General features: G+C 39.4%; 6 protein-coding genes and 2 long non-coding RNA genes across 11 annotated transcripts in view; 6 read left to right on the top strand and 2 right to left on the bottom strand.

Annotated features, from left to right (window-relative positions):
* LOC137603707 (cGMP-dependent protein kinase 1) overlaps positions 1-63,844 on the bottom strand; it is an 87,505-nt gene extending 23,661 nt beyond the window's left edge. The window contains exons 1-5 of one of the 2 annotated variants that reach the window (XM_068327422.1): positions 63,526-63,844; positions 52,976-53,142; positions 33,081-33,194; positions 6,805-6,910; positions 2,027-2,090 (exon numbers count right to left, since the gene is read on the bottom strand). In XM_068327422.1, coding sequence (XP_068183523.1) covers positions 2,027-2,090; positions 6,805-6,910; positions 33,081-33,194; positions 52,976-53,142; positions 63,526-63,782 — 708 coding nt within the window. In that variant the 5' untranslated portion in view covers positions 63,783-63,844. Of the gene's footprint in view, positions 1-2,026; positions 2,091-6,804; positions 6,911-33,080; positions 33,195-52,975; positions 53,143-59,264; positions 59,907-63,525 lie in introns of those variants that run through there. The other variant, XM_068327421.1, reaches the window with a different exon arrangement.
* On the top strand, positions 59,488-60,174 carry LOC137603708 (uncharacterized). The gene is made up of 3 exons (XR_011037310.1): positions 59,488-59,614; positions 59,723-59,809; positions 59,928-60,174. It is a non-coding gene; the product is annotated as an uncharacterized lncRNA (long non-coding RNA).
* A 1,367-nt stretch (positions 63,845-65,211) lies between the features above and the next one.
* On the top strand, positions 65,212-69,831 carry LOC137604261 (uncharacterized). 2 transcript variants are annotated; one of them, XR_011037397.1, is made up of 4 exons: positions 65,212-65,321; positions 66,076-66,150; positions 66,530-66,650; positions 69,065-69,831. It is a non-coding gene; the product is annotated as an uncharacterized lncRNA (long non-coding RNA). The 2 variants fall into 2 exon arrangements; XR_011037396.1 differs by having other exon boundaries at positions 65,228-65,321; positions 66,104-66,150.
* An 11,123-nt stretch (positions 69,832-80,954) lies between these two features.
* On the bottom strand, positions 80,955-111,063 carry sgms1a (sphingomyelin synthase 1a). The gene is made up of 7 exons (XM_068326982.1): positions 110,928-111,063; positions 107,416-107,574; positions 86,568-87,450; positions 86,361-86,478; positions 85,290-85,443; positions 84,042-84,208; positions 80,955-83,237 (listed from the first exon to the last, which is right to left on the bottom strand). The coding sequence occupies exons 3-7, from the start codon at positions 87,179-87,181 to the stop codon at positions 83,061-83,063; spliced, it is 1,230 nt and encodes a 409-aa protein (XP_068183083.1). The 5' UTR covers positions 87,182-87,450; positions 107,416-107,574; positions 110,928-111,063; the 3' UTR covers positions 80,955-83,060.
* Positions 110,705-115,516, top strand: LOC137603472 (multiple inositol polyphosphate phosphatase 1-like). The gene is made up of 5 exons (XM_068326979.1): positions 110,705-111,338; positions 111,416-111,607; positions 112,439-112,536; positions 114,260-114,390; positions 114,822-115,516. Exons 1-5 carry the CDS (start codon positions 110,720-110,722, stop codon positions 115,243-115,245), a joined length of 1,464 nt encoding a protein of 487 aa, XP_068183080.1. The 5' UTR covers positions 110,705-110,719; the 3' UTR covers positions 115,246-115,516.
* Positions 115,517-115,640: 124 nt separating this feature from the next.
* On the top strand, positions 115,641-120,102 carry LOC137603473 (multiple inositol polyphosphate phosphatase 1-like). The gene is made up of 5 exons (XM_068326980.1): positions 115,641-116,355; positions 116,432-116,626; positions 117,361-117,458; positions 118,287-118,417; positions 119,394-120,102. The coding sequence occupies exons 1-5, from the start codon at positions 115,782-115,784 to the stop codon at positions 119,770-119,772; spliced, it is 1,377 nt and encodes a 458-aa protein (XP_068183081.1). The 5' UTR covers positions 115,641-115,781; the 3' UTR covers positions 119,773-120,102.
* A 1,919-nt stretch (positions 120,103-122,021) lies between these two features.
* On the top strand, positions 122,022-132,267 carry LOC137603903 (bifunctional 3'-phosphoadenosine 5'-phosphosulfate synthase 2-like). The gene is made up of 12 exons (XM_068327747.1): positions 122,022-122,487; positions 124,514-124,628; positions 124,776-125,011; positions 125,124-125,262; positions 125,429-125,547; positions 127,344-127,457; positions 128,373-128,484; positions 128,850-129,055; positions 129,456-129,591; positions 130,407-130,675; positions 130,801-131,030; positions 131,415-132,267. Exons 1-12 carry the CDS (start codon positions 122,461-122,463, stop codon positions 131,554-131,556), a joined length of 1,845 nt encoding a protein of 614 aa, XP_068183848.1. The 5' UTR covers positions 122,022-122,460; the 3' UTR covers positions 131,557-132,267.
* A 1,859-nt stretch (positions 132,268-134,126) lies between these two features.
* ptena (phosphatase and tensin homolog A) lies at positions 134,127-143,500 on the top strand. 2 transcript variants are annotated; one of them, XM_068327915.1, is made up of 10 exons: positions 134,127-134,920; positions 137,890-137,974; positions 138,231-138,275; positions 138,357-138,400; positions 138,554-138,792; positions 139,059-139,200; positions 140,705-140,773; positions 141,289-141,455; positions 142,122-142,397; positions 142,552-143,500. In XM_068327915.1, the coding sequence occupies exons 1-10, from the start codon at positions 134,842-134,844 to the stop codon at positions 142,732-142,734; spliced, it is 1,329 nt and encodes a 442-aa protein (XP_068184016.1). In that variant the 5' UTR covers positions 134,127-134,841; the 3' UTR covers positions 142,735-143,500. The 2 variants fall into 2 exon arrangements, with proteins under 2 accessions (XP_068184016.1, XP_068184017.1); XM_068327916.1 differs by lacking the exon at positions 140,705-140,773 and having other exon boundaries at positions 142,552-143,498.
* The last annotated feature ends 679 nt before the right edge of the window (positions 143,501-144,179 follow it).

Genomic DNA, 144,179 nt, shown 5'->3' with positions numbered 1-144,179 from the left:
CATACTGTATTTTGAGAGATAAGCAAAGGAATAAATCAACTAAACTGGTAAAAGATTTTCATTATTCCAAAACTTCATTCAATTGTGCCACTTGCTTTGTTTATGAAACTGGTAAACACAAATTTAATCAGCTGCCCAACACTAGCTCAGCCAACAGTACAAACACATTAATCAGAGTCCACTTACGGACACCTCTAGAATGAAAACATTTAATCTCTGCAGGGTTAAGAATATTATGGTGTGTATTCTTTTAACTCACTCCCATTTGATTAGATTATTTCATTATTTCGATTTCCGGTCAAATATTTTGCACCTTTTAAACCCACGCTTTCCTGTCCAGCTGTGGTTATATCATCAGTGGTAGGTGATGTAGCTTTCTGCCTCCTACAGTCAATGTACTTTCCCCTGACCTCTTTATCACCATTGATGGAGTTGTCCTTCAGTATCATCATATGCTGTTACGAGTAAGTCTATGCAATTTCTTTTCATGGGCCTTCAGGGTTCTGCACGACACAAATCTTAAAGGAGCTTCGGAAAGGAGCTACTTCTCTCAAGTTAACCTTTATGACCCTTGTCATGTGTTAGGTCTGACTTATTATCACTTTTACCAGAACCCACTCACAAAAATATTCCATAAAGCCGCAAACTTCACCTCATCAGGCCCACTGTAGTTCCAATATTTACCGTTAAGCATTACTGGTGATTCACAGCTTTGTTCCTTTTAATTTAATCCTTGAGGAGAAGCAGAAGAAAACACTTCAAGCAACTCTTGACCTGCTATTTAAGCGCATCCAACAACAACAGCGAGAGTCAGCTGTTGATGTTGACAAACAACGAGAGAGGGAGTCAAGTGTTGGAGAAACGCTAACGCAGCAGTGTAGCCGAGGGGGCATTAGTCGGATATGACAGTTTGTTTGTTCCAAATGTTCATAAGTTGAATGTTTGTATGTTGAGGACTACTACAAATACACTAGCAAGTAAAAATAAAACAAATATCGGAATAAAAAAAATTACTAAATAAAGCCAGCGCGTGGTAGTAATGGAAAGATAGGATACGATCTTTTAACGCGAGATTTAAGAGAAGACACTGACTCTGATAATCCTATCTCCTCCTGCAGGTCTTTTCCCAGGCTTTCCTTTCTGACCTGGACTTACAATCAGACAGAGGACAATTGCTTGAGGATATCAACTACAGTGAGGTTCATGTGGGAGAAATGTAATCAGGAACCAGGTCAGGAAAGTCCTTAACAGTCATCAATAAGATCTTAAAATTGATTCCAGTTGTAAAAAACAGGGAGCCGATGTAAAGACACCAAGACATGTGTAATATGTTTTATTCTTCTTGTGGTTAGTAGCCTAACAGCTGACTTCTGCACAGTCTGAAGTCTTTTTATGGTTTTCTGGTTTAGACAAGAGAGGAGACTGCTGCACTATCCTGCACTAAATAAATACACTGTCTGTATCAATAAATCCAAAATAGGTATTTTTCTAGCAAATTCACAGAGGTCCTAAAAACCATAATGAATGAAAAAGTATTTGTTACAGTTTTATTTTTAAAAAATTGCTCTTATCATTCTAATTATTCTTTCTTATTATACTTTATTATACTTATAATACGCTATGAATAATTATGTAAATCAAGCAAATAAATAAAATTAAAATTTGGTTTTATTTTTATCGGTCAATATTGATTCACAGTTTTGGAAGCCCAAAAAAGAAAATACTTGAAACAATTTCAGTCCTAAGAAGTGCAATTGCAAAGTAGGTCGCCACGTTGATATTTAACTTGTTTTGAGTTTGGAAACACATTCAAAGACAGCAATCGATCTCTAATCCCTACTGTGCCCACTTTGTTCCATTAACCTCCAAAGAAATCGCCGTTATCTTTCGATTCATTATATTGGAATATGCCTTCATTACCTTCGTTCTGACTCTCTTTTCTCACAGCAAAAAGAAAGTGACTTTATGGAAATCAATTAAGGTTTGTGGATGGCCGATGTCACAGGCTATGAAACGAGGCATTTACCTCCTCAAGGACGTCTGCGAGCTTGCTCAGAATTTCCTCCTGCAGGCCGTGGAACGAGGGTACACTGGAGAAGAAATAAAAGAAACCAAAGCTTTTACACACAAAATACTTCCATAGGAAATGAAACTATGTAATTACAATGATGATTAAGTCTTCAGTGGTTGTCAGATGTAAAAGAAAGCAGTGTAGATAGAAGCTTAGACAAAGCAAATTAGAAACAACTGTCCTGAGATCTGTGTTGAAAAAAAACTGCGAACAAAAGCACATAAAAATCAATTTCATGCTTGTAAAATGTATGATAATATGTGTAAACAAATATTTCAGCATGATCTAGGCAGGGTGTCTAGTTATACAGCGGGACGTCAGATCCTAGGGTTGAATACACCATTATGAGGCTTTAACATTTGTTCCGTCTGCTTCCCAGCTGCCTCAATGAATGTCTGTTATCAAACACACAGAATATAACCGGCCCAATGTTTATCAAGGAGGGGAGAAAATAACCCATATGGTGAACAAAGACCTTATCTCACCATACCATCTCTTTTCTCTGTGTTTCTCCATAACCCCCCCCCCCATTTCCCATGCTTTATTACAGTAATCTGAACCATCTTGTCTCAGGCCCCAACCCAGGGCCCCATGCCACTGGTGTGATTGTTTGTGTTGCTGCTTCCTCTTCACAGGCAGTGAAGGGAATACCCCACTCCGTACGAAACATATGGAGTTTCCCTTATGAAACTTTTGACTGAGGAGCCTATGTTGTAGTAGAGTTACTTTAAACACTTTTGCTATAAACACTTTCTTATTATGGATAAACACAAAATAGCTTTATATTATTGTAGTATCCATCAAACACCTGGACAAATGTCCATCTTTAATAAAATGTATTTTATTCCTTTATCTAATGTGGTAGACAGCACAATACACTATCCATTTTTATTTTGAAAAAATCTAGAAAGAGCATTGAAAAAACAGCTACCAGAGACACATCCACTTTCAAAGCAAAGCAATGTGGGATTTTTTTCTCGTTTAAAAATCTGTGCTCCTCTTCCACAACTTATCAGAACAAATATATAATTTCACAGCAGTTACAGAGTGGGCAGTATACTCACAGGGACCAGAATGTGTTTGCTCATATGCTTCTAAGAAGCAACACAGCAACATAATTATCTACATATTGTAAATTATCAAATGTTGCTATAAATCTCCATAAATGTCCCCTTGATAATGAGCCCAAATCAAGCAAAACACACATCTAATAAATACTCATCTGCCGGGCTGCTGAGCTGCCATAAATATACTACAATAAAGACGTAGAAGTGTTCTGTTCGCTTTTCTAATCAAAGCAATAAGTTAAAAAAAAAGTTTGAGACATAAAAATATGATTAATAGTTTGTTTTCTCTGTAGACTGTTTTTAAGTTTTTCCTCACCTAAAAAACAACTCTTGCAGATTCAACCAGCGCTGGCTGCTAATGTCAGCCTGCTCTGAACTCCAAATTGTCCTCAACACAAATTAAAAGTATAGCTTACAACGGTCCAATAATTGACACAACTAATGTATATTTCCTAAAACTGACATAATACCTGTAATTATCCACTCTCAAGCCCAAATGCAGATTTTGCGTGCTATTCTTGTATCTCTGACACCTTTCTGATGTCATGATGCCAGGATTAGTCAGCAGTGCAGAGGTGAGAAAGCAGCACGGTTTCGAATGAGTGAAAGGACTCTTTTGCATTAGTAACACAACTTTCTGTAGCACATTTCATGGCGAATATCCAAGTGTCACACTTTCTCCTCGGAGTGGTTACAGTATCTGAAAATGTGCATCCCATCTATATTCATAGGATATATCTTCCCTTTTTTTTCCTTTTGTAATGGCTGGATATTCACTCGACTTCTCAGGTAGGCCGTCAAGAACAACAAAATCCTTCAATTTCCAAATGCAAATTATCCTTGGGGTCTAAGGAAACATTTCAAATAGAATAAGTAATGTCTGCAACAGTGAAAGGAAACCATATAATATATGATCAATGTATATTGTATTTTAGGTATGACCAATGTTCCCTCTAAGCTGCGTGGCTGCCCAATTGCGCACTAGTCGCAGTCTCACCGCACAAGAAATTCTATGCTGCACATAAAATAAAGTTTGATATAAACGTATTGTGATATCCCGTGTGTTGTTAATGTTGTGTGTTGCTGCCCTGAGTTGTTCTAGGGGTGAGTGAGTTGCGCATGAGTAATAAAAGATGCTGAGCTGGAGTTGGTTAAGGCTGGATGCCGAAATAAAGCTAGCCAGAAGAAGTCCGTGGTTGTCATCCTTGCCCACATTACATGACACCGCGGGTGTCACTGTATTAAATACAGTAATATCTAATATTGGATGTAATCTAATTAATCAGACTAATATTATTGTTTTCTGTACCATTTTGCATTGTAACTCAGTAAGTGACAGGTGTCCAGCCAATGATACAATAAGGTTCACTGACGCTATGCAGCCCATCATGGCATTGATGATGCTGCATGTGCGCCGTGCTATACACGTCGTGCAGGTTAGCTAGTTAACGACTGGAAATAAACGGGCAGCGACACATCCCCTCACGGTTCTTTTAAGATGGAATGACTATCGGAGAACAAGTGTACTGTATATGCAAATAAAAGAACAAGCTGCAAAGCTGTGACCGTAACTTTTTCTATCAGGGGGCGTCACTCTGCGACAAAAACTGCTGTAAAGTTAGTGTGTGTTATCCGTGTCTACATGTACACACAGAATGGACGGAGTTAAAACCAGCTATTTTCTGACGAAGAAACGTTTATAAACTTGCTTGACAGTTGGATATTTGTCTGTTTCTTTCTTTATGAGTCATAAAATTTATATATTTATTAATTTTATTTATTCATTCATTCATTCATGTTCCTCGCCAAAGACACACGACACCAGCTCTGGGTCAGACAGAAGATGCCTGCTGGTGGGAGAACTCTGTGATGGGTGCCCTTGGTTTATAATACCAATACATTTGTTTTCATATGTTTGGTATGAAGTCTGATATTGTTGTTTTATCGTAGAATTTCCACAGGTTCCCACTAGTACAGATATAACAGTAAGAATCAACTTGATGATGCCTACAGGAGAAAAATGACAGCTGGGCTTACGAAACAACACTGGTTCCAACACCCAATGGTGCCATTTTTTTGGTACTTGACTCTATATAAAGTAATAGAAAAAAGACACTGCATTAGTTTAGCCAAACGTGATGACTGGACTGGAGTAAAAAACTGATGGGATATCAGCACGCTGATGTACCACAGATTAAAAGGTGCTTGCATGAAAGACTATTTCTGTGGTGATTATTAAGGATGTATAGTTGGTTTCACATTTTGTTAATGATTTGAAAAAAAAAATTCACATTCTGTTTAAGTGAATTAAAGACCACATTGAAAGAGATTTCGGACAGTCAGTGGCTGGTTGCATGATGGGGCTCAGTGCTGACATCATTTCCAACACCAGCTTCCCTCAGTCAATAAATAAAGATGTCATCATTCATGGGATGTTTAATTCTGCATTAACGTGGGCAGTGCTGGCTGCAGACGTGTAGGTGTGCTGTCTCGCTCTATCTGACGCCATACACCAAGTCACTCTCTAACCCAGATGGAGTTCCCAACACAAATATTTTGTATGGGGAGATTGTATGTGAACTGGTACTCAGGAGTACAAATGTAATCCAGTCAGTCCAGCCAGTCAGAGAAGTTTGGTATCCTAGGTGACAGACAATTATGCTGTAATTCCCCCTCATGCATTTTGATCACCTCACACTCCCACTCTCTGTCTTTTGATGAGTCTTTCTTTTATCTTATACTCAGAGCAGACCATAAAAAGGGTGTGCAAGCCTTTAAAGTGACAATAAACCTCTCTATAGAGAAGTAATTAGGCCATAGGGTTGTCTCATATGGATAAGGACACAAAAGCATTTTTTCAGTAGGACACCAACTTCAGTGAAGCACCAAAATTTAAATTAACATTGAGATATAATTTTCGTGGGGCTAAAATAAGGGCTAAAACATATTGTAAAAAACAGCACAAAACATTTTTCAGAATTAACTTCGTATAAAGAAAGAAATCAATTATATTAATCCCCTGTAGGGGAAATTATCTGTCCACTGTAGCTGTTGTTAATCACATTCGTGTGGTCACACACACACACACAACCACCCACACACACACACTCACACACACACAGACACACGGACACAGACACAGACACAGACACACACACAGACACACACACACACACACACACACACACACACACACACACACACACACACACACACACACACACACACACACACACACACACAGACAAACAGACACACAGACACACACACACACACACACACACACACACACACACACACACATACACACACACACACAAGGGGCTTGTAAGCATGAAGATAATGAGACGTAGAACAGGAGGCAGGTCCTTCTTGGTGAGCCCCCAATAAGTAACTTGTAAGGGGACGGTGCCTTGCTCAAGGGCGCCTCAGCAGTGCTAAGGAGGTGAACTGGCACCTTTCCACTGCCAGTTCGGACTCTGAACTTTTTGCTCCACATGGGCCTTGGACAGGCCACCCTCTGGTCCCCAGCCCAAGACCCAGTGGGCTGAGCTACTGCCACTTAAAGCCAATGAATGAGCTACAGCCGCCCCAACTAAATCATAATTCATTCATTTCATTTCAGACAAAAGCTGTATTGAGGCCATTTGTTTGCCCGATCCTCACCTTTTCAGAAACTCCATATACTCTGTATGCTTGATGAGACCTGTCCTCATCATGATCGTCTGAAAACACTGCCGGTCGATGGCCCACAGCTTCACATTTGTTAGAGCTGGAAAGAAAAGTACAAACAAGCCACGTCATGAGAGACAGTTATCAACCCGAGGCAATCTAAACACTAGAACAGCACATTTACAAATAATGCATACCCCCCAACTCTTTCATGCATGCATAATGTCAATATAGGAATATAGTACTGGTTTTAATACATGTTGATACTGAACTTGTGGGGAAAAAATGTTCATTGTATGACATGACTTATGAGGACATTTAAACAAAAAAGTAATTGTAGAGTTCTTAAATAGTTAAATAATCAGTGGAAGGGTGGAGTGATCTGAGAGCCTTGGTGGGTTTATTTGCTCTTTTAGTTGTAATTACCATTGTTTAAATGTTAAATGTTTTTAGTTCCTGATATTCTGGGTAATTACTCTTCATTCAGGTGTTGGAATCAGTTGGTAGTTTCTAGATGTTTTGCATGAGTGCTGCAAGTTATGGTACAACAGATTAATTGATTTCAGGTCAGGAATCTGATTTCTCTATGCTAATGTTTTTTTATTAGAATCAGTAAAAGCCCCTGAGTCACTGATTGCTCTTCATGGACCATCACTTGCATCAAAATGTAATGAAAGTTATGTTCAGTTTCAAATCACAAACAGCCTGACATTATTTGAAAATGCTTTCACGGAATTAATTGTTCCTCAATGATTGCAATCTGCGTGAGCATAAAGGTGTCATCTCAAAACTAGAACAGTCCTGCAACTCTGGACTATATGGAGGTTATAGAGCCTGTATGGAGAGGTTTTTATTAACTTAGATAAAGCAATATGGCAGTAATCTGTACAGATTACTCTTCCATTAAGAGCTGAAATGCTCACAAAACATTATATAATTTCAGTCAGTTGAATGATGGAGTCCTGGATCTCACTTTGGAGCCAAAAATGTTTCACCTGAACAGATCTGTTGAGAAGAAGAGATTTTGTTAGAACAATATCGTATAGGTGTTCATCAGTGCAATAGACCTGGAATCCAGACCAGAATGTCATTATATTTCTACATTCAACCTCATTTCATTGAAGAAATTGGATTCTTGGTGCAGAAACTTTATAGCAAAACATGTCAAAACCTGATATTAAGTCTTGCTGAGCCGCATCTCTTGACTTTTAGTACAGTTTATGCTCATTATATCCAAAGATATGTCATATTTTTATTATCCTCTGTTAAACTGTTTGATTTGATCAGAGACCAACAGTGGACTATGAGGACTGAAAAGAACATTGACAGAAAGAATGCACCATCTGACCCTCCAGACAAATCAGAAGGTCTCTGAGAAAACCTGTGGCCACAGGGATCGCTAGTAACATAATCAATAAATATTATCAGGTAAGAGTCAGCCTAGTTAATATTCTGGGTTTGTCTGTTGCTAGAGCTTTTCATTCTATCTCATCTTTCCAGTGCGACACTCCATCACAGGGGTTTAAAGATTAGTTAGCAACAATGTGGTATTTATTGATTATAGCATAAAATCTTTTTCTGTCACTGTCCTCAACACTGCAAGCTTAGCTATCAAACTGCATACCATCAGCTAATGGGGAATCAGTCTGTCACTTCACAGGAGCATAACTCTTGGGTCTGGGCCTGCAGTTTAAAGAGCATCATCTATACTTAATAAATGTGACACCCTCAATCACAAGTAACACACCACTGTTTGCTTCCAGCCAACGATATTTTTCAAGAGATTTCAATTTATGGCTCCATGAGCAGGGAAACATTCCCATGTTGACACATACAAATATATTCTTCATATTTGCATACAGGGAGTCAGGCAATCCCAGTGACGCTACAAATCTCCCTCTGTAGACCAAGAATTTCGTAGTAATATAAAATGGGGCCAAACCATAAGAGAAATGGCCTCATTACACAGACTGACACTGTTTCTAGTTAGAAACACTTTCTTGTATAGCAGGAATCCTAAAACTTACAGATTGACATAAAAATTTATAAGAAGTGCATAAAATCACAGATGCCCTGTGCAAGGAAGAAAATATATCAGATTTACACACACACATATAATTATCATAAGCACTTGTGTAAACTATCATACTATAATGTCAAACCGGAGGGGTTGAATTTTGACGTAAATGTAAAACATCTGTTTAGCAATACTCTATCCCTCTTCCCCTTTACATGCTTTCCATTAGGTGTCTTGAAAAAAAAATCTAGTTCAAGTTCTGTCTTATGTAACCATTAAGATTCTTTTTGGGGGGTGATGTAGACAGAGCACATAGCAAACCTTGTGTATGGAGAAACACATTCTCGGAGTAGCCCAGTAATCTGACCCCAAAGCAATGAGAGTGGGAGGTCAGACATCATTGCCTACTTCGCAGTCTGTAATGGGGTGTTTTCTGGGAATACCAGAGAGTGAAAGTGGGGTAAACTGGGAAATGAAATATATAGGGAGCCTAGAGCACACCACAATAAGGTAAGCGCATTATTCAGATGCTTGACTAAATTGCGATGAGACTCAGGGAGTTAATTGTCCTGCAGTGTGGGTGCAGATGAATGTCTTGATGTTCATGGGTTACTGACCATTAGCTTCACAGTTTTCTGGACACATACCCCATGAAGCACGGCAGAGATACAAGGATGGTGTCTGTGAAAGGTTTTAAGGAACCAGTACAGTCAGGTTGTTATTCCAGTGGGATTATGACTACCATTCAGTGCTGGTGCACTCTTAATGCACACAGCATGAAAAGAACAAATTCAAATGATACATACAAAAAACAACAGCAATTTCATACATCTATAATAGAGTCCAAGCCTGGAGGCCAGTTACTATAGATTGCATAGTACTGATGCATCACATTTTCATTCTTCATGAAATCCTCATCATATGTTATACATGCCAACTATGTGAAGTGTACAAATCAATTGTATGTCAGAAAGGTCAGAAAAATGCAGAAAACAGCTTCATTACAGCAACACATATTCTGTGGAGAGTCAAGATTTTTATTATGTGAAGATAGAAGTAGCTATTATACAGAACCAAGGATGAGCTGATCCATTAAGATGACTTGATGTGTTTTATTCATTGTATAATTGGCTCATCTCATTGTTGTAAAATGGTCTCTTGATAGGTACAAATTTGGTAGTGCGTGGGATTTCAAAAAAACAAAAAAATGTGGAGGCAGGATCACCATCACTTCTTCAACCTTCCCAATGGTTGGGTTTTGAATGCCCATATAAACTAACTGAGGTAGTTATGTCCTATAATTTTTTTTATATTTTCCTGAAGACATCGCCTTCTTGCAACCAAAATTCACACTCAAGGGAATGTCTCCAAATTAAAGGTCCCATATCATACTCTTTTTAATCAATGCCACACAGCAGTCACACATCCATCTACACAGTATTCGAAATGTATTGCCCCAATCTGATCTGTGGTCCTGAATTCAGCTGTCTAAAAGTCACTCAAATGAGATCTACTGAGAACAGTAAAGTCTGTTTCTGCTGAGGCTGTCTCTGTTCTGCACCATTAAATGCTATTAAGCGCTGTGTCTGTCAACGCCTGCCTTGCCTGTTACACACCCCGTCATTGAGAGGATGGGGCTTACGGTAGCATGGGCATGTTTACAGCACATTGTCATTAACAATGAAACGCAACCACAGTTTCTTCTGTTCCTCTTTTGTTGGGACAGGTTAGAAACAGTAATGTTAATATGTACAACCAATAACTGATCATCAACTTGTGTGTCTAGTTCTGAGTGATGACTTAGTGACACACTGCTACCTCACCGCTGGACAGACCAAACATCACCTCAGGGATGAACCTTCCTTTATCAGGGGAGACGGGAGTGTCATCGCACAGATGGGGCTGGGCTATGCAAATCACTCCTTTCACATTACGAAAAGAGCTGTACTGATCACTTTTATAAGAGTTTGGGGCTGTAAAGTCGATAAACGACCCACTTGAATCCCTCATTTCTAGGGCAGTGGTTCCTAACCTTTTTGGACCTACCGAACTCCATCAGTTTCATATGTGCATTCACCGAACCCTACTTTAGTGTAAAATAAAAATTTAAAAAAATTTCAAATTCAAGACATATAGTTTTTCTACTGGTGCACAAAATGAACCATGTAGAGCAAAACCAAAGTAGTGCATCAAGTGACAACAAATTACATACCTGCAATCAGTGTGACTTCTGCTGTTGCCTTTGAGACACCAGTTCAGCTATGCGTGGCTTTGCCTTGGCAAGGGCTACTCGCATGTCATGTTCACAGCAAAGTCTGTTTCTTTTCCTTGTTTTATGTCCAGCATCCTCGAAAAGGATTGCTTGTAAAGATATGTCGTAACAAATGGTATAAAAAACTCAAGGGCTTTCTTGGCAATAACTGGATACTTTTCCCTTTGTTGACACCAAAACATTGAGAGCGTTGTTGTTCTGAAGAGTTGCTGTTGAACCTGGCTCTGCTGAATTTCAATGATTTCATCGAGGTATTCATCATTGACTTCTGCTGTCTCAACATCAAACGTGAATGGCTGTCTCACCCATGCTGGACATGAGTCTCGTGCAGGGAAGTATCCGTATCCGAGATTTTGAAAAACATGTTTTTCATAATATGACCCCTTTAATATGAACTGATTAGAATTGCAGGGTCAAGGTCCAAGTGAATTCATACTACTTAATAATAATAATCATTCATTCATTCATTTTCTGCCACTTTTTCCGCCATAGTGGGTCACAGGGAGCTGGAGCCTAACTCAGCTGACATAGGGCGTGAGGCAGGGGACACTCCGGGCACGACGCCAGTGCACCGCGGACCCACACAAAGACTGACAACCATGCACACACTCACTCCTACGGGCAATTTGGGACCGGCCAATTAACCTCAAGCGCATGCTTTTGGAGGTGGGAAGAAGCCGGAGAACCAGGAGAGAACCCACTCAGACACGGGTAGAGCATGCAAACTCCGCACAGAGCGGGACTCGAAGCCGGAACCGCCGTGTTGTGAGGCGACAGCGCTACCCACTGCGCCACCGTGCCGCCCTTAAGAATAATCAATACTTTAATAATTTCCATAGAGAAATTACTTTCACTTTGTAAACAAGCAGATAATGGGAGGTAGAGCAATGGGCAGCTTTCACTTAAGCGCACCAAATGAGCAACTTGTAAATGGGACAGTACTTTTCTCGGGGGTGTCTCAGCAGTGCTCAGGAGCTAAACTGGTACCTCTCTACTTCCATTTTACACAATTTTTGGTCCACATTTGCTTTGAGCTGGCCACCCCAGTGGACTGAGCTACTGCCTCTCCAAGCCAATGATAAAACATCACTTAAATGTCCAGAGCTCAAAATTTCAATTGCAATCGAATGGTCAAATGCAACAATACTTCTGTTAGATTGTGATGGCAGTTCACGTGATTGCACGACATAAAAAAAAATAGATGTCTTGAATTGAGGTTACCAACCATGCGCAAACAGCAGTGCTAGGGCCAGCAATACTAACAAACTAGCTAGTGATTGGGTAGATCGAATGACATTAAAAATAGACGTCAGCTTATCAGCTATCCCATCCTGATTGAGATACAGGACAGCCAATCAGATGACATCTGACCTTTTCTTTATTTTATGTAACTGTGCATGCGTGGACACTGTGCTAAGTCAACAACAAGATGTTAGCCAGTGAGTTGCTGGAGCCTATACCAGCTTCTTTATGGGTGAGAGGCAGGGGACACTCAGAGTGCGACGCCAGTGCACTGCAAAACCACACACAAGACAAACAGCCATTCACGCACACATTCACGGACAGTTTGGAATAATCAATTTCCGTAGGATGCATGTTTTGGGATGTGGAAGGAAGCCAGACAACCCACACAGGCAACATAAAAACTCTGAATAGAAAGGATTTGAATCTCTTTAGCTGTGAGGCAACAGTGACAGCACTACACACTGCATCACCGTACCACCCTGTAGATATTAAGAATTCTTGGTATATTTATAAATATATATGTTTTGCATTTCTGCAGTCAGTAGATCATTTTGACTTAGTCATTTTATAAGTAGCTTGCATGCTGAAAAGTGTGAGTACCCTGATCTATAGGATAAAGAGTTCTATGCTGCCCTGTTGAGGATGTATGTGGAGCATTCCTGACTAAGAATTTGAAGCATATTTTCAGCAACAGCTGAATTATTACAGTCCACCACAAGCTCATTAGTGCTGCTGATATTGAGCTTCAGGCAGTTGTCATTGCAATATGTGATTAAGATCTTTGAGCTCATCAGTAAAAGTATTATCTGTCAGAAGCAGCATGTTTCTCACTCGTATTATTCATTGCAGTCACACCTCAACATAGTGACAACTATCATTTTAACAAAAAACATACTTATCCTGTTCAAAGTCTTCACCTCAGGGGTCTGGACATTGGCAGGGAATATTATTCCTGCTGAAATGAGAGTTGCTAATTCTCAGAAGAATTATAAGTTACGGACACAGTGTGATCAGTCTTTCCTCTTTAATATATACCGGGGAGCAGAGCACTCAAGAGTGATGCTCCAGCTGTTATAGAAAATCGTTCTTTTATACCTGTTTCAAGCCCATCCCGGCAACAGATTTAAATTTTACAACACGCAGGTCTTCACCTTCTGGTTTCCCGGCCTTTCTGGTTTCTTGGCCCCCTGCAATCCCACAAGGGTCATCACCTGTTAGGGTCAGTGACATGCCCCTTACTGTATTTACAAACATTTCAAATCCCAAATGGCACAATGACTCTGAGAACTTCAATGCAACCATTTCCCACAACATGAATGGATGTGAACTTCAACCAGACCGGTTGGAAGACTGTAACTCTAGTTTCTCTTTGTCCCTGAAAGCTCCTCTAAATAGAAAGTAATCTCACCTCAGAATAAAGGACGGCTATTCATAGCCATGTCGCCAATATCAGAGCATATTATCATTTTCATTTGTTCGTCCTTCTCCTTAGTGCTGTGATAGTAATCTCTCACCCTTCATTTACTACCAATTGATTGCGATAACAGATCAATAGTGTTGATTGCGAGCACTGCAAAAAATGTACAATTGTCTCCCCCTGGACCAGAACAGAGAGAATATATGCGTAAGCTTGATGCTAACAGGGAGAGAAAATACACACATGGATGTGTCCAACAAGATAGAATGGGGGAAGAGACATGCATGTGGTAGAAGAAGTCATTCATTTGCCTCAGTCGTAATTCATTGTAACTGAATTTCATCCAAGGGCATTATGCAAATTTTTAATGTGTGTTTCTTGTTGTAATCTAATTTTTCTCATTAAATTATATAAATTTAGAATGTGATTCTCTGCACACTGATCATGGAAACAGACATCCTGAGAGCAGGAGACTCGGAAAACCCAGATCATGGGTCCTTATTTGGATTTCTGTATCAGGTGCTATAAGATTTAATAGAAAATGCAAAGAAAGTTGCTAAATTGACCGTAACAGAGTGAAGCACTCGAGGAAAGTCGCACATGATATCAAGAAATGTATGTGTTTGCTAATATTTGCATCACTGTCGACTCACATAAAATTAGAGAATAATTTTTTCATCTTTTTAGTAAATTAACTGAAATTTGAATCTGTTATCTCCCTATTCTTGTGTCTGTCAGTATATTCTTTAGAAAGGAAATAAACTGCTAAAATATGACCTTAAGAGATGATAATGATCATTTTGACAAACTACTTTAAGAAAGTCTTTAGTTTTGTTCGTTAATCATTGTCCTTTAACACTTTTGGTTCTTCTGAAACTTTTTTGTCTTTCATTAACTTTTTCTGCTGAAATTCATGAACTTTGCTTTAGCATTTCGCTCTTCGATGCTTTTGGTTTCTGGTTTGGTTTGAATTTTGGTACACATTTAAGCCAACCTCTTTCTAATTCAAACCAGGTAATGAGGCCACAGTGCCTTTATATCAAAACACTGTTGTGGTATTATATGATATGTAACTGTCCTTAAAATGATAAAGCATTAAAGTAAACATTTTGCCTGTTAATAAAACATAGTAAAAACAAACAAACAAAAACTCAAAAATTAGGCAACCTAAACCAGCTTTGAATTCATGTAGCTGTTAAATCCTGCTGCTGTTCATCAGTCTGTGGTGTCACTTTTTTTATTTTGTTGATTTGTGTCACATTTTCTTGCTGGCTTTCACAAAGCTTGTATACAGGATAAGCTTAAAATGAGATTCTCAGGTCCTCGTGGCCTTTCACCCATGACACAAAGCAATAGAAATCCAAGAACAGTCTGGGATAGAAGAAGATATTTTTCTGCTGTCTAAAGCTGATAAAGGTGGTGCAAAAAGCAAAATCAGCACCAGTGAAGGATTTGTTGAGCAAGACGAACACAAGAAGAAACAATTATTCACCCATGCACCCTTCCAAGCACTATCAGAGGAAGAACTCCAGGAATAACAGTATGTGTTTCCATCCAACCAGACATACATCACTGGGATATTTTTAGCAAAACAACTTCAGAAAAACGCTGTGGACTGAGGCCTCTTTTGCCATTTGCCTTCGTAGACCTGACAAAATCCTTTGACATGGTAGCTCACCAAGCTCTGTGGAGCATGCAATCAAGTTAGGACAACCATGAAAAGTCACAGGATTTAAAAGGCACCACTCATTTTTTGGCCCAATTTAACAGACTGCTCTTTCTGTCTTGAAACTGCTAGTACATCAAGAGTTTATGTGGAGCAGGCTCTGTGATCACTCTCAGTATATGAGTGTTGGTCAGGCTCAAAATGACCTTTGTGAGAAGAAAGGAGTCTGAATGCACTTTAAAAAAGGTGTCAATGCCCTTATCCAAATTATCACAAAAGACCACTCCCTTGTTGACCTAACCCACCCCTATAAAGACTATATGGTGAGACTGACACCTGTGAGAATACCACATCCTCCGTGGCAACATGATCTGGATCAAGCCATTGGCTTTCTAGAGGCAGGGCAGTTCACCAGCATTCACAACAACACCTGTGCATCTACACCACCTTCGTCATTACACCACTTGTAATGACCCAAGACCGCTTGTTACATCAAGAGCAGCCGCCAGGAGATACCATTACCTCATCCTACTGCTCATATATTAGTTGTTTTCTTGTCAACAATTCAATTGAGACAGTCATTAAAAATGAAAGAACAAAATAAAGGTTGTTATTTTTCACACAAGTAAATTTGCAAATTGATTTCAAATTTTAATATCATAGTCTGCAATAATAGTGTCTCCTAGTCCAGACTTCATCAAAGTCAACTCAACAAAGGACTCTACATCTCTATGTTGAGTCCTGTCAACATTACAAATACAATACAATACAATATTTCTCATGACATATTCCAAGGATCAGCTTGGAGGACAAATGTACCAATAGAAACCAACATGATCAGCATCATAACCCCAACAATGCTTTAACAATGCTGGACTCATGCTATTCTTATTCTCAACACACGTCTACAAACAGATGCTGTACTTGAAGCTATGGGGAGGTCAGTGAGCATTTGATATACGACCACAATAAAAACAGAAGAGCAGTCTGTAGAAATGACACATCTGATGAAGCAGCTTAGAGCACGCAGCATTGTTGTTCATTGAGCACAATACTGTGACTGTGTGACCCATCACCAAGTTACGGTTGACAAGACCACGGATGCTATGCATTTGAATAAAATACCCATAATTCATTAATAACTGATTGTTTCTGTTATCTGTAAAGTAAGAATAAGATCACAGTTTTCACAAACCAGAGATTTCTGATTTATCAAATTTGGTTTATTATACAGGATGGTTAAGAAATTGAGAACCATAACAATCTCTTCTAAGTCACTCTGAGACACACAGTGAATGCCCCTCTACTCCTCTGAGGCTTCCGACATGTCATGTTTTGGAAAGCATTAAGGAAGCAATGCTGTCAGAGCTGTGATGTGGAAGACAAGAGTAATCTCCCTGCCCCCTAAGTCATTAATAAAATCATCCAAGTCTGATTACATCTAGATGAGATCTTTAGAGCGTGTGAAAGCCGGACAGGTCATTTTAACAACACGTCTTAGAACCTAAAAGGGTTTATAAGACATTGGAGGAATTCTTCATCACTTTGCATCTAACTTAGGCACAAAAGATCCCAAGACAATTGAGGAAACACAGATACACAGAGCACATGTTCAGGAGTAGTTCAAATGTGATTTCTAAAATGTATATGCCAAAAAACAGGAACGGTAATTTTACATGATTTGTTTTGAACTGGAGCACTGCACGCCTAGAGTTAGGGAAGCATGTGCTCTTAAGATAGCTTTCATATAGTGAGTCCCAACAGAGACAACTAGCTGGCTTCATTAGAGGCAGTCTCCAGCTGCCAGTTCTGGCAATGCTCACCCCACGTGGGAGACAAGGGGCCGTAGACTTGGAGCAGCAGCTGCTTGAAAAATATTGAGCTGAACCACCAGCAATCCACCCACAATGCTCACCCACATTAAACTGAATACAACACTGATAACTCAACTTTTTTGTTTGAGAGAAAGTTATTAATTGCTATGAGACCAGGCATTTCTATTTAGTAGCAGTGATTGTAAGGATTTGATTTAAAAATCATATTAATCAAACAAATTTCCGAAAGTATCTCTCTACTACATTGGAAATATGTACATTAAGAGTGATGAGCTATGGCTTAGAAATCCTCATCTTTGCATATTCAGTTGAGACAATTTCATCTTGTAACTAAAGAGATGGGAAAATATAAACAATGAAAGTTCTTAAGTAGCTACGGGCAACACTTCCTTCCTGTCATGACTGATGTGTGTACAATACTTCTGTGAGAACATATCAAACTACTTAGAGCTATATTGAACCAAACCAATTCGTCTATCCCCGTCCTCGCTGAGTTCTTAGTGGGGGATAATGACACCTAGATGTCTGGGAGTCATAATATTTAAAAGCATAAATCTTACACTGAGCACAGAAAGGACACTCTCAATATATTACTTTTGAAAACATCCAGTCTTCAGCTGATGGAAAAATATTACTAAACGTGTGCTTTCCGCCGTCTGTCTTAAGACATTCTTGGGATAAAAATAGCATTCACCGCTCATCCCTAACATAAACAAAGCTCACTCCCAACCTGCATCCATCAATTCTCCCTGATCTTGTTAGGAAGTTCATTATAAACAAACACATTTAGAAAACCGGAGTTTGGCCGGTAAGAAATGTGTTTCTCTGTCGTGGAGGGTTCATCTAGAGTTAGCGCGATAGAAGGGTTCACTGATGTTATTCATACCTCAAGAAAAGCAGTAAAAGATGGACTTCATCATACTCTGATAGCACTAACTGTAAGAGGAGGAGAAGCTGCTCAGGATAGGATCACATAAGTATGAGTTAGTGTTTGAACAAAGCAGGAGGTGAAGAGAGGAGAGTTGTCAATAGGAGTTTTTAGACGATAATTTAGTATAAAGACATCTTGACAGCCCGGTGGAGAAATTCTGATGTACGTGTTATACAAAAAAAGAGAAATTCAATCACAAAAGTCACAATTAAGGGGAGATGAGTAGGACTGACATTAATCAGGTGTTAGATCAAAAACAAAAGTGGAATTTATGGAGTTTATAACTGCTAGACAGCAAACGACATAAATGAACAGAAATGGAAGAAAGTTGTTTTCAGAAAAGTTTAGTCATCTCCATCAAGTAAGAGAGTCCAAAAACATCTTCTCTCTTAACTTTTCTTTTCATTACAAGGAACAAATCTTCTTTCCTTCAGAGAAACAATTTCTCCCATATGAGTAAGTACCTGAGCTGATGACATCAGTGGTAAGGACAACCACTACATGAAGGCAGAGTGAGCAAACATCGTAGCCATACACTGCCTGCAGCATATATTTTCATTTATTTTTCATTATAAATGGCTTTCTCATCAGTTTGTGAGATAATTTTAATTGTTTGTTGTCCTCATCATTACAGACAATGAAGCAGAAACAATTTCCACAGAGGAAATCAGTTTAAATAACCAGATAGATTTCAGTGTACTGGCTTTAGAAAATGAAATGGTGGAAATAAAGAGTGTTTGCTATTTATCAGGAAGTTGGCTATTTTTAGGTCCTGGTCCAGGTTGTATCAATGACACATTTCTCTATACTATATAGGTACTGTTAGTCTGTGGTGTACTCAAACTCCACATAAAAATCTTTATTATTTCTCAGGTAATCAGATATAATGCATGCACAACTATGTGTCACACATTGCCACCCATCGTAGGGCAACTGCTCTAAAAACATCCCTATGCTACTAGTATTTCCACTTTTGGCGATAAAAATAGTAACTTGCATTGCTGTTGAATTGCTGACAGCCAAAGTGGATGTTTTGCAACCTGCCCATCCATAAATACCACAGCGAGAGCTTTTTAATTTGAGTTGCCAGAATGTGTTGAATGTTTTGTGTATGATTGATTGAGTAACTGCATGTCAGCCTGTGTGTGAAAATTCATTGTTTTGTGTTTACACCATTTCTTTTTTACAGCAGGGGATATTCTGTTCAGAAGTTTCTTTACCCTATGGAGGTCCTGTATTCAACCCCATTGCTGTGAAATCTTTGGATTACGTGTTTATTGTAGTAGAAGAAAAATAAACCAGTAAATAAACCTGGGATAATAAATATCCTTATCCATTAAAAAAAAACAAGCCTGATAAAATATTATAACATCTGACCTATTACAAAAAGCTCCTTAATATTTATCTAAATTCAATTCTCTCTACCTCAATGGAAGTATTTAAAACAGCGCAGTGCAGCACTTTTTTTTTGTTGCTAGGCAACTACAGAACCACCAGTTCTTTTACATTTTTTTTCTGATATTATTAGCTTAGATATCATGATAGTATCGGTAGCGTGAACTCTTTTTGCTCATGTTAATTGTGTTGTGAAAATCACCTGCTACCATCCACTTTTCTATTTGGAACTAGCAGTAAATCTTTTTAGTCAGTCCTATTTGGCTGGAAATTATACGTCATGGACCAGTGTTCTCAGCTGCGTGAGTCCTTGCGTCTTTGATGCACATTTTTTGACAGGGATGCACAATCATCAAACAACGTGCATACCTGGGACACAAACTTTAATATACTTACAATAAAAAAATCAATGCTACCTTTTTCCGCAATATAATATTGGGAAAAATGCTCTTCCATTAAACAAAAATATTGACAATTTATCCATTTCTCCACTTAAATTTAAAACCCGGAAATTGCCATTGTGTTTTGATCTTGCGCAAGTTTCTCGTCACGAGACTCATCTACTTGATTCAGCCTTATTGAAACCGACGAGGGGCGGCACGGTGGCACAGTGGGTAGCGCTGTCGCCACACAGAAAGGTGGTTCCGGGCTTGCGTCCCACTCTGTGTGGAGTTTGCATGTTCTCCCCGTTTCTGCGTGGGTTCTCCCTGGGTTCTCCAGCTTCCTCCCACCTCCAAAAACATGTGCTTCAGGTTAATTACCCTGTCCCAAATTGACCGTAGGAGTGAGTGCGTGAGTGGATGCATAAATGTTGTTGAAGCGCATCCCAGGGATGCACTACTTTCTTGAGCTAAAATGAACTCTGATGGACTATGGGCTGGTGGACCACACAGGGTTGATCTTTGTATTGAGAAAATAAATGAAATATCACATTTAACTTGGATAAAAAAAAGGTTCCTTCACTTTGATTCCTAAGGCAGGTTTTGCACAGTATGAGACTAACCATTTATTTTTTCATAAATAAATCAACAAATTCTTAAACTCAATCATTCCATTTAATAGCCTAGGGAATGAATCACTGATTTTGACTCTTGACATCAGTGTTCATGCTTCTCTCAAACAGCATCTTCCTATGAAATATTTTGTATTGCCTTGGAACCACATCCTTCAGCTTCATTTCTAATTGTCAACTAAACACAAAAGGAGAAACCAGAAGGATTAAAAAAATACACGAAAAATAAAAAACTTGACAGGAGGACGTACTGTACAATCCTTTACAGAAAGACTGACCCCTGCAAAGACACACAAACTGGATAACTGAGAAACTGATATAAGAAAGAAAAAATTAATAGCAAACATTATCTTTAACTAATCACACAGGAAGAGGGTATTTGGAAAAAAGCTGCTATTAGATGATTTTACAATAAAGACTTTGAATAATGCCTGCTTGATTGAAACAGTCTGATGTGTACTCATAATTTTTCCTATTATTATAATTATAGGGCAGAATGGTGGCACAGTGGGTAGCACTGTTGCCTCACAGCAACAAGGTCATGGGTTCATGGATACTCTAACTTCCTCACACTGCCCTTCCAGCTGCCCGATGTCAGCTGGAATAAACTCCAGCCCAACCCCATGACCTGGATTTAGGTAAGCAGCTGAAGGCAAGAAAGTTACAGATTGTTTTGACTCCCAGAAGATGAATGAATGGTGATGATGATGATGATGATGATGACAGTGGCGATGATGATGATGATGATGAAAATACTATCAAATAGGCATGTTATAATGCCTATTTTAGGCACGTTATAATGCCTTTTTAACATAATTATAACATTATGTTAAAAAGGCATGTAATCACAAAGCAACATGGGGCAAATTTACCTCTGCTGAAGATATGGTGAATGGAAGACAGTGTAAGGACTGAATCAGAAAGACCTACAGCCAATGTTTATGAGTGGCTTATGTGATTTTTCTGTCTTCCTTGACCTGTTTCCTTGAATTTTTTTGTGTTACAGTAAAGTACTAGAACGTATAACGCCTCGGCTATTGAAACACAAGGAATTGAAACAAATACCAGCATTTAGTCAGAGATTGTTTCAATTTTTGGCTGTTTTTACTGCGCATATTTGAATTTCTTTCAAATTATTGTTGTCTTCTTTTCGTGGATCGATTGTGTCCATTTGTATCAGGACAGCCACCACTGTGAGGAGATGACGGGTGCTGGAGGGCTGGGCGCCTTGAGGTGGAGTGGGGACACTGGGAACACACTGTTCCACAGTTGTAGCAACCACTGACCCTTCTGGAACATGCACCCGCGACAGCAAATAGGAAATGTTCTATGAATCAAGTCCTGCTCAGTGCTTTTTGTTTCCTCTCATTTGAAACAAATAAATACAAATGATGTGCTAGAGTCATCCCATGTGTCTTGTATCAACCTCCGCCCCTTCTCTACTCCACTCAGGAGCGATTTCCCAATAAGCACTGCCAGTTTTTCATCAAGAGAGGTGAGATGTTGTGTCCCCATTGCCTCACCTGCAGCACACACTCAGCTTGCGTTGGGCAATTCTTTTATTTTTGCATCCGCATTCATCCACAGTCGTTCTTCTGAGGCAGCAACATTCACTGTGTTCATTTGTTGCCATTCTAAGAGCTTCTTTGTATTTGTAATGGTTACAGTGTGTCCCCAAACAGCATCTATTTTTTTCCCAAATTTACTTCCACATTGGGTTAAGTTTCTTTTCTTTTTTGTGGAATTTCTGTCTTCGTTGGCTTTGACAATTCTAATACATTTAAAGGGCATTAATATTAATAAAGGGTGTTTCACTGACTATTTATAGGCAACTGTGGGAATTTCATGAAGCTCTCACAGGTGCACCAAATTTTGAGTGTTTTGTTCATAGACCATCTTTTGATGTGATTTCTACGTTGACAAGGTCATTGGCTAGTATGCATCTCTTTAGGTGGTTTGCGCAAACAAATTCAAATCAACTTCACATTTTCCTTGGCCGAGGGATGTGACAGACTACACATTGGCCCTGAACCAGCTACAGCTTGCTTTGTGTAATGACTTGCATTATGTCATAAGTAAGAATGTGTTGGCGATAGACTTCCAGAAATAAGAATGTTAACACATAATGGTGTCTGAAGAAGTGTGCATGCTCCTGACTGTCTTATGTTTGCAAAAGCTTAAAGAAATAACAACTGCATGCTTTCCCCCTGTTTCACAATTGCACATTCAGCCCCACCATCTGTGCACTTAATGGTAGCATCACGACTGTGGTGGAAGGAAAAAACATTAGGACATGCTAATCATTTTGTTGGATTAATGACACAACCAATTGTCACGCCTGATGGCCCTTTTTGTTCTCAACAATCTATGTCTATTGGATAACTTATTATTGAGATTATATCATGACGTCTGAACTCATAAATGAAAATGGGTAGAAGATTACAGACTAAGTAGTACTACATTAAAAAGATCATAAAGAGAAACTGCTCTACTGATCCATGCTCCCTACTGATACTGAGGTCCATGAAATAGCTTTTTTTTTTTTTTTTGGTCATAAAATTTCATCTTAACAGACGAGCAATGCAAATGTCCCCTAGATAATGCAAATACAGAATGATGTCCTCAGTTACCTGGCATTCCCCTGAAGAAAGAACCATGTTTGTATTGTCGTAACAAAAGCCTATAAGCATAAATCTAGTCAAAGAATAGCATTTGTTTAAAGCTACAGCTCAAGGGACGTTCCTGACTGACAGTATATTGGTTCTGTATGAGGTTGGTTCTCTCTGGGTGCTTTAACCTTTAACCGTTCAAGCCGTCTGGAGCCCCAGAAGAGCCTTTAGCTGCAGGCTCACACCTGTGCTATAACAGAGAGTCAGGACGATGGCAGCAGCAGGGGCTCTCAATACACACACAGACACACACATATAGAAAAACACACACACACACACACACAGACACACACACACACACACACGCACACACACACACGCACAGTGACTCACGCACACATGCACACACACACACACACACAAACACACACGGCCACATGGGCACTGGGAAAAGCTTGATAGACACAGAAATTCATAAATTCAGATCCAACAAGCCGCTTTGACTACTTAAACATCTGACTGAAATGGTTGCAGCAACCAGTTACCTGCATCTACATTAGCGCTCCTTTACCATTACCATTTTAGCACCATGTTTCTTTCTGCTGTCTCGTAGCGGTGTTACCATGGCAGCTATTGAAACACAGAAGATTCTTCCCCATTATATCCCACGGGAATTGTATCTACCAAAGCCATTGTTTCTGTCTCCTTCTCTCTGTCAGTGTGCTTCCACATTTCTTTTGTTATCCAGTGAAATCCTTTTCCCAGGGCAATGAAGTCCTGACCCTCTGAACACACCAGCACAAGGTAAAGAAAGGGGACTTGTGTTGCCTTACCTCGGACAAGAGCATGGGCAAGTCAGTCATAGTAAATGAAGCAACAAGAACTTCATAGACATGGAAATTTTATAATTAGCCAGCAGAAAAAGACATTTTTGAAGAACATCAGGCTTACAAAGAACACTAGTATCATCCCATAGATGTAATAGAGCTAGGTACCAGACCCAAACATGCCACCTATTCAGTCCCATGAGAAGAGATAACCTGGAAAATGCCTCAAAATGGGTTTCCTGGCATATTTTCATTATTCAAATCAGCTGCTAAATTTAAAGCATGATTTAACAGTTTCTAAATCCTTGATTTAAATCGAATACACAGTAGAAGAAGGAGAAAGCTAAATAGCAAGGCGTAACTAAATAAAACAGCATTAAATGGGATGACCGTCGTCTAACAAATAGTGTTACAGAAATAGCGTTGGCTCATTGCAAATACAGGTAGCTAGAATAAGTCTGTCCCACAGGCAGCAGAGACAACAGCATTCTGTTCTGAAGCATTTCTACAGATGGCTGCATTTATAGTTCATTCTGCTAGAAAACCTGCCAGCTGATTAAAAAGAAACCCTGTAAATGTTCTCCAGGATCAAGAACAAGAGGAGGATTACTGATAAATGCTTCTGCTTGCACAAACTACTTCTTGAATTGTTTCTATACGGGGCTTACATTATATCGCCAGCTAGATAACGCTATCTGCCTTAATGTTAAATGTAGCCATTGGAGCTGCTAACTATTGGTAATTACAATTAATGGAAGGCAAAGTAAACATTTGCTCCAACATATTTCCAACATCAAGCTCAGCTGAAGTAAGAGAAAATGCTCATATTTGCAATGTAAATTGAAAGTTCTCAGACTGGTTTTCAAACAGCAAAGATGTAATGGCTTTTGTAAGCAGTCTGCTTTCAAATCCTTAAACTCATTCGATTTTAATCACATTGAAAACACATTGTGTAAAACCCTTTTGTTTTCTTTACTTGCCAGGCAAATAACAAATACTTGGTATTCTACTCTTGATCCAAACATGCCCATGAGTTAGAAGAGGTGGGGATAAGGAACTGATTTTGTGGAATTGTGCTCCCAGGTCACAGAAAAGCTGACGGCGATCTCACCACTTATTGTCAAGTCATCCATGAAAGCCATTAAAATGACGACAGAATTTATTGTAGGTAGTCTGCACTTCCTGGGACATATGGATGAAATGAGTAAAGAGGAGACAGACAATAAAAACCAAGGGAAATTATAGATGAAGACTTAGAGTGGTGGGAATCGAGTCAATCACCATCAGTCTATCTATGTACTGCAGATAGATAGATAGATAGATAGATAGATAGATAGATAGACAGACAGACAGACAGACAGACAGACAGACAGACAGACAGACAGACAGACAGACAGACAGACAGACAGACAGACAGACAGACAGATAGATAGAAAGAAGAAAGAAAACTACACTGAGAGAGATACAAGTAACTGTATATAATGTGAGAAAACTGAAAAGAAAAAAAATGTTAGTTATATAATTAGTGATTTGTAAAACGCAAAGTGAAAAACGTGGAGATGACAGATAATCACCTCATTTGTCAGGAGTGTTGTGATGCCAATGGGGCAGAGAAAATAGGTAGCTCAATATAACAAGTCATCCGAGGAAGACGCATATCTGCCGACATCCCCTAAAACATTGTACAACAAATTCATCAGTAAGTGACTCTAACACCTACCTGTTCTTTTACTAGCATGCTTATACTTGATTGTATTTGAGCATAATTTAAGACAAATATTTGAATATGTAGACTACTTTAAATGCTCATTCTTAGATGACAAACGCAAATTGAGCCGAAGAGCGAATGATTATAAGAATGGAAATGTGCAATAATAATCTAATCAGCAATGTTTAATCATCAATTATATACAGTGTTAACATTACATTTTTGGTATGGTTCTCAAATGAGTACCAGCAGATATTGCTTGGTGCACATGTGTAACACTACATAAATATCCCACAAGCTGCCATCACTATTTACACTTCACTGTCTTCCCGCTTTCAAACATGGTGGATGATGTAGGCCAACTTCTCTCTTCTTGGTCCACAAGTCAACAACTTGCTGTGGGTCAAAAGTTCTCGTCTTAGACAAGTGGTTGTGCATTTGGCATGAATGGCAAAAGTCTGACAAGTGGGAGCTGTACTTGTTTTGTATCATGTTGAGATGTGAAAATCCCCTCTCACATACAGCACTGCTCAAGGGTAAGGAACAACAAGATGATTTTATTGATGTTGTAACTGTCTGGATCTCTTGTCATCATTATGCTGACCTAGTCACACACAGAGCAGGCTGCCAAACATTTCCCATCTTGGTTTAAATACTTCCATTTTCTTGTGGCATCTCTGTCAACAAACAATCTGGCTTCTTATTTTTGAAATAGATTAGTCTGTATTGTGTTGTCACAACTGTACAGCTCTTGCATTTCTCAAGACCAAGTTGAGGGATCCAACATTTAAAAGTGAACATAAGGTTTCAAGGATTCATATCTGCCCTAAAACCTATAATTAAACCTCTCAATATGTCAATCTTGTCCCTGTCAGCCACAGTATTTGAAACAGTCTCTTTCCTGTCCTTGCCCTGACTTCTTCTTCTTCTCCTGACTATAAAGTATAATTATCACTGGTCCAACAGTACCAATGAGCTCATATTCGCATAAATCAGTTGTTAAATTATCTTGCTAGAATCTGAGAGATGATGTCAAAATATTGCCAGTGTCAAATATTTCAAACAAGAGGTACTGAAGATACTATGTTCTGACATATTTTAGGACACTGCCATCACTTGTAGCCACTTTAATCTGAATGGTAGGTAACAGACTCCATATTTCAAGCTATCTCTTTTTGCCCATGCAGATAATCTACTGCAGCATTATCTCCCATGTTTAACAAAGGCAAAACTTTTCAACAAATATCTTCTTTCAGAGTGATGTTGTTTCCCTTTCAGTGATAAATGCTTAGCAACTTCGCAACTGACTCACATACATTCATTAATCCAAGTAAATCCATCGTGAAACACAGACACCTGTGGCATGCAGAAATGCTTCTCGGATTACATCGTTTTTTATTGTAACTTGCGCACCACTTGTGGTGTATTACTGTAACATTGCTGTCGTCAGCAAAAGCCACCACTTTCTATTTCCAACACCTGTCATGATGTTTAACTTGCTTCCTGGTTCTCTAAGGACTCGGACGAGTAACCTGTCTGTTTCTGCCAAAACAGGATTCACTCATTGTGGACAGGGGGGTTCCTGAGACTAAGCACACAGAGCCTACTCCACACACACACACGAACAGACACTCGCGCACAGGCGTGTACACACACACACGCAGTCAGACACACACACATACACACAGGCACACACAATTACTCTCATTGATGGATGGGAAAAAATGACCGTTTACTCACTCCCAGCGGAAGGAAGGATTTTCATGCAGCCGAGTTATCACTTCATTGCAAGGACAATTCACAGAAGACTCCTGAAAAATGCTGCTGTTAATTTTCTTTCATTTAACTTTCAGCAATTACGATGTGTGTATATGAGCACTGATGCCCAAGTGTCACAAGCAGGATGTGCTGTATGTATGTTCTTCCTGTCTCTGCTATCTATGAGGGCTTTCGTGGGGAAAATGCACACCATGATGTGTCATGAAATAAAAATGGTTAAAAGATCAAGTAAATGGGCCATACACTCATTTAAGTGTGGTTATAAGAATCCATGTCTATCGGTTTATTGTGCATGGTACCATTACCCACTGCCCAACATTCAACATCATTAAAATGGAGGCTATAATCTAAAAAGACAGACTCGGTCATGGTTTGGATAGCAGCCATCCGTAGGAAATGAACATTCTCAAACCCATTAATTATGGGTTTTCATTATTATCTTGAGTCCACATCATCTGAGAATGGTAGGGTGTAAATACCAAATATAGAGGATCAAGAACTCTGAATTTGAGATGAATAGCTGATACAAAACATGTATAGAATGGAAAACATTAATATGCATCTCATACATGTATTCATCAGATATGTCATTAATAATACATGGTAGAATTTGCTTTACAATACATTGCAAATATTATATAAGACCTCTTGATTTTGAGGTTAGATCCTTTTTCGAGTAGCTTTGGTTAACGTTTGCATCACAATACTACAGTTTGGATCCATGAAAGCTATTTCAAGCATTTAATGTTTCTGGTAGTGTTTTGGTGCTCAAATCCCCAAATTTATATTCACAGTCAATTTAATATTGTTGATCTCTTAGCCATGCTTTTTATACTTAGTGTACTTTAAGTGTTAATTTATTGATACTTGATCTATGATCAGCAGCCCAGTTGAGTTTCTGGAATCATGTATGAGACTGTTCCTAAATCACCATTATTCAAATAAAGCAAACAAATTCTTAGTCCTGCTGATTATGTAGTACTGACAATGGCAGCACTTTCCAAAAGTGAACCAAAATATGTTCACACACTCAGACGATACAAATTCTATGTTTGACACAAAATGACAATACTTGTCTGTGTATTGCGTCTGTGAAGGTTCTCAGTCATCCAGGTCATGGTTTTGCAAAGTTGTTTAAATCAATACTGTACATTGGACTTACAGAAAGTTCCTTGAAGATGTTTTACCTCTCATCCAATAGGCTTCTTCAGTTCTGGTTGGTCATGTCTCAGCTAATAATTTAATTTTTTAGTTATTTCTTTATTTGAGTGCTGTATCAATGCTGAATGTGACAGAACACGTGGCTTTCAGAGTAAAAATAATACATACATTTAATAATATGAGCTGAAAATAGTTCCGGAATGACTTACATCGAGTATATTCTTAATATTAAGTATATGGTTGGTTGGTTGATTGGTTGGTTGGTTGGTAGGTAGGTTGGTTGGGGTGCTTTTCAACATCTACCCTTAAATTATGAAAATCATTGCACCAGTTTTCAAAATGTTTGGAGGGACATTATTTATGAGTTTCACATAAATCAATAGGATCTTGGATACAAATAAGGAAGAGGAGTCAGATTGAATATTTTTTTAAAACATAGTAAAATTGAATATTTCCTCCAGATTACACAAAAAACTATACTGAACCTATTTCAAGAAAACATCATGAAGGGATGCAGCAGCTTGGTGGATAGATTTAGGCGAGCCAAGCAGACAGCTGTGGGCTTAATAGACCTTGGGAGAGGTGTGTGCTGTACTGAAAGTCATTGTAGTGTATCAGTGAGAACTGAATATGTCTGAACCCCTAAGAGAACATGTGGTGTATTACAGAATCAATAATAAAAAATACTTACTGAGCTGCACTTCCAGTCAATGCTTCACCAAAACTTTGAAGTTTGCAAATATAATGTTGAATTCCAGTCTTATGTAGACATTTGTATGAAATAGTGAGTCAGGGATATTCATTTTAATTATCTTTTCCTGCTGTTGTCTTGAGGTGCAATGATCCTTACTATTGTCAGCTGTTGCACAGCTTTATGTTTCACAGTGCTGAATTGCATCCTGTTATGCTGTCAAGTCCATGTCTGCATGAAACACTGACATTTTGATGCTATCAAATAATAGTTTTAGCAAGCCACTGTCCTCTCTCTTGTCTCTCCACAAACAGAAAAAATAGCAATTTTGTTTCTCTTCCCCTGAGATGGCTCCCTCATTTTGCTGTCACTGCTGGCCTGTATTTATCACCTATCTCTTTTGTCTCTCACACCCACCCTTTTCATCTACTTCTCATTGGCCGGCATCTCCCATATTGTTGTTATGTGAAAAAGATATGATACAGATTACAGACTTTTGTAAACTGTGATCTTGACAATATATTTTCCCCCGGGCTGCATGGAAAACCCCATCGCATTCACCACGGTTGGCGGAGCCTAACCACAGACATGACCATAACTCCACTCTTGCCTCCCTCTATCCTGAAACTAAACATAACATATCGATTGGTGGAGGTTGCTGGGGGAAACACATAGCCTGTGGGAAAGTGCTACTTGAAATGTTCAAGTCAGGGTAAACTTACTGTACAAGATTAATTTCTCTACAGGGAGGGCAAGCAAGAGCTCACACATAAATGAGCTAAGGGCTGAAAAGAGGGGGCTTATTGGAAAATTAATATCCTTGTCAGTCCCTAAAGGACTTTGCAATCTTGTAAATACAAGAATTCATGCATTTTCAACCAAATTCTCATATTTGGATGTGCTTCCAACTTTTTTCATCCCTGTGATACCTCTGCATATAATTGTGTAACTGGATGAGTGCTCGCATATTTTCCCAGTCAAAATACTTTTCTAGCAAAAAAGGCACAATACACATTTATTTTCAACAGCTTAACATGAGTCAATATTATTACTTTGTTTTAGTGTGCTTCCTTTTTATGTATTCATGTCTTAATCAAACAAAATAAGTCAGTGATTATGCACATTTTAGATATTTTAAAATTAATAACAGATATTTCTATCCCATACTGCCAAACAATTTGTAAAATGTGTTTATCATTATTCTGGAGACAAATAGCCTCCACATAACAATATGATTTGACAAACATCTTGATAATTAAATATGTGATAGGTAATCTGTCTGAGTGAACATTAAATCTGCTTTCACTCTCTGTCATAGCTATTTAAGCCTTTGTTGCCACAACATTAACATCTATGGAAATGTGTGGGCACTAATTAAATGAAAATGTAAATGAAGATATGAACAGGTCAGATTATACTATGTCTGTGTTACTGTACTTTATTCCTAAAACTATGACAGTTTAAACTCATTCTATTACAGACAGAAATTATAAACAGTGCACCCTCGTTCTTTGCGGTTAATGCATTCCAGGAACCACACACGAATAATGACTTTCGCGATAGAACAACAAACTATTTATCTTATTATTTATGGTAATTTAAACTTTTATGAACCCTCCCCATACTGATATTAGGCCACCTTCAATCTGTATTACCTTTTCCCACACTCTCATCGACTGTTAAAAGCCCTTTTGTGTCTCACATAAGTCCAAGACTCATGGAACATAGCGCACTTCCACCAATAGAATGCGCGTCAGCCAATAGAACGCGGGCGCACTGTATTTCTAAAATATGCTTGTTTCATTGCATGTAGTATAAATCTTTAAATAGAAGAAAGAGTGCAAACTCCGTCATCACTTTAACTGCACATGATGACTGTGGTGGCCTTGAACACTGGATATGATTGTAGGCAAACCCTTGTCTTCAAGTCGTCACAAATACAGGCTCTTTATTGTTGCTGCAAGTTTCAGTAGGCGACAAACACCAATGATCTTTCCATTATCACAGTTCGCAATGTCATTATATCACGAGTTACGTTGGCAGATAGAGGGGGGATGGAGATACACTGTTTTATGGAAGAGTTCCTCTGAGTCACTATTAGCAGGTTCATCATGTAAATTCTACTAGGATGTAATTACTGGTACTCAGGCATATGACTCCGGAGACTATGCAATGTGAATTGAAATTACACCGAGGCTATATCCTCCTACAGGGTTCAACACACAGATCAAATTTAATTGGTTGATTGGAACCTGAACCCCACTGTTTGCATGCATTCCATCAGACGGCCATCACCTCTAGCTTTAAGGTCACATTCCTCTGTGCATTCTTGTGTATCATCTCTAGAACTATAGTTATCCACCTTTAGAGGCAGTGCCAATGACCAGCTTTGGCTGTAAACACACTCCAGTTCATGTAGACAATTACATCATTTGTTCCGTGCACAGTCTTTATGGAGGAGTTAAGCACTGACATACACTTCAAATGATCATGAAAGGAAGTACAGGCTGGTGGGCTGGCAGCAGGCAAAAGTGTATACAAAAGAAGAGGACAGACACACTGTCGCCAGTGGGAAGGGGAATATTTTATCCCATAAGAATTGGCTCATCTCCCAGTGGGCACCTGTTACCATAGTAACCAGAGTTGGGAGTTCTGTCAGGTTGGTTTGGTCAGCAGTACAGGTTCAAGGCACATGAAAGTGGCCAGCAAGGGCCATACAACCTCGCTGCTATCATCAATAACTATGTTTCACCATTACTCCAAGTCAGGCCATCTCACCCTTGTCTGCAAGCCCAAGGGACCCTCTGCCCTTCACACAGATATTCATACATGCACCACATATAGATTCTCATCCCATGCAGGGAGAAATCAACCAGCGCTTTGTGTGTCTGTGTGTGTGTGTGTGTGTGTGTGTGTGTGTGTGTGTGTGTGTGTGTGTGTGTGTGTGTGTGTGTGTGTGTGTGTGTGTGTGTGTGTGTGTGCGTTTGTAATTATTTACCAGGTAAAGAGTTGTTCAATACAAATTATAATATGAATTTTAATCAAGTATTCTCGTCCATGTCATCTGGAACAGTTACTCAGATTGTGATTGTTTATTTTAATTTGAGCTACATTTTGACGCACAGGAAACCATTCACCCAGCAGACCTCATCTAAACTCCCCTTTTATCTATCCATTACTCCATCCAAATACAGTACAGCCATTACCCGTTCTCTACCTCACATAAACACATATTTTCTCATCCTGTCACACTCATTTATGATATGACTGGGTCTCAAATGTGTGTAGTACACCATCTGCCATGTCCTCTCTCTCCTATCCTCAATCTACCAGGCTGGTTATTCAAATCACCAGACTGACAGACCACCTTCTCACCCACTGTGCATCCTTCATAGCTGGGGCTTTTGACATGAACGAGTAGCAGCAGTAAACCTTGACATTCAGCTCACTGGGGGGCTCACATAACTGGAGTGTTGTGAAAATATGGAATGGTGAAGGGTACTGTTTCATCACTGCCACTATGTTCCCCATTCATCCAATAACTGTATGATTGTTCTGCCTGTGTCCGAGCAGGACTGATATGCTATTGGTAGACAGACCCCTAATCTTCTCTAGAGGAATATTTCAGTGGGTGCATGTGTGTGTGGACATTCAACAGACTCTTGTAAGCACTGTGGATGTTTCCAGATGTCTGTGAAGACTCACTCTTAACCGTTGCTGTCCTGGTGCAGTTGTAGAGAATAGCCAGCTCTCCAAACACCTTCCCTGGCCCCATGGTGCAAAGCTTCAGGCTTTCCTTCGTCACCTCCACCTTCCCATCTGAAACATGCACAGAAATACAGGTAGGTCATTATGTATAATTCTATTCAAATCCTGCATTCAATTTCATGCCTTATTTTCTGAATGTGCGAGTCTCCTCTTCTGCATTCAGTATTTGCAGCAAACAAGGGTTCTGTGATGAAATGGAGTGGATGATAGGTGTCTGAGGGCTTTGCCTCATTTTGGGGGGCACCCAGGTGGAGAGCTCTTGACTCATTGGGTTGGAAAAAAGGAGATTATTTTTCAATGTGGCGTTTTCAAGGGCTAGTTTTCTCTTATCGGGGGCAAATACATTGCTCTGTCAAATTTAGAATTAACAACGTGAAAAAACATTGTTGATGTTAGAGACTCACAGACATGGTATGCCTTAAATTGAGAACTGTCAAATCAATAAAATGTACAGTACCAGTCAAACATCTGGACATGCATCCCTATTCACATGAATGGGAAACTGTCCAAACTGTGGGCTGTTCAGATCTATTCCCAAAAGAAAACATATTTTTACAAATGAAGAGCTATAATTTAGGATTCTCTAACTGCTTTTGATCTCATCAATGTAAGACACTTCAATTGCAGTGTGTGTTGGCTAAACTAAATGGTCAGTCTGAAGAGTACACTCAGAGAGGCTGAGAGTTCACTCTTCTATCACATGCAAATTCAAGTACACTGTAAGTGTGGATTTATTTCCAAATACTTTAGAATTCTGCCAAAAATATGATTATGAAGATCAAAAGCATTAGCACTGCATGTCAATCATCACTTAAATTCCTCTAAAAATGTTCATTTATACCTTAAATTTATTTTAATAATTTTATTTGTCTTATTATTAGTAAATTTATGTTTATTTTAATCTCTGTCTGCATTATGAATGTACAAAGCCCTGCAGGTGCGTTGGTTTGTTTCATGATTAGTAAGTCAGAATCCAGATCCAAACCAGCACTGTGGCATCTTTCTGCAGGCTTCTGCAGATGTGTAGGTTTGTTTATCTCTGCTGGAGGAGAAAGCTGCAGTGAAACAATCAAAAAAAATAATTTTAGATGTTTCTCCATTTATTTGTTGACTTTACTGTTGATCTCCTCTCAAGTGAAGTAGGCCAATTTTCTACTAACTTCTTCTCACTGAAAGTAGAGAATCATATTCTTCCTTGAACTGCACATCTTTTTCAAAGCAGATAATGAAAATTATAGAAATAGTTTTCTGTAATCCTGGTGACAAACAGACCAGACAGAAAATATAACCTTCATGGTGGAGGTAATTATGCTGCTGCTGAGATACCCAGAACATTTCACAATAATTTTGCCACCAGCGATCTTCCAGAGGAGCACAGGAATAAAAATTCCTCTTCAATCCACTTAATAACATTGCCTTTTTTGTCATTGGCCTTTTTATCTATAGTGATACATTTAAAATGTTTTATGTTTCGTTAACACATGTAATGGTTTGTTTACACCATCACCTAGGTAAAATTGTGTTCTGTTTCATGGAATCTTAGTATGTACATGCCTTTATGTTGTGCCACCACAATCTGAACACCTGTGGATATTTGTTGAAAAAGAAACTCAAGTTAACCAAATACAGGGAATTACTTTTTGTCTGTTGTCCCCATAGCCTGACAAATACATGTACATATTAGATCCATTTCACACCTCTCAGATCTATCACAAGTAACCCAAGGATATGCATCTTTGCATTTGGTGTAGTTTGGTTATGCTCAAAATGAATAAACAATGAATAAACAAGTGGACCATGGTGGGGATAGGAGACATGCTGTCTGGGAAAAAACTCAGGCAAAGAAAAGGAATTCCACATACCACGATCTAAAAACAGAATTGTGGACAATGAAAACAGTTTACTTTGGAAAAGCAGTCTGAGTACCACAGTAAGAAGCTCAGTAATAAATGTGCTGCTGTGGACCAACGGAAGCAGCAAAAGGCATTTCAGCAACCCAGATGAAGTGACAGAGTTCTGATGAGCAGCTTTTGCAAAAGTCCAAGAAGCAGTACCAGAAGCCAAGCAGTTGGTCTATTCTGACCATGCCATTGTGCAATACTGTAGCTTCATCAAAAAGCAAATACATCTGTATTTTTCTCCTTTAACACTTTAAGAGGCCCTTTGCCCTTGCGACTTGATGAGGAGCTGCTGCTGCCACCATGTTTAGATAAGTCTCATCAAGCATGCATGCCTTCTCGGAAATGCTGCATTCCAAAACGACCACAACTTTGACTTAAAGAGAGCAGAAATCCCTCCAAAAAACATTGTGCTCAGGCTACTGATGAAATATGGATAAGTTGAGGGACATGTAAGTCATCCATAGAGGAAACAGTTTGACAGGTTAACTTAAATAGGGACCATAAAATCCATTGCCGAAGCTTCACCAAAAAAGTCAACATGCTTCAGGTCTAATTTTTACTTATTGAAACTCTTGTGCACTTAGTTTTAGCCACGATGCACAATATATTCTCCATTGACTCAAAGCATGACTCCACATGCAGACAGTGTTGAAATCTTGAAGTGTGTCATTATCTTACTGCCTACTTTAGTTTAATTGCCTATTTTTGTCTATGACCTTCCAATGACACTCTCTTTTTTGTTACACTCAATTAAAAAGCTGCTGGAGATCACCCTCCAAAAAAACCATTAGATTGATTATGAAGTCTGAACCTGACAAAGACAATAACTTTACTTTTGAATATTGGCCTCGACATTTTAAACCCTGTTATTGTTAACTTTCACTCCATCTAAACAACACAAAGCTTGTGGCAACCTCTTGCACACCTTGGAATATCTCAGAGGAAAGAGAGAAACTCTTGTTTACAATGGTAACTGTAAAATGTTTCATGTACTTACTATGCTGAAATCACCTTTGTAGTTTTGGTGTGGCATCTCACAGTCTATAAATAAGTCTAGTGGCCTCAAATCACTGCAAAATTTAAGCCTTGAGAAGATCCATTGAGAGTCGATTGAAGACCCCAAACATGTGCCAGAAGAATCATTGAACTGTGAATAGTTTAGATTGAATCTAAAGCCAATGATTTCACAACAGCTTCATAAAGACAGTAAGGAAAAGACTAAAAGACAGCTCTGTGTTTTTTGCTTTGAGTGGACTCTGGAGGTGAAAATCTCTGTTTCAGAGCAAATCACATCTCTCTAGTGAGAAACAGATGCAATATGTGTCTATATCGCTATTTTAAAGGACACAGAACCAAATACCGGGTAGAAATTTGTGTGCTGTAATAATGGCACTGCCTTGTAGATCTCTAAGGACAAAATGAAGCACACATCAGGTAGAAAAACATATTAATATACAATACTGTGGATAGCCATGTAAATATTTCCTGACAAAACTGAGCAGATTTACGAACAACTCATTGACTTCAGGCTGTGAAGGATTTGCTGGAGAATCATGTAATCCAGTTATGCAATTACTGGAACTCTACAGATGGTCCTTTTACAAGAACATGGTTATTCAGAAGTTCACATGAATCCGTTCACACAAGCCAACACATGGTCTAGCTCATTCTTCACTTTTGTCTATTAATGAGAGCAGACCAGGAGCTACAAATTCTTTTGAAATCCACCCTCATATGTAACTGCTATTCAACTCAAATAACAATACAACAAAGAAACAGATGCACATTCATTACAATGTTGATTTGATATCAAAGTAATGTTTATTTAAATCTCAGCAAAAAATTTTTTGCTGTCTTCTCAAAAAGGAAATATAAAAACAGACAAATTCAAAATGTATAAAATGATGCTAGTGTAACGCAAAGTGAGTTTTCGCTGTCATTATGTCACAGCATGTTTACTTCACCTGAGGTGTTCTTGCAATGCTAATGGATGATCATTTAAATGCATGCAGTAATGTGCTCCATGTAGAAGAGCATCACCACACAACTCAAACCAGACTTCCCTCGGGCTCAACATCAGATTCTGGCTGTGTTACAAATCATAACACTCCTGTCTTTTGGTTTGACTTATCTCACCCTGGTGCTGAAGACTTCATAGATAAGAAAAAGAACATTAAACATTTCTCTAAGATAATCTGACTCAGATAAAGCAATGAAATATCCATCCAATTAATGCCAAACCTTCTGAATTTTCTGCTCTTAGTTCCCCCACAGTTATAACAACTGTACATCATAACTACAGATTGTGATTGTGGTGTTAAATAATATACTGTGACGGCAATTCATGCTAAAATATGTCAATTCCTGCCTTTCTGTGGCTTTAAACCAGCATCTGTAGATGCAGCAGGTTTTCAGCAGGTCGTGCATAATAGTCAACCGGAAAGACAAATAAAATGTACACACACATGCGTATGCACAACCACTGAGGCAGGAGGGGCTTCCCTCCTGCCTTTGCTTCTACCAGTATAACAAGCTAAGGATGCAGCATAAAAAGAGCAATGCAAGTTTAATGAGAGAGAAAGGTTTCCTTCATGGTTTTCCGATCACCTCGCTGTTGTCATTAAAAATGTGATTCTCTCTGTACCTGTTGTTCTTTCAGGCTGCTGTTATGACACCCTCCACTGTCTATCACTGTCCAGATTTCACAAATCTTATCTATTTTCTTATCTACAACATTTAATCAGCTTCTTCAGACTCACTGGTCTCAAAAGTATCATCAGCCACCACCGCCAGTGTCTAGACTCCAAGGACGGGATATTCTATATAACTTTCTGCTGCTCAGTGCAGATGACCTTCAATCATAGTCTCCCTGAAATGTCTAAGCCCCGACGGTTTTGTGACACCCCAATTATCATGCATCATCTGCTGCAATAAACAATTATCTCTCTCTGCTTTACTGTTTGCATAGAGTACAACCAAACCTCTAATGTCCTTGTAATGTCTCACCACTTCGCAATGAACAATTTTGAGTCTCCATAAAGTGTTGAAGTGCAGTGGGTCATCACATTGTGAGCAGTGGCCATCGATTCCAACTTAATGATGACACACTATATGTTCAGTCTCTATATGTCATCTCAGTTTGTAATTTGGGTTTAAAATCGTAATTTGGGTTTAAAATTGTGTTTGTGGAGGTTTTTAAACAGATTAAAAAAAACACTGACTTTAACTTTAATTGTCTCTCAAGCAATGTTGCCTCTAATTTTTCATGTGTCTGGACAAACACACAAGCTTCCTGGCTTGGTGAGTGGATGTGTCGCTGCCTGTTCGTTTCCAGTCGTTAACTAGCTAACCTGCGTACAGCAGGGCGCACATGCAGGACCGTCAATGCTCTGATTGGCTGCGTAGCGTAGTTGAACGTTATCGTATCATTGGCATCATTGGCTGGACACCTGTCACTCACTGACTTAGAATGCAAAATGGTACAGAAAACAATAATATTGGTCTAATTAATTAGATTACATTATATCAATATTAAATATTACTGTATTTAATACTGTGACACAATATGTTTAAATCTAATTTTATGTGCAGCATAGAATTTCTTGTGCGCTGAGACTGTGCAAGCAGTGCGCAATTGCGGAGGCGCGCATCTTAGAGGGAACACTGGTCTCAAGCACACAGTGTGACTTATGATCCTCCACTACCCTAAAAATAAAGTTGAAGACAAAGACGTCTGTTGACCTCGTCATGGAGCCTTTGCACTGAAGTCATTACACTGCTTCTATAAACAATGTTGATTCTGGGGTCAGGCGGGGGATACTCTTTAATTCTTCTAGTTTTTCTCTTTCAAGCAGCAAAATTTTGACTTAAAAAAACAGGATGTAGAGGAGTTGAAATCCCTCGGACGATAGCATATATGTCTTCCATTGCCCAATCGTAACCAAATCCATTACAGCAATGGAAAAAGACTGAAATTAGAACAGCAGAACATTGTTTCCCTCTGATCCCACAGGCCAAAAAGTGTGGTCATTACAACTAAATGTTTTAGGTAGGATAACACTAGAGTTGACATTACTGGCTTAAGGTCAGAAATAATGCGCCTGTGAAAAAATAGTAACGTTTCATCTGACAGTTTGAATGTGTTTGTGGTGGAAAGGCCAAGAAACAAATGAGACTAAGCGTGGGATCCATTCAATAGGGCTGATATGTATTCAGAAAACTCTAGAGTTGAGAAGTCACCCTTTGCTCTTTATTTCTCACCACAATGTGGTTTGAAAAAATTCCCATTGCACTTCATTTGAAATTTGAAAAAGCTAGGTCTAAAATGATAGTGTTTCATGACTCCTAGTGTTATAGAAAACTCCCCATAGGCCTTCCACTATATGGCCATAGTAGACCACTAGCTGGCCATAGTAGATGAGACAATGACAGGTGCAAGGCACATGTGAAGTATATCACTATGCACAGGCTACCATTGATTTATTACCACAGGGGATACTAATGATTCAAGGATGGAGAGAAAATACCAGGCAATGTTCACATGTAGTGTTGTATTGTAAAGAGAAAGCTTATATATGGTATGACACAAATAAAATATGGTCTATACACCTATCAGTGGAAAGTGATAGTATGTTTAACATTTACGGGTCATGGCGGTAGGCCAGGGGTGGTTGCTTCCCACTGGCCATTGGGTGTAAAAAGGGGTGCACAAAGGGATCTGATCAGTTTACTCCGGAGTATACAGAACTTAGGGTGTTTATGACCAGTTTGTTGTGGAATACACAACTTTTGACTGAGAATACTTCTGTCTTCTTTTTTGACTCAAGAACATCTGGAACAGCCTATTGGATTAATTAACAAAACTTGTTGGAATAGTTATACAGCCCTGTGGATTTATTATAATATACTTAGTGGGTTATTTACATTTTATCATTGGATTACTTGCATTTTATTGGTGGAATTAAAATTATTTTTATTAATTGAATTTATCAGAATAAGGACTTTTGGGAATAATTTTTCATCAACACTAGCAGCAATTTCTGCTTTTTCAAAGAGTTCAATGTGACCTCAATAAAAACATTTTTTGGCAGAACAAATATTCATCGGTGCTCTGTTCTCAAAAATGAGACACATGAATCAACACAGAGTGCAGACATCAGAAAATGAAAAATTAAGTAAATAGATCTAAAGATGTATGCAACCCTCTATTTCATATTCAGTGAAAAAGATTTCCAGGAGGGCTGGAAGCAGAAATACTTCTGATTGTGTTTGTCTATCGGCAGGCCTTCTTAAATTAAACAAAATTGTGGAAAAAAATGTAGTGCCTTCCTATTCAGGAACAGTGATCAATAATGAGAGCTACTTTTGTTGTAGCATTCAAAAATGACTAAACTATTATTTTTCTCTCCAGCTAAAGCCAAAGAGAGAGGCAGACAGAAGAGAACTAATGGCACCTCTACATTATTAATTGAGGTAGAAAGGTGAGGAGAACATGTATGTTATATTCAGGTGTAGAGAAAAATGTGCTTGTGTGTCATGGAATCGCTGTCTGTATCAAGCTGCAAGGATACAAGGAGCAGGATGATGTGCAGGTATCACTACAGTACTCAAATATGGTGGCGCACGGTTGTTTGTTTCTACGAATGTAGATATCAGTTTACTAGTCCTAATTTCATCCTGTTTTTGATCATGAATTCCAGCGACGGAGTCAACCATTACCAACAGTGTACAAAATAATCTGTCTCTGTAACACCATACCATTCAAATACAATGTTAACTTAAAGAAAGTTACACTCATCCACCCCAAAGCATTTTCAATAATTACTAAACATTGCACTCTTTATGAAAGGAGGATTTACCACAGGACTGCTGATTCATACTGTCCTAATTGTAGCTGGATGTACCCAATAAACTGGCAACTGACATAACAATTATACATTATTTTAAACCAATGGGGGTTTTTTAGACAGCATCATCCTGTGAATGTAAAGACCATGTAATGTTTGAACTGAAACCTTCATCCACATCCACAGAACAGCATGCCTGCATCACTTCCAAATGATACGCTTGTTGACTTCTATAAGCTCCCTGTATATATCTCCTGGAAGAGTCTGTGTGACCATCTGCAGGTTCAGGAATATTATCTTCTGAAAGTGGAGGAGGAGAAGTTCACAATCATTTTGTGTGTGTGTATCTTTTCAAGGAACCAAAATGATGCCAATCATTTTAAATTGACCAGAGCAGACACTTAAGTAAAGCACTGCTCCGCAGGTTGGATCTGAGTGCATGACAAACAGCCTTCCTTCACCTGTTTATGTTACTCCTTCACCCGTGCCATTTGTGTAACAGGAACAGAAAAAGGGAGGAGAGGAAGCAAAGAAGGCAGGAGAACTGCTCCAAGGAGTGAAAAAGAAAGGAGGTGAACAGTTGGTAGTACTGTAGAAACACAGGAACAGAGGGTGAGACAACTGAGGAAGGACACCGGATGCTACAGGTGAAGACTGCTTAACATCATGTATAATTTCCAATGAGAGCACTTCACATCCTTCTCAGCTCAACTGAGGCACTCACACAGAGGATGCCCTGTCATCAGTGGAGAAGTAACACTATTTTTGTACAAGGGCTATGTGACACCAAAGGGAATAAACAGCATGTTGGTCCTATAAAGAGGACAGCTGGTTTCATCCTATTTACATCATTTTACCTCGGAGACATACAATCAGCAGCAACATACTGTAGTGTCTTGAATCTACTTTTAAAGCCTCTGAGCTTCAAGCTGAAGGTTACTCTCAGTCTGTGGAAGTAATAGGAGAGACAACAGTTAAAATCCCTTGCCTGGAGCCAGTCTCCAATCTGTTTTTTCAATAAGACATTATAATTGGCCTGATTTTATCCTTGCTGTTCTCCTGGTCATCAAACTCAGATTGTTGCTCATGTGTTGACAATCTGATTGATAGCCTAAGCAGGGTGCACTGAAAACGATCATTTTGTATTCACCGACCAAATCACAGGGTTCTAATTAGCTGCTAGCATCCATGCCATGTGCACATAATGTAGCTTTTCTTTTATGCAAACCAGATTTAATTAGGCAGCTTCAAATTCAGAGTACAGATTACTATGGCATCTGAACAACAGCACCAAACCTTTCTTATTTCTAGAGCCTACTCTCATTTCAGCAGCCTGCCATTATCACCACAGGCATGAAATGGCATTAACAGGCAAATTAAGATTCAGTGTCTTTTAAAAATACATATAAACAAAGACTTGAGTCACACTAGTGGCTCCATGAGTCACGTTGGGCACCCTGTGAGCTAATATGTTAATCTTTAGTGGGTCACAATCAAAAATGTTTTCTAAATGACTCTGAATTCAAAGCAAAACTGAAGCTGATAGGAGTGGCAATGTTTTATTTTCAATGACTATTGATATTTGGACATAAAATAAAGTCATGACTATCAACATTTTTGACCTTATGTTGTTTTTACATAATAGTTAATAGAGTTTACGCATGATCAGCTATACCGGATTTCACATCAATCCATCCCGACCTCTGTGGTACATCAACCAACAGGCTGAAATAGTGGCGTTCTCTACAGTCAATGAAAATGCTCTATTTCAATTTTCCTTGCATACTGACTACAAGATTACACAGCACGTGATGAGAATCATAATATTCATAATCATTCCAACATGACAATAAATGTTTTAATAAATACTGCTTCCAAAACTATTTTATAATAGACGATGGATGGATGGATGGATGGATGGATGGATGGATGGATGGATGGATGGATGGATAGATGGATGGATGGATGGATGGATGGATAGATTAAATAGTTAGATTAGATACAGATAGATAGATAGATAGATAGATAGATAGATAGATAGATAGATAGATAGATAGATAGATAGATAGATAGATAGATAGATAGATAGATAGATAGATAGATAGATAGATAGATAGATAGATAGATAGAAGGACGGACGGACGGACGGACAGACAGACAGATAGATAGCGAGGGGTTGGTTAGGGTTGGAAAGTGTTTGAAGATTGTTCTGAGATCTCAGCTGCTCCTTTTCTGGACAGAGACCTCTGATGTTACACTTGGAGCTATGTTAATGATCTTGTCACCACGGGAACAGCTGCTATTGGTTTTCTACTCTTAATGTATGCAGTCCCAGGTTGAATCTCAAACACAGCTATTATAGGCTCTCTTCTGATATTTTGGGTCTGTCTTCAGCAGAAATTTTGTCATGCCATGATCAGGATCCTGTACAAACACACAGACACATACACACACAAGTGTGTGTGGGCCCTAGACAGGCACCAATCTGGAATAGGAAGGTTTCGTCTGGATGTCTGGAAACAGACACCAAGACAAGGAAGTTTCTCACTATGCTTGGAGGTTTCCAGCATCATGAGACTCAGAATGACAATAGGGAGGTCTGGGATTAATGAGAGTCTGAGCCATGATCAAGGATGAAATAAAGAGTATTCATTAAAACATTAGGAACCTGGAATCTTTACATGCTGCGCAGAGGCCCTTGAGACACTCCAACCCATATTAGCAAAATGTAAGAGCCAAGCTGGGACAGCAATCACTGACAGGCATGACCAAGTGGTTGTGATTTTGTACAGGAACATCTGTGCCAGGTATACGCATTAATACCTAAATCCTGATGAGGAGCCCCACTAAAAACTGGTTAAGAACAACAGAGCAAAGATCCTGTGGGACTATTCTAGACTAAGAAGCAGCTGCTGGATACAAATAACAATATGTTCTCTAATAGTATAATGATTATGGATATTGTTCTTATACAAATTTCTATTATTCTGTTATTCATATTATTCCTTATTATCCTCCAAGAGCATCTTCTCGGGGGAGAGGATATGCTGGCTCCATATAAATTAAATAGTCTACTTTGAACCTAGTCCATATGGAAAGTATTATGAGACAACTCTTGGTGCAATGTAGTACAATAAAATTAAAATAAACTTGTCTTGAGTTTCATGTCAGTATGTGCCTTTAGTTTTTCTTCCTCTGCTCCTCTCGTGTCATTCCCTTACACACACTCTACTTTCATCGACTCTCACAAGCGGTGTTGGCCACAAAGGCTCAGGGATCATTCACAAATTACTCATTAATTCTTGCTCCGAGATGTATTCATCAGCCTCTGTGGGGTGAAAATGGTAATCAATTCTTATTCTTGAGTTCAGGATGAAAAAACAAAGACCATCTTTACACTAATCAAAAGAGAAAAAGATAGGAATAGGGATGGAGATGAAAGAAAAGCTTTGGATTTGTGAGAAAGGAGCAAACAGACAAGTTGGTGGTGAAGAACAACAAAGAGATGTAAGACAGTCAGGGAAAATAAAAAGTGAAAGCAAGTGGAGAAAACATGATAAAAGCCGGACAGATTGGGGTCAAAGTTGGTAAAATGTGAGGAGGAGTGATAGAGGGAAAAATGTATTTGAGCATTTTGAATTGATAACGTGTGTGTGTGTGTGAAAGTAGGAGTGTGAAAAAGAGAGAAAGTGGCAAAGGGAACAACTCAGGGGCAGAGACAGTAAATGAGAAGAGACACTTGCCAGAGAAGGACTATTTTCATTTGCTGTGCAGGGCAGATGGTGCTCTGCTTAGAATAGGTAAGATTATTAGTCTGCAACACATGCATACACACTATTTGCACATAAATAACATATTAGCTGATGTTGTATTGTTTAGATGATTTGGATATTGTATGTTATGAAATGCAGGTGAATATTTAGTCATCTTCTTGCCTTTGAGTAAGTCCCTTTAATTAGTTTCAAGTCTTATAATTCCCTGTTATTCTCGTGCTTCTGTACTCACATTTTCCTTTAGAATTTTATGCATTCACTGCTACAACCTCCTTTCTGAATTAGAAATCGAATTGAAAGAAACAAGGAAGGAAAACATTTTCCACAATAATACATTTTGCATGTCTTCTGCAAGAAATTAAATTGTAGACACATGTACATCCATGTGTAGGTGTGAGCCCATTAGTGCATCAATACGTCAAATACTGTATCTATATGACTTTTGAAGAAGCATGAAAAATTGTATGATACACATTTTATTTGATAAGTTAACTGTGCAGTTTCTCTGCAGTTGCTTTGATTTTTTTTATAGAGGAGGGGTATTTTGGGATTACCACATTTAAGTGGATAGATGCAGGGCTAACACTTGATCCTGTAACAGTATTTAAATGTCATTTCAAGACAGACATGTCATCTTTTCCTAGATTACACCTCTACCAGGAGCCATATTACAGCTATCATGAGAGCCAATAGCCCTGAACAGGGTCAGCCTTGCGTTAATAATGGTATAGCATTACATAAGCGAGCGCACACTGACACAGTGTCAATCAAAATATTGAATTTCAGTTCCCAGAGATTTTTACTGAGAAGCAGAGGTGAGGCTACACTTCATTATTAACTAAACTGTACAGAGCTATCAGAATACAATTGTTTCAAATGCTAGCTACATGCTGTATTCTCTAGAACCAATGAAACCAAAATATGTCAGCCTCAACATTTTACTTTGCTAAGCTGCACTAGTTAAGTTGCCAGGCAACAGTGGGTTTGCACACTCATGTTTCTGTAAGCCAATGCATTTTTTTTTTCATATCAGCTTATTAATATATGAATACATCATTATAATTACAAAGATCAGTATGTAATGTACTAACAGCAGTGGCTGCCGCATGTTTCACAGACAACAGAAGCAATAAATGCAGCGTTTCTAATTTGATTTATGCATTGTATACTGTCACAACTCTGACATGGAGTCACCCTCAGGAGTTTGCGTTGATTTTATCACTGCTGTACTCACAATGAGAGAGAGGCTCTACAGCCATGACGAGCCATCTAACCTTTACACTGCCTCATGGGCCAGATAGAACATTAGGATTCCAGCCTTTAGCACTTGTGAGAGGTTGACTCCTTTTAACCGTATACCATCAGAATGTAAGACAGAAATATTCATTATGTCTCTTACTGATATTTAAGGAAATTGATTAGCTTTATAGTCTGCTGCCACAAAGCTTGATCTTTTGGCAAGTTCCAATGTGGGTTAAGAACTAATACACAAAATACCATAGCTTTGATTAAGTAAAACACAAGTAAGATAAAACTAATGCCTAGAGATCGGTTTCCATGTCAGGTTTTAATAAGTAAACCTGTGAGTACAAAGTGACAGAAATGCTGCAAGTAAAATCTAAGGGTGTTTATGACAGGGTAAAATCTACCATGAAATTTTATGCAAACAGATGTGTGCTTCTCATTTTTCAATGGTGTTAATATTTGATTAGAAATGCATGCAAACAAATCGATGTTTGATGCTTCCACAAGTAATCATTCACCAGACATCTTGAGTGTTATATGATAAGGAGTCAAAAACATTCAATGCTAAGTATTCAGTCACAAGAGGTAAATATAGCTTGTCATTGATATGCTGAGGTATGACTCTTTAAAATCTGTTGGGAAAGGAAAATAACTAGCAGCGCAATTTAGTATCAGCCTCAAAATGGCGCTTGTTCTTTTCTGTCACTCAGACATTAAAATATTCCATTTAAGCCTCACTTCAAACTCCAAGTATTCTCAGAGAAATCTCTCAGACTGTTATATTTGCCTTCCCCAACAGCAGGTCAGGTAAAATAATTGGAACTCTAACCAATTTCTGTTGCAAAACTGTCAAATCCTGGATGGATTCTCAAATGTCCTGAACACCTCCACATGAAGCAAAAAGGTCTGCAGACCATCAGTGGTTGCATTGAGCAGCCTGTCAAAGAAGCCGTGAGCACATGGGGTTTGGAGTCGGCTCATATTTTAAGTCTTTCTTTTCAGTTTTTCCCTGTAAGTGCTGTCACACAGCCGTTCTCCCTAAAAGTCACAAATGGAAGAAAAAAAAAAGCACGATTTAGAATTAATATCACGTACACCTGCATCCTCCTGACACAAGTTAGATGTAAATGCACATGTTTCACAAACAAAATAAAAGATACAATGCAAATCAGGACTGATATGAAAATATGTAAATGTTAAATGCAATGTCGCTAGAAGAAAAAAAGTCAAATTTTTGTGTGAGCATGTCCGTGTATGATCCATTTTTGTCATTAGTGTGATGCAATCACGTCTTCAAAAATAGACTAAAACTGAAGTATCTTTCAGTTTTGGTCAGTTTGCATTTAAATACTTAAATTTGTTATGGGGAAAACTGTGATGAAAGTTTGTCCCAATTTTCTTACAATTTGAAAAGCAATTCGGGAAAAGAATTGGAGTATTAATCAATGATGAAAATACTCAATATTTGCAGCCGACCTTCAAATTTTGCATGTCCGCTGCAGCTGAGACTTAGAACAGAACTTTTACAATTTCTAAACTTATGGTCAAAGCAATTAACTTTTGTGTCACAAATTTGACTAAAGCAGTCATGTACACTTCTTGTCCTTCATGGATTTTAGTACTCTGTGTATGAATGTCACAAATCATTTAATCACGACTATCTGAGCTCATGATTAGGGTTACATCTTTAGGGCTTACTCATAACACTGTCAACACTCCTTGTGCAGCATGTTCCTGGAAAAAAGGTGCAACCAGAATTACCTATTTGTTTTCACATACACAGTTTCATTAGATTATGTTGAATCATGGCAATGAAGGAAATTGTGAGGGTTTCACTGTTGAGGAAGTACTTGAAAGTAATTGGATATGATTATACTTGTTATTATCATCATTAGCCACCTGTACGTTATGACACAGCCAATCAAAAATCCTCCCTTATCCCCATGGAAACATGAGCTTTTGTCTCATTTGCAATCAGTGTATTGATGAAGGCCAGTGTCATTTTCAGCCCAGTGGATGCAACCAAAATATCACAAACATTCATTATAGGATCCAGAGCTGAGCAGACAGCCCCATCATAGCAGCAAACTGGTGCCAAGATTGGTTCTGTTTTGTCTGATCTTTAATTATCAGGTGCATCTGTAGGAAAAGCTAACTGCTCTGAGGTTGTTAAAAACCAATGCTGCAATATTGTTTGATGTCAGTCTAGTATTTCACTGGAAAACACTTATAACACACTCCAATATTTGAAAAAGAAAGTTATATTTGAAATGACAGTGAGTGATGACTCTACTGCCTGAGCTCTTCATTTGCTATGGAAATGACGAATGGTGTTTTTTTGGCATGGTTTGGCACTGACAGACGTCCCGTCACTCTGCATTAAAAAGTCATAGACTGTGATGGGCTTTCACAGACCTTCATAGAATATTGTCACTCCTTGGGCTAATGCTCTTGATTTTTATGCAAAATGAGTCAAAGCCAGGGATATTTAAATTGATAACTGCAGGCAAGCGACACGCATGGACAGAGACAGAGAAAGAGAAATCTAAAAGGAAGACAAACTGAAACTGGAGTGGAAAAGAGTTTGGAGCAGGAAGGAAGGGTTGTTCACTTACAATAAATATGTTAAGCCCATAACAACGGATCTGAGCAGTGGTGGGCCTGTCAGGGAGAGCAGACCTTGATGTGACATTCAGAATTAGACTATAATTCTGTCATGTTGTATATATTTTCATGAAGGTGTAGTACATTTTAAAAAGTTTATTCCCATCACTCTGTTAATGTCATTACATCACTGCTCTCTTGAGTTTTAATCCAATCAGATTTTCCATGTTTGCTGACTTCACGTGGAGTTTTTCTAAATTTTGAGTGAATCACATATTTTTTTGACTAGTCCGATTGGAAATTTGTTGGGTGCTTTCTTAACATTACACCAAGATAAACCTTTATAAAGGAAGAAAGTAGGATGGGCTTTGTCTTTACAGAGTATTATATATGAGGCATACTGCATGTCTCATATATAATACTCCGTATATCTCACCTTAGTTTAACCCCAGACCAGTTTCTTCACTTTCCACACATTCTGATATATATCTCATCAATGAGGACCTTATTCTCTCCGGGTCCTGGGAAGTGTCAGGCTTTTATCAGTGAGGCTGTTGACTTCCTTTCGTCTCAGTGTGACAATTATAACTCACTGTTGTTTCATTTCCATTAAGCACCTGAATAAAACCTTCTCAGGTTATACTCCTCTTTTTGTCAGTCTGATCAACTTGTTCTGAACACACTGCCCCCTTTTGCAACTGCATTGACCTTGCGGAGATTCTCATACAAAAGGCAGGTTGTTCTATAATTTCAATAAAACTCATGACTTCAACTCATCGCGGATTTTTGGTAGGTAGTTATGACTGACGGCATCCGGAAGTGCACTACGTTCTGTGAGTCTCGGCCTTCCGTGAGACACAAAAGTGCTTCAAACAGTCGATAAGAGTGTGGGAAAAGGTAATACAGATGGAAGGTGGTTTAATATCAGTATGGGGAGGGTCATAAAGGTTTAAATTACTGTAAATAATAAGATAAATAGCTTGTCACTGTATCACGGAATTCATTATTAGCGTGTGGTTCCTGGAACACATTAACCGCGAGTAACGAGGACGCACTTCTTCTTCTTCTCCTTTCCCTGTCTTCTGCATCCTCTTCTCTCACACCAACTACCTTCATGTCCTCTTTCACTACATCCATAAACCTCCTCTTTGGTCTTCCTCTAGGCCTCCTGCCTGGCAGTTCAAAACTCAGCATCCTTCTACCAATATATTCACTATCTCTCCTCTGGACATGTCCAAACCATCTCAGTCTGGCCTCTCTGACTTTATCTCCAAGACCTCTAACATGTGCTGTCCCTCTGATGTACTCATTCCTGATCCTATCCTTCCTGGTCACTCCCAAAGAGAACCTCAGCATCTTCATCTCTGCTACCTCCAGCTCTGTCTCCTGTCTTTTCCTCAGTGACACTGTCTCTAGACCAAACAACATCATTGGTCTCACCACAGTTTTGTGCACCTTTCCTTTCATTTTAGCTGAAACTCTTCTTCCCTTGTTTCAACAACATAGTTTTGATGGATATTCACGTATATTTATTATCCAGAAACATGGGGGATCTTATGGGGTCTCTGTTTAACATTTATGTATTTATACAAAATTAACAAAGGGAGAATTCTTGACCTCAAAATGTATCACTACAGCTTTGCTAATATATCCAAACCATAAACAGTCCTTTTGGTTTGCAGAGGTGCTTCACCGTCCACAACACTGAAACGTACCCAAGTGGTAAAATCCTGGTGGGCCAGCTGTTTATTACGGAAACTTGCTTTGTTACTTGCTTTTAATTATTGTAGTTGGGTGTTTCAAGTACACAAAGTTTCATGTATTCAATCCTAGCTTGACTGGAATCTATGGATATACTCTCTGCTTTATGATAACACTGTTTGTTTAACAGCATTTTGTTAGTTGTGTGGGTCAGTGTAACTGGTTGGAGTTTGTTGTGGCATCTTTAGATCTGAAAATGGGAATTCATGAACCATATAGTTGTCATGTCACACTCAGCGGTGCCTTATTTCCAACTACACTGCTGCTTCGTCTGTCACTATCAGAAAAAAAATCACAAAGAACTTCAAAAATGATTTCTCTCACAGATAGGAACCAACTTTTTCCTCCTTTTCTGTGGAGCTTAGGAGGAGCCTATTCATCATGTCAGTGTGACACTTACTCATTTGTGACGAAGCATGACGAGTCACCTCTTGTGCAATTGATTTCTCACAGCCTTCTTCCAAGGGAGAGATTGAGATCTATTCACTACCTGTAGAGTTGGTGTTGGACTCAGGATCTAAAACTCCATGACCAGGATATTTACAGATTCTTCCAAGACTCAATAACAAAACCTGGCAGTGCAATTCTCTGGATTGTGGTTCCTAATGTCTTCCTTTTGTTATAAGTTGATTAAGGATGCAATTCTTGATTTTGTTACAGCATTCCATACTTATATAAATTCCAGTATTTTATCTCTGGTGACTGAAATGCCGTACAAAAAGCACATTACATGTAAAGACTTTTTGTCTATCTTCTCTTGCAGTCTACAGATAAGGGTAACAGTTGTGCTGCCTTTTAGCAGCAACATGAACACTGGTGGATGATGCAAACATCCCTTGAATATAAAACGTCTGCAATCTCAATGAATTCACCAGGACATAAATGTGTAGAGGTAGTTTTAATGAAACTTTCAGAGAGATGGTTACTGAGAGTATTAAATTATTGCATTACAGTAATTAGTATTTTATTACTGCTCGGCATGAACACCTCCATAACTTCTCATCAAGAAGATGCTGGGATGGATGAAACAAGAGAGCTCAGCATCCACAGCAGCATCTCTGTGAAATGCTAATGTCAACATGCAAAAATTAAGAAGCAGGTATAATATTTGCTTTGTTCACCATCAGAGTTTATGATGTTAGCTAATATTTGCTAATAAATAATTTATTTACCAGGTATATGGTAATGAAGGTCAACAAAATAATCTATACTGCATACATTCATATGTCTGTCAATGTTATACTCCATATGATCGATTTCTCAAAAGCTACAGCATTAATTTCAATCATAACTGGAAATCACAATAGAAGACAACTGATGGCAAACTGATCAATAGGACTGAGTCATCTCCCTAATACAATGACCTTTAAGGTTACAGATCTCAGACACACCACTAAAAGCTCCGATTCAATGACGCACTAAAGACAAAAGTAAAACAGGGAGCAGCCATAACATTTCTACTAGCATCTGAACAGCATCACGTCCGCCTCTGGAGTCCCTTCAGACGCCCTGACACCTACCTGTCACTGCTTGGAGAGAATCGAGCAGAGAGTATATCGTTACAAAAATACACATTTTTGTGATGGTTTTGTATAAAATGCAGTGATTTTATTTCATGTCTGGAGAATGCGAGGAAGAGTTTTGCAAACTCAATAACATAAGTACGCAGCCACAATGGAAGCAACGATCAATATCAGCAGTCTTCCTAGTAAAATATTAACCTTTAAATGCCACTGCCTATACACCACATGACAAGGTTCAACATCCCTGATGCTCAGTGTCTTTGTTCTCTTTTTCTCTCAGTGTTCTTCCATGTTGCTTTGATTTTGAGAAAAGTGTTTCTGCCTTGAGATGTTTTGTCCCATTTATTTCCATATTTACGACATTCAATAACTGTAATTTAGATGCTCTATAATTCTATGTCCACCACTATATAGTCAAGGATTGTATATAGGCATTAAATGAGGACATTTCCATTGAGGTCGAAGCTGTTTGTTGACAGGGGAGATGGTTCTCTATGCATTTTATAGCTTTATTGTTTGTGGCATATTGTGAAGCAAAAGTTTTCTTTCGAAAATATCAATGTGACTGTTTGGGTGGCTCCTCATCATAAATGTTCATTTAAAATAAAGCGCAAAAATATAAACCACATGCTGCAACAATGCTTATTAAAATTAATGAAAGACAAACGACTGTGTGTGCACAGTCTGACACAAAACAGCAATCAATGAGATATCATGCAGCTTCATACAGGTAATTGTTCTTCAGATATTTCATTACCTCCACTGTCACAACTGTGCCGTGAAAGTTTTCCAGACACAGCACTGCAGATCCAGTCCATTTTTGTTTGTATATATTTACATATAATTGGCAGCATGTCTCACAGTAAGAAGGTCCAGGCTTCAAATTCACCTGAGGACACTGTTAAGTGTTTAAAAGTTTGTCCCTGTCTCCATGGGTTCTTTCTGGACTTTAAGGATTCCTCCCACCACCAAAACCTTGCAGTTCAGGTGAACTGATGACTGTAAATTCACTGTAGGGGCGAATGTAATGTCAATGGTTCTTTGTCTTTCTATGTGGCCCTGTGATGAACACAGTGTGCCCTGTCCCCTAATCAGCAGTAACAGAACTACTTCTTCTCATGGTCTTTCTACTTAATAGAATTGTGCTTCCGGATGCACTATCTCAACGTGTGTTTTTACCTTCCATGACATAGACCAGCGAGCCCACATCACCCTCCTTAATGATACAACTGTCTTTTCCATACTCCACAGGATACATGCAGTCCACAATCTCTTGGATCTGCGACAGCTCCAGGTTTTTCATGAAGTCATTGTCCAAGATTGCCTCCTTGATCAGATCCTTAGACCTAGAGACAAAAGCAAACAATTTAGTTTAAACAGAGGAGAGTTGGTAGAGGTATCATATGAATGAAAACCCTTGGTGAAGATCAAAATGATCTCTAAAATCCTATGAATGATGTTGACAAGTTCATTCAGCAGACACGATGGCTATCTCCAAGGCAAATTGCACAATAGCTTCTGAAAAACATTTCCTTATTTCAACAACATCAAGGTGAAGTCTTTTTATCCTCTCCATATTTTGCAACAAGTCAATAAATCAGAAAATCCTTGCCTAATGGAAGCAGATTGTTTCCATTCATGAGTGCGTTTCTGAAAGTCAAATCTGCCTTCAGACGGCAGAGTCACTTAGGAATTCCACAAATAAGTACTTTTTTTGTAACCACTATGCAAAAAAAGGGGGGGGAGATGTGATTAACTATAAAGCTCATGCTGTTGTGAAGGTTAAATGTGCTCTTCAGGTGAAGGAGCACTTTGTCAGGCTGTCTGAAAGGGAAAACAAGGTAAAATTGAATCAGATTGACATTTTGAATGTGACACTATGTCAAATTATCATTTAAAGCAAGGAGCACACATTAGAGGCTATTTATGAATCATCAACGGGCATTTATTGATGAAATGTGTCCACATGTCGACTGCAACAGGGTGAATGAGGGTTAGACACAGTGACAGTTGATCCTGTCAAAGTGAGAGTCTGATCAATGCTCCTGGACACAGAGTGTCAAGAGAAGGGAGACAGGTCTGACCAGATTCTAAACATTAGATCAAGATCATTCAATTACTGCAGCCTGTCATCACCACAGTCTGATTTGTCCTGAGAGGCTGATTTTGACTAAATGTAAGTTTAAAGAATGAAGTTAATAGTGTGTATCAAGGTTAATCCAACAAGGAGTCCCAACCTATTGAGAAGGGTAGCTTTTTATGCTTCACTTTATGTTAAAAAAAAAATTCAAAGCACTCATCCTGACAGTAGAACCGGTGAAGTGCCTCTTCTGTTTTGTTTGTTCTTGGTGCCCTTTTCAGAAAGTGATTTTCTGAGTTTATTGTGCTAATGGTCAACAATAGCCCGCCATTTCTAAAGCCCTAAAATAAAGCCATTTACTGACATTTCGACCCCCAAATCCACACTGAAGAGATTCAAAAACACCATTTTAAATATATAAGGCTCGGTCACACCACTCATTTTTGTGTGTAGTCTTGAGTCTGAAAAAAAAACCACAAACATAATACCTTTATCCAGCTTATCCCATATGACCACTCCCTTGCTAAACGATCTACTGCTATAAAAAGGCACAAAGATTGGTGAGAAAATAACATCTGCAAGAATGCCACAGCTGGGGCAACCTGAACACAATCCTGCTATTGGCATGCTGGAAGCAAAGCTGTTCACCAGATGAGTAGCCAGGGTGGTGAATGCTCACCATTCCACAATCAAGATCAGTGTTTTGTTGCCAGATAAACAACAACAGACTGCCTGGCCCATGGTTGACCTCATGTAACGACACAGAATTAGGATTGACATATCTTCCCGCTGCACCTCAGAAACAAGCTTGGATCGGCCAGCACCGCCATGAGGAGGAGGATTACAGCTGTAATCAATGCTGGTGGGGGACAAATTAATTACTGAATGTTTAAAATGTTAACTTCAGTTGTGTAACCAAAGAAATGTACTGTGTTGTTATTCACTTTTCCTTTTCTTTCCCTTTCATTTTGCTATTATATGACGACATTTACTAAAATTTAAGGAGGAACAAAACAGAGTTATTTTCATTCTATGCAAACTAACCAAGCAAATGTGTTATTATTTTGTTGTTCTTGTCATTATGCCAAAGCTACTTCACATGAATTTTAATTAACAGATTCCACTTGCGTTGTAAAGTAATAAAACAGGACAAATGTGCATAAAACTTTTTGACAGCACAATGATTTGTACTTAGGAAAATTAACTTCAAAATAGTCTACGAGTCTATCCATGTTTCCGAGAATACAAAATGTAGAAGCAACAATAAACAAGATGACATTGAAATAAGAGAACACATAAAAATCTTAAGACAATTCAAACAATAAAATGAAAATAATTTCTACTACACTATAAGGCGGTGCTGTTTGTATTTTCAAATTATTCCAAAGGTGAACTGAAAAACAAAATCAGACAGGGGCTGGTAAATGTGGTGGTGGCAATTTGTACTCTCAATACAAGAGTTAAAGGTCTCATGAATTCACATTTTAACTTGAGCCACATTGTCTGTGAAGAACTTTTCAGAAGAAATCTATAGAGAATACTTTTAAATATGGATCCACAGACGATTTGAGTGCATCATTTTTCCATAATCAGGAAAATGAATTCTGGTTTGAGTCTCAATGGCATACTGATAAATCACTGGTGTTATTCTCAAACTGTCAGTTTTGCAGGGAAGTCCAATAACTTTTAAAATAAGGTTCTGAGACTTGTGGATAGCCAAACATCTGTGTTTTTGCTGTCTGACAGCTGCTTAATTTGTGGATAAAACGGAGGAACACAAGAAATCAATTAATACAAAGCAAAGCTAACCGTCACAGTTTATTGGAGATGCATTACTTTAAATTTTTACACACTTTACTCAAGATTAAATTTCATTAATTATAGATTCTGAAGGGCTTTTCAGATATCACAAGACAAGTGGTGCACACCTACAAAACAGAATCAAAAACACATCAAACATTGTCTTGCAGCATTGCATGCAAAGAATCAATCAAATAGAAAAGCTTATGAAAAGTAATGAGTTTTTTCTGTTAACAGACTCTGCTGAACTCAGCTAATGGATTGAAAGATCATTCTATAGTTTAGGTGCTTGAGTTTTGAAACAACTGCATATATTTACATAGTAAAGTTCCCATGCTCTTGTTGGCGGACCAATAAGATTGGTGTCATGTTAGTGGTTCAGCCGTGTCAGAAGAATTTAAAGATAACTGATAGTTCTATTTCAGAACAAGAGTCCTGGCATATGGTTTTACAAGGGGGTATTTGTACCAACATACTTGAGAATGTCTTGTCTTGCTTTGGAACATATACACAGAGAAGAGGAAGAGACTGAGGACTGACCCCTGAGGCACTCCATATAACATCTGTCTCACAGTTATGACACAAACCACTCAGAAACATGTCTGTTTGATCAAGGCATGAGGGTGGAATGAAGAATGGTATGAAATACTGCATATAACAAGAAAAAAATCTGAGCTCTATTGGATTTCTCAGGGACACAACTTAAATTGTATTTCTGCATTGATATGGTAATCTCGGTGACAGATCAGAAATTATTTTACAGCTCCCTTGGAAGGATATTTATAGCATACACACAAAACTCAAGACAACAATGTCTTCATCTGGAAGTATCACTGTCCCAGTCTTTCCATCAATTTTGGACATGCTAGGGCACGTCTCCTTTATTTGACAATTTGCAAATATGGGAATGAAAAAAGAAACAGAGGAACCAAAACTCTAAAGATTTTCTTGATTTGAATCCATTCTGAGATAAAATGCTCTAACAGAGGAACCTGAAGACTCATTATTAGATATTTCAGTCTCCCAATGAGAATCAGAACAAGCTACTCAAAAGGATAAAACTGAAGAGCAGGCTGCATCTATTTTTAACTTCTCACCTGACAATATATCAACATGCTTCTCAAAACTGCAATGTGCTTCTATTTTAATGACTGCACAAGTAGGAGACGATTTCAATTTCACAGCTCTTGTTGAATTTTAGGGAGTAAACCTTAACAAAGACTGTGTGGTGATTCTTGAAATCATTACGGAGTTGATGGTGTTTGAAAATAGAATTAATTGTATGCAACGATTACAAAGGCAGAGAGCTCTTGATTTATTTATCTCATTGACCCTATTTGTTTCATTTCTGTTATTGGATTCCAAATCTTGAGTCTTAGGCGGCAACACTGAGCAACATCTTCTAACGAGACCCATATAAAAACATGTGCCTGCCTCTGCTTTGTGAGGATGATATATTTGTCTTCATCCACTAGTGAAGTTTGGGGCTGAGAGAGTTCAGCCTTCCTTAAATGGAGAAAATATGCTCTTTTAGAAGGAAAACAGAAGAGGGGTGGCAGAAAAGTGGGAGAGGCCAAAGGAATTAAGAGACACACAGGGGGAAAGGGACAGAGTGTGTATGAGTAAGGAAGATCTATGCAGTTTGCGAAGGAGATAAATTCAAGGGAATTAAAGATAAACATAATTGATAAGTCAAATCCAACAAGCAGTATCACCATACTTCAAATACGAAAACAAAATTAAAATCAACTCAAGGTGTTTTTATTCCAAGGGGTTACTTGCATATTTAGAAAAAGAAGAAAACTCCTCTACTCTTAACTCTTAAAACTTGTGAAAAATAACTTTAAATTGATGGCTGTACATTGAAACAAAAAGAACCACTGAAAATAACTCCAGCAAGCTGAGCTAATAAGAACACAGTGGCCAAGCACACTCTTGGTATTTGCTCTCAACACTGTCGACTCTCCAATCATTTTTCAGTGTATATATTTATCTGAGGGAATGCTGAGTACAATCTTCAGCATCTAACAGAGGAAGAGATTTTAAAAGGTACGACAGACTCAGCAGAAATTTGAAGCTGTTGTTCTGTAGTTCAAACAACCTCTCGGTCAAAAAGAAGGTGAGTTTCCCTTTGGGAATTATCATCAGAAACAAAGCAATCAAACAAACTGCTGTCATCTGTTAATTTTCAATGTCAAACTTCAAACGACTCTGGCTGCCTTATAATTGACAGAAGATTGCAAAGACTTTTCAATGTCCAGGACACTAAAAAAAGTTTTTTGGTTTTTGTTTTGTTTTTGGTTTTGTTTTGTTTTTTCAAAAAAGCCCAAATTAAGAATTTTTGACATATTGGAGCTCTTATCATATTTTTAAGCTTTTTTTATGGATCTCTACAAAAAAACTGATACATACAAGCTTTGGAGTTCAGATTAAATTAACAGTAAATCGACTGTTTAAGTAATCTGTCATTCTAAGCCAGTGTCCTGGATCCCACATGTACTTGTGACGTTATTAAAAAGAAATACACGAGAAAGAACGTCTGTGTATTTTGCAGTTATAAAGCTGACAGTTATAGCAAAGACTAATGGCCCTGTCTACTCACATAAATAGGACCCTTCATTTTTGGAATCTTCTTTGATGAAATTCTCAGAACTTTGCTTGTTTGTGTATCAACACAATAATAATGACATTTTTAGCTGACATATCTGATTTTTCCAGTCTGACTAGAACCATTCCATATTTTTTTCATGATGGATTGAAAAGCATACATTTGTGTTCTGCTTAGGTTAAGTAACTAGACTGTCCTACAATTCAATACAAAGCTTGAATTATTGATTAAATTCAATACATCCCATTTTCCATGTGCTTGCAGAATAAAGGAATAAATGTTATTCTTATCCCCCAGGAGATAAGTATATTGATTTTTACTAACACACCAATAGACAGCTGGATTATCACGCAACAGAAGGCTATCTTAATGCCAGTTTGAGAAACAGGCTTCCTCTGGTATTGTGTGTATGTGTGGCCAAGAGACAAAAAGAGAGATGGAGACAGAGGGAGAGAGAAGAGAAACCAGCTCCAGTGAAATCATAAGGTAAACATGCACAGAGCCTGTTAAGACTGTCAAAGCCTAATAAAACATTTCTGGTGCCATCATCTCTGTAAACCTGAAATTCTGTCACTGGATGGTGTCTCATTTTTCACGTTAGTCTATGATTAGGCTTGTTGATATACAGGCTTTGCTACTGAACTGATGATCATCTTGGTGATATCTGAGAGTGACAGATGACATTTTCTGTCATTGAAATTTTCTGTGTGTGTGTGTGTGTGTGTGTGTGTGTGTGTGTGTGTGTGTGTGTGTGTGTGTGTGTGTGTGTGTGTGTGTGCGTGCGCGCTCGCAAGTTGGACATAGAGCTCTGTCTCATCCATATGTGCCACAGGTGCTGTACCTGCTGCGCCACACTTAAAATTACGCACGCAAAAGATAAAGGTGACACGATGGGAATCAACTCACGCGGGAACGCAACAACCAATAGAAAATAAGCAAAAGAAACGTGAGTATTATTAGTATATAATTTGGACACCTACTGTGGGCTTTTTGGGTAGAAAGGTAGAGTGACATGGCTAAGATCCTGGATGTCGAAAGCTGTGGGCTCAGCCGAAATTGCCTGTCTCTTCGTCCGCTGCTGCTCGTGCAGCTCATTTTGCTTGTGAACCTGCTGGGTTGCCGGTTTGATAACGGAACGGTATTTGTCCAGTTCGTTTTGTAGTCTCTGTATAAGCTCGTCTTTTTGGTCGAGCTCCAGTTCCAGTTCGTCGATCAGCGCGTCCCTCTGTCGCAGCTCCTCAATCTTCTCCTGGAGCGCGTACTGGAGGTCGCGTAAGGTACCCATTTCGGTCGGCGACGATGAGAGACTTCCCAACAAGTTTATCGAATGGTGCGCAGCTGAGTCTTTATCCTCTCTCCTCTACCACGTTGCTCATAAACTTTATCCGGCATGAACGGCTTCAGATGATGCAGACCCTGTCTCTCTCTCTCTCTTAAGGGGGTTTCCTCGCCGCTCTACGTCACCTGCGGATGCTGGAAATTGAAGCGAAGGAATGTTCAGTCGGGGGTTGGCGCGATTGGCAAGGTGAAAGCATCTCAACCAAAATCGCGCAAAGTTTGCCCTCTCTTGCTCTCTCTCTCTCACTCTCTCTCTTTCTCCCTCTTTCTCTCTCTCTTTCCCTCCCCCGGCGGTGTGACAGCAGAGGACCGTCCTCCTCTAGTACGTCAGGCTGCGACCCAGAGAGAGAGAGAGAGAGAGAGCGCATGGCGAGAAGGGCGCCTACAGGAATCTGTGGCACAGTGCAGTCTGTCACTCAGGAGAAAGTGGCGCTCATCTCAAATGAATTATGGACTCAGTGAGAAAGCCAGTGCTCTGAAAACCATGTCAACATACCTCAGCAGCACACCTCCAGGCTGCTGAGTTACAAAAAGAAGAGCACTGAGGGTGATGGAAACTTGAAATAAAAGTGGCTTTGGAAGAAGGTTCTGCTCCTTCAATTGTGTTTGACTACACCAGAGGGAACCCGTGGAAATTCCACGGTAAAACAATAATATCAGACTTCACACCAAACATATGAAAACAAATGTATTAGTATTATAAACCAAGCGCACCCAACGCAGTCAAAAATCAACTTAGTGACGTGACGACTTTGTGTTGGTAATTCATGGATTGTGCTGGGCGGGCATTGTGAAGCCATAGAGGAATGTTAGCAGGATAACTGGAGAAAGAAAGCTGACTAATAGTGAGATTGGGAAATGAGCTAACGTTAACAGAAAAGGCACCTGTCAAAAGATCAAGTGGAAAAGAAATGTTAGTTCTGTTAGCTGACTACAGGATGCGCCGTGATTGGTTGGGTGCTTGATTGACAGGTAGTGGGTGGAGATGGCGACAGCGTGACAGGTGAGACTTTTCAAGTGAGTTTATTCAAATATAGGGGGGGGGGGTTGTCTACAAGGACAACCCCCCCCCCCCCCCCCCAAAAAAAAGGGATGTAACAGAAACTATTGGTGTACACTGCAATCCTATTTTTGAAGCCAAATGATGCATTTTAGGTATACAATTATGACAACGGTGTAAATTTGAATAAATCTCCTTTTACCAAATACTTGTCAAACAACTGCTCCATTTTAATATAGATACAAAATGTGGAGGAAAAACAGATTGTTGAATTTGAGCAAATCTACACTGTAAAAATAACCTTCTGTTAATTAAGTACAAAACTATGATACCAGTAAAGTAAACACACAAAAAAATTCTGATCCACCTTGATAAGAATAATGGTATGTCATTTCATTTTGACACTAGAAAGAGTTTGTGCCCTGCTTCTGGAAGAAAACTGTTTGTGCTGACGTGGACAGATCTTAACCTCTAGAACAACAACATAACAGAATGAGATCAAAACATGCCTGAAAATGTCATTCTTGTGTAATTGAAGACATCATGAGATGCACACCTTTAGAACCCTTCAAGAGGACGCATGGAAATGCATTGAACTTTGTCCGTTGCTTTTTAAGAATGTGTGGATGAACCATAGACCCTATCAGACCCATAACATATGAACATATGGATGAAATGGAAAAGGACAACCATATATGACCTTTTGGTAGAACAGAGATCGACATTACTCAGTAGAAGTGGCTTGATCATTGCAAGTCTGGCCATGGGTCAAAAAACAGGTAGTGTCTCAAAATTTATTCCCCTCTCTTCTCATTCACATTCCCATGATGCTCTGCTGTTTACAGTCACATCAATAGTGCATTCCTGTAAATGTCATTCTCCCAAAGTGTTGTCGTTTTGTTTTACCCCAGATTGCATTGCAGTTTACAGCATGTCACAGTATGACACCAGAACACTGTTCAGATTTCACTATGAATTTACTGCCAAGTTTTACAGTCTAATCTTGTGTTGTGTGTGAACTCTGTGCTGCCAGTGTCTGTCAGCATTATCCCAATGAGTCATCTGAAGCTCAGTGAACAGCAATTGGCCGCATGTGCTCTGGACAAATTCAGAAGTGGATAAACTGCCAAGAACACTCTGATAGGATGAAGAGTTACTGAGGCCTCAACAGCAATTACTATGCTGAGTGGATGGGATGCCACAGGCTGACAGTCAGGACGAACGACCGGATGATCAAGAATTGTTTGGCTGTAAGGACAGGTGTGTGTGTGTGTGTGTGTGTGTGTGTGTGTGTGTGTGTGTGTGTGCGTGCGTGCGTGCGTGCGTGCGTGCGTGCGTGCGTGAATCTTTTTCTTATCAGGAAGTGACTGCTGGGCGGGAATCTAAATAAAAGATCACACACGCCCCCTTGTGGTGTTTTAATGCACCTACAACCAGCTGGTATGAACACTTCAGAGTCCCATAGTGAAATTCATTACTTTGGGGGATAATTATCAAATAAACCCCCGTCATTCATGAAATAAAAAACTCCATAATTTATTCTAACTGTATAAATGAAATAGTATTTGTCACTTCCTTCCCCACATCCTCCCATCATGATTAGGTCTTCCCGTTGTCCTTGAAAGCACCTCTGCGCTTTAAATTTCACCTCGCCAACCATTCAGCTCATCCCTTTTCCTATACAGATCAATAGAAACAGGATCCGTTGCCCCAAGCAGCGGTAACCTGATGAGCTGTGCAGGCCACTGGCTGGTGCCACGTCCTGACTTTAACAGGGGTCACACCGTCTCCGACCCTGCTGCGTCCCTAAACAGCCACCCCGGTTGGTTCAAGTGCGAGCAATGATATCAGGCAAACGGGGTTACTTATGTTTCACTGAACACAGTGTACAATATGGTTATATTCATCTGCCTCTGAAATGTGAACATATTGTGCCTCATCATCTGATGCCTTACAGAATCATGGGAAGGCTGACAATGGATAATTTAAGCTTGATATTGTCATGAATGGGCTCCAGTTTGTTAGTCATCAGTTTTCAAACCGGGTCATATTTCATTATCAAGTACTTTCCTCAGGAGGCTTCATGTGCACTTTTGTGTTTGTGTGAAAACAAAGTGATCTCTCAAATAAAAAGTGCAACTGAGGAACTTCACCTGTCTGTAGTTCATTACTGGGAATGAAGACCGGAAATTGCCCAGCCAGCATTAATACAATTAAACGAAATACCTACTGCTTCCAACACAGGCAGGATTAAAATATGAGTCGAACTTTTAATTTTGCTGAGAGTAATTACAGCATAATAGTGTGAAACCAGGTGAGGGGATGAGAACAAGATGAGGCCTCCAATCAAACTCCAATCAACACAAACTATACTGTGAAGCTAAAACGAGCACCTAAAGGTGATGAAGGAAGCATATGGTCAAACAAAGCGTTTTCTAATGGAGTATTAAATATCCTCAGACATGCACTTCGGGTCCTCAGCGTCCAGCTACTAAAAGCCAATAATGCATCGCACTTCCTCCCATCTGTGTCCCGTGGGACAGCCATGATGGATCTGATCAATTTGGACCTCTTTCTTGGAGCTACGTCATCGGCCTCAAGAATGAAAGTGCTCGTCCATTCATGGCAAACGTCTGACCTCCCATTTTAAGAAGGAGAAGGTAGAAAACAGACGGAAAAACGCACCATGGAGTGAATAAGCGCCACAAGCACAGGAGTTACTCTCAACACACGCGTATTAGCTGTCGCACTGGTTTCTGATGGGGGGGGGGGGTTTCACACTCGCACCAACCTCTTGTGGTGAAAAGTAAAAACACTCACAAAGACATTTTAAGATGGAAAACAAAGCTGAAACAGGGCTAAAAAAAAATAAAAAATACCAGCGCCAGCTGGAAGAGTCTCACCAGTCGGATTTAGCGTATTTCTGAAACGTCTGCCGCGACACGTCCTGGTGCGTCTGGGGTTCCGCGGAGATGCCCTGCGCCCTGCGGGTCCTCGGTCCAATAAGTTGAGCACTGGGCAGAACAGACTGGCATTTATGTAATTTTCTTTTCAATTCTTGAATCTCGTCTTCCCTGTCCGCCAGACGCCTCTCCAAGTCTCGTATCCTCTCTTCCTTTAGCAGCAGGATCTTGGCAAAGTCGTCCTCCAGGTCACTCATAATGAAATCTGCTTTCAACTTTTCTCCGCGATTACTCCGCGATGTGGACCGAAACGAGTAACTCCCCAGTCTTCGCGCAGGTTATTACAAATCACACACACACACACACACACACACACACCTCTGAACACGCGCAGAGAGACGATGCTCCGTGGATCACCCCCTTCACTGCCCTCTTGTTTATTTCAGACGAAACGTGCAAAGCGGTGTTTAAAGCCGGGACGGCTGACAAAGCAGCGCCACGCAGCAGTCCAGCAAGCCTCCGGGGAATTGCTGATGATCCTTCATTGAGAAAGCAATTACAGCAGTTCTTCCTCTCCCAGAACACAGGCCGGCAGTCAAACTGGACACTTATGTGACCAGACAACTTCTGTAGCTTAGCGATTCTCAGGCTGCACCAGAGGAAGTCCGATGCAACTGCTGTCAAATATTTGTTTACAACTATCTGCACAATCCGCGTTGAGCGCAATGTTAAACACCCACATCACCTCCCCGACACAGCCTAGTGCAGAAATCAATTATTCTGCGCCCGCAGTGACTTCACCGGACAATGTACAGTGGAGCTAGATCTTGTTTACAGCGATCACAATTTATATATGGGTGTGTAAGCATCAGTGAAGTGAAAGTAATGTCCCTATAAGGACAGCTATTGTGTGTTCTGGTCTTCGGTGGCACTCAAGTATCACCGTGGAGAATAATTTTATGTGCATGTCCGTCAGGATTGATCGGATTTTATCTGGAGTCAAAAGGATTAAAATAAAAATATTAAATAAAAATAAAAATAATTAGACATGAAGTATCAGATTCAGACTCGTTCATGGAAAGAAAAAGTGCGTAAGGTGTCGTTTTAAATTATACAGTATTATTTAAACAGGACAAAATGATGATGATGATGATTCATACCTGTGGGGGGAGGGGTGTTACGTGCTCATTACCTGCATCTTCAGCACAGTCTACTGTGGAGATTAAAGAGAGTTCAGTAACAGATCATCTCTTTGTGTAATATTAATCTCCAAACCCTGCTAAATATTTCTATGCACCATTTTTCACACTACTGCCTAAATCTGTTTAAACTCAATGAATTCATTGAAGAAAAGAAGGGAGCTCATGGGCACTAGGGGGGTGTTACATTAAAATTCTGAGTTAAAAATAGAGAGAACAGATCTTCTTCTGCTGGTATACTTCAACATATCTCAGTCTTGTCAGCTAATTACCGTCTTACTTCTTCATCCACCTCATATTGGGTTTGAAATTAATGCCCGTTGCTGGACCTATAACTGGGTTATAGGTCTTAAAGGAGTTTGTTTTTCTCTTGCTCCCTTAAACCTGCGGCTCTCCAGATATAAATGGAGGGAGGACATGAGTATGACCTGTAGGCATAAAAGTCTCTTTTCATTAAATTGATGGTGACATTTTTTTCACACACCCTTCTTTCCTCAACTTTCACAAAAATCTGTCTTGCAGTTGTTGCTGTTTTCTATAATCCTACTAACAGCCAAGCAAACCAGCACCAGAGAACACATGTCCTCCTTCAAGGAGGTAATAACCGACTTGTGATAGCCTGCTTAAGCACCATCTGGCTTTATTTCTCAAGTATACATTGCAGCAGTTCTCATCATGAAACATATATGAACTCATTCTTTCCATCTTGTTCGGAGATGCTTTGTGTGTTTCACAGATTACGTAAGTAGCGGTGTAAATGTAATCAGCATTCAGAGAAAAGGTGTGGATTGGGTTGTCATCGATGTGGAAAACAGTGATTGATTAATTATGTATGCTGCAAACACTGGGCCCGTTACAACAGTGGTAAATTAAGAGTCACCTCCTATGACACCATCCCCATCCATAGAGAATATAATCGCACTGAAGAAGCGCTACTGACGTCATTTGCCAGACAGGGGCATTCATTGAGATAAGAAGATGTAGAATCAATCACTTTTGGATTAAAATGTGTTTTGATCTTATGTCACCTTAATCAGTATTGTCAGACCCTACCAATGTCATTGTATGATCTCTATGGTGATATCAACATCATTGTGCTCTTGTGTTGCCCCCATACTCCACTATTCCCATGTTTGCAGTGAGTGAGTAATGCTGTACTACCAGTTTCAGCTTGTATAGTCTGAGCTACACATGGGTCACCTCCCTTTTGGTTAGATAATGGGCGGCAAGTTAACCTTATGGCACCCAGAGTAGGATGCTCTGTGGAGCAGCCATTCACGGGCGCCATCGAGTTCATGATTGCTGCTCTGTAATAAAAGGTTCATGTGCTGTCTTTGCAATGTTTCTAAAGTGTGCCCTCCTGTTCGCCTCTGGGACAGATCAGCTTACGGAAGAGAAGAGGGCAGACATTAGTCACTGTTTTCCTGTAAGACACACACACACCACACCACACACACACACACGCACGCACGCACGCACGCACACACACACACACACACACACACACACACACACACACTCATGCACACACAAGTACAGAGGAAATAGAATGTCTTGCATATACCCAGACATATGCTTGCACATCATTATCACCAATGCAAATGGCTTCATGCAAACACTGATGTCACCATTCACAAACCCAAAATCCCAGCAGACAAACGAACACAGTCATACCATATAGAAACTTTAGACGGGGGTGCTGTAAGAGTAACGTTGGGGGAGGTATGCTGCAGCATCTCTGGAGAATCTTCTCCCTCGAGGCTTCGTTGTCTTTGATTCTACTGTGCTTTCTGTGCCTCTCTCAGTGAAGCACCACCAGCTGGCCGTCTGCCTTGGTCTACCATCCCAGGAGGGATGACATGAGCGCTAGAAGGAGGTGAAAGACGAGAGACATGTCATTGGAAAGAGGACAGGAGAGACGCTTTGGTATGAAACAATCTATTTCTGAGCCTTTTTTCTCCACTAGATGTCTGCAGCTAATCCTGTACTTCAATAGTAATATCAATATGCCGACCTCACATCACATCATTACATGATATCATATCCAGAGCTGCAGATTGATTACTTGGCTCGCAGTGGAGATGGATAGCACCAGTGCTCAGGAAATGGGATGAGAAAATGCAGCACTGATACTTCCTTCCGGCCTTCCGACAAGTACAGTTGAAATTAAATGGTGACATTAGGAGGTTACGACTTTTTTTTTTTTTATGAACGCCAAGGTCGGAGCTAATGATTATCTTTATTAAACTTTAAATTATTAAATTATCAATGAAGAATATTTTAAAAGTATTTAAAGCAGCTATTATGGTGCTGTTGTTGTTGTTGTTTTTGTTGTTGTTGTTATTGCTGTTGTTATTGCTGTTGTTTTAGTCAAATATGGTTCACACCTACACTTCTACATTTTGCATCATACAATAAATTTGTTTGAAACATAAATTATGTTTTGTTTTGTTTTTTGGGGGGGTTTCCGCTTTTATCCCATTTCTATCAGATGTAATGGGATGCTATCTAATGTTAAAATGTCTGACAAACCCACCCAACAATCTGCCCAGCACCAAACAGCCAGGAGGAAGTTCAGCACGTTGCTCCAAAGAGATTATATTTCAGTGTGACTTTCACAGCTACTACTACCTACTACCCCACTGTAAGTGATCAATTCAAAATAAATAAGTAAATAAATAAATAAAATAAATAAAAACAGTAATCAATTATTGCCTTTGATTTGTCTGTGTAGGTTCTCAGTTATCCAGGTTCATGGTTATCCAAAACTGTTTAAATCAATCCACTGGACTTTAAGAAAGTTTCTTGAAAACGTTTTGCCTCTCATCCAAGAAGAAGCCACTTGGATGAGAGGTGAAACAATTTCAAGGAACTTAAGTCCAGTGGATTGATTGATAGTGTCTTTGAGTTGGTACTTGATTCACAGAATCCATACAAAAACAAATAAAATCTCAGAAATGTATTAAAATATGGTCAACAGAATGTTCTACGGCTCAAGCAGTATTCTTTAATTTGCTTGTTTTTTGTTTTAAATCCTAAATATTACCCTAATTCCCAATGTATTCAACGAGGATGGAAACAAAACAAACCAAACACCACCTTAAATCTTCACAGATAAGTAGCAGGGATCATTGAGTGTTTGGTGTTGTTAATAGACTTAAATGAACAACGATAATTGTTGGTAATTAAATCTTGTGTTTGCAGATCAATTAATTGACTAGTTGTTGTGGCGATAGAGGTTCCACAAACAAGAAAGTAATGAAAAACAGCTGCATTGTGTTCAACGGATGACATTAAGTGTGACAACGGGCTTTGGCTCGGATGCCAGAGAAGGTCACCAAATGGAATGAAGCCTTTCCATTACTCTCCAGCTGATCTTTGTGAATAATAATGTTCATGACCTCATAAATATACACTCAAAAACACAGGAGAATTCATTTTCTTATGTTTCCCTTTGCATGTTTTTTTCTGTCTTTGCAGTATTTTTACGCTGCACATGTTGCTGTCAAAATGAAAAACACACAGACACATGTGTTTTCTTTAGTTTCATGTGTTGAGCTGTCTGGGAATTTGGGAAATAGGGTCGGAGGATAGATGATGTCTGTATGCCGTGCAGACTGCAAAACACCTTGAGGCATATTCATAATGGTAAATACTGGGTTTCAAATAATCTGACTTCTCCCTCTGAATTGTAACTTGAATTCCATTTTGACTTTCAAATTACTAATTTATTCCTATTATTTAGTAAAAATTAGAAACTGTTATAAAAAAGCTCTTCTTAGCACTGTCGCTGTCTCAGATTGTTGCTTTTTTGTCGTCATTTAAGTTTATCTAAAAATGTTTGCTTTTTGAATTAACAGAGAGGATCGATCACAAACACCATCATTAGTTCTCATCCGTCATTTCATTCCACGGAAATGTTTCCAGATTGCTCTGACCTGAGCTCATTATTTTAGTGATGTAGTGATGTGTGTGTGTGTGTGTGTGTGTGTGTGTGTGTGTAGGTGGGGGGGCTCTGCTGCTCTACGCTCACATATTATATTGAAACGGGATTATTTTCTGTTCCTCCCATAATTTTCACGTGCACCAGAATCGTCTCTTTTAACATGTGTCCCAAAGCGTCTGAGACTAAAGTCGAAGAGCAGGGCACAGCTGTGATGTCGTCATTATGGGGGAATTTACAACCATGGTACTTCCTGCATGTGTTGATTTCCACCAACCTGTGACACATGATGCTTGTGTCAAAAGATTTTTTTTTTTTTTAGCTCTAAATAAAACAATGGTTTTTATGCAGGAAAATGCAGTCTGTTTACCTGTACCTTTTTATTTTGTGTCAACAGCGCAAAATGGACTGAAATACCGACATTCATCGCATTGATGACACTCGTCTAGAATAATGGACAAAGCCTCAGCTGTACTGAATGAAGAGACATGTTAAATAAGCTGCGGAGACAGCCTCTCATTTCTCAGGCTGTGAGACAACAAGCAGCTGCTGCCCTAATGCAACTCATACAGCATCAGAGGTGGGATATAGTTGATGGTTCCATGTGAAGTGAATGCTCCTGTTGATTTCTTAAGCTCACTCTAAGCATCTAAGACTCACACATACATGAATAGCGTCTCACTCCCCTCATTTCTGCCTCTTCTCTAGAAAGTTTGTTTCAGCAAAAGCACGTGTTTGAAAAGGTCGTCACCTGCAACACATTTGCGCTGCCTGAGAGGATGAGTTGCTCTGACATTTTCTTGGAGCTCAAAAACACATGTTACAATGTGTGGCAGAGTGCCTCCTGAGAAGGTTCTTTTGCTTGCGTAATAAGCTATAAACACACCTGAGTGATGAGTCACATAAATGGAGAGCTGGGACGTTCTAGCATGCCTGCCGGCCTGTTAACGTGGAATGTGTTTAATGGAAAGCAGTTTGAGAGAGCGTGGTCCTCCCTCTGGCATAAACCACACCATATGGAGGCTATACACCATGATTTCTTCTAAGAGAGTAATTTTATGTGCACACAGGTTTGACAAAGATAATTCCACTTGTTAAGTCTAATTTCTAATCACTTTAACAGTGATATTAACAATTTGATTTTAAGATGTGATATCTTGTTAAAAAAAACAAAACCCTCCAGCATGACAGATCATCTCTATCACTTCATTAAAGTGTTTTAGGTCAAATAAAAGTACCCTAGTTGTTGTTGTGGTTGCTCCTTTTCAGGACATTTGCATCATCTTTTTATATTTGTCATCACAGATTTTATTATTCAGTTCCAACTGCCTGATGTTTTTAGCAGTAACCTTACCACTTTTAATGTGTAGGCTAAAAACTTAATTGTCCATGAAAATTTATATGGGCAGATGCAGGATATATTTTCACTTTCTCTTGTATTGGCATTTTTTTACTTTTTCTTGAATTTTTTATTCTCAATCAATAATTCAATTGTTGACAACTATAATTGTTTGCAGCTCAATAAGGATTGAAAAGAAAATCTGGATCCACCAGGTTTTAATGGTTGTTACAAATGCAGTTAATCCAGTACTGTCAGGGTAAGACATTGACAGAATGACAAATGTCATTTTAGTGTTTATTTGTTTATAATATTGATAAATTGATAGGCTCCAGCAACCTCCATGACCCATGAAGCTGAAGAAGCGGTAGAAAATGAGTGAATGAACGAATGAATTAAATTTTATGTTAACGTTAAAAATACTTAATATATTTTACAGTTGCTTTAAGTAAAACTAGTAATACTGATAGAAAATACATCAATTAAACACAATAACGGTAGTGGATGGACAAGCGTCATTCTGGGGATGTTGCAAGTCCTTCTAAAAGGTACAGTGTTAAGAAACATCGCGCTTCAACATTAGAGACACACTCTTAGCACATTAAAGAATTGAAAATATTCAGTTTCAGCTTTATCTCTGTTGTGAGACGGGTAAAATGTTTCTCTTGGCGGAGTTGTTCGATGTACAATATCAGGATTTCTTCAGTGAAAAATAAAGGAAATAGCAGCATGTAGCTGAGATAAAATGAGCCATCTCCAAAAAGATAAATATTTTATAGTTTACAGAACTCACAGATTTCCTATTCACACTGTCACACACATTCATGAGCAATTTAGAGTCACCAATTCACCCATGTTGCATGATTTTAGTGGTGGGAAGCCGAAGAGAACCCATATACGGGGAGAGCATACAGACTCCACACCAAAATAAATATTTTCACACTACTTGACAGTTGAGTCAAAAAATAAAAATAGAAATATTTAATCATGATGATGATAAATAATTAACATAAACAACAAGCATTATTAAACAATTACCTTGATGCATCAACAATGACACTAAATGGTCAAAGCCATCGATTGATGATAGTAATACTGCAACCATCATAAAATTGTCTTTAGAAATGAATGTTTAAAAAGATTTCATTTTTTGAAAATTATGTGTGAAAAATACCAAAGCATTCAAAAAATTTAATTGTCCTTCATTAATCCCTGCAAAATGAACGAATAATCATTGAAACAGCGCCTCAAACCTCTTCATTGACATAAAAGATAGTGTCTCCTTTCATGTTGCTCTGAAAACTGTCTTGAATCGCTTCTAAGCTCTGGTAGAGTATTCTCAGAATATTATTCATTCAAACCCGACCCAAGCTAAAAAGCAAGACCTATCTCTTCTCGTTACAAGACTATGCATCATTAATTGTTAACAGCTCTGTGTATTTTGTGTATTGTGCACACATTTTATGGATGCAACAACAAAAATAAATATAATTTGTTACACTGGTGAAGAAAATGGATGGATAGAAGAATACCAAATAATTTTTCAAATAAAAATACTAAAATGTAAAAGCTCTCTACCTCTAAAACATCCTGATTTATATATGAGATATCATGTGCTTGGATAGATTATAGCTTTAGATTTTTTCTCACTCGTACATGAATACTTTATAACAGCATTTGCAGTTGCTGTTTAAAAAGGAGCTGTATTTTATGAATGTAAGTAATCTTCTGTTTCATCGACTATTGTGGGTAAAATGTCAACAAAAAATAGGAATGCTCTGAGTGTTTGTTCAGTATAAACAACAAAATCACTGTTTCCCGTGCTTGAGCAAATTCTCTGGTTGAGAACTGTCTTCATCAATTTTCCATATGTTTGCATGTAAACAAATAATCAACATAGGTGCAGATTGTTTTCCTGTCGATCAAATGTTCATTTTAACTTTTATGTACTATTATCTCATATTTTTATATATAAAGTCTTGATCTGTAAATTATTTAAATCTAATTTATAGTGGGGGACAGGTATAAAATTCAAAGGACCCAAAATTAGTGTTTAAGTGCAAAAGCCTAGTAAACATACTTTTTAAAGCCCACCAGTGCTCAGTGACAAGATGGTAGCAGTTGAGAGGTCCAGAGGTATAAAAACACAGTTATTTGACCTCTGAATTTCTCTGGCACATGCCTAACCCTGCAGGGTTCCCAGCAAACTAAGTAAGCATTGCACAACCTATGATGGAGGCTGGACCAGACGTCTGAACCTACTCTCTAACTCTGAGAATGGTGCTACAGCTACAAAAAGGCTCATAAAGGTCTGTGCAGCTAAAGATAGACACAGACAGTCAGAGGGATGGCAATAAATCAATGGTAGAAGCTCAGGGCATGTGAAGACCCTCAGATGAAGTAGCTTTACTGCCATTATGCTGACTCTCAGCCTGTCACTGAACTAAACCTTTCTCATGTGTACTGTTACTTTAAAGTTTACAACCGTTGGTTTGTAGATGGCCATTGCTTTGTAGATGAATACTCGAAGCATTTTATGTTACTTTAATGATGACTTGAAGATTCATCACACCTTTAATAGGCCAAAGTACTAGCATTACCTCTTTCAGAGAACCCCCTCCGTGATCCTGTCCACTTGGCACTCTAAGGGCCACCGCATTCCTCACTCAGCTGGACATTCAGCAAGCCCCCACCTGCAGCATGTTACGGTTAACAGCTCCCCCATAAAACCATTTACTGTCACCCATACCACAAACTGGATGGACCTGTTACTGAAATATCTCCAGTGGTAACAGACAGAGGAAAAAGAGGAGCAACTGGGAATGTAAATAAAAGAAATGTAAAAGAAATTGTTCGAGTCCCTCTCTGTGTAGAGTTTGCGTGTCCGTATGGGTTCTCTCCAGCTTCTTCCCACCTCCAAAAAACATGCACTTCAGGTTAATTGGCCAGTCCCAAATTGACCATAAGCGTGAGTGTGCATACATGTTTGTCTGTCTGTATATGTGTGGCTCTGCGGTGTATTGGCGTTGCACCCGGAGTGTCCCCTGATTCCCGCCCCTAGTCAGCTGGGATAGACTTCAGCAGCCCAAGAAGATGGATGGATGGATGGATGGATAAAAAATATATAGAGCAACTTAAAGAACCAGGATGAGACAATAGTTTATCCACAATAAAGAGACATCAGATACAAATGATACAGTTAAAGCTTACAAAAAGAAGCTCATATCTTTAACTGACATTTGCCCATGACTGTGGGGGCTGACAGTCACTGTTTTTTTTTATATCTCAGCTGTCACTTCTGGGCTTCTGCTGGGAAAGCATCAGAAAAATGACCAAACTCAACCCTCTTGATCACCTTATTAAGAAAAAACAAATTGGAACATCTTTTGTTTTTCTTTGTCATTTTGTCTCCATGTGAGTCAGAATGTTGCCCAAAATAATTTGTTTTCCCAAGTCATTGTGGTAAAAAAGATGGAGTGACTGTGATTTTCTTTTGTTCTTTCTTCCTTTTTTTTTTAAAAGAAAAGCATAATTTTTCATTGGCAGCTGAATGCGGCAATCTGCCTTTATGTCTGAGTAAAGAAAGCATCAGTCAGGAAGAGGCAGGTCATTCACTGTAGGTTACACAAATGTGCTCTCAGTATTTGCATAACTGAGAAAAGACTGATTATTGTTAGGAGAGACTGAGATCTTATTTGTGGCTCTTCTTGTGTTGTTAGTTGATTTGCACTGAGTTGCAGTTGCCTAGTAGCCAGCAACAACCTCTTCACTTCTAATCAACATCACATGGAGCCAGAGGAGATATCCCAGAATAACTGGACAGGACTGCATTGGCAAGTGATATTTTTGTTGCGGATGGCCCTTTTCGAGCCATTGATTATTATTCTTAAGTTGTTAGGAGACCACAACAATTGTCAAAAACAGAAAGACATTTCTGTTAGAAGCGTATATTGCCTAACAAAATAGTCACCTTCAATTTCATTAAGAAAGACCTCTGTCATTGAAAAAAATTGCAGTAAAAAATCTTTTCTGGGTGACAGCATATTAATGATCAATGCTGTGGGGGGAAAAAAGACAAGTACTGCTGGATGACTCCTTGTGAATGACAAGTGCTCCGCCAGGAAACACGTTCTGTCCCCCTCTATTCAACCTCGACACTACTGACTTCTAGTAACATGCAGAAATCCTATAATGACACTGTGATTGAGGCATGTAGGGTGAGGAGGGGGAGTTCAGAAGATCGGTGATGGACTTTGTGGAGTGGCATCACCGGAATGGGCTCTAGCTCAACATCCTCCATGACGAAGAAGATGGTGCTAGATTTTCATCTAGCACTACATCTATCATATCTATCTATCTATCTATCTATCTATCTATCTATCTATCTATCTATCTATCTATCTATCTATCTATCTATCTATCTATCTATCTATCTATCTATCTATCTATCTATCTATCTATCTATCTATCTATCTATCTATCTATCTATCTATCTATCTATCTATCTATCTATCTATCTATCTATCATGATTCAGCCTGAAGGATTGTTTGGAGATATCTGGGTTATAGTCAAGCATGGCTGCCAGGAAACACACCAGGTCCTCATGTCACGATCGTGATCATCCTTCATTTGCTCGTGCTGCAGTAAATGAGCCATGCAGGTCTCCATAATGGAAACCCTTTGACCTCATACATACTCTAAACCGTGTCTCTCTGTGGGTCACCAACCAATATAGATCATTTCTTCCATTAGTGAAAGTTAAACAGTATAACTATAGTACTGCTTGTGTGTGTGTATGTGTGTGTGTGTGTGTGTGTGTGTGTGTGTGTGTGTGTGTGTGCGTGTGTCTGTGTGTGTGCGCGTGTGTATTTAATATCAGAGAAAAGCAAAGACAGGCAAAGAACCAAAAATACTACAGAGGATCAGTCATATTAAAACCCTTTCCAAAAATCGCAATGGAGATGAACATAACCTGCTTTAAAAGGTTCACCATTTCAGTTTTTAAAATTTATGTAGCTACAATGTCAGTATATAATGTCTCCTTTGACTTTGAAAGATTACAAATTCAGAGTAAGAAGTTCAAAATAATACGGGTCTTGAAGATTCTTCTACAGGTTGTGATCTCTTCACCCGTCAGTGGGGTGCTCTTCTAGACTACAGAACAGGGGATGGAGCATCAGAATTGTGTCCTTCATGCAGGGTACATGCTCTCTTGCTTTAAAACTTTCTTGTAATACTGCTAATAATATCAACAATTCAAAAATTTCATCTTGGGCTTTATTATGGGATATTGTGGATTTGTTGAATAACCTGAGAGGACAGCCATACTTAGTTTCTTATAATGACTGGAGAGCTATGAGCTTCTGTCAGGTGAAAGGACAGAGACATACCATGTCTGCCATAGTAGCTTCTGGTCCTGACTTGGTTTGATCCTAGCAGCTTATTTACTCTTGCAATGGACTTCAATTTATCTGTATGTAACTGGAGTGTAAACCATGCATAGCCTTATTAATGTGCAGTCGTTGAAAGCTACCAATTAGTCTATTTTCTACCATTGTGTGATGCTAGAATACATTATTAACAATCTCATGGAGATGTTTGCTAAATGGCAACAGATTGTAAACTCAATATGAAGAATATTTAAACAAGGACAAGTTTCCCCGTGCTGCAAAGAAATGATTTTCCCCTGCTCTCTTCTAATCATGCCTAGACCTGATCCTTATGATAACCTCATGAATTTATAATGTGAAGCTTTTTCTGTATTCCAGGATGAGCAGAGCGTCACTTCCTCTACAACAGTGAAGTTAAAAGGCCTATCGATTTGTGTGGGGATTTGAGGGAGGGGCTACTCTATTGCCTGCATTTCAATTAAATTTTTATCTGAAATCAGTATAACAGCGAAAGTGTCTGGATTTAAGAACTTCCGCCAGCATGACAAACTGACTTGATACAGTGATGTATACGTGTCTCACGACCTCATGAAACCACCCAGTGTGGTTGCAGGTATAGTAAGGTACTCTGAAAAGAGCTCAAATTCAACCAGAAATTTATGTGAAACAATGCTTTTCACCTTGTAGTAAGGAATATGCAGTATGTATATTCACATTCATTGAAACAGGAAGCTAAAAAGATGCTAATAGAGTCACAGCTCAGAAATGATGTGGTCTCCATCTAAATGACAGCTAGGATCTAGCAGGAAGGGACTGAGACTCCCATCTGCTCACCCAAATGTGTTGGCAACGTGTCCTTTTTCTGAAATACCCACAATAAGAGTAATCTCCAAGCAGTCAGCATCAAAGTGTGTGTTCAAGGATGATGCATTAAATATCAGCCTTCCAGGTAGGGTAGAGAGATTTCTGAGGATGTCTGTCTTTGCTGTGCCAGCGATTGAGGCCAGTTCTCTCAACAGATGGCACACAGACTGTTTTCATCCATCTTCACGGTTGGTGAGTTGACTCTTAACTTGGTACATTACTGAGCATGTTCTACTCTGACACATTGAACAGGAACTTGATCCAAACCTTCTATTGTTATAGAAAGTAGAGAAAGCGAAGCCATTTACTATCTCCTAGTTTAAAAGCATAGTCCTAGCTGGTGTTTGATGGACAGTGTCATACCTTCTCAGAGTGCGCCGTCAGATGGTAGAGATCTTCCACAGCTGAAAATCGCCACTTTTTCATGCTGGCTGATCGGACTGCCAGTTTCTGAGTCACCACTTCAGTGGCACATGGACTGAAACCGTAATACAATTTCAAGTGGTCAAAGGCTGTAGGGAGTGATGACCCGACTGACAGAGCGTGGAGAGTTGATGAGCAAGCACTGAAGCACAGATAACCTTCGATGGTTAGTGGGGGAGTCTGCGACACGGTTCTCTAAACTCTGGTCATTCTATGATGTCTTGAGGAATGTGTGTAGTCCTGATGATGGAGTATGTGACATGACATCTCAGCAGCCTTGATAATGGTGCATGTGATGAAAATAACCATCACCATTAGAGCTGTTGTGGTGCTTAGCAGCAGTGGACATGATCGCAATCGGCCTGGATTGCCTTGAACCTATCAGGTATCTGGAGAAGAAACTTGAAATGTAAATAGGCCTCCAAACTGTGATGGGTTGCTCACTTCATGCTTTTACACCGTCTCAAAAAGTTACAGAGATAAAAGAGACATAGAAATTAATGTTGAAGCGTCTTTAAAGCTGCTGTTTTAGCCTCTCTGCTGCTAATGAAATCTCTGCTTGTAGCAAAGTGAACAAAAGCAGCATAGAGAACATTCAGTTCATATATGGTTAAGGTTGTATGACAGTCAGTTAATATAATGAACCAAGATAGATTTATGAGCACAACTTACTGCTCACCACACATTTAAAGAGCTTTATAGTGAGTTAAAGTTTCCTAATTTATGATAACTAGTAATATTGTTTTGACCTCTAGAAGTGCACTTCAGAGTCCCTTTTTAATCAAAAAAACAAAACAAAACATAATGGAAGGTTAGCCGGTGAACAGAGTAAGGCTTTCCACAGAAACAGATCCAGGAATTTTCTTTAAGACCAAATTAAAACAGATTAAAAACTGGACTCCAAATTAAGAATAACATTTCTCCATACCTGCTGAATGGGTTAAAAAAGGAACACTTTGTTAACAAGGTAGAACTTAATGACATGTCAAAGTTTTCAACGTGTTCCTGCTGCCCACAAATCTGCAAAGCAATCAGCAATAGAAGATATAAACGAGCTTCACTTTATCTCTGTAACAACTCCCCCAGTCAGATTGAGAACCAAAACATCCTGCAATGTGATAACCTTTAGTATGTCAAACTGGGACTAGCACAGGTATGTTCCTCTTAAATGAAAGTACCAGGACTGGACAGTGATCCTGGCTAAGACCTGGTGATCCATGGACAGCAATTTAGCCATGAATGGAGTTTTCTGACATTTATATTTATCTGATTTAGCCACAGGAGGAATAAACAAACAAAACCCCTTAAGGCATGTAAAAGCCTGGTCACTTGTTATACTGATGAAATTGACAAAGTGGTAAAAACACCAATTGATATTCAGTTTCATGCAGACAGGACTGTACGAGTATTACATCTTTACAGAGTCGAGAAACAAGTTCCTCTCCTATGGGATCATCTTCCAGTGTCGGTCCAAGAGGCAGACACTCTGTAGATTTCACCACAGGTTCAAAACATTTTTTTTTAAAACACTCATAGCTAAGGCTGGCTGTGTCTAGCCCCGCCCCTTAGGCTGAACTTCCCATGAGTGCCCCCCCCCCCCCCTTCCTATCTGACATTAATGTCATTTCTGTAATAGTTTTACCTCTCAGTTCTTAATGGATGGTAGTTTGACCTACTGATCTTGGTGCTCAATGATACTATTATTATTATAATAAATGGTATAACAACAACAACAATAATAATAATAATAATAATAATATCATTAATAATGATATCAATAATAATAACATCAATAATAATAAATGTATCCATTATTTCAATGCTGGATGCACAATGACCAAACGATGTAGATTTTTTTTGTGGAATTTCTGATCACAAATGCTCAACCAAAAATCTATATGTTTCTGCACTCTGACTATGGTCAAGGCTCTTTTTTCTTTTCTTTAGCTTTTAATAAATTGCTGAGATTTCTGGGGGGGAAAATGCAAGAAAATTTGAAAAAAAAAAAAAGATGTGATTTAAATATTCTACCTATGTAAATGCATGTCTTCCTAACCATTAACTATCACCAGTACTGTACAAAAAAAAGACTACATTCTAGGATATAATTGTATACATTGTGTCAGTTTTATTTCTCAATTCCCTTTTCCTCATACCACCCCTTTTCTGAGCCATCCATTAATAGACAAAAACCATTTGCACTCTGACAACATTATCTTCACAGACTAAGTATGGTATTATAGTGAACAGCATTGCTGAGAATAGAATTTCCATGTGAGACCATGAATCAGGCTGTTGTTTCACTTGGCTTCTCAGCCTTGAGTGAGGGTAGATCGCTCTATAATAGTGAGGAGTGTGTTGTGATGCCATCGTGTTTGTTCAAATAGAAGTTATTTATTTTCTTATATAGAGGTACAGCGAGTAGAAGCCTTTCTCTGTTGCTAAACGTTTGAGGGAAGCTGAAAGAACTGCCAGATTGGACAACAGACGGTTGCTGTGTGGGTAACACCAGAGCAGAGGCCGCGTTTTCACATGCTTACAAAATATTCCTCTATGAAATCCATTTACAAGACAAAAAAACCCTGACCACTGCAACTGTATGAGTTGAAAGAACAACATATAAAACATTTCCAAAATTACACAATGAAGCCTGTTTATTTATATACAATGCAGACACACAACTGTGAAATTAAAATATTTCCAAGCACCTTAAGCTCTAAACAACATTGAGAACGTTACTGTAGATGTTTAGTGTGCGGTCCCACCCCTCCACCTCCCTCGTTTGACTGTGTACAGTAGTAGTGTGTGGGAGTTCAGCTTGGCGGGCCAACAGCCTCTCCAGGGAGCCAGCAAATCCTCCAGCTGGCCGAAGAGACAGGTCAAGATAAATAAAAAAATGCCTCTTTTCATGCAAGGAATTTAGAAGACCCCACCCCACCCCCCGTTCTTAAATAGATAACCACAGGAAACACAAAAGGTGCCTCAAAACCCAAGCAAATTTTACCTATTCAAGCAGTTGCTCTCATCATTTATGAATTAGTTTGGATCTCTAGAAGCAGTTATCGGTACCGAATCTAGACCTTTGATAATTTGTAGAATGGAATTTTTTCGAACTATTTTTAGATATTTGTTGTACAATTTACTGAGTCAAAGTGAGTTCACCCAAAGAAAACCTTGACAACATACAACATAAAGCGTAAGTTTCCTGTCAAAGTTTAAACGACAAAAGTTCAAACAGGAGGACACTGGGTCAAAAATGCAATGATGGAGTTTTGCTGTTTTCAAGCAATAAATATTTAAATCTGAATCAGTTTAACTTAAAAGGTTGTTCCGTGTGATACATGTTGATTCACAAGTAAAGCGCAGGTCACTGTGAACTTCACAAGTGGATATTTTAAACTTGATGATGAAGTTTAAAATGTTAAGTTTTCAGCCATGAACCATCAGTGTCCAAATTAATTCTGAACACACTCCAACCTGTTTATGATGATATGCAGAATAAAATAACAAATCCTCTAAAAAATATCTACTAAAGGAGCAAAAATCCTTTGGAGAGGTCATTCAATATTACTCTGTTGATATTCATGCAACTCAATGTGACCATCTGCTGGCAGCTAATGGGTCTGCTCTGCAGAGATTTATTACATGCCGCGAAGCGGTGATGTAGAATTACCAGTGTTTGTGTGTCCGTCCATCCAAAACCGTTGCAGATAGATGAGACAAAAAGCACATTACTCGGGCGGCAAAGGAGATGAGAATGAGATGATGACCTTGAGAAAACTAGGTCACGGTCAAATTTCAACTTTTGCACTCATCGCGGATTTTTGGAAGGCAGTCACGTGATACCATACACACATTCTATTGGCTGACGGCATCCGGAAGTGCGCTACGTTCCGTGAGTCTCAGACTTACATGAGACACAAAAGTGCTTTAAATAGCCAATAAGTGTGGGAAGAGGTACCATATAGATAGAAGGTGGTCGTTAATCGCGTGTGGTTCCTGGAACGCATTAACCGCAAAGAACGAGGATGTACTGTATACCTTTTTAGGTACACATCTCAAACCTGATGACAATATAATCACAAAACAAAACACAACATTTTCAGGAAGCCAGAGCCACAAAAATGTGTAGATCAGGGTAAAATGTTGAATTTAGGGGTGTCGCGGGATGTTGCAGTCTCCGACTTGCTTTTTTTACAACATGAGTTGATACAAATAGAATGAGCTACATGAAATTTTGAAAAATTCAGAAATGATGGCAGACAGTAAATTAAATACATTATAATAAAATGTTTATTCAAAAGCATCCCAAGTATAATCCTTTATATCGTACAAACATCTGGCATCAGCACAAAAATGGACAAAGTGGGTGGGAAGTTTACAGAGAAATGTACTGGAAAAACAATTTTGATTTCATAAAGACAAAATAAAAATAAAATTCTTAGTTGATTGGTAAATTGCAATGAAAATATGAACACAGACCATCAATGTCAACAAAGCCTTCAAGAATGATTACAGGGCCATGTTTGGAACTATACTTCCAACATCAGCTCAAATTAAAATATGGTTGTATGTGAGGAAACTTACTTTACCACTGACAAATTTCCTTTTGAAATTATTAGATAACACCACAGGAAGGTGAGGAAGCCTGTGCTCTAGTCTCAAACAATAATAATTGTTGGTACTGAAAGATTTGCATTAATTTATTTAAAAAAACTTATCAGTACTGATTGATTTGGAATTTATGCCATCTACATCATAGTGCAGTTTTTCTTCATAAAAACTAATAAATTTAATCTGAAATTATCTTCAAATAATGAGGTAACTTTCCCTATGAATGGAATTGTGCAATAATTTTCTTTACAGTTTAGTTAAAATTAAACAGCAAACTAATAAAAAGATATGTATGATTACTATAATCAATAAAGAAGCTTTTTCACAGTTCATTGAATCAATGTTATTCTGTTTACCCACATATGGCCAGATATACAGTATCAGGGTTTCCCCCCAAATACAGAAGTACCATAGTGAGCTTTTGCTCCTTAGAGAAAGAAGACCATTGTGATTATGAACTTGAAGGGAGATGCAGAAAATATTCTTTCTTCAATTTATAAGGTAGCAGTCTCAAATAGTGCAAGACAAAACAATGCGTGAATGGTTTCATCAAAATCATGCTCAGAAAATTTACCATAAAATTCTGTCTCCATAATTTTGACATTCCCAAAACTAAGTGAGTGTCTCACTGGATATTTCTTCAATACAACATCAACAAATGGACAAAAATGACGATAAATCAGCTTAAAAAACAGGGCAATGACATGATAAACAGCAGGGTTCATTATCTCCTGAGCAATTACGCAAAAGAGTGTGAGATCCAGCAAAACCTAACACTGCACCTAGGACTTTTCTTCAATTTCAGTAATTTCCCGTCAGGCAGTGATGTTCAGATTAAGGTATGTTGGAAAACAAAATTAGCAGACATGGAGAAAAATTGATAAAGCTTTAAACATGCCTGGTGTTGGTTAAGGGACTAATCGTTAAATCTGAAATAGCTTGGACGTTAGAAAATACAATTAACAGTCAACTAGATACATACTAACATCATAAAGCAGTAATAGAGAAATGGGACATTTCACTCACTGAACACAATTTTGGGGAAACCAATTTTCTGGTAAGGCTGGCATAGTCGTATACATTCATGGGAACGAGACTACAAACTAAGTGCCTCGCACCACTGTGTGGTCGAACCCACGGAAGAAAGACACAAGAAACATAGTACTTGTTTTACAATCAAGCAAGAAAAGGCACTGGAATAATGTTACACCACATTAGATTCTTATGCTCTCAGTTATACACCTTGAAAAAGATAAAAATCTAAAAATCTTGGACATCATTTGCTTTTAAAAAATACAGTTTGACATGATTATTAAATTTTTTTTGCTCTTCATTTTAGCAAGAACAGCTTACAAAACATCATTTGCTATTAAAAAAATGCTTATGGCATTTTTGTTATCAAATGTACATCTGATTGACACCTTTTGCACTATAAAATACGTGGACATTAAGTATGATTTTGTGCAGAGGTTTAAAAAAGTAAGTAAGTCATTATGATAAAAAAATAGTTTTACAGAGTTAAATGTTTGTTCAAATGCTTTAAATCTGCCACAAAAGCAGAAACTGATGGCCAATGATATAACCACAAGAGGAAAAAAAAGACTAAATGGGTCACAGTTCTACCCATTTTAACGAGAATGCATCTGTTCCTGTTAGTGTTAAAGGGGAAAGGACAGCGGGCTACATTTAATAGTGCCATCTTCTATGGGTAAAAGCAGCACTTATGGAGGTCAGAGTCCATGCCTGTTTGGACATGCTAAGGTCACTGGATGTCCAGTTTGCTGTACTTCACACCACGGTTCCACTGCAACGTTCGCAATGAAAACGGCAACTGATAGTTACGAGGGACCCAGCCATTGACGTTCTCTTCAAAGTATTGGAACAGTCTGTACCACCACACTCGTGAGAATGGGTTACTCTGTGACGTCTCCTTCAGCAACTGAAACCAAACAGACAAATGCATTTAGTGGGCAGATTAATGATCTAATGTAATGTTTTTTATATAGATCATCTCTGCTCTCAGCACATTTCTTCAAATTATTTGGGAAGCAATCCATTGTCCTAATATGTCAGCTGTACATCTATTAACCCTTCCAAATAATCCTGTGCAGAAAAAAATCAGGCCCTTGAGAAGTTATATAGTAATGTCCTTGAAAAACAATCTATAGCTAAATTAACATGACAGAAGTAAATTAAATTAATAAGTTAAAAACAAATATCCAAAAGCTCAAGAAATATCACAGTGCCATTAAAATGATGTAAATTCTCGGTTATTAAAAGGTCCGGTACATACTAAGAAGCTCTAGTGCGCCTGCATCAAACTCAAGGCCCGGGGGCCAAATGTGGCCCGCCACATCATTTTATCTGTGGCCCCTCAAAGCATTAAAGGTCAGTGTCTAAAAATAGGTCAAAAGTGTGCATTGACCAAAACTACATTTCCCACAATGCAATAATCAAGCCCATTTTAACTTTGGTAAAAACCTTTAATGTTTGTAACTTGAATAATAAATTTAGAGCTATTTAACATTAAGGAGCAGTTACATTTATGTTATATTACAATGGCTACATCTGGCCCTTTGAAGACAGCCATGATGCTAATGTGGCCCTCGGTGAAAATGAGTTTGACACCGCTGCTTTAGTGTATCAGTGTGTAGAATAACCCCTTCCATGTCTTTTTTACTTATACTGTGGAAACTTGAATTTAAGTAAGAGTTAAATAACATCTGCAGCAGATTGTGCTCACCTGCTGGTTGGCCATTGTGTGGTACCACCAAAAGAGGCGTGTAGTAATAAAGTAGGCAACCACCACATCCACAGTGTAGTGGTCATGTGCCAGAAGGATGCAGACAACTCCAATGGCACTCAAGATCCAGCAACACCAGTGGTACAACCAGAGCCGCTTGGAGGAATCTATAATTTACCAAAGCATGGTTCAGTACTTGATTAAAATACAACATTACAAACGCAACAGTAAATGATAACTCCTAAACAGCCAAACTGCAGAAACTGTCTTTGGTTTAATCTTTTCTGCTTTTTACCACTAGATGTCACCACTACATTAAACCTGAAAGATAGTGTTGTAGTATCATGTGAGGGAACAGCCTGCCTGACACTATCACTTATTCAAGCTTTTAGTCATCTACAGATTACCACCGCTATATCCGCCGCAGCAGGTCACGGGGAGCCAGAGCCTAACTCGGCGACATAGGGCGTGAGGCGGGGGACACTCCGGGCACGATGCCAGTGCACCGCGGAGCCACACACAAAGACATACAAACATGCACACACACACTCATTCCTACGGGCAATTTCGGAACGGCCAATCAACCTGAAGCGGACGCTTTTGGAGGTGGGAGGAAGCCGGAGAGAACCCATGCAGACACCAGGAGAGCATGCGAACTCTGCACAGAGCAGGACTCGAACCCGGGTCTGCCGTGTTGTGAGGCGGCAGCGCTAATCACTGCACCACCGTGCCGCCCTATTCAAGCTTTTAAAATACTTTTATTTCTGACCCTTGGCGTTGAAGCAAGGGAAATATAAACAAAGTAGATCAATGATGAAAAAGAGGAATAGAAAACGTGGTTATGTAACGACAACTTCTTAATACGCTGAAGCCAACACAAACGAATGAGTAAGTTGATAGTGTGACATTTCCTCCACATTTCCTGGCAGTAGAGAAGCATTGTGAAAGCCAAAGGGTATTACATGTTATCAGGAAGATACAGATGCCACTGCCAGCGATGGTTTGTGAACCACTTAAAGATATCAAATGCTAAGTATGTGGTAATATTTCCAGAACACCAATAAATTGATATATGGACACATTATTACTGTCTTGCCCTAAAGAGTCACATGGGCTGTGAACTGATCTTCTGAAAGAAGTAATAGGGCCATGAAATTGACAAAATGGTCTGGTGCACATATTAAATATAAAGAAAAGGCTTTAAGTAAAGCTCTCAGTATGCTTGAGTACAGACATGGTGAAACTTACACTCCTTGATGAAGAGGTATGTTAAGGTTAGCATGACGGTGTGGCCACTATAGAGATAATCTCCACACATGGTGTGGGAACCTGTGATGGATAGGCCCCCCCCAGCAATCATCTTCATCACCCTCCTCATCTGCGCCTCCCAGTTTCCGAGAAGCTGAAAGAAAAGTAGCCATTAGTTTAAACTTTGTATGATTGTTCTTCTTCTTCTCTTTTCATCTTTTCCCTTCATGGGCAGCAAATCAGTTGCCTCCATCTAACCCTGTCTTCTGCATCCTCTTCTCTCACACCAACTACTTTCATGTCCTCTTTCACTACATCGATAGTGGTCTTCCTCTAGGCCTCCTGCCTGGCATTTCAAAACTCAGGATCCTTCTACCAATATATTCACTCTCTCTCCTCTGGACATGTCCAAACCATCTCAGTCTGGCCTCTCTGACTTTATCTCCAAAACTTCTAACATGTGCTGTCCCTCTGATGTACTCATTCCTGAACCTATCCATCCTGCTCACTCCCAAAGAACCTCAGCATCTTCATCTCTCCTACCTCCAGCTCTGTCTCCTGGCTTTTCGTCAGTGACACGGTCTAGACCAAATAACGTTGCTGGTCTCTTAAAAGTACAATAATTATATACGATATACATACCACGGAATCCCTAGATTCTTTTCCTATGGTGTTCTCTTGAGTCTGGATTCTCGTCTCTGAATTCTATTTCCATTGTTTGAGGGTTTTTTTTAAATTGCATTTCATGCATTTTTTAAATTATGGTTATCCAATAAATTCTGATTATTGTCTCCAATTGTCATTATTATCTCCACTAAATTGTAAGACGATCTCATTGGAAGTTCGATTATTATCGTCCAAATATCATTATGAGTGCATGCCCCCCGTCCTCGAAAAGGTATGCATCTGCGTGTGCACACATACTTTTTGATGTGTGAAAAAACATATCTTATAATCAATGCTCAATGGAGCTCATTCAGAGGCTTTTACTTCACAAAAGAGAGACTTTTTTTGGCTTGATTTCAGCACAATTGTATAGAAAGGGTGAAACATGAGTGCAATATACAATACCTTTGGAGAGCATTTGAAGTGCATCCCAGGAACAGGCAAAGTCGTGATGTACATTGTAATACACCGGTACATATAGAGTGTTCCCACAATGAAAAAGAACCGCCTGCCGATAATTGATCTGGAACAACAAGAGACGAAATTAATGACATTTTAAAATTTAAATTGCTATTTAGATTTCATTAACATTTTTGGGTAACTAGCCTGTACCTGTGCTTGAGCAGAATCCACTGTATGAGCCACAGTCCTACAAGCAGCATACCATTAATCTCACAGATGAAGAAAGCCCACTCCACTCTATCAAACAGGTCGAAGAACTTGTCAGGAAGTGGTGGGGTGTGTTCCTTTGGGGGTACTCTCTCATGGACCACTGAAATAACAATGGTGGTGGCAACAAAGCACACCACTGCATAAATGAATGCTATGCCTGTTTTCCCCCACTCGGCTGGGAAGGAGGAGGAAGTCTTTTCCAATATAGGGATGGGGATTTGGACCATTTCCATCCTGAAGTCCTTCATTCCCAACATGCCATTCCTTAGAAGCTTGCTAGTTCCATTAGACAGCCCACCAACATGGCCATTTGCATGGCCGTTTTTATGAGCCTCAATGTGAGTCTCAATCCGCAGTGTCTCCAATCGCTCCAACAGTTGTTGCCCACCATCAGATGACACTAGCGAGAGGGGAGGAATTAGGAAATCTGCCTCTGTGAGTCCGAGCAGAGCGGGTCCATCCATCTGACGAAGGGTATCCAAGTATTCTGGCATTCCCTCCTTGCTCAACCAATTGGAGACATCTTCTGCCGACCATTCTGCCAACTTCTTCATCTTGGCCAGAAAGCAGTAACACGGAAAAAGAGGGTCCTCAAACTAGAGAGGAAGGTTCAGAGGAGGCTTGGCTTTCTAATGGGTGGTGGTACGTCCTCTACACTTTTGACACATATTGTTCTCTTGCATCCTCGTGGAGCTCTGCCTCTTCTTGAAGTGATAATGGGGAGGGTTTGGCAGCAGGTTAAGGGCAAATAGACACCCTATGAATCCAAGTGGCTTTCTTTGGTTGACTTCAATTCATCCACTCTTCGTTACACACAGCACCCCTGTTAAAGCAAAAATAAAATATTGAGATCACAACACAGTTGCGATTACAATATCCACTTATACAAATCTACCGGGTGTGGTCATGAAACCACTTAAGCTCCATTTCAGACATGAAACATTAAATAAATAATTCACGTCAATTTAAAATTTTCATAATAAAGCTTTTACATGAACCGTAGAATGTCTAAACTGATCGCCTGAGTTTCCTTTTCATGTACAGAAACCTTTTAATACATCAGTGGTAACATCTGAGCTCTCTTTTATATGTGATTGCACAGACAAATGAAAAAACATCTCTGAATCAACATGAGGTCAGTGTCATCATACACATGTAGCCTATGCAGTGGGACGTCAGTACTATGCACTTCAACAGGTTTGTAATTCAAAAGCAACAATTATTGAAATCCAGTGTGAATATCTGACGTGACCTGAAGGCAAAAGCAAATGATAGAAGGGAGGACAAATTACTGAGTCAGTGATTATTTTTCATGTAATAAGCAGAATCAACAAATACAGACAACATTACATGAAATAAACCACAAGTCTGCTAAAATTGCACAATGTCCAGTAAGTCAACCCTCTTCCCCTGCAAAGATCTCATACTTACAATTAGTTGTCTCTATCTGAACTTCTTTTAAAAACCATGTGTGAATGACTTGCATTCAAGCTTGTTAACACCTTGGTCAACCCACAAGTGTATATCAAAAATGTTTCGACTGACATGCAAATAAAAGGGGCACAGTTTACAAAGAATACAGAAAAGTAAATTCAACAGGCTATAGTTTTCCACAGCATTTTTGCAAATGACTGGTTGCATTCTACGGCAGAGAAAGGAAGAGGGCACAGCCTGGGTGTATGAATTTGAACTGAACTGCTTTACGACCTGTATTGACAGGAAAAATCCAATTTCTTCTGCATAAACGACAAACTCACATAACTGATTCATATCTCAACTTCCTTGCACACAGAAATGAGGCCAATTCTCACTATTATTCGTATTTCATCTATTCATCATGGGAGAAAAAAAATTGGTATCAGGTCACTTGAACCATGTAATGTACATACAAGCCGTTTGATTCAACACTGTTCCAAAAAAAAATGTTACTGTTTGATAAAATGTGAAGTATCATTTTTGTAATAACAGTTTAACTGAAAGTAATCTTTAACAAACATTATCTGTTTTTGAACATTAACTCTATCTTCTTGGCTATTTTAGTGAAGATACAAAATAATGGACAATCTCAAAGGCAAAAGATAGAGAGAATAAAGATAGGAATAAAATGAATAAAGATAGGAATAAAGTGAAAGAAATTTGTAAAAGCACAACACCTAAAATGGATTGTAAACAAGTGCCACACCTTTCATTACTATCAAGTTTATTTTTTCGGACATGTTAATATGACAGACTTCACACCTTCATCACATTTACAACATCAACAACATCGGAAAAAAAGGGCTGACGTGTAGAAGCCAATAGGCTTGTGAAATTCCCATCCCCCAGAATCAACCAACCAGTTCATACGTTGAATTTTGATAGCGTTCATACCCTTATCCACTTCCAGATGTTAGCCTTTTACCCTAAGCATAACCATGTTTACATTCTTCCTAGCAACACAATGTTTATTAACATCATAGACTGTCAAAAACAAGAAGTTTTCCTTGCCAGTGTTCTCCACAAGAATATAATGATCATATTAACCTCTTTCAGCAGTGTTTATACAAGAATTAACCAGTTTGTTGTAGACAATTTAACAGTTTCACATGGTATTATATTGTCAAAAGTATCAACATGCTCTTTAAAGTTTCAAATTTAATGTTATCCCATGTTATCACAAATCCTTAGTTTTATAGTTTGAAAAAGTCTATCTGAAAATAGTCTATAAAACAAACTAAACTGCCATCTACCATTGTAAAACTAGGGATGACCATATTAGGAAAAATGCTAATCTAACACTGAGAAATTAGCCCTCAGCCTGTTAAAACAGTCCACCTCAGGGGTGACCAGTTTTGTCTGCTTGCCATGTCATTTCTTTTCCGTTTTTTATTTAGTTGAATATGTTTCTCCAAGATATTTCTCATCCAGGCAAAAGTCAGACAAGTTTTGCACCGAGAGAACAAACATCTGTCACATATCATGTATTTGTTTACAGATCTGAAGTCAGTGGTGAACTCATTGGTGCCTTTGCTTGTGTTCAAGAGAGCATGCAGTACAGCTGGATGCAAAGTCTGATCCGCTGGTTATGAGGACAAAGGGAGGATGGTAGGGAGAGAGACTACAAGGAGGAACTCATTAATCACTGCGAAGGTCAACAGAGAGCCCCACCCTTGTGAAGAGTGCTATCAGCTGGCCTCAGCACCACCATCTCTGCTAAGGCCAGTTGCAGCTTAATACACTGGCAAGCTGGCCTGTTTAGTGGTGAGACAGGTGCTCATCAGGGCGGGTTAGTTTATAGGCCTGTTAATTATGACCAGCAAAACAGGTTCAAACAATTGGAATTTAACCTTGATGAATGCAATATATTGCATTCTACCTGAATGTATATTAAATTTGTGGGGCCAGTCAGGTCCATAAATATTGGGACAATACTATTTTCTTCTTTTTGGCCCTGTACACCACCACAATGGATTTGAAATGACACAAACAATACGTGCTTTAAGTGCAGACTTCCCAGAAATACAGGTATAGATAGAGATAGATACTTTACTAATCCGAGGAAATTGCATGTATTCACACGCAGTTCCCTCCAGGTGATATCCAGAAAAAAATCAGTAGTAGTACATGTGTGAAAAGAGATTCAGTCAGGTACTGTGTGTCAAAGACCTTTGGTCAGTAAATCATCTTATAATGTAGTCAGTGATGGAATAATCTTGCAGACTAATCTAATAATCATGGGAAAAATGAACTAATCCCAAAACTAATAAACGCTGAACAGTGCGCCCTCGTTATTTGCGGTTAATGAGTTCCAGGAACCACACGCGATTAATGAATTCCACGATAGAGCGACAAACTATTTTTCTTATTCCATCCATCCATCTTCCACCGCTTATAAGGAATCGGGTCGCGGGGGCAGCAGCTTCAACAGGGAGCCCCAAACTTCCCTTTCCCCGGCCATATCCACCAGCTCTGACGGGGGGTTCCCAAGGCATTCCCAGGCCAGTGTTGAGATGTAATCCCTCCACCTGGTCCTGGGTCTGCCCTGAGGTCTCCTCCCAGCTGGACGTGCCAGAAACACCTCCCGAGGGAGGCGCCCCGGAGGGGTCTGCACCAGATGCCCAAACCACCTCAGCTGACTCCTTTCCACGCGAAGGAGCAGCGGCTCTACTCTGAGCCCCTCTCTAACAGCAGTGTTTCTCACCCTATCTCTAAGGGAGACACCAGCTATCTGCCTGAGAAAGCCCATTTCAGCCGCTTGTATCAGCAATCTCGTTCTTTCGGTCATGACCTATCGCTCATGACCATAGGTGAGGGTAGGAACGAAGATTGAACGGAAGATGGAGAGCTTTGCCTCTCTGCTTAGCTTACTCTTTGTGACAACAGTGCGGTAAAGCAACTGCAGTACCGCTCCTGCTGCCCCAATTCTCCGTCCAATCTCACACTCCACTGTTCCCTCACTCGTGAACAGGACCCCAAGATACTTAAACTCCTTCACTTGTGGAAGGACCTCATCCCCCACTAGGAGAAGGCAGTCCATCGGTTTCCTGCTGAGGACCATGGCCTCAGATTTGGAGGTGCTAATCCTCATCCCTGCCGCTTCACACTTGGCTGCAAACCGGGCCAGTGAGTGCTGCAGGTAACAGGCCGATGACGCAAACAGGACCACATCATCTGCAAAAAGCAGCGATGCAATCCTCAGGCCACCAAACCGTAACCCCTTCTCGCCGCGACTACGCCTCCATATCCTGTCCATGAAAATCACAAACAGAATTGGTGATAAAGCGCAGCCCTGGCGAAGGCCAACAGCTACTTGGAACAAGTCCAACTTACTGCCAAGAACCCGAACGCAGCTCTCACTTTGGCCGTACAGGGATTGCATGGCCTTGAGGAGGGGCCCCCTCACCCCATACTCCCGCAGTACCTCCCACAGTATATCCCTGGGGACCCGATCGTACGCCTTCTCCAAGTCTACAAAATACATGTTGACTGGATGGGCATACTCCCAAGGCCCCTCTAGAATCCCTGCGAGAGTAAAGAGCTGGTCCGTTGTTCCACGACCAGGTCGGAACCCACATTGTTCCTCCTCAATCTGAGGTTCGACAATCGGCCGGACCCTCCTTTCCAGCACCTTGGAGTAAACTTTCCCAGGGAGGCTGAGGAGTGTGATACCTCTGTAGTTGGCACACACCCTCTGGTCCCCCTTTTTAAAAAGAGGAACCACCACCCCAGTCTGCCACTCTTTCGGCACTGTACCAGACTTCCACGAAATGTTAAAAAGGCATGTCATCCATGACAGCCCCTCAACACCCAAAGCCTTCAGCATTTCCGGGCGAATCTCATCAACACCCGGGGCTTTGCCACCGTGAAGTTGTTTTAACTACCTCGGTGACTTCGCCCCGAGAGACTGACTCGAATCCCCCATCATCCTCCAGCTCTGCCTTTGCAGCAGAGGATGGGTCAGTTGGGGTAGTTTGATTCAGGAGTTCCTCAAAGTGTTCCTTCCACCGACCCGACAACCTCCTCAGTCGAGGTCAACAATGTCCTATCCTTGCCGTATACAGCTTGGATGGTCCCGTTTCCCCCTCCTGAGGTGTCGGACAGTTCTCCAGAACAACTTTGGTGCCGTCTGATAGTCCTTCTCCATGGCCTCTCCGAACTCCTCCCACACCCTCTGTTTTGCCTCCATCACAGCCGAGGCTGCAGTCCTTTTGGCCCATCGGTACCCTGCAACTGCTTCAGGAACAGGGACAACATGCCCCTGAAGGCCTCCCCTTTCAGTCGGACAGCTTCCCTGACCACTGGGGTCCACCACGGTGTTCGAGGGTTACCGCCCCTTGAGGCACCCAAGATCTTGAGACCACAGCTCTCAGCTGCAGCTTCAGCAATGGAAGCTTTGAACATCGGCCATTCAGGTTCAATGCCCCCAGTGTCCACAGGGATGCACGAGAAGCTCCTTCAGAGGTGGGAGTTGAAGGCCTCATGGACAGAGTCCTCCTCCAGACGTTCCCAGTTCACCCGCACTACTCGTTTGGGCTTACCAGGTCTATCCAAAGGTTTCCTCCGTCAATGGACCCAACTCACCACCAGGTGGTGATCAGTTGACAGCTCTGCCCCTCTCTTCACCAGAGTGTCCAAAACACGGTCAAAGGCCAGATGAGACGATCACAAGATCAATCATTGACCTCCGACCCAGGGTGCTGTGGTACCAGGTACACTTATGAGCATCCTTGTGTTCGAACATGGTGTTAGTTATGAACAGTCCGTGACTAGCACAGAAGTCCAACAACATAACACCGCTCGGGTTTAGATCAGGGAGGCCGTTACTCCCAATCACGCCCCTCCAAGTGTCTCCATCATTGCCGACGTGTGCATTGAAGTCCCTCAGGAAAACAATGAGTCCCCTGCAGGGATCCCATGGAAAAGGTAAAACATATAGAAGGTGGTTTAATATCAGTATGGGGAGGGTCATAAACATTTAAACATTTACTGTAATTTAAATGTTTACGACCCTCTCCATACTGCTATTAAACCACCTTCTATATGTTTTACCTTTTCCAACACTGTAATTGACTGTTTAAGCACTTTTGTGTCTCACATAAGTCCTAGACTTACGGATTCGAGAATGCGCATACGACATCACGTGACTGCCTACCAAAAATCCGCAATGAGGTGAAGTCGCAAACTTTAATGCACGAATGCACGAGGGCACACTGTATTCACTAAGTGGTCACAGAAATCACAAATACTCAAGCATATTGATATGAATAGTGGTTGAGTAATGATGAAAAGAATGATAGTGCTGTGACCTGCTCTCTCATGAGACAATTTTACATGAATTATAAGTACCTGGAGCAAATACTGCATTTTTTCCTCAGTTACTTTGTGTTTTTTACAGGGTCACGATAAAGCCACTTCAAAGTTGTGAAAAATGCATGACCTATTCACACAATTTTTGTGTACTACTGATTTAAACAGCCAATAGCCTTTAAATAGACTAGGTTTCACTTACATGCGCCATGTCCCTGATTCAATATTTGTACTCTTTTTTTTTTTATGTATCGTTTCCCCTCACTGTTTGGAGGTGATGTCATATGTACATTTTAAATTTACAAATGGAAAATTTAGATTGAACAGAAGACTGATTTCACCCTCTTTAAAACTGGATGGTTTTCTATTTACAAAGTTTCATTTTTTCCGTTGGGACACGCTGACCATGATATGGCAGTCTTAAATTGATTATGTGTCTTATCCTGTGGCTACAGTCATCCTCAGTTGAGAAGAGCGGAGACTATATTGCTTGGGTTACTTTTAACCTAGATAAGATAGTATGCATCTGTCCCAAATAAAAAAATATGGAAATCTGATCAAACTTCAAGTCAATATTGTTTGACAGCACAAATACAGAAAAAAGGAAGTCAGGAAATGCTTCCCCTTATGAATTTGTACAAACTCATTGGAGATAAAGATGAAAGAATACATTGCAGTTACGCTCTAAACAAAAAGATACACACTTGAAAGCATTTTGTTTTGCATCAGAACTTCAGCAAATATGACACCACCAAAGGACAACATATACTCAAAAAATATATAAACAACACTTTTGTTTTTGCTCCCATTTTTCATGAGATGGACTTAAAGATCTATAATTCATTCCAGACACACAATATTACGATTTCTGTCAAACTTCCTTCTTTTCCTTTCGGCTTTTCCCTTCAGGGGTCGCCACAGCGAATCAATTGTCTCCATCTAGCCCTGTCCTTTGAATCCTCTTCTCTCACACCAACTACCTTCATGTCTTCCCTCATTACATCCATAAACCTCCTCTTTGGTCTTCCTCTAGGCCTCCTGCCTGGCATTTCATAACTCAGCATCTCTCTACCAATATATTCACCATCTCTCCTCTGGACATGTTCAAACCATCTCAGTCTGGCCTCTGACTTTATCTCCAAAACTTCTAACATGTGCTGTCCCTCTGATGTACTCATTCCTGATCCTATCCTTCCTGGTCACTCCCAGAGAGAACCTCAGCATCTTCATCTCTGCTACCTCCAGCTCTGTCTCCTGTCTTTTCCTCAGTGACACTGTCTCTAGACCAAACAACATCGCTGGTCTCACCAGTTTTGTACACCTTTCCTTTCATTTTAGCTGAAACTGTTCTATCACACATCACACCTGACATTTTTCTCCACCCGTTCCATCCTGCCTGTACACGCTTCTTCACCTCTTTTCCAGACTCTCCATTGCTCTGGACTGTTGACCCCAAGTACTTAAAATCCTCCACCTTTTTGATCTCCCTGTAACCTCACTCTTCCACTTGGGTCCCTCTCATTCACACACATGTACTCTGTCTTACCGCGGCTAACCTTCATTCCTCTCCTTTCCAGGACAAACCTCCACCTCTCTAGCTTCTCCTCCACCTCTTCCCTGCTCTCACTACAGATCACAATGTCATCTGCAAACATCATAGTCCATGGAGATTCCTGTCTAACCTCATCTGTCAGCCTGTCCATCACCATAGCGAACAAGAAGGGGTTCAGAGCTGATGCAGTCCCACCTCCACCTTGAACTCCTCTGTCACACCTACAGCACACCTCACCACTGTCTTACAGTCCTCATACATGTTCTGCACTGCTCTAACATACTTCTCTGCCACTCCAGACTTCCTCATACAATACCACAGTTCCTCTCTGGGCACCCTGTCATAAGCTTTCTCCAGATCTACAAAAACACAGTGCAGCTCCCTCTGGCCTTCTCTGTACTTCTCTATCAACATCCTCAAAGCAAATACTGCATCTGTAGTACTCTTTTTTTGGCATGAAACCATACTGCTGCTCACAAATTTTCACTTCTGCCCTTAGTCTAGCTTCCACTACTCTTTCCCATAACTTCATTGTATGGGTCATCAGCTTTATTCCTCTGTAATTGCCACAACTCTGCACATCTCCCTTGTTCTTAAAAATGGGCACCAGCACACTTCTCCTCCATTCCTCAGGAATCTTCTCACTATTTAAGATCCTGTTGAACAACCCAGTCAGAAACTCTACTGCCACCTCTCCTAGACACTTCCAAACCTCTACAGGTATATCACTTACAAACCATTTCTCTCAAACATTGTCCACAAATCTGTCTAAATGTGTGATAGTGAGCACTTCTGCTGATAATCCATCCCACCTTACAGGTGTGCCACATCAAGATGCTGATCTGACATGATTAGTGCACAGGTGTACCTTATACTGCCCACAAAAAAAGGCAGGGTGAAATGTGCAGGGTTTTTTTTTTTTTTTTTTGCTTTATTGGGGGTCTGGGGACTCAGAACCAGTCAGTATCTGGTGTGACCACCATTTGCCTCATGCAGTGCAACACATCTTCACATAGAGTTTATCAGATTGTCAATTGTGGCCTGTGGAATGTTGGTCCACTCCTCTTCAATGGCTGTGCGAAGTTGCTGGATTTTAGTGGGAACTGGTACATGCTGTCGTATATGTCAGTCAAGCATATCCCAAACATGCTCAATGGGGGACATGTCCAGTGAGTATGCTGACCATGCAAGAACTGGGACATTTTCAGCTTCCAAGAATTGTGTACAGATCCTTGCAACATGGGGCCGTGCATTATCTTGCTGCAACATGAGGTGATGCTCATGGATGTATGGCACAACAATGGGCCTCAGGCCTCATCACGGTATCTCTGTGCATTCAAAATGCCATCCATAAAATGCACCTGTGTTCTTTGTCCATAACAGATGCCTGCCTATACCATAACTTCGCCACCACCATGGGCCACTCGATCCACAACATTGACATCAGCAAAGCGCTCACCCACACGACACCACACACGCTGTCTGCCATCTACCCTGAACAATGTAAACAGAGATTCATCCGTGAAGAGAACACCTCTCCAACGTGCCAGACGCCATCGAATGTGAGCATTTGCCCACTCAAGTCTGTTACGATCTGGAGTCAGGTTAAGACCCCGATGAGGACAACGAGCATGCCGTTGAGCTTCCCTGAGACGGTTGCTGACAGTTTGTGCAGAAATTGTTTGGTTATGCAAACCAATTGTCTCAGCAGCTGTCTGAGTGGCTGGTCGCAGACTATCTTGGAGATGAACCTGCTGGATGTGGAGGTCCTGGGCTGGTGTGGTTACACGTGGTCTGCGGTTGTGAGGCTCGTTGGATAGACTGCCATATTCTCTGAAATGCCTTGAGATGCCTTATTATAGAGAAATGAACATTCAATGCACTTGCAAAAGATCTGGTTGACATTTCTGCTGTCAGCATGCCAATTGCACACTCCCTCAATGCTTGTGGCATCTGTGGTATTTTGCTGTGAGACAAAACTGCACATTTCAGAGGAGCCTTTTACTGTGGGCAGTCTAAGTTACACCCTGTGCACTAATCATGATGTCAGATCAGCATCTTGATGTGAAACACCTGTGAGGTGGGATGGATTATCTCAGCAAAGCAGAAGTGCTCACTATCGCACATTTAGACAGATTTGTGAACAATGTTTGAGAGAAATGGTAATATTGTGTATCCAGAATGAATTATAGATCTTTTAAGTCCATCTCATGAAAAATGGGAGCAAAAACAAAAGTGTTGTGTTTATATTTTTGTTGAGTGTAGATATGATTGTTACATGCAAAGCCTTCATTTACAAAGTGTGCTTAAAAAGACGGAAGTTCTATTTTTACACAATAACTGGGGAGGCAGTATTTCAGTCCATTAGGTCTTGAACGGGGGACCAGCAGTCACCGGCTCGAGACCCGGGTGGGCCAAAAAATTTGGAGTTTGAGCTGGCAGTGGAAGGTGTCAGCTCACCTCCCGAGCACTGCCAAGGTGCCCTTGAGCAAGGTACTACCCCCTACAAGCTGCTCATTTGGGGTGCACCAAAGAAGGAGCTACCCGTCACTCCCACTGTATATACTGCATGCCCCCTTGTGTGTCTGTGGTTGTTTCAGGGGCTTTTACACACATACATGTCCATATACAATATATATATAGGATTGTTTACAGGATGAGACCGGAGACGGAAACTACGTCGAGAAGATGCGGCCGGAAACCTGTCACGGATTGGTCCAGAAGACACCACATCCCCTCATGCATATTCTTAATCTGAATTGTTTAAATCTGACCGGGCCAACATAGAATTTGCTCTTCTTCAGCTGCGTCTGATGCAAGACCTGTGTAGTACCGGCAGTCAGGGACTAGAGAGCCAGGATATCTGTATTGGACTTGTTGTCAGGAATAAACTTTTTAAACTTATGACGATCGGCTAGGTCTCCTACTTTACCTCAATAACAAGAACCCACGGAATGAAGAAGCTGTGAAAAGACTTTGTGTCACAACAAAATAACACTATGAGTGAAAAAAATTTATATTTCCTACAGGATCAATAAAGTGCATGTCTGTCTTTCTAACTGCTTGTAAACATAAATATTTGATTCTGCATTATTCTGACATTCACCAGGGATGTTCAAGAAGTGGCCATTCTCCTGAAATACAAGAAAGACAAAACATGTACATACAAAAAGGCCTACCCAATAATGGTAATTGTCTTCTCAAAGACATAATTTACTCAGTGTAGGCTTGCTGAAAACATGTTCTGTCAGCATCCTTGCTTCACATGGACACAGTAAGTCCAGCCTGTCGCAAGGCAAGTCTTGTTAAAGATACAAGAGCAAAATTGTTTTCAGAATATATCAACAAGGAGACTTGAACATGTTTAGTTTTTTTATTCTCATAAAACAGAAGCAATGGTCAGCGTAATTCATGGTTCTAAAGTACAATTGTGAAACAGTACAGACTAAAGGAACCTAGGAAGGCCATTGGAAACACATCTGTGATAACCGTGTAACAATATAAGTCAAAGGTATTTGGAGGAAAAAACTGAGCATTTAAACACTGAGCAAACCAACTACCTGACAAGGAAACATGATTCTTCCTATATTCTTAATTCTTGTAATGTAAATGTAATGTAATATATTTAATTTTCCATACCGTCTTTCTTCTGCTTATGAATTTGTGTTTCCTAGTATGTCAAGCTCAAAAGAACAAGTGGCACATAAGATGGAGAAAATACAACTACTACTCAATTTTGGAGTTTTGGGAAGTCGAAGCCGTCAAGTTGCCAGTTTGTTTAAATGGTCAGTGAATGTCACACTTCATCTGATGTGCACTTACATTATACACACTTTTACGAGAAGAACCATTAATTGAACTCTTAACAAATTGAAAAACTAATAACATAAAAAATGTTTGTTAAAAAAAAGTAAAACTGACATCAGCATTGGAAACAAGCGGAACTTTATTCAAAACACCTCAATTGCTCTTTTACATCATGTGGCTAATCATTCTCAACTAGCAGGGTCGAGTGTAGGATAAAAGGAAGCTGGGCAGTTTAGCAGAAGGGTTTACATGTGACATCACCTGAAAAAAATCCCACCCAGGAGCAACGATATGTCAGGTCGACACCCAACATAAACACCAATCATAGCCCATCTTTAGGCAGCCAAGAAGACTTACTGTACTCACAGCAACTCCAACCGGCCTTGAAAGAAGGGTGAAATTGCATTTAAATTTCTGCAATTTGAATGCAGACAAATGTTAAAATCTGCTTCTGCTAAAATCAAAAATTAGATTAAAGATTTCAAGTTGGATTTTAAAAATCTGTTCCTAAAGCAGGGCTCGAAATTGCGCCCATTTTGGTAGCATATGCGCCCAAATTTTTATAAATGCAACTATTAAATATATTTGGGAGCACCGGTGCGACTAGGGAAAAAAATCTGGTGCGCCTTTTTTTGTGAGACAGCGCTCCTGCGGTCCTGCCTAGAAACAAAGAGCGCAGCTGTGGCTGCTCTCCTGGGTGAGGGAGAGGCACGCGGAACGGAGATGGACGGAACGGTCTCTATCGCTCCGTCACTGCCTTGCTTTTTGGGTAGGTGCTCCTAAAGTCTTTGCTGGTGCTACTAACTTCTAAATTTGGGAGCACCAGTGCTACCAAGAAAAAAAAGTTAATTTCGATCCCTGTAAAGGAAAACTAATATCATAATAGAAGGTGCAATACAATTTGTCTGTCATTAACTTGACAGCATTAGCATAAAGAAGCAGGAAAAGTTGTTTCTCTGGCCTATCACCACCTTCTGCCTTTCAGTCTTTCCTCCCTGTCTGCACAATCAGGAATTAGGGCCAAGTCATTGTCCTGTACTTTCTCCCACTCGATTCCTGCACATTTGTTTCCTGCAGTTCATTTTAGTCCACCAGTGGCTCCCCTACCATTTCCTTAACAGAATACCCTCACCCCCTCCTAAACAAACATGATTTGCTTTAGCTTATGTTGTGAATACACACACACACTCATAGCTACAATGGTAGTTTGGACTGTGGCTTAACCTGTAATCTCCACTTTCCACAGATACAACAGTATCTCATTTTGAGTTTTGGGTAATTTTCTGTGACCTTAAAAGCATCAAAACAAAGCATACCATATCCACCAACTTAAAACAGGATGGCAGGATACCTTTTATACATTTCCCCCGTTTTCTCTTTACATTTAATGCACAAATCATTAAACTTAGCCTCTACACATGAAGTAATGATTGGGATGGGTCACTTGTGAAGTGGTCAAAAGGTTGGGATCAAGACATCTTCTCGTTTGGCTTTTCCCTTCAGGGGTTGCCACAGCGAATCAGTTGCCTCCATCTAACCCCGTCTTCTGCATCCTCTTCTCTCACACCAACTACCTTCATGTCCTCTTTCACTACATCCATAAACCTTCTCTTTGGTCTTCCTCTAGGCCTCCTGCCTGGCAGTTCAAAACTCCTACCATATATTCACCATCTTTCCTCTGGACATGTGCAAACCATCCCAGTCTGACCGCTCTGACTTTACCTCCAAAACCTCTAACATGTGCTGTCCCTCTGATGTACTCATTCCTGATCCTATCCCTCCTGGTCACTCCCAGAGAGAACCTCAGCATCTTCATCTCTGCTACCTCCAGCTCTGTCTCCTGTCTTTTCCTCAGTGACACTGTCTCTAGGCCAAACAACAGCGCTGGTCTCACCAGTTTTGTACACCTTTCCTTTCATTTTAGCTGAAACTCTTCCATCACATATCACACCTGGCACTTTTCTCCACCTCACTCTTCTACTTGGATCCCTCTCATCATACACATGTACTCTGTCTCACTGCAGGTATACTTAATCTTACGGGTAACTACGGAATTACAGTATATTGGTCATGACAATTATCTAGTGACAAAACATCTGATAAATATCAGTACTCCTACCCAAGACTTTGTCTGGATGAGATAGTAGCTTACATACATATGTAACTATATTATAGATTCTAAAACAAACAAGAGTAAGCCGGTTGACACCACCTCTGCAAAAGGGGGCAACATTTTTTAAAACTCAACACAGTATAATTTTGTCTACACTAACAACTGTAACAACTGATCGAATTAAACTGCAAACCCATCTCCAAGCTAAACACTGCATGCACCATGTCATGTTAGCATGATGGCAGCATCATTTATAGATCAAAACCTTTCTGAATTATGAATTATGTTATGCAAATATTTTATACATATATTGGCTCTGCTGATGAAGTGAAATGGTAGGTGTTGTTTCAGAAGTAGGTGTGGTTGACTTTCCCACCAAGCCCCATAGGGCTTTCTGAACCAATATAATGTGGGTGTGGTTGTGGTTGAGGTAGGGGAGGGGGCTTCTTATCAGCTTTGGCTATCTGTAGGGGACCCTACCATGTAAATAGTCAAAACTTTGGATGGATTACTGCACAACCAAACAAGTTTGGTCAAAGAGAAACAAAGCTGAAATTCCTCTTCAAAAGACCGTTTTTGAAAGGAAGTGTCTCTTAACTTGCTTTGTGTCCTGTGGCTGTTGTCCTTATCATTACAGAATTTGAAATAGTATCCCTTTTCAGATTCTCTTTCCATGCTGTGAAAAAAAACAAAAAAAACAATGGGTGAACACCACAATCTCACCTGTATCACTTTACCCTTCACATGCAAATACAGCAGAGGCAGAGAATTCAGGGTAAATATTGACACAGCTAACCTGGCCTGTAGTGGTTAAAGTGAAAGCTTTTGTGGATAAAATTGAACCAAATATGCTGTTGCTCTGGACTCTTGAATGAAGAGTTGTATGCGCGAGTTAATAAAACTAAGAAAGGTCTTTATTTAATTATGGAAGTGAGTCCACATATTTGTTTTCCTAAGAAACTTGAAGATCATATTCAATTTAAAAAAAAGTTGCTGAATATCACGGATACAACTCGAGCAAATCTGGCTACACGCTGTTGGAAGACCAACAGTGACCAGCAGTGCTTCTATTTATCTCTTAAACTACTTTGGAGCAACAACGTTCAGAGTGGATGAAAAACAAGCTTGGAATGTTCAACATTTTGGAGATGAAAAGGGCTGGCTCATCTAAATCACTTATTTCACACATCACACACATTCACACACAAAAGCATACAGAGAAACATGTCATAGAAAAAACATTTTAACATTAAACAGCCGTGCCACCACTACCTAAACACAATGTTAACTGGACCTTCATAAGCACTGCATTACTGCATTTTAATCACTGAGCATTCCCGAGTCTGCATTGTATGTCAATTTTATTTTTATTAATAAATTTTTATCATGTTTAATTTCTGACTGTTTCAGTATTTTACTAAAACTATTGCTGATGGATGAAACGTGAAAATGGTTCCTCCTGTCTTCACAAGCATAATCACTCTACCAAATAATGACCCACTCAGGACTTCAAACCATAAGGGGAAAAAAATCCATGTAATTTCGTTTCCATTCAGATGCTGTACATAAAATATGCTATATTAAAAATAATAATGTACTGTTTAATTTCTCAGCTTCGTTTCTAGGCAATGCTACTAGAATCATTGTTTACTTAACAGCTATGCTCCTTTATTGACTCACTAAATATACCAAACCACATGAGTGTGGTTGTTATACAGGTCATAATACTGGTTATCTTTGGAAATGGATTGTCCCTTGGGTGTTTCCTTGCTGCTTTTGACTCGATATATAAAAAACAAGATTTTATTAAGTTTACTCAACCCAGACCCCTGCCCTGGTTTATTTTTATTAAGTATTCCTTATTAATTGCAGTCTAACTTTTAACACAGGAGGCAAAACAAGTGACACATTATTCTATTCTTTAACTACTAAAACCGATTATGCCTTTCAAACTTTAAATGATACTCTTATCACACTAGCAGAGTTATCTAAAAAATTTGGCTTGACACCAAACTATATTTTACATTCAAATTTTACATTCATTTACATTTTACATTCATTCTTGACTGTGGAACTGTTTTGTATTATCATGCTGCTCCACCACCACTTCAGCAGTTAAACCCTTTGTATTACAATCAATCAAGCTCTACTGCAAGTGACAAACGTCCTACTCATCATTGTTCTCTAATGTATATGACTTTGTTGGAAGGATTTCCTTATAGTCGAGATTAAATGGAGATCTCATGTTACTGATTTATAAAGCTCTACTGTTGAAGCTTCCAAACTACCTCTCATTTATTATCTCACTTAAGTTTTGAGTATTCAGTAGTTAAGTTTTAACAACTGGGTAACCATTGTACACAGTCCAGTAATTACCTAACCTCAGATGTTGCTTATGCAGGCAGAATCGGGTTCATATATTATGCACCTTTAAACTCATCATAATAGAATTTTTGATTCTCATACTGACTGTTCTTGTGAATGTTTTTTATGAAAATTTGCTTAAACTGAGATGAGTTAAAACATTGCAGATTTTAACATGCAGCATGTTCGTTTAATAATACATGTATTACCAGAGTTATACTGCAACGACCAATTTTCAGTTTCATCCAAATGACTATGCAGCACCTAGACCCCCATGTAATCAAAACTATAAATATGATTAAATTATACACAGGCAACTTCCTCACTTCTGTGCTACAATGTTACAAAAGCACCATTCTAATATCTGATTACGTAACAGAACAATTATGCTAATCTCTCTTTACATTATCTCAGAGTAACAAATAGATGTGATCTACCATGTCACATAAACATACTTCCCACTGTGCTTCTTCAAGCAGACCTCATTAATCTCACCATCACAGAAAAACATGTCAAGTCAGTCCCTTATTAAATAAAGCAGGATTGTCTTATCAAGGGTAATGATAAAGCAGACTGTAAGACATGGATGACGCCTTCATCTGAGCTCTCATGAGAGCTCAAATGAAAGCCACAGCAAACATCCTGGTCCTAGGTGTCATCTGCTAATAAGGAAACCACCTGTGGCTTTTAGTCACTCAGGACCTTTTCAAGCAACTTTCCATGTGGTGCAGACAACATTTATTACTTCACAAAAGGTTACACTAAAAGGGTACCCAAACTGCAAGGTCTGAGAGATTAACGGATACGTAATGACTTTAGATGAAAAACCAATGCTGAAAATTAAATGATTAATGGCTAGTGACTTGTACTACAATGGCAACATCATAGACTACAAACAAATAGGCCAGGGCAATTATACACCAGCCTTATAGTCTAGCTTTGCATTAAATGCCGAGTCATTTGGCTGGAGAAGAGCAGATACACACATTGCTACTGTGCATGCATTTCAAGCATAAAATGATTACCAAATTAAAATATTCGAAGATGCACACAATGTTTTACTAGCACACACTGGACCAGTAACAGTTGATGAAACAATAAATTCCGCAAACCATTACTTGGCTGTATCATTATGCACAATACAAATTTTAAATTGAATGAGCAAAATGTCATCACATCAACATTGCCTGTTACATATTACAGTTCTATTTTTTTAAGATCCCTCTAACTTTCTGTTTCACAAACAAAAACATGTGTTTCAGACTTTATTTGCACAGGCCAAAAGATCTGTCAACAGCCACCAAAGTAGGCTAAAAGGAAAAAAAAACATGGTGTTTTTAGTTCGAGTAATCATTAAAACAAACTACATGTAGCATTTAAGGTGAATATGGTGTATTTTCAGTGTCAGTTACATTGATAATCAGTGGGTATGACTAAGGAATGCAGGAGAAGGCAAAATGTACTTAAAACAAGTCAAGACAAGAGAATACCTGGCTCAGGTAAGGTACTTGAACAGGTAAGCCATCAGCGTCACATAGAAAAACTGGATAGCTTGCAGTACACAAAATCCCTTACGACCAGCCCAACTCCCTAACCTTGTTACCAATCTTTGTCTTTATATTAATTGTTTATCTGCATCATACTGTGTATAGATCTTTTGATGCATACTTTCCTGATTCATTCATATTAATCCCAGTCAAATAAGATGACATAAAACTACAGTAACAGTCCCTCTCTGATGTACTGAGGATCACATTAAACTGGGTCACCATGTGAAGGGAGGCAAAACTCCATGCTTCATGAAACAAGACTGAAGCAACTGAATTGTTTTACAATAGACAAACCCATGATGAAAACTGAATGAATGGCTAGTCTTTTTGTTTTTAGCTTTGCTTTCAATACTGAAAGCCATATAGACTGGAGAGGAGGAGATACATACATTTGCAACTGAGCATGCACAGTTGCACCAAATTTAGAATGTCAAAACACTATTTAACTATTAACAGTCATTTAAATAACTTATTTTACTAAAATGTTGGGAGAAGTAGGGCATCATGGAGTTCTTTACATTTTGAGAGCAATCTGTATCATTACTGTCATCTAACTAAACCTACCCCAGAATTATATTCAAATAGAAACAAAAAATATATATATATATAGATTTAGTTAATACAAACACTTTCAATACACTGCAGCTCATAAAAAAGTACAATTCTACTTTGCAGTTATTCTTTCCCTGCATACTTTAAGTTACTCTCAAAACTCATCTGTTACCATCTTTCCTCCATGCAAAGTTATTGTCTGACTAATCTGCCATCCTCCTTTCTTCTAAATATCTGCATCCCTTCTGCTTTTCTGGTGCTCTCCATTTCCCCCCATTCTCACTCAAAATGTATATCAGTCATTTGCAAAAGCTGAAACCAACATGGGCTGAAAATAAATGCAACCACCACCAACAAAGTCATCAACACCAGTTTGCAGGGGAACGTTTTACAGTACGAGCTCTTCAACCACACTGACCATTTAGTCTGTTGATGCTATGTTGTTTTTATTCAACAAAATTGCCCATCACTGTAATTAATTCAGTAAAGGTTTTTAGGAAATTTAATTAAATAATCTTCAAGCAACAAACAGCACTGACAGCAGTTTTACACCCATCATTTTTGAAGTGATGCACAGTACTCATTTAATAGCAAAACTAAATTTAATAGCAAAGAATATGAACCCACCTTTTACCAGAAAGAGGAAGTTAATGACTTTCGTTTGCATTGTTCAGTCTGTTTTACAGCTGGCTGACTCTTTTCCAATGCTGAATCATAGCTGCACCTACAGATAACTCATTGTTTTCAGTTGTTGGTAATATTACATGCTTTGCTTTGGCAGTGAAGATTTCAATGCAACTGTGCTGGATGTAGAAGCAACAATAAACCCCATTGACTTGCTGTCAGACAATCATTCCACTCATACTGTTTAGTTCTCTAAAAATTTGCTTTCTCGTCAGATTGGTTACACAGACATCTCACTGTTCATTTCAAATCACTTTTCTGCCTGCCCATAATTATATTGTGGCCTGACCGGATGTTAGTTCCACTGTCATGAATAGATCCTCCTGCAGCTAACTGTGCGTGAGTCTCTTTTTCTAACTGCACAACTGTGTCACCTCCTCTGCGATCACGTTTGTTCTGTCATTTCCAAAAACTAAACGTGCGTGCAGATTATTTATAAAGAATCCGTCGTTCAAAATAAGGCCAAACCTTCCGCCTAATTTGTGAATAACAGAGGCTAAAGATATGCCTCGATTTTAAAACAGGCAAAAAGAAAAGAAAAAAAAACGCAGGCAGGAATCGAAACAAATGTTCGGCCGAGTTAATATTAGCAGAGAAAGAAAGACCTGAGAATACATTAAGCGATCAGCATTGAATGCAATGTGAATCGACACACCTGTGAAATAGTGTTACATAAAAATCGTGGCTGACACAGGTGGTTTAATGTGTTGAAACATTGATTATATTCACAATAAGGCCTTGGCCACCACTGTAAACTGTGGCTTAAGAGCTTATAGTCTGACCAACTAAAAATAGACGGGAAAGCTGGCATCTTATATTTTAGCTAGCTAGCTTGCTAGCTAGAATACAGCAAACACTGGGGTCCTGGATTCATAGCGCGATTTCGTGTAACGGTTAGCTATATTGTTGTGGATGTTGTAGAGACCTTAATGGTGTCTATCTGTAACCAAGACCAGCATATTAACAAGTCAAACATTTTAGGTGTGCCTACAAATCACACAATACGAACCAAATCAAAAGTTACGTTCTTCGAAAATCACAACATATCTTGATTTAAGACGACCGCAGATATTTTCTCGACAAGTGGGTAAATGTTTAAACGCAAGGCTAGTAAGCAAGAGTACAGTAGTTAGCTAACGTGTTTGGCCATCAAGAAGTAAGAAGTGTTCTGTTACGTAACCCAAAAACCGTGGCTTATCTTATGATAGAAGACATTTTAACTAAGACTCCGTGACAGCACAACACGTAAAGTAACAGTCCACTTACCTTGACACGACTTGGAGGCAGTGTGTCAAGTGACAAACCTCACACATGGCTGAGTGGTTACCTGGGTTTATTTCAAAACAAGATAATTATGGAAACGTGGATTATGATTTTTACCTTGTTTCCAAATTGTTGAGCGGCTTCTGTTCCAAATTAGTGGCTTCACCGCAATGTGGTACGAATCCCTTCGCGACCGTATGCCGCTTGTCTTGGGTAAACCGTTTGGTTTGTTACTGGAGAAACAGGGAGTTCCCTTCAAGCCGTCATCCGTGCTTCCTTAAGGGACAATCAGAAATTACCAATTCAAGCACATCAAACCACGAACTTAAAAGTGATTCACGGCGGTAGCATGTTTTTCATCAATCATAAACATATTATGTTAAAATGCGTATCCTGAAACAAATTGAATGTTGGATTTTATTTTTGGTTTATGCATTTACGTAAATACGTGATATGTTTATCTGGGGCACAAGAGGAGCACTTGAATGCAACAACAGTGATACACGCAAAAAATGCAGCGTTGGAACAGCGTAGGAAATTTCACTGAAGGTAGCCATCTGCTGGTTAGGGTCGACGGTGTCTGTTAGTTTCAATGGTACTGTTCTAAAGACAAGAGGGCGACTTTCATACACAAAGTCTTCATCATTTATCTTTTGTTATAGTTTAATAAATCACTAGTTTAGGAAACTTAAGGGAATTGTTTTGTATATGTCTGATGAAAATGTATTTCTAACCTTCAGGATTAGAAAATACATTTTAATGCATATTGTCGTTGTTCTGATCGTCTTTCACACTGCTTTTAAGTGTCTTGAGTAGGTAATCTAGCGGCAAATCTCAATATCTACCCAGGGAGGACAGTTTCTTTTGTTCTGTTTAGTCTGACATTTATTGTCTCAGTGGAAAACTTAATCTAATCATCCTTAACTGGCACAGGACATAATCTGTTTAAGAAATGGTCTCTTTGCTGTGAAGGCCATAATTCACTGTCTGGCTACAGAAAATACTGTATAGTTCTTACAACCAAGCACAGGTCATGTATTATGAAAGTTTACACCAAAAAGGCATTATTTTTGATTCATGAGACAGTTTTGATCAACTAAAAAATTGAATATGAGCTTCAGTCAGCTTTGCAATTAATCACCTTAAGCACATGTGTCAAACTCAAGGCCCGGGGCCAAATATAGCCCCCCCACATCATTTTATGTGGCCCGCGAGAGTATAAAGGTCAGAGTGTCTGAAGAAAAATGGATCAAATAGCTGTTTTGAGCAAAACTACATTTATCACAATACAGTAATCAAGTGCTACCCACTGTACCACCGTGTCGTCTGTGTTTGATGTTCATTCATTCATCTTCTAACCCGCTTAATCCGCTAACGCAGGTCACGGGGGAGCCGGTGCCTATCCCGGCAGTCTCAGGGCGTGAGGCGGGGGACACTCCGGGCATGACGCCAGTGTACCGCGGAGCCACATACAGTAGAAACAAACAATCATTGACACACACACTCACTCCTACGGTCAATTTGGGACCAGCCAATCAACCTGAAGCGCATGCTTTTGGTCTGTGTTTGATGTTCATTCATTCATCTTCCAACCCGCTTAATCCGCTAACACAGGTCGCGGGGTAGCCAGTGCCTATCCTGGCAGTCTCAGGGCGTGAGGCGGGGGACACTCCAGGCACGACGCCAGTGTACCGCGGAGCCACATAGAAACAAACACACACTCACTCCTACGGTCAATTTGGGACCAGCCAATCAACCTGAAGTGCATGCTTTTGGTCTGTGTTTGATATTATTGTTCTTAATTCACTTTGATAGTTTGACTCTTGATTGATGGACTTATGTGGTTTTCATAACCTAACACATTTCTAACAGAGAAAGAAACAAACAAATTTTTTTTTTCTGTCCAACTGTAATGTTTGTAACTTAAATAAGTAATAAATTCAGAGTTATTTAACATTAAGGAGTAGTTACATTTAATTTGAATTACATTGAGTTACATTTAATTACATTTATAAGTATCATCTGGCCCTTTGAGGACAGACATTATGCTGATGTGGCCTTAGGTGAAAATGAGTTTGACACCCTTAAAGTATCTGTTTTTTATTAATACGGTATTGAAATGACTGACCTTTGCACGGGTCCCACCTTCATGTAAGGACCATGTAGAGTCCATATTTTATTATATGAATTCCAGAGAAGACAATGCCAAAACTCAAACCTCATGTATGAAATCAAATAAACAAATCTAATTGAGGATAACAACAGAGAAACAAAAATGAATCAAAACTGAGAGAACTAAATGGGAAACCAGCTGAACAAAAAAGCTTTGGTTGCAAAGCAAAAAAAAATCAGTCGTCATTGACTGACACAACCTTCCATGATGTAATTCCCTGGCAATCCACTTAGTCAGAACTGTCTGAAATTGCGTCTGAGTCTGTGGAAGTGATTCACACTCTGACTAAACCAAGCCTACAGGTTTGTGTATACAATAGGTCATAGCTATCACTCTGGCCAACCCAAAACAGCTGCTGTCATTATTCTCATGCATACCAGTGCAACAGTCCTGGCAATATCCGTCCTGTTCTTTTTGATGTTGTTGTCTCCCTGATGTTTATGCTGTTTTTATGATAGGTTAGCTTCACAGTTATTTCCCTATCTACCTCTTTCTTCTCAGCTCAATACTATTATCAAAAATAAAACCAAATATCACATGCTAAGAACTTTCACAAAAGCCTGTCCTATGTTAGATATACAGTGAAAGAGAGAAATACAATTACTTAAGTTGTATCAAAAAAACAACGTATGACTGATCTATTTTGAAATCAATTCATGTGGTTTTCTCAGTTATGAATTTTCAGGTAAATATCTACCAGTTTATGACATTATGTAAGATAATTTTTAAATTAGAGTGCTATAATTCATTTTCAGTTGCAATTTTAAAAAAATCTCATAATGTAAGCGTGACATCAAACCTGTATGTTGATATGTCAGTTCAAAATCACTAAAAATATTGAAATCATATGTAATCTTTTGGGGGTTTTTAAACAGTGGGTAAACAGTTGAGTTAAATATGAAGTCTAAGGTCTTAAAATAAAACCGACCAAAGGAAAGTGCCCCTAAGATAGAATTTCTCCAGTTTACTCTATGTTTTGACTTAAAGCATATTTGAACAAAAAATGCATTTCATGTTGCACATCGGTGAAACTTCCAAGGAATATGAGGAAGGTTTTTGTGTAACTTGATGTGATCATATACCTGCTAGTGTAAGAAAAAAATATTATAGATTCTGTTCTGTTTTCTGAAATTTCCTATCAATAGAAAACTCAAAAAGTTTACGTATCAGGTCATGTTGTGAGGAAATTTAAGTAAACAAACTGGATTAGACTCTGCTCAGTCTGACTTTCAACACAAATGTTCAGTTATGGACACAGCTGACATCCAACAGGCTCTTTGCTTGTGCGTTAAGCAGTTTTTTAGAAAATTAATTATCTGTCATTTCCTCTTACTTTCTTGCTGGTTACTAAATTGTGCGCGTACTCAGGAGAATCCAACAATACCAGCACTCGCTGAATATTTCAACACAAAACGGAGTTATGAGGAAGTGAACCCATATCTGAAAGAGGACATACTTGCTGTTAATCGGTCAATTTTACAGCCTCCATCTGCTCAATGCCGTGAAATCCATCTGACTGCCATCATAAGGCACGGCACAAGATACCCGACGAGCAAAATCATCAAGAAGATGCAGCAGCTCTACAATATTGTCCTGCACAATGCCTCAAGCAAAGACAGCTGGCTGCAAGAGATCCAGACCCAGTGGACTATGTGGTACACGGAGGACATGGATGGCCGCCTGGTGCACAAAGGTGTCAACGACCTCAAACATTTGGCCATCAGGCTGTCAAAGCTGTTCCCCTCTCTGATTTCAGAGGAGAAGCTCCGGGGTGGATTCATCAAGTTTATAACCAGCTCAAAGCACAGGTGTGTCAACAGCACACTGTCCTTCATCGCAGGACTCACAGAGCTGTGGGCCATCTCAGGTGAGATCGTCATGAAGCTTTTTGTGATCCACTGTTACATGGTTTCATTTTATTATATGTTGTTTTTTCCTTCACAGATAAGGAGTTTGATTATTCGGTGAATGATGCACTGATGAGGTTTTTTGAACAATGCGCCAGACTTGTGGAGGAGGTTAATAACAACCCCTCAGCTCTGCTAGAGATGGACAAGTTCAAGCGGGGACCAGAGATGAGAAGGGTCCAGGAGAAGATCGCAGACCGCCTCAGAGTACCATTCAATCTCACACATGGTCTCATCTGCATGCTTCTGTTATATAGTCTGTCTCTGAATGTTCTGTCCTGTAGCTCAATACTAAAGGAAGAAGCCATGATGGAGCAAAATAATTAAAACATTCACAGTTGACATTTTAAAATTTTTAACTGTATTTTATGAATTTGTCTAATTCAGAGTCACTAATATCATATGTTTATGGAATCCTGAATCGAACCGATGCATATGCACAAAAGTCAAGTCAAGTTAAACGTAGGATCTTCAAGCTGTGAGGGGTGAATGTTAATAACCAGTCAATGATACCAAATCAAAAAGGGAAATTAAAATCCCCACTTCCAGAACAAGTGTCTGGATGTGTACATATACAAGACAATCTGTAGGAATAAACAGCCATATATTTTTTAATGTCACTTATAACAAATGATGTCTAAAGTATGTTAATCATTAGAATTCCACGCCTTTAACTTGAAAAACCTGTCATTAATGCCCTGCTGGAAATACATGCTGTTTTCTTCAGATTATTTAATTACGTCATGTCAAAGTACTGTACAAGAATTCACCCCTCATCCGTATTCTCGTAAATATCCACTGGGTGGCGCTGTTTTATCATTTAAAAGTGGTTCGTCAACTTCATCAGGTTGTAATAAACTTTCCAATTCATTTAATGATTTATGTACCGATTTCCTATTTAGGTTAAGGTTTAAGGTTAGAACAAGACTTTGACTTATCGTATAAATAGCAAGAATAACTGTTTTCCGATATTATGTTGTTGTTTTTTTGTTATTTTAAAATTACTTAATTTTTGTGCAGTCGTACTACTAAACACTTTCCATCAACCTCTCCCCTGCAGACATGGCTGAGGCAGCATTTTACTTGTGCGCGTTTGAGTTTGTAATCAAGGCCGTGAATTCCCCCTGGTGTCAGCTGTTTGACGAGGATGACGCAAAGGTAGGAGCAATCAGTGATTAGTCTTGTGGATTGAGTGGGAAGGTAGCATCAAATGAACCTCTTAATTCATTTATAATTAATAATGGAATCATTTCTATTAGTCTGGACCTTCTTATGGTAATGGAGACTTGCCTTAGTGGAGACAGGCAGACTAAAGTATTTTCCACACAATAAGGTGCACTGGACTATCAGGCACGCCTTCAATGAATGGCCTATTTCGAACCTTTTTTCACAAATAAGGCCCACTGGATTATAAGGTTGCACTTTCGGTTTTTGAGAAAATGAAAGGTTTTTAGGTGCGCCTTATAATGCGGAAAATACTGTAATTTAAAATGTTCCGTCTTCTCAGATGCTGTGAAACCTGTAGTGGTTCAGTTGTGGCTGTTTTTATTAATGCTCTTTTATTTTCCCTTTTCTGATAAAATTTTATGTAAGTCTAAGCATTGTTAAGGAGCATTCTGTATTGCTGTGTGTATATAACATAAGGGGAAGAAGAAAGTCACATACAACAAAGTTATTATAGTGATGCTCATTCTTACATCATCCCTGTGCAGCCACTACATGCTACCTGTACACTAACTCCAGATTTTAGACGGTGCCTTGGTCATGAACACTTACTGGATATTAACCTAACTATATATAAATAGTCAGCGTACACGCTGGAAACCCATGCAAGTAGTCCAACAGTGCAAACCATGAAGTAAGGGGAAAAAAAGGGGTTGTCACACTAAATCCCTAACATGTTAAAGCAGTAAACCTCAAAGTGGACTTAAGGCCATTGCCCTGCAGTTCCTGCGCTCATTGCTCGTACTTGTCCAATAGAAAAAAAAAATCATTTATAAACTATTCATCATTTAGATAATTCTTTATTAATCATTATAATTTATATACAATGTCAGCTCCCTCTCAGCCAGCTCATCTTAAACCACTGAGACTCCTGTTAAGAATGTTGTCTAATCTTGTTTCTTGAAGCTAAAAAAAAAAAAAGAGAGATTTTTTTTTGCCTGGATTTGTGCAAAGTTAGTGATTTCATTTACACAGGTTGAACAATCTCATTTACCTAAAACTGCTAGCACTCAGAGTTGCCTTTAACAGCTCTAACTATTTCTGCTGCACATTGGAACCACAACATACAAGCACAGTACACCAGTTGTAGCCAACTCACGTTGACTGCTTATTTTTGCAACAATTTTAGAATTCTGCTAATCGGTTTCCACCTTTAAATGGCCTTGTCTAAATTACACAAGAGATTTGTTGGCTGGGGGTCAGTAAATCTCTTATGTAATGTGGTTGGATGTTGGTCAGGATTGGCAGATACAACTCTGCTGCTTGTTCCAAGGTACCAACCTGACATAGATAGATAGATAGATAGATAGATAGATAGATAGATAGATAGATAGATAGATAGATAGATAGATAGATAGATAGATAGATAGATAGATAGATAGATAGATAGATAGATAGATAGATAGATAGATAGACAAATAGACAGACAGACAGACAGACAGACAGACAGACAGACAGACAGACAGACAGACAGACAGACAGACAGACAGACAGACAGACAGAAAGGATGAATAGTCTACTCCAGTTGCCCTACACCCTTCATGTTCTAACGTTATATGTAAAAGGAAGGGGTTTTTATGTCTCCAGTTACAAAGTGACCTGATACTCAGTTTGCTTGAAAAGCGCACAAACAAACTTCTTGTATTTGCATCAACAGATTATGGAGTACACAAGTGACCTGAGTGAATTCTGGAAAAGAGGCTATGGTTATGACATCAATAGCAAGTCGAGCTGCATTCTCTTTCATGATGTTTTTAGTCGAATGAACAGGGCTGCCATCCAGAACAAGTAGGTGGACCTGTAAAATGACCTGTAGTCCAAATAAGCATACTTCATTTAAGTAAATTAAACTGTCACCGGTGTCACTGGCTTTATCTGTTTGTCCTTCAGTTTTGTTTGATTTGATGTAATTACAAGTTTAAAAGCTTTTCCATTTGGATTAATAAAATATATTTTTTTAAAGTTAAGCAGATTAAATTGAAAATGGGTCATAGCCCTTGGTGAGGTCAATTTCGGTAAGACAGGTCCTTCAATGTTAAATCAGAAACATGTTTAACACCGTGTGTGTGTGTGTGTGTGTGTGTGTGTGTGTGTGTGTGTGTGTGTGTGTGTGTGTGTGTGTGTGTGTGTGTGTGTGTGTGTGTGTGGGTGTGTGTTTGTGTGTGTGTGGGTGTGTGTTTGTGTGTGTGTGTGGGTGTGTTGGTTGGTGTGGGTGTCAGGTCAGGCCAGCAGGTGACTGAAGCTGTGGTGGTCCAGGTGGGCCATGCCGACACCCTCCTGCCACTGCTCACCCTATTGGGTCTCTTCAAGGACCCTGATGTTCTGACATCCACCAACTACGCCACACAGTCTCAACGCTCTTTCCGTACCAGCCACATGTTACCCTTTGCAGCTAACTTAGTGTTTGTGCTGTACAACTGCGGAGGAGGAGACCTGAGACTGCAGCCACTGCTCAATGAAAAGCCTGTGACTTTTCCCGGTATGACTGGACAGGGTGGCTCCATGGCGCGCTATGAAGACGTCAGAGAGAACTACAGGGAGCTGTTGGAGGGCTGTGACTTTGAGACCGAGTGTCAGCTGTTCAAGCTTCCTGCTGATGCAGGACATGTACTTGATGTTAATGTTTCTCGAGTTTTAGTTTAAAGAAAAATATATGCCCGTCAAAAATGAAACTGGCTGAATACAATTTTATATTTTTTTGCTTGACATGGTTCGCTATTTGATACTTGAATCAAAATTCTCTAAAGTATTTTGTGAAAGCCTGAATTAAAAATGTATATTGATATTGCTGGATGAAGTTAGTAGAGAGAAAAATGAAATAGAAAGTAATTTAATAAATGAATAATACTATTATGTAAGTAAGAAAATGCAAAATAAACGTGAGTGGCTTCTTCAAACCTGTGCCGCAAATCAATACAGTCTGAGCTGGGGATTTGTTCTGATAACAACTGGTACATTAGTAAGTTATTAACTTACGTCCGTGTAATTCATGATAAAGTGAACATAGGAATTAAAGTTGTGCACAAAAGATTTAAAGAAGGTCCCCCCTCAGGGCATCCGTAATTTGCCTTATTTTAAAGCTTGGGGCCCCATAAATTATTTGTCCGGCTCTGGACAATGACGTCACGAAGAGCTGGCTGCTAGATGGGGGTCACGCATACTAGGCTCCACGCTGCAACATGCCGATGAAAAATCTGGAAATTATTGTCCCATTTATCACTGTCCTCGGGTTTTGCGGCTGTTTTTGGAATGATGCGGATCCAAATATTCCGGCAATCGCCAAATATTTCACTACGAAAGGGAGATACGAGGAAGTGAACCCGTATCTCATTGAGGACATACTTGCTGTTAATCGGTCGATTTTACAGCCTCCATCTGCTCAATGTCGTGAAATTCATCTGACTGCCATCATAAGGCACGGCACAAGATACCCGACGATCAAAAACATCAAGAAGATGCGAAAACTGTATGATCTGGTGAAAAGTAGCGCCTCGGGTGGGGAGAGCTGGCTGCAAGAGATCCAGACCCAGTGGACTATGTGGTACACGGAGGACATGGATGGCCGCCTGGTGCACAAAGGTGTCAACGACCTCAAACATTTGGCCATCAGGCTGTCAAAGCTGTTCCCCTCTCTGATTTCAGAGGAGAAGCTCCGGGGTGGATTCATCAAGTTTATAACCAGCTCAAAGCACAGGTGTGTCAACAGCACACTGTCCTTCATCGCAGGACTCACAGAGCTGTGGGCCATCTCAGGTGAGATCGTCATGAAGCTTTTTGTGATCCACTGTTACATGGTTTCATTTCACACTCGTTGCTTTTTCCTTCACAGATAAGGAGTTTGATCATGCGGTGAATGATGCACTGATGAGGTTTTTTGACCAGTGCACCAAGTTTGTGGAGGAAGTTGATAACAACCCCTCAGCTCTGCTAGAGATGGACAGGTTCAAGCAGGGGCCAGAGATGAGGAGGGTCCAGGAGAAGATCGCAGACCGCCTCAGAGTCCCGTATCACAGCATCACTGAAGGTGGTCAGAGTCACTGATTGAACCATTTTTCCTTTGAGGACAAAATATTTACTTTCTGCTTAATATCTCCCACCCACAAACAGGTACGGAGATGATAATGATAAGATGATGAGATGATACCATGATAAGAGTTATTCACCTGCAGTGTAGCCATGTTATTGTGATATGTTGTAGACCTGTTTGTTGGTCGTGGTTCTCTGCTGCTGGCCGTCAGTCTGCCACGGATGATACTTCCATTCTGGTGTTGTGCTGAGTAGTTTTCATCCCCATCTATAATGCCCAACTGTTGAGGCCAGTTTTCTCAATAGAAAAGTGATACATCTACAGGCACAGAAACAATCCTCGAGTGCATTTTTTTCCCAAGAGAACACAACAGGTCTGAACGCCCTTTAAGGACAATTGTACAGACCTGAAACCGGTCAGAGCAGTGAAATAAAACCGGTCAGAGCAGTGAAATCCATCGACCAAAAGCTAAGAACAGTGGAATTTGTGACATCTCAAATTCACACTTGTGGCACTGTCAGGATATACATATATCAAAAAAATTCTGTCATAGTAAATCAAACATGTCACAGATTAATCTGGTTCCAAGGTTCATTACTGAAAAACCCCTTACAATAATGCTCATGAATTAATTTGATTATAGTATTGTAGGTAGAGATATTTTGGTGTGTTTGGTGTCTGTGTTTGACTTGAAGACTCATTAAGTTTTATTCTAACCTTTATCTTTCTAGAAATGACAGAAGCTGCATTTTACCTGTGTGCGTATGAGTTTGCCATCAAGACCGTGAACTCTCCCTGGTGCCGGCTCTTTGACGAGGTGGACGCACAGGTACTGACCTGGTGACTTAGTGTTTTAACTTGCGTCCGTGATCAAATGTCTGAGTAAATCTTTGACAGTATACAGGCTAATCTTCATGGTGGCACTGAGTGTCTTCAGACATCTCAGTGGCTTAAATTTTGGTCAGCAGCTTGGTCAGCTTGGGTTGGTATTTAACTTTTTTACATTCCTTTCTATTGCAATCTCCTAAACGTTACATAATTTACATAATCCTTAAATAAACAGGATTATGTAAATGGCAAGCAATCCCAAAAGAGACTGATTCCACTTTTGACAAAGAATAAAGATGGCGAAGAAACATCCCATCCTCTTTTCAGTCAGGTCGAGCCTGAGAGATCTGGAAGGAATTACTGAGTCACTAGAGCAATAGAACATGAACATGCAAATACTGCATGAAACAAACAAAAAAAATCTTCATTTCTGTGTCATGAATGAGCTGAAGGCAATTTCCCACCCTGATAGAAAGATATTTTAACCATAGATCATAAATTTAACTTTTAGATTGGAAGTCATGGACCTTTTTCTAGCTTATAATACATGTTTCCATCACTTACTCAATAAGAAAAAAGTCATTAGAGTCAGTGAGAGGAGAATGCATATTTACACAAAGATAACAGAAATGTTGTCGCCCCAGTAGTAGGAAAGAATTCCACCACTTTGTGACATCACTCTCCCATCCATTCTCATTTACTCTGATGTCATCTGACAGGAACTTTTGTGTAATTGAAAGTTAGCTATACATTTCACAATCTCAGAGGCTGACAGTCTTGCTTAACCACCCCCAACACAGTCAGAAGGGTTTTCTATCTTGTCCAACAGGTTTTGGAGTATGCTAATGACTTGAAGCAGTTCTGGAAAAGGGGCTACGGTCACACCATCAACAGCAGGTCCAGCTGCATCCTCTTTCATGATTTGTTTAGTCGACTGGAAAATGCAGCTAACGACAACAAGTGAGAACAGTCTTGTTAATTTTATTAAATGTGTATTTATATGTTTATTATTATTAATTAAATATATATGTGATTCTCTGCACTGAGTACCTTCATGATTGTCTTGCGGCTGATATCAACAGCTGATATCTACCCTGGATATCTAGACCCAGTCCTCTCATATTTCTGGTAGTCAGAGGTTACTTAACATAACATGCCTAAATATGGATTGTCACAGGGAGGCAACTCAGAAATAATATTGTTCATCAGCTTTTTTGTGGTGTTTGGACTTGTGTCAACTGTGACACGCATTATCATCATCCAGGCATGTGGTAATCTTGTAAGAGTGGCTCTAACATTAAGGAACTTTTTTCCCATTGATATTGAAAACAACAACAACAACGTAAAAACAATCGAAAATGTTGAAATGACGTTAGGATTCATGCCATTGTTTTCAATGGACTATTCTGTAGATATCTGAACCCACTGCCTGACATTGTTGTAATGACTAAGTTTGACTTTCAGTGTGCGGAATTTACTGTCTTTCCCGTAGAGGATTTGTACAAGAGTTATGATTTTAGTTATTAGTTATTATTAGTGTTATTAGTGTTATTAGTTTAGAGTGTAAACTAGTAGTTTAAGGTTTCTTCCCCCATGGGTGGAGCAGTGTATAGCTCTTTTGTCTTGCAGCACGATGGCCATAGACTTTACTGTATTTGTTTGCAGGCTCTCCCTCATATCTGTGTGAGTTCTCTCTAGGTTCTAGAGTTACCTCCCACAGCAAAAACACGCAATGCAGGTGAACTGTTCACTCTAAATTAAACATAAATGTGAATATGATTAGGATCCCTCACTAACGTGGCCTGCAAATAACTGGCAACTTGTCCGGAGTATTAACCTTAACGGACAGTCTGAGTAACCAGTTAACCAAATGTCTGCTGTCTCTGTGTGTGTGTGTGTGTGTGTGTGTGTGGGTGTGCATGTGTGTGTGTGTCAGGTCAGGCAGGCAGGTGACTGAAGCTGTGGTGGTCCAGGTGGGCCATGCAGAGACCCTCCTGCCACTGCTCACCCTATTGGGTCTCTTCAAGGACCCTGATGTTCTGACATCCACCAACTACGCCACACAGTCTCAACGCTCTTTCCGTACCAGCCACATGTTACCCTATGCAGCTAACTTAGTGTTTGTGCTGTACGACTGCGGAGGAGGAGACCTGAGACTGCAGCCACTGCTCAATGAAAAGCCTGTGACTTTTCCCGGTATGACTGGACAGGGTGGCTCCATGCCGCGCTATGAAGACGTCAGAGAGAACTACAGGGAGCTGTTGGAGGGCTGTGACTTTGAGACCGAGTGTCAGCTGTTCAAGCTTCCTGCTTAGGTGGACAGTGACTGGAAATGGAGATATTACAGTGGCTTTACTGTGCTATATTTTGCAAACTAGAGTTTTAGTGGGAGCATGATTATGTGAATGAGTCTCCTGTACTATCCAACAACATAGCATAATCACTGTCTGATCAGGACTTTGTGCCATTTAGGTTGACTTGACTTGACCTAGATCTGTACCTGAGAAAAGCAAATTCAGCCTCTTTCAGTAATGCACCAAGATCCCAGACTAGGAATTGAATTTACCTTTACCATGGCAGTATTACCTTAGTGTTAATATTGGGAACATTGCTTTCTAATGTTGTTTGAAATAAAACAGGAATTAAAGAGTCTATTTTTACAGAGTACACTTTTTCTTTGTTGTTAAATCATTGACATCCTAACCATGTTCAGTGATGCTGTATTAGTTTAAATCTAATTTTCACACACATTTGTTCCAGATTATAGATATTTTTGCAAAGTAATGAAACCGGATCTGTCAGAAAATATTTTAAATTTAAGTGATGGCTAAATCGCTCTGCATAAAAAGAGCAACTTCCTTCAAATCTTCCTTAGATCAGTTCCTAAAGGGTTATCTTATTAGTTATTACATTTCTCTCTTGAAGTCGTGGATACCATTAACCAGTCGTGGAAGTAAACAAAGTGCATTCAAGTAAGTTAAGAAAAACTTTATTGATCCCACAACATGGAAATTTCCTTGTTGCAGCAGCAAAAAGTCCCAGTTTCAAAGTCAAATATTGTAATTTTTATACCACTACATTTATTTTATAATTTTAGTAATTACCACTCACAATTAAAACTGAAAATAATACATTATATGTTCATTCATTCATTTTCTACCGCTTCATCCACCGTAGCGCGTCATAGGGAGCTGGAACATAACTCAGCTGACATAGGGCATGAGGCGGGGGACACTCTGGGCATGGATAACTGATCCCACGACAAAATCTCTCCTGCTTCCTCCCACCACCAAAAACATGCTATTTAGGTGGATTGGCCTCTCTAAATTGACCATAGGTGTGAATTGCCTTACTGGCAACTTGTCTAGGGCGTACCCCACTTCTCACTTGTTGTCAGCTGGAATAGGCTCCAGTGCAACGTGACCTGTATTCAGATAAGCGACAATCGTAACTGTCAAATCTTCAAGATGACAAATTAATGGTGTATTGCTACATTTATGGCCAGCAGGCCAGCATTTTACAGCGATCATCAGTACCATCAAGAGAGGTAGATGAAGGCATAATGCACCACCAATGTCCCAGGAGTCATATTGTAGCCCTTAGGGTCTGAAGTGTGATGCTGTAAACACAGAGTATCCTGAGGTCTCACCTCCCCTTACTCATGCAAGTACCATCACAAGATAATTAGACTTAACTCATGTCCACTGCTTCAGTTATGAAGAGAAAAACAGTGGAACAGTGATGTTGATCAAGCAGTCCCTAACCCTAACATTTACAGTCTGGCACCCAGTTCAAACATGTGGCCTCTTTATTACATCCTGCTGATGTATTACAATGGTCAGTGTTTGTGTGTTTGTCCGTCCGTCCTTCCGTTAGTCCACTAAATATCTTCGCAACCGTTGCAGATAGAAAGATGAAACAAAAAGCACATTGCTCAAGCAGTAAAGGTGATGAAAATGAGATGATGACCTCGACCTTGGGAAAAACCAGATCAAGGTCAAATTTCAACTTTTGTACACTCAAGAACCAGATGGCGGGATGTTGCAGTCTGTGACTGCATTGGTTCTAGTTTTACATTCAGGTGTCTCCACATGTGCATGTGTTGTTTATTATTTGGTTTTTGTCTGAATGCATTCATACAGAGGAGGATTCAGTTCTGGTTATAAATAATTGATTTATTAATGGATAATTACTACTGTATTTACTGACTCTTTTGTGCATCGATTTAATGCTTCCAACTATAGATAGGTGGAAAAAAAACTCCCAATGTAATCACGAGAATTGGTTGTACTTTAAACGACCTGCACTGTTTGAACCCTCAAAGTTGATGTTTAATCTCAGACGTGGAATGATTGCCCTTTTACTACTAACCTCATTTTAAGAAGTACATTTTAACGTCATACAAGGACAGCGCGTCTACCACCCCCCCCCCTCCACCCCCCCGACGTGTTAATCGGTGAAAGAGAACGCAAGGTACCGCGCTTTGGCGTTACGTTTCGGACCTGGTAACGACGCCAGGTCGTAACACGTCTCATACTTACGGGTCATCAACATTCGCTAAGTCAGACAGAAGAATATGAAGCAGAACTGGTCAAACTGGGACAAATACTCTGCGAATCTCAGTTTCCCTTCAACAATGTGGACATGTTCGTCTACTCTATTATATCCCTGCCTCCCAGAGCGATTATTAGTTCGGGCTAACTGTGATTTCCAGAGTTTTTGTCCAGCTTCACTAGTTTTTCCACTTTCATTGTCCATTACGCGAACGCGTCGGGAGTCTCCAAATTCAACAGATTCCGCGACGTCGGTGAAGGAGGAGGATCCGGAGGCAGGGCTAGAGGAATGCTACGTGTCTTGGAAGTCCCTATAAAGCCCCGTCGTCGTCTTCGATCGGTAACCAAATCCAAAAGTTTTGGTGGTTCCAATCCGAGCCAGCGACAAACTAAGTCATCTCTCCCTCAGGCCTCTGTGCGTCCGAGCCGGGTGTCCAGCTGTCGTGTGAAATGTCCGGAGTGAAAAAGCCTCGCGTGGTGAGTCGAAAGATACGGATCAAGACAAGAGACAAGCGAAATACAAGCTGTCATCAGATTATCCATTCATGTGTGTTCAATTTGTGTTGAGAAGTGTGTTTATGAGGGACAGACCGCGTAACAGAGTATCGTAAAAGAGTTTGTTACGATACAGATATGAATGGAGTTGCCACAGAGATTTAATCAGTTTTTTTTTAAAAAAGAAAAAAAAAGGAAAGAAAAGAACAAGAAAGAAAAGGAAAAAAACGCTGAAAAGTAAAGAGACGGTGAGTTAACTTTTTTTTTCTGACACAACTTCTGTGCGTCCTGGTGCCAGGTGTGATGCTGGCAAAGTCCTGCCTCTGAATTGACCGGTGCGTCAATGTCAGCCTGACGCACGGACAAATGAAAGTTTAATTTACATAGGGAGGGCGAAGAGAACGACAAACTGTCGCTTCACACGAATGGTAGTTGTTCAGTGAGAGCCTGTGCATTCCTGTTTATCTAGACAAGAAAAACAATAAATTACCTATCTGTGTTCACGCGATATTTTATTGCGCAGTCATGCTTTATTCCATTGAATTGACTTGTTCAGCTGTCGAGGTTGGCACACTTTTAGTATGATATGCAGTTATAGTGCTAAATAAGTGCAATTATTTTGAATCGCTTTCTTTTATTTTATGTCTTTATAATGTTTTCAGTATACTGTATGTACAAAGAAGGCAACAATGGAAACAAAATTATGCTTACCTAAGTGAAATAAAATAAGTGAAATAAAATATTACATAAATTACATTGCAGAATCGCAAAAGAAAAAAAAAGTAATTGGTTCGTTGTGTTCTTTTCACATTTTTGAATAATTTTTATATTTAATTAATTTTTACTTAATTCTTAAGTCTCAACTCAAGAACATAATGAACACATCACTGGCCCATTAGGTAAAAAGTGGAAGCCACCAACTTGTTCTTTTTCACTAATGTCCACATTCCTTTACATGTTACATTTCATAGCACTTAGCCATAGTTACAGCTGACAAACAGGTCCCCGACCTGAGATGTCAAAAACTAGTTTTATGAGATTATTTGTATTTATGATGACAGTTTAGACATTGTCCATTTTTCACATAGGAACTGAAGCTGGAATACTTTTTCCTCAGAGTGCTGATGGTGAAAGTGAAATTTTAACAATTAATCAGGATTAAATGGTATTCCCATTATTAGTTGATATTGCATGTCACATAATATGTAAAGCGAGTGGTGAACTATAAAAACAATCCACAGTTGTGAAATTTCAAGAATTCTTTTTTTTTTGTGGTTTATATGACGGTGCACAGGCTCCAAAGAAACACCATGTTCCCATGACTACTGATATGGGGCAAGATGGGATAAGGACGAGTTGAAAGTGTGTGATGGAACAGGAGATGGTGTCACCTTTGTTTAAATAAAGATTATCTTTCCTCCCTGAGTGTGTGCAATGTGTCAATGAGTGCAATGTGTGCCCTGTGTAAATTTTAATGTATAAAATGCTTGTAACGTGTCAGTCACAAAATATTAGCATTCTTTATTAGTGCACAGACACAAAAACCATACACATCTTTACATCTGAACCCATAGGACTGCTGTGGGTAAAAAGGAAGAGTGGGTACATAGGGTGAACGTTTGGGCATGAGTAGTGCCACATCATCACTTGGATGTAGGCAGCACACTGGTCACATTGTCCGGTTTCTCCTCACCCTCCCTCCATCCCTTCCATCCCTCCTTCCTTTTCCCCTCCTCCCTAGAAGTCAATACAGCATTTATCCAAGGGCTGCTCTAGTTTTGACTGATTAAATAGGCATGTGTAAGACATAAAAGCTATGCTGGCTCAGACTTGAGAATACAGAGAGTATGACTACATTTTTCACATACCAACATATTAGCCTAGAAGACAAAGACGAGGCTTGGTGTTCTTGTTCTTCAGCGGCAATTTACTTCCTGTTTGAATATTTACGAAATAATAAAGAATTTTTCAGACCTGCTTTAAATGAACCTGTGATCCTCTGCTTTAGGATCTGCACAGATCAACCAACGTGGTGTACCAGGCCCACCATGTCAGCCGGAACAAGAGAGGACAGGTCGTGGGCACCAGGGGAGGCTTCAGAGGCTGTACCATCTGGTTGACTGGTAAATCTTATGATATACCTCTGACATGATGGGGCTCCTTAATATGACAGCAGATGAGGCGTAACATGATATGAATTGATACACATGATATCATAACAGTGTCGCAGGGAACCTATTGTCATGCTTAATATGTCTCATAACAAACAGGTTTGTCTGGTGCTGGGAAGACTACTATCAGCTTTGCGTTAGAGGAGTACCTGGTGTCTAATGCTATCCCTTGCTACTCGCTTGATGGAGACAACATTCGGCACGGCCTAAACAAGAATCTGGGCTTTACTGCCGAGGACCGTGAGGAGAACATCCGGCGTGTTGCTGAGGTGGCTAAGCTGTTTGCTGACGCCGGGCTGGTGTGTGTCACCAGTTTCATTTCTCCATACAGCAAGGTTAGGAAATAAAGCTGTTGTAGTGTGTGTCTATCATTAACAGCTGAAACAAGAAGGATGCTTTACCCAAGACCTGTCTATACACCATTGTATGCACTGCTCTATTCCTCAGGATCGTGAGGAGGCAAAGAAGATTCATACAAAGGCAGGGCTACCATTTTTTGAGGTGTTCATTCACGCTCCTCTTGAGGTGTGTGAGAGCAGGGATGTGAAAGGACTTTACAAGAGGGCTCGTGCTGGAGAGATAAAAGGTCTGCGACACAGTTGCAAACGTTCTCTCAATTTTTTGCAAGCCATGCCTCTCAGAGTTACTTGTAATGATAAACCAGTTTCCCAGATATTGTGCTGTCGTATTTAACCGAAAACAATCCTGGTAGGGTTTCAATGGCATTCTGTGTTTTTTACATTTGTTGCCAGGTTTCACTGGGATTGACTCAGAATATGAGCGTCCAGAAAACCCAGATCTTGTACTGAAAACTGGTGAACTTTCAGTGGATGAATGTCTCCACCAAGTCTTGGAGCTGCTTCAGGAACAGGTGGGTGTGACGTTCAATATAGACTTTTGGGATAGAAAGACGTTACACTGTCAACACTGTATTTCACTGCTTTGTACTTGTCATCCTTTTTATGTGTCAAGTGCTAATACCTCTTGGAGTTGACATTCAAACTACTGATTTAAGTCAACATAGTCAAGGACTTGGCCAGAATAGATCACAAAACGCCACCATTAAAGGAATGTATAAGTGATGAGTCTCTCTTCACTGTAGCGGAAGAACAACATTAATGTCAGTCTGTTCTAAAAAGTAATGTAAAATAAGGTATTCTCTTGCTTTCTGTGACACTTTGATCCACAGGATGCATAACCAGTGTGGTCACAGATACAGAGTTCACAACAGTGAACAGCTCATTTGACAAGCTCCAGCCTTGTCAAATGAGCTGTTGCTGATAACGTAAATGATCCAATACATAATATTTTATTACGACGACAGTGAGGCACAGGTGACTTAAAATTGAAAAGTGCTGCGTCAGTATGAGTTTGTGAGATAGACATATTTTACATGTTGAATCCTTTTCCCAGAAGTCTGTGACTTGGAATAACACCTTAATAAAAAAATTACTACAGTACATACTGTACATGTGGTAAATATCAGGTGGGATGACAAACCCCTAGTTTCTAGAGAGGTAATTAAACTAGTTATTTGAGAGTGCCAACTTCTACAAACTAGTGAAACAAAATCCTCGGCAAACAGGAAACTATTTCCGTGTCATGTCAAAACATCTCAGAGTTACTGTTGATCTGAGGTGTGTCTGCAATGTTTGTCAGAATTAAAGTAGGTCCTAAAGCATCTGCTCATCCCATAATGGCAGATCTCCAGATCTGTTTTCCATGTAGATGTAACCTTTTCACTTTCACAGATACAGCCAAGTCTAAAAAAGTTATATCATGTTGTTCAATTCATCTTCTTGAGAAGATATTTTACATTATCTTCTCTTCTCTGGTTACACAAGTCTTGGATCTGATGCCAAATAGCTTAAGATGTTTTCGAACAGCTTTCAATTTACTTACTAACTTACTGTACTATGATTATAGCGTAGTGTAGTGTTGTTGAAGGATTCACAAGTGCAAAAACACCTGAAAGGGATCGCGACGTGAACGCTCCTTCAGTGGCCCCCGCTATGACTATACATTTCATGCTCTATGACAGTACATTTCATGTACTATGACAGTACATGAAAAATTTGGATTAGATTGAATACACAACCTCACAGCTTGATTTGAAAATGTTGGTAAAAACTTGTCGATGTTGATTAAAAAAAAAAAAAGCATAAATTGTATGACTGAACTAAGAGTGATGACCTAGCAAGTAACCACACTACATTAAGACACATTCAGACAATCGATGTATCAGTTAGGCGATAGATCAATTGGTCAACGAATAAAAATGCCACTGAAGATAAAGTTAATTTTGCAGCTTTATATATATTTTATTGCTTTCCATGTAAAAATGCCCATTGCTCTCTGCTCAAGCTTCTCATTATGAAGATTTGCTCTTTTTCTTGTTGGTATATAAAAATTAAATTAAATAACTTTGGAGCTGTTTGTTGAACAGTTGTTTGGACAAAATAAGTTATTTGAAGAAGTCATGTTGTGAAGGGTATTAAACTTTTTTTATTTTTACCTTTTTAAATTTTGTACACTTATCTTATTATTTGATTAGTAAAGAGATGAATCATCAGATGAAATGATGAGGAAAGTACGCTCACACACAATTCCATTACACAAAGCATGCAACTATAACATTTTTTCTTCCTCTTTTCTCTTCAAAAACAGAATATTGTACCAAGTGAGGTAATGGAGGAGCTGCATGAACTATATGTTCCAGAGAACAAGCTGAATCTTGCTATATCTGAAGCAAATACAATTCCTGCCATCAGCATCACCAAGGTAAGCCAGCATCGCAGTTTAGGCTTCTTTTTATCACACAGCAAAAGCACAAGAGGTTCAGTAATGAACATGACACAGAGACATTGGGAATAAGCTCATAAATAATCCCGACAATTCAAAGAACTACGTACCGCTCAATTATGAAATTATGTGGGTACTTCTACTGGGTAATTGTAAAACCAACCAGGCAAATATCAGTCTGCTTATGTTGTCGTAATATTGTTCAGAGCTAAGTATTGTTTCCAATAAAATAACTTCATGCAGTTTGTATATCATAACAGTACAAGCAGCATGTATCAATCAGTGAAGGGAAGCTGACTAAGTACATGAAATATCCCCAGAGGATTTTCTGAAGATGGTAGGTAACACACAGGTGCAGTTCAATATCACTTGTATACAAATGCATTAATAAATAGATTTATTTCCTAAATTATATGTCTGCCATTCGCTAAAGCAGCGGGTTATTTCATTCTCAGTTGTGAGCAGTTGAAGTTCACTTTGTCACTTTGTTTTTAGGTATAGATAATTTCTTCATTTGCACTTTGTGTGGTTTGTTACCAAGACATAATGGTGTGGCGTCTTAACTACCGGCTATTTTGGAAACTACCCATACTTCAACCTGTTATTCGAGATCTTGATTTGCCCATGTTGTTATTAGGGATATTAAAGATGCAAAAACATTGACCATAAATACACCAAGAGATTGTTGTAGTTAAAGCACAGCACAATGTGTTTGTCCTTTCTTTTGACCTTTCCGTGTTCCATTCCACATCTGTCACCTGCAAATCTTCTTCAGTGCGGTTGACGATTATGCTAATATTTGCACAACATGAAAAGCTTATCTGAATTGCAAACATTTGTTAAACACTCTACAAATGTCGCTAGTATAGTGGTGTTTTTGTTTTGTACCCACAGATAGATCTACAGTGGGTGCAGATATTGGCAGAGGGGTGGGCTAGCCCCCTCAAGGGTTTCATGAGAGAGAGAGAGTTTCTTCAGGTCTTACACTTTGGAAACCTGCTTGATGGTGAGACATGAATGCATCCACTGCTTGATATCTGTTTCTCATGTGCAAGTATTTTATTCATTATGTTTTACTAACCAGTTTAACCAGTCATCCTGTTATTTTGTACTTAACGCTTATTAATTCTTATTTCCATATCTTATCCATTTAATCTCATTATTTATTTAATTTTACAATGACTTCAACTTTTGATTACTAACTCGATTAATCATAACCTCAAATGAACTTGTGGTATTCATGTGTTACATCTGATATATTATCCTAACTAGTGGCACTGAACATGAAGTGTATTTTTGTAAATAGCATTCAAATTTGTAAATGATATTTGCTCTGTGTGGTTGAGATCACTTCATGCTTCTCTGTTTCAGGTGGGGCCATCAACTTGACTGTTCCCATTGTCCTACCTGTTAGCACTGAGATCAAGGAGAAGCTGGATGGCTGTGCAGCAATAGCTCTTGAATACCAGGGGTCACGTGTGGCTATTCTCAGAAATGCCGAGTTCTATGAGCACCGTAAAGAGGAACGCTGTGCCAGACAGTGGGGTACCACATGCCCACAGCACCCTTACATTAAGGTAATGAGATATTTATGATACATTGTATTTATTTCTAAGTCAATCACATGATTGCAGTGCACTTTAAAATGTTGGGCAACATAACATTACAATTTATTAGTACCGTAATAATTGTAGGTACAACCACCCATTTTTATTTTTTATTTAATTAAGAACAATTGAGAACAGGTTCTTATTTACAAATGCAGTGGCCCTTAGAGGTGTGGGGGTGGAGAGGAAGGCTGAAATAAACACAAAGTTATACATTATACAGAAAATATAAAGAAAAATAAATACAATACAAAAGAGAACGAAAGCGAGCGAGAGAGAGAGAGAGAGAGACAGAGAGAGAGAGAGAGAGAGAGAGAGACACTCATCAAGTGAGTCCACAGAATTCAACTGGGAATCTCTGTTTGTGCAGATGGTTATGGAAGGAGGTGACTGGCTGGTCGGTGGAGAACTGGAGGTCTTAGAACGAATCAAATGGAACGATGGACTTGACCAGTACCGCCTTACTCCACATGAGCTCAAGCAGAAGTTCAAGGACATGAAAGCAGGTTAGAAAATCTAATGTGCTCACACAGGTATAGTGAAACGATCAGTTAACTGAAGATGACACACAGATTGCTGTAAGTCACTACAACTGGGAGTTTTGAAAACATTCCATAAATCTTATAGGCACGGAAGCCGGTAACAGAATCAGCAATGTGTTTAGCAATACCCCATTTGTCTTTCAGAGGAACTTGTCAAAGGACCAGATGAAATAAAAGGGTAAATTTAAAGTTGCATGGTATGCGATTTGTGTTCAGTGAATAATGATGGCAGACAGTTGCATAAGGATCAGTAATGAGTAAGGATGTGTGATCACTTGGTTTTACTCTCAATTACACATCACTATGCAATAAAACACAAAATCATGAGTTGTTTTTCAGTATTCTTTTGCTTTTGGGTTTTGTTGCTGTTGCAAGTATGTTGTGACGGCCACTTCAATCATTAGGCTGACAATATTCTGTAGTTTCTCATTGCTAAAGAAAAGAAGGAAGTCACCAGGCCAGCAATGTGGATCATAGTTTTTAATAGTTTGTGAATATTATAGAGCTCTGTATCTATGTCTTAACAATTTGAAAAATATGGGATATCAACAGACTTATTCTTTTCATGAACAATTTACAAGCCATGTGATGGAAAGTAAAACCATTTGAGGTATGTGAAAGAGAGTTTGAGCATGTTTGCTGTGACAGAAACACGATAACCTGCATGTATTTTGACCTGCACACGTCGTTTGTTCCTCTGAACTGCATTGCTACCACTGTTACAGCAAATACTGCGAAGTGAACTTATTTGTCTGCTTCTACGTGTTCCCCCTCCTTAGATGCAGTATTTGCGTTCCAGCTGCGTAACCCGGTTCACAATGGTCATGCCCTGCTCATGAAGGACACCAAACGCCGTCTGCTGGAACGAGGCTACAAGAATCCCGTCCTCCTACTGCACCCGTTGGGTGGCTGGACCAAAGACGATGATGTGCCTCTGGCCTGGCGGATGAAGCAGCATGCTGCTCTCATGGAGGATCACGTACTGGACCCAGCCAGCACCATCATCGCCATCTTCCCCTCACCGATGATGTATGCAGGACCCACAGAGGTGAGGCGTAGGGTTAGCTTATGGTTTAGTCTGACTTAATGATGCATCTACTATATTTATTGTTTAGTGGTTTAGTGGTATGCTTGATTGGGTGTTAACCTGTGTCCCTTCTAATTTCTCATCAGGTTCAGTGGCACTGTAGAGCAAGAATGGTTGCTGGAGCAAACTTCTACATTGTTGGCCGGGATCCTGCAGGCATGCCTCACCCAGAGACCAAAAAGGACCTATATGAAGCCTCACACGGGGCCAAGGTGCTCACCATGGCTCCGGGCCTCACCTCTGTGGAGATCATCCCCTTCAGAGTAGCTGCCTATAACAAACTTAAGAAGCAAATGGATTTTTTCGACCCAGAAAGGTGAGTGTAGATATTCTTGTCAATTACAATCAACATTATGTTGCTTTGAGTACCCGAAAAATTAAGAGCTTTCACTAAGGTAAAATATTTCATAATTTATTTGCTTGAGTACACACCCTCCATCGTGTCTGTATTCCCCACACATGCTGTTTACTTGACCAAACAGCTACTAGTACAGCTACTACTGCTACTTTAAGTGTCATTTTCTTCAACTGAAACCTGTAACTGTTCAATGAGTTTCTGTTACATTCTCCTTCAGACTTTTACTAACACAAATGTGTTACTGTTCAGAAAACTCCCCAAAAACTAAATGTAGTCTAACTCCGGATAACCAACTGTCTCCACTTTGTAATCTGTACCTCTACTTCATTCCTCCTCGTCTAGACGTGATGACTTTGAGTTCATCTCTGGCACCAAGATGAGGAACATGGCTCGGAATGGAGAGAACCCTCCGGATGGTTTCATGGCCCCTGCAGCCTGGAAAGTGTTGGTCGAATATTATTCGTCCCTTCACAAGAATGAGTAATCAGCGAGAAACTCACCGATGAACAGCCTTATCTGACACGATTACACTGGGTTCTTAAAGGAGATGTTTTAGACTGTTTTATGCAGTTTGAGTAGTGAATTTAGTTTCCAAGAAATAATTTATGGTCATTCTGACGTGGGGGAAAGGGGTACATCTTCACCAAATCAACATTTATATATTCCTACATAATTATATGCTTTTTAAATCCGTTGATATATTAACTTATACTATTTTAATAAATAAATTAATTGCAACATGAAATCCTCTTTTTTTGTAGTGTAGGAGCACAAACCAAGTCAGGGAAATCTTTTTTGATATATGCATCTAATTTTATGAAGGAGTCGTGAAAAAAACAACATAATTTCATGGCAGTTATTTCACTTGAATTATCTGTATGACGTATGAATACGTTTTTTCCCCCCAATTTCCACACTATCTTCGGAATCTGTTGCATGTCCTATGTTTAACTTATATTTATGTTTCACATTCATGTAATATGCAACATAAACTTCCTGAAATACTGTGAAAGTGCATTTCTCTCAAAATTCAATATTTGTAAAACAGCACTTGAACAGAAATTTGTTTTTGTCGGATGTCTGTTTGTGTGTGTGACTTTCTGAACTGGGCATGTACTACATAAAATAAAAACCACAATTGTAGAAATTACACATATAACAAATGCAAAAATAAAGGACATGGTGTTACAAATCATTGGTGTGTAATGAGATAATTGTGTTAAGAAGATAATAAGTACCTTTTTCTTCAGTCTGTGAAAGGTACATCTTACTGTATCAAATTCGCTTTGATACAGTAAGGGTGGATTTGCAAAAAATACCAAAAGTCCAATGCTGCCATCTACTGGCAGAAACTGGTTAGGCATAAAGACCTGAAAATGCTTAAATATTTGTCAAATGGCACGTTGAATTTTTCTAACGGGGGTACGATTTGAAAACTATATACATAGCTATAGGGCTCACTGAGACCAAAAGATTGTCCTCTGTTTCTGCCGGTTCTTCAAGAAGAATCTGTTAAATGTTCCGGTCAGTAGAGAGTGAGATGGATCAGCAGCAGTCAAAAGCAGCACTGAAGATGCTGTTTAAGATCAATACCCTGTTATGTGTGTCTGCAGTGTAAAAATTGGGAATTTAGCTCTAGACTAGCAGATAAAGAAGTTCCCGAGAGTCTTTCATTCTTAACAAGTGGTGAGTTAACTTGGGGGACTTTAATTTTTTTTTTTCCATTTATTAAACTACAAGTACTTACATTGTGGTGAGATGTTCTTCCACAGTTAAGAGGACCAGTCGCCCCCCTGTAAGAGGTAGATTTCTAATTGGCATCACATGGGATGAGATGATTTAATCTGCGATGTTCCAGGTAACCTCATTTAAATCTGCTGAACAGGACCGTCAGTGCTTACATAAAATCTCCAACTATACTGCGCTACTGCAATATGATAAGTCACTAAGATGTGACCAGGATATGTCCTAGTGCTTGTAGTTCACAAGTTTATTATTTCACAATCGCTTTTTAACATCCATAAACATGATGTCATTCTACGGGAGCACACAGATGTCCAGAAATGGGTAGTAGATACTGAATTCCGAGATGTTTAAGTGGTTATTTCAGTTTTTTTGTGTGTTTCGTCAGAACTTGTTTGCATCGCCACACATGCAAAAAAAATAATTATTCTAACATGGTGGAAAATGTTTGTACTGCAACAAGTTTTTGTTTCGACTTTCAATTAGTTTCCCTAAAATGTCTGTCATGCGTATGAAAATGTAATGACACCAAAATTTCCTACACACCAAGCTTTCATATTGGTTTCCTTGTTTCATCTAATCAACTGTAAGAAAATAAAATAAAAATAAAAAACGTCTGTGCCATTCAATCACAAAACAAAAAAATCAGATAGTCATTTATTTTAATTAATTATTTATTTTATTTTAATTTTAATTTTATTTTTCATATTATGATTATTCATATCATTAATACTATTCATATTTGTAGTCTTGCTATTACTATTCATATTCGTGTTGTTAATGTTATTATAGTGTATCAATAAGAAGAACGTACATTTTCTGTCATCGATGTCTGTGGCTCACAGTGAACTGTGTTAGTAATATTTCGGATTCATTTGAGGAGACTGTGTGATGAACACAATGGATGTGCAGTACTGGATACTGTTATTTAATTGTAAATTCAAAAGATAGATAATGGATTTATACATTTATTGTATTTATGCGTTTCATATAGCCTGAAATAACGGTTTTAACCACGAGAAGTGACATTATGTTGGAAACTTCCCTAATTACAGACACACGTGATCATTTTGACAGAAGGGAACGTCGCATGTAGATTCACTTTATCCTTCCGCCACGGGCACGAAATAGCTCTATTTTTGCTATTAAAAACGTTAAAACATTTTTATTTGTCCGTATTTTGTATGTGAGATCAAACATGTACTATTTGATACATTTTTGTTGATGTTGCATCTGCATGATTTGATCGATCTGTGGAACTATATACCATAGGCGGTGGGATATTTGTTCTAAAATCCCAGCCTGCTCTACCTTCTTTTTTCCTTCGGTGGAGGCCATGATGGGAGCCTGAGAGTTCAGCTGGAGCGAGTGGAAAGAGAAAAGAAGATGATTCCACGGGACGGAACTGTCAAGCTCATCTCTGCAAATTTTTATTAATTGCATAATCTATGTTAAATTAGGTGGAGACTGTCACTTTTTTCATGTGTTTTCTTGGCAATCAGTCGATGACAATGTTGAACCGTTAGGAGGCTTTTTGATCGAAAAGGAGGGTAGCATTAGCTATTGTTGCTAGCTAGCTAGTTAGCTAGCGAGCTAGCTACGTCTAAGTGATTGGATACGGGTTTTTGGAGTCGTTGAGTTTTGTCTTTTCGCTGTCAATCGCAGCTCCTGCGATTGAGCCACCGACCAGAGCCTTGTCTGACGTTCAAAGATTTTCCTGAGGACAACTGCATGTATTTTCTTCGGGAGTGTTTGCGAGACGAATTGCAGGATTGAGAAAGTCGGGCCTGCACGGAGGAGCAGAGCAAGGCCCGTCTTTATGGTCCAAAGGAAGCCTGTCTAATCCTGACTACAGCTACTGCTAGCTTTGCTGGCTAGCACGTCTCTACGAGGACCTGCAGATTTCATAGAGCAGTCGGAGACCTAGAGCAGACCAAGTGACTGCCACATACACGACCTGACACTCAACAGTAAAAATCTTGTTTTTCCATCATTGATACCCTATAGACTCCTGTCACCTTCTACAATGGCTGCTATTATAAAAGAAATGGTCAGCCGGAACAAAAGGAGGTATCAAGAAGATGGGTTCGACCTGGACTTAACATGTATCCTTTCCCGTGTTTTTCTAATTTCACAGAACGACCAGATATCGACTAATAACATGGAATTGATGCGTTATTAATGTTGGCGGAACAGTAACCAGAAATGTCTGTGGAGTAACGAAAGACGGTTAGCTTCCCTGCTATTTAGCTTCTGTGCTAGTTGGTCATATAGCGCAGCTGGACTGTCATCCAGCATGCTTGAAAGATGGTGGATCTGTCAAACTAGCACGAATTGGTGTCAGTCAAATCCAGAAGGAAAGTTATTGTTAAAAACTAAATTTATGATTTAAAAACGACAGGGGCTTTGACTGGCACCTAATGGTGGACCTGGCCTGAGGTTGAGAAATTCAGGATCATTAAATCAGTTTTTAAGGCAGATATACAGAATAGTGTTTTAATTAAAAGTCTGTCTACTTACACACCCACAACAAATTTAGGATTTTAGTGAACGAAGGAATGGAGAAACAAGCATCAGAAACGAGCATCATTGATGATCATTAAGCTTAGGCTTACCTGTGTGAATATTCAGCTATTTCCTTTACAGTATTTATGTAGCTTTTTTATTCATTTGCTTAACAAATATTTCATTTAGTAGTATTTGGTCTGGTTCCTTAGTGTAGTCGTTCTGGTCTGGTTCCCTAGTGCTGTAACATGTAAAAAAAACGTGAAATTGGTCATTTAATCATTGTTTTTTTTGCTGAAGATAAAACAGTAGCTGTTGTCATCACCATTGAAACGCACAACCAAATATGTGACAGTGCTGGGAGAATTAACAATAATAACAATGAAAGTTATTAGATTCTGTCAGATTCTGTAAGGCATATTAAAATAAACAAATGCAGAGTAATTGTGAACATAAATTGCACTGAATAATGACACATTAACTTGTTTACTTTGAGTAGATTTTAATCCCATGTTGTCACTATAGATATCAAAGAGCTGAGTTCAGGCAGAACTGGTGTGTATTTGTATGTACATTGATGAGATATGTGCATCACTGCAATGAAAAAAAAATCCTCGCTAGGTTTTAAAATGTGGTGAAACTGGTGTCATGATTTGTCAGTGGCAGGAGTCCTTTGAACCTCTACAGTACTTATGTTTGCAGATCTCCAGGACCATGCCTTTTTAAAAGTGGCGTTGGAGCTAAAGGTCTCATCTTTTGTAGATGTAGGCCCTTTGGAATTACCTCTATCATTTTTGGCATGGTGTCTAATAATATTGAGGGCTCTCTCCAGTTATGTAATGCTGTATCGCAGTTCTGGGAATTGACCTCAAAATAGTTACCAGTGATCTTGTATCAGCACTGCCAGCTGAGTGCTCTCTCTTTCCCTCACAACCCACCACCTTTCTTTTGCTCTTTTTCTTCACTGTTCCCACTCTAATTCTGCCTCCCTCTGCTTACCCCCTTTCCTCTGCTCTCCTCCTTTCCTGTTCTCCCCACCCCCTCCTTGCTCAGTGTTTGCCGGTTCTCACTCTCCCTTTTTCCCTTCTCTTGCTCTCAGTTGTGGATTTGGCATGTGCATAGAGCTGAGGCAGGACTGGCTTAAAGAAAAGGCATGCCTGAAACGTCAGACCCCCCCACTCCACACACACATGCAGACACACACACATATGGGGGTCCCGTATGTGCATTGCCTTTCCTTCCAGCTGCAGAGACCATGCCTTGGGCTCAGGCTCTCTTGGGAGCTCTGGTCCTTTTTAAAAACACTTATGATAGACTTGACTCGGATCTTTATGCCATTAGTTACAAGGCTAAACGTTGTAGCCCATCACATAGCCTTTGGCTTGTTATTGGGCCTTTGATACAGGGTTATATCCAGGGTTCCATTCAAGATTGACATTAGTTATTTTTTCCAAAAATTATAAAAACTACATTACTCTTAGCATATGTCAACATTTTTTGTGCTAGCAGACTTACGAATCAGTGAACTATGTGTGTGCTATGAAAAGACTTGTCCTTGTGCTTTTGCATGTTTAAGTACTTGTGTGTACATTAGCAAAGTTGAGAACTACAGTGAGTAAGAACAGATGTGTATGTCAAACTTTTCTAACTTTGTAAAATGTGATTAAACGGTGAAAAAATAATAGCCAGCTCAAAATGAAGATGTAGCCAATTAGAATTAGTCAGTTTATTCCTGACAGCACGGCACAGGAAGTGTAACAAAAGGTTGCCCTTTAGTCAGTGGTTAACCTGAAATCCAGCAGCTTATTTTGATGAGCAGACTTCAGATACAGGTAGGCGTGAAGCACAGCTTCAAATACATAGATGTCTGCTCAATTATTCTTTTCACAGCAACAGGCCTTCATGTGCCATTCTAAGATTTTCTAGATGTCACTGTATAGTCGGTCTCGACTTTTCCCACTACCATCCCAACACTGAAATGGACAACCTCATCAGATCATGTAAGGCAGTTCTAGCCTGGTCTGTAAAGTTTCTGAATCGTTGTTTCTTGTCCATCATTAAATATCTAATTGCATCCTCTTCAGAATGTGCATTGTGAAAGCCATATCACCAAGGATATTTCATGGGGTTCTTTGTTTTCTCCTTATGATTCTTTATGTTGCTGGTGTTCAATCTGTCAGATATCCAAATTGGTTCGGGCACTCTTGAAAGGGAGCGATGCTTAACATTTGCAATCCTCCTAATATAACTGGCCTCTAAAAATAAATACAGGTCAAGGAGCTGAGGCTCACATGTGGACCTGGCTCGTGCAGTACTGCTGTTACTCGGTCCTCTGCTGGTTTCTTACTGTCAGGGTCATCTGTCACAACACACACTGATCTGCACCCCCTCCTCTGTGTTCCCATTTGTTCTCTTATTGGTATTGGCTTGAACCTTTTGACATTCCGCTACATGTTTCTGCATTCTACTTGTACTCTAAAGGTGTTGAAAGCATATAGACCAACATGATCTTCAAGGTAAAGATGCCTCAGGTGCCTCAGTAAATTGCCTTGACTCTTGCCTGTATAAGATATCTACCCCAACATCATTGCTATGGGCTTTCCTGCAGAAAGACTTGAAGGCGTTTACAGAAACAATATAGATGATGTAGTACGGTGAGTTGTCTTTTGTTTTAAATGTGTCGTTATAGAAAGGACAAAGGAAACCAAGAATCCACTTTTGACAAGATTTTACAGATTGTGTATGGAACACATAACTTGAATAGTCATATGTTGTTAAGATTATTTAAGGAATTAAATATATAAAAATAGCTCCCTTTTATTGGGATCCCTTGGGAGACCCCAGATAATCCCTCTTTGACATCAATGGAACTGATATATTTTCTTCCTGATTGTGTTCTTTTGCAAACAGGTTTTTGGATTCAAAGCATAAAAACCATTACAAAATCTACAATCTGTAAGTGTTCCCCAAAATCTTCTCTGTTCACTAATTGATGTTGTTTGTGCATCACGTAAATGAATTGTTTGTCCTTTTCAGCTGCATAGAAAGACACTATGACGCTACCAAATTTAACTGCAGAGGTAGGTGGATTTTTTGGGATATAGCTCTTTACCCCTCTTAAAAATGCATTTCAGAAAATGGCCTGTCTTTCTCCCCAACTTCTCTGACCTGTCCAATTTTTCCCCCTCCACCGGTTACATCTTTACATGTGCCTGCAACCTGTCATGCATCAGTTGCACAGTACCCCTTCGAAGACCACAATCCTCCTCGGCTGGAGCTAATTAAGCCGTTTTGTGAAGACTTGGACCAGTGGCTCAGCGAGGATGACAATCATGTGGCGGCCATCCACTGTAAGGCAGGGAAGGGCCGTACTGGAGTCATGATCTGCGCCTATCTCCTCCATCGCCGTAAATTCAATGAGGCCCAAGAAGCTCTTGAATTTTATGGTGAAGTCAGGACAAGGGATAAGAAGGTGAGATTTATTGATAGCTACTATGTCCTTACAACTCTTTATCACTGCTTCTCATAATTGTTTTCTTTGTGAATTATTCAGTGCATATTTTCTTTGATAATTCAAGTATTGTGAAAATTTTGAAGTTTATTATCTGTCACAATTCCATTGTCTGTAAAGATTCAGGCGAAAGGAGCTGGTCTTCAGAAATATTTTATTGTTCATGGCAACAAACACAAAAGAAATCAGTTGTACCTAAACTCTAATCATCATTTCTGACCATGCAGGGAGTGACGATCCCGAGCCAGCGGCGCTACGTCGTCTACTACAGTTACCTACTGAAGAACCATCTAGAGTACAAGCCGGTGCCGCTGCTCTTCCATAAAATGGTGTTCGAGACTCTCCCAATGTTCAGCGGGGGCACCTGCAGTGAGTCACACTCCTGTTCAACTTTAACTCCAGACCATGATGTGGGCATGCATAGCACTGTTCAAATAGAGCGAGAGCCTCGGATGTATTGTGCACTGTTGGCCTCACCCACGCTGCAGTTGAGCACCACAGGGTCATCTGTTGTAGACTCGCTGCGGGTTTATGAAACCAAGGAAAAATGTAGCTGATTTTTCTACATTATGGTAGTTTGGACCTTTTGACTGACAAGTTCAGATTCTTATTGATCTATAAGGTAGTCCATGTTTTCTATACTCTATGAAATTAAAAATGCACCACTCAATCCTCACAAATTTGTTGAAGCAGATGGTGACAAGAAAAAACAACCCATATATTAGTGTTTTTTAGCATTCAGTGATCATCTGACTTAAACCAGCAACAAAAACAAAAAGAGATGGGATTTTAAAAACAAAAAAACCCCATAACCACCATAATTTTCTGTCCTGACACTCCTGGAGCCTACAACATTACAATCAGAAAGTAGTGAGTTTGTCTCAGCTTTGATTGTATTAATAGTTACACAGATGTGTTACACACCCTATGTAATGCTGTGCTGTAATGATGGCATGCAGCTCTTTTGTCAGGAAGTACCTTCAGTGCAGTAAAATAATTAAATATTTTGGTCAGCAGATTATTTGAATGCAGAATCGCAGCACTCGAGCGTTAATAAGTTTGTGGTCTTATTTTCAGTCACTCAATTCTGAGTATTTTCTCAACATTGCTGGTTTGAGTGCCCTCAAATGGTCCAATGGTGTGAAGAATTTTACATTGTGATTCATTGTAAATCAGGTCTCACATTTCCAAGCTACAATTTCTTGCTTTTTGTCAAAATTTTCTGACTCTGTATATGTTACTGAACAGGATAACAGTTTAAAAGCTGTTGTTGTTTATGGTGTTTATCTTTATTATGTTCAATTATTATGCTTTACTTGTGTCTGAATTTGTCAGGAAAAAGCACATCTTCTTCCTTCACTGCTGCCGCTTCTTAAACCCTAACGCCTGACTGAGCTGAACAGCTACAACTGTATTGATCCTTCTTTCTTCCTAACTCTCACATTTAAAAAAAAAAGAACTCAAAAGGCCCTATTCTGAGTTTGACGTCTTAATGTATATACATTCACACATCACCCTTTTCTTGCCTGAGGTGTCAGTTCACCTCAGCAATAATAAAAAAAAGGAGCAGCTAGCTTGATGTTAATTTTGAAAACAACTCAATGTCAGTTATTTTCTTTGATAAATTCACCAAAAGGGCATTGTTTTTGTAGTCTAAGGTCCCTTTTTTTTGTCTTTCCCCTTAAACAACATGCTAGGTCTTATGTTGAATATACACCTTCACTTTAAAGCCACATAGTGTCTTGCTGTTTTAGGAATACTTGTGTAGATGCAAATATTGGTGTAGTGCTCTTGTGTTTGTGCCTGCTGTGCTGTCAAGCCCCTGCCAGGCCTGCCAGGCCCGTTTGTGATGATCTCCTTTTTTCTCTCTAAGGGGACAGTACTGTTAAAAACAGGAGCGAGCCGACCCCTCAGGGCTTCAAGAAAGGGAATTGGCATTGGGGTAAATGAGCCTTTTATCCATTATTGTAATTATATCACTTATTTTGTATTGATATGGCCCCAGAGATCCACCATGTAGGAGTGGTCTAAAGCAGACAGGAACTAGCTAACAGATTTATTTGATGTCCGAGTCAACCCCACCTTGACAGGGGATAAAAAAGTTTGTAGTTCTATATGCAATGTGTGGCGCTGGTCCAAGACCAAACCGGGACTGTCTGTCAGAATAGGGTCCTGTGTCTGTGATTCTGGGTATCTTTGGGTGTTATATTTTATTGTCTCTTACTTTCCCTTTCTCCTCTTTAATTTTAATAATAAGTTTTTGTACTTACTCAGTTGGGGGTTGGGAGTGGTGGTGATAGTGTGCTGTCGCCTTTGTCAAATCTATGTAATAACACTGGTAATCCTGCCTTGTTCTCTTAATTCATGTCTTTGTCACATTTTCCTTGTGTTTTCTACCTCTGCCACTCACAAATATCACCAATATCCCTCCCTGTGCGACGTCAATGCTCTTTACAGATCCCCAGTTTGTGGTGTACCAGCTGAAAGTGAAGATTCACACGTCGAACCCCGCTCACACACGGCGTGAGGACAAGCACATGTTTTTCGAATTCCCCCAGCCGCTGCCAGTCTGCGGAGACATCAAAGTGGAGTTCTTCCATAAACAGAATAAGATGATGAAGAAGGTAAGTTGTGTGTGTGTGTGTGTGTGTGTGTGTGTGTGTGTGTGTTTTGGGGGCTTCATTGTGGCTCCACTTGATTGTTCTCGACAGATCTTTTGGTCCATCTGGTGATGGTCCTCAATATTTCTATTGTCAGTGGACATGTGACTTTGAAGCATTTTATCACTAAGTTGGCTATCAGCAGCTGTATTTTGTTTTATGCTCATCATCCTGATGCTTTTTGAAGGTTTGGAGTACAGCTACAATTAATTACTGTTTCCATAGATACATGTAACTTTTGGTGATTGAGACTATATTGAATTTCCTTTGGGATTATTAAAGTATATATCTACTATAATTTTTTTCTGGCAAACTATAATAATTTCCTTTACCAGCCTTTACACAGAATTTAACTATGATTTCCACTTCTACAGTATTAGTTATTTTCTCCATAGCATATATCAAAACCTATGCACACTACTCTGGCATCACTAGCATCATGTACAGGTATTTGTAGGTTCAAAGATTTGTCATCTTTGTGAAATCAGACTTGTGAAGAAAAACAAAAAATGTAAAATAATGCATAAGTTAACAGGGTTGAGCTCATGTACAAATGTAATTAAAAATTTGTTTCATTTGTATTTTCCTGAATTTCTCATCACCTCTTCCTTTATCACCACTGACCTCCAGGACAAAATGTTCCACTTCTGGGTGAACACCTTCTTCATCCCTGGACCAGAAGAGAGCAGGGACAAGATAGAGAATGGAGCAGTTAACAATGCAGAGTGCCAGCAGGTGGTACTGGCAGCAGGTCAAGGCCAGCCACAAAGCACCGAATGCAGGGACAGCTGCAAGGAAACCGGCAGGGAAAGCGACAGGGACTACCTCATCCTGACGCTCACTAAGAATGACTTGGACAAGGCCAACAAAGATAAAGCTAACCGCTACTTCTCACCAAATTTCAAGGTAAAGATTTAATTTAGATACTAGCTGGATAAATTGTTTGTAACCTGCAAATATATTATTGAATCTGTATTTTTATGGATGCACCTGTAGCATTTGTTGTTGTTGTCTCTTTTCAAACTGCCCAGACTGAACTTGTCTTAATGTGCAATTCCAGGTGAAGTTGTATTTCACAAAAACCGTGGAGGAGCCGAATTCTGAAGCGAGCACTTCAGCATCTGTCACCCCGGATGTTAGCGACAATGAGCCAGACCATTTTCGATACTCTGACACCACTGACTCTGATCCGGAAAATGAACCTTTTGATGAAGAGCGTCACACGCAAATCACAAAAGTGTGAACTCTTTTTAAACAGGAAAAGAAGAAATTATACACCAGAAAAAAAGGAGAAAACTTGAATATAACTCAAAAGAAGAACCTTTGTCCCTTCCTTCCCCCTGATGGCAATAGAATATCACCATGTCAAATGCCAATTATAGGGAAAAAAAGATAAATATCCTGACCAATATATTGTTTTATTTTTATTTTTTTTTCCTTTGGCATGGCCATGTACCATGTGCAAGCTTTTGACACTGTTGCCCCATGGGAAAAGGTGCTGTAGCTATAAAAGTGTGTTTATATATATGTATAAATACATATATATATGCGTACACACACATACCTACATGTGTATGTGTATATACATATATACATGCATATATAACAAACTTTTTGTGTCAAAGACAATGGTAAGAGTACCACAATCAGGAGACGGGAGTTGAAGTGTGGGAGAAGTTAGACTGATATACTAGGACTATGCTGCTCCTTCTCCTGTCTAAACCAAGGCCAGTGCTGCAGTCACTTTGTTTCACTCCCTCTCTTGTTCTCCCCCCTCCCAAAACTTTTCATCTTTTACTCTCTACCCCTCCATCCTCTCTTCCTTTACTGTGAATGCTTCTTGTGCTCTTTGCAGGCTGTCTCACGTGACTTTTGGTCTTTGTGCAGTGCAAACTGCATGCGGGCAGTGGGTTGGGGGTGGGTGGGGTTATGAAGAGGCTGTGATGATGTGCAAAGCATTGCCATTCCTGTTCCCACTGTGTATACGTTAAATTATGCAGAACAAGACATCCCATGTAATTGTTAATGTTTTTTTATCCTAAGATAATAAAAGTATAATACACAAAACAGCAGGGAGACAAGTGTTTGCAATCATGTTAACACTACTGTCAAAGGATTTGGTGAATTGCATGTACTTGAATTGGCATCCATCCCTAATATATGTAATGTTGTCTTCTCTTAAAGAACGCAGCATTTAGATGTGTTTGGGGTTCCCCTGTGCTTTGAGGCTCGCTCAGAAGTGACATCAGAGAGTTCTGTGATGTTCTTTGTTCTCTGTTCGTGTAAGATGGAAAAATAATTTTACCTTACAGTTGTCATCAGACAGTGTCTGATGTAGTCTTGTTTAATACCAAATCTTAGATTGAATTTGAGCGTGCGCAGCAAGTCAGGCAGGGAAATGCATCTATGCTCTGAGCCCGCTGAGAAAAATGCTGTGAAGGTTAACATCAATATATCTGCTAGAACTGTGTTAACAGTGACTTCCTGCTTCAAAGGTCAGCGCTGCAAATACAGGGTGGGACCTATGGATGGAAGTGTTATTATTAAGGTTCAGTTGAGAGCAGCATCTCGTTGTCTACCTGTAGTATGTAAATGCAAATGAGTTTGCAACATTTTGCTTTGAAGACTTTGCTCATAATTGTAATCCACAGAATTGATCGTTTATTGAGAAGAGTTTTTAGCAGGAAG

This window comes from Antennarius striatus, chromosome 11 (genome assembly GCF_040054535.1).
Source record: "Antennarius striatus isolate MH-2024 chromosome 11, ASM4005453v1, whole genome shotgun sequence".
NCBI classification, from domain to species: Eukaryota; Metazoa; Chordata; class Actinopteri; order Lophiiformes; family Antennariidae; genus Antennarius; species Antennarius striatus.
This window is presented reverse-complemented; position numbering and strand designations above follow the sequence as displayed.

Excerpts from the sequence above, each read along its gene's own strand:
- LOC137603473 (XM_068326980.1), top strand. The coding sequence starts at position 115,782 with ATGCCGATGAAAAATCTGGAAATTATTGTCCCATTTATCACTGTCCTC. Across the intron at positions 116,356-116,431 it reads AGAGCTGTGGGCCATCTCAG|ATAAGGAGTTTGATCATGCG; the intron begins GTGAGATCGTCA and ends TTTCCTTCACAG. Across the intron at positions 117,459-118,286 it reads TTGACGAGGTGGACGCACAG|GTTTTGGAGTATGCTAATGA; the intron begins GTACTGACCTGG and ends CTTGTCCAACAG.
- sgms1a (XM_068326982.1), bottom strand. The coding sequence starts at position 87,181 with ATGAAGAAGTTGGCAGAATGGTCGGCAGAAGATGTCTCCAATTGGTTG. Across the intron at positions 85,444-86,360 it reads ACTTCAAATGCTCTCCAAAG|CTTCTCGGAAACTGGGAGGC; the intron begins GTATTGTATATT and ends CTTTTCTTTCAG. Across the intron at positions 83,238-84,041 it reads ACACAATGGCCAACCAGCAG|TTGCTGAAGGAGACGTCACA; the intron begins GTGAGCACAATC and ends GTTTGGTTTCAG.
- ptena (XM_068327915.1), top strand. The coding sequence starts at position 134,842 with ATGGCTGCTATTATAAAAGAAATGGTCAGCCGGAACAAAAGGAGGTAT. Across the intron at positions 138,276-138,356 it reads CATTACAAAATCTACAATCT|CTGCATAGAAAGACACTATG; the intron begins GTAAGTGTTCCC and ends TGTCCTTTTCAG. Across the intron at positions 140,774-141,288 it reads GAAAGGGAATTGGCATTGGG|ATCCCCAGTTTGTGGTGTAC; the intron begins GTAAATGAGCCT and ends TGCTCTTTACAG.
- LOC137603903 (XM_068327747.1), top strand. The coding sequence starts at position 122,461 with ATGTCCGGAGTGAAAAAGCCTCGCGTG. Across the intron at positions 122,488-124,513 it reads GAGTGAAAAAGCCTCGCGTG|GATCTGCACAGATCAACCAA; the intron begins GTGAGTCGAAAG and ends CCTCTGCTTTAG. Across the intron at positions 125,263-125,428 it reads TCGTGCTGGAGAGATAAAAG|GTTTCACTGGGATTGACTCA; the intron begins GTCTGCGACACA and ends ATTTGTTGCCAG.
- LOC137603472 (XM_068326979.1), top strand. The coding sequence starts at position 110,720 with ATGGACACAGCTGACATCCAACAGGCTCTTTGCTTGTGCGTTAAGCAG. Across the intron at positions 111,339-111,415 it reads AGAGCTGTGGGCCATCTCAG|ATAAGGAGTTTGATTATTCG; the intron begins GTGAGATCGTCA and ends TTTCCTTCACAG. Across the intron at positions 111,608-112,438 it reads ACCATTCAATCTCACACATG|ACATGGCTGAGGCAGCATTT; the intron begins GTCTCATCTGCA and ends TCTCCCCTGCAG.